This window comes from Lynx rufus, unplaced genomic scaffold (genome assembly GCF_022079265.1).
Source record: "Lynx rufus isolate CCGP_SWC_20201006 ecotype Redwood Valley unplaced genomic scaffold, mLynRuf1.p SCAF_15, whole genome shotgun sequence".
NCBI lineage: Eukaryota > Metazoa > Chordata > Mammalia > Carnivora > Felidae > Lynx > Lynx rufus.
In genome coordinates this window covers 3,667,376-3,810,768 of record NW_025814829.1, presented here as the reverse complement: position 1 = coordinate 3,810,768, position 143,393 = coordinate 3,667,376, and the positions used below count along the sequence as shown (strand labels likewise).

The window sequence follows — 143,393 nt, the reverse complement described above, 5'->3', positions numbered from 1 at the left end:
TCTGTGCTGACAGCTCGGAGCCTGGAGCCTGCTTCAGATTCTGGGTCTCCCTCTCTCTCTGCCCCTCCCCTGCTCACACTCTCTCTCTTTTTTCTCAAAAATAAATAAACATTAAAAAAAATGTTTTAGGGGCGCCTGGGTGGCGCAGTCGGTTAGGCGTCCGACTTCAGCCAGGTCACGATCTCGCAGTCTGTGGGTTCGAGCCCCGCGTCGGGCTCTGGGCTGATGGCTCAGAGCCTGGAGCCTGTTTCCGATTCTGTGTCTCCCTCTCTCTCTGCCCCTCCCCCGTTCATGCTCTGTCTCTCTCTGTCCCAAAAATAAATAAACGTTGAAAAAAAAAAAAATTAAAAAAAAAAATGTTTTAATAAAGCAGGCCTTTTAATTGACTAATTAACATAAAACAGCACCAGGTCCCACAGTAACCTTTGTTGCTTTGAACACAGATGGAATGCCTAGGTCACCCTTACCTCATTGGTCACTCATCTGTTCTTACAGAAGGGTCCCTGGCTTGGCCTCTGTGAACAACTTCTCTGGGAAGGGGAGGGGAGGGAGGGGAGGGAAGGGGGAGAGAAGGGGAGGGAAGGGGAGAGGAGGGAAGGGAGGGAGAGGGGAGGGGAAGGGAGAGGAGGGAAGGAAGGAGAGGGAGGGAAGGGGAGAGAAAGGATGGGAAGGAGAGGGGAGGGAAGGGAAGAGAAGGGAAGAGAACAGAAAGGAGGGAAGGGGAGAGAAGGGGAGAGAAGGGGAAGGAAGGGGAGGGAAGAGGAGGGAAAGGGAGAGGAGGGAAGGGGAGGGGGAGGGGGAGAGAAGGGGAGGGGAGGGGGAGAGAAGGGGAGGGAAGGGGAGAGAAGGGGAGGGAGGGAGAGGGGAGGGGAGAGGAGGGAAGGGAACGGAAGGGAGGGAAGGGGAGAGAAGGGGAAGGAAGGGGAGGGAAGAGGAGGGAAAGGGAGGAGAGGGGAGGGGAGGGGGAGAGGAGGGGAGGGAAGGGGAGGGAAAGGGAGAGAAGGGAAGGGAGGGAGAGGGGAGGGGAGGGGAGGGAAGAGGAGGGAAGGGAACGGAAGGGAGGGAAGGGAAGAGAAGGGGAAGTAAGGGGAGGGAAGAGGAGGGAAAGGGAGAGGAGGGAAGGGAAGGGGAGGGGAGGGGAGGGAAGGGAAGGAGAGGGGAGGGAAGGGAGGAGAAAGAAGGGGAGAGAAGGGGAGAAGGGGAGGGGAGGAACATTCCTCCAGCACAGGTGCAAAGTCTCTGTCCGGAAAGCTCCCTCCTGCATACAGGTGGTCCTCTCCTGGGCTGAGGGCCAAGCACCAGGCAGGGAGTCAGCACGGGAACTGCTGACTCGGCAGGTCCTGTGACATGTCCAGACACTTCTGCTGCAAAGCCTCATATCACCTTCTCGGACTTGGCCAGTCTCCCCAGGGACAAGTCCCCAGACCTCTCAGAGCAGCTGGCTGCTTGTCTGTTCATCCGTCCGCAAAATCGAGCTAACGCAGGCAAGGCTGCCGGCCAAGGGGGCAGACAGGGAACCACAGTCACTTGCTGCGTGACACCCAAGGCAGTAGCAGACTGCGGGAAGAACCGGACGGACCCACATGCAAATCCTGGCCTCCACCCGTCACTGGCTGAGCAACCCTGAGCAGGTTACGTCACCTCTCTGAGCCTCCATTCCATCCCCTGAATCAGAAGGCCAAATGCCTAACACCTCGGGGCACAAGCAGATGGGCACGTGTTGATCTGTATGTGCATCTTGCAAAGTGGCTCAACATTCCATAAATGCTGGTGGTGCCTCACACACAAACCCGGATAGATCTATCCCAACTCGAGAGTTTTTGTAACCATCTGGAAGAACCAACCACTTTTCTCCAGTCCTCCTACCACGCTCACCTCCCTCGCTTCCTCACAGTGCTAATTCTAGACGCCAAGACCCTCGGAGTTCCTCTGGACCACCCTCTCAATCCCTCCAGCCGAGGCAGAGGGAAAGCGCTCCCGGGAGACAGGGCTGGCCTGGTGGTGGCCCCTAACCCTTTAATGCCAAGGCCCACAGGGACTGTCTAAGGCAGAAGCTAAGAGGTGGACTGGAGAAAGGATGCTGGGGGCGGGTGGGGGGGGACAGAATGACAGTCAGATGACGGCCAGGGCGGCAGGTGAGGGACACGTGGTGCCGCAGCAGGGCATCATTCAAACACCTCGGCTGGGCACACTGGCCTGTCGCGCTGTCCCTGCCTCTCACCCCTGCTACCAACCGGCTGGGACCACGCGCTACTCTTCCCAGCTCTCCGGTTCTGCCCGGAACGTCCCCACCGCCTCCCCAACCTGGCTACCTCCTGCCCATCCCTCCGACCCCCAGTTCAGGCATCACCACAGTCACCTGCCTGCCTTCTCCAGCTACTCACCCCTGCAATTCTGTCTCCGGCCGGGCGTTCCCAACATGCACTGCAATACATGTGACGCCAAGTTTACTCAACTGCCCAGCCACCGCTCCTATCCTTTATCTGTCCTCCCCTGTGGCCTTCCTCATCTCAGTGCACCAAGTTCTAGGGATGTAACGGGCACTCTGGGTTTGCCAGATCAATTAGTGACGCAGGTGGTACCTCGGACCGTAGTTTGCCTACTGTTCCGAAGGAGCCTCATTAGCTCATCAGCTTCGTAGCCAGGGGGCTCCGAGAGAACAGGGGTCACGTGCCAAGTGTGCTTAAAAAAGACACTGTCATTCCCGACCTTGGTTCTACGGTGTATTCAAGGACGGGAGACGAACAAGACCACCTACTTCCCATGACTGTGGTTGACCTCGGGATCCCTGAGAAAGCAGGTGTGACAGAGAGGTCTGGTAACCACTAGCTCTGAGTCCAAATGCTTTCCCAAGCCCCGAAAATGTCCCGTCTGCAGAGAATGAAGCCATGACACGCGTATGACTGGCTTCTGAGTCTCGTCTGCGTCAACACAGGACCAAACGTTAAAAAGAAAGCCCCAGAGCCTCTGAGGGCTGTATTCAGTATACATACATCCTTAATTCTCAGGCTCCGAACACTGGTCCCCGCTGACACCTGCGGCTGCTGAAGGAGTGACATTTGACTCCGGGAGTGGTTTCCGATTGATTTATGTATTAAAGCCTTCCGGCTCCCGCCAGAGAAGGCCAAAGCTGGAGTTTGTTAACGGTTAAGTCGCCAGCGGGCCGACTGAAGACAAGCAAGCTGATACATGTCACAACTCCTCGTTGGCTCACTGAAGTCATTCCAAGTCTCCTTCCCTAAGAGACACCCCCTCTGGCCAGCTGCAAGATAAATAAATACACACAAGAATGTCAACTAAGAAATTAACGCTAAGACTTGTGGGTGGAGTGGCTGAAAAGAAGATTTGTTTCCAGTCTTTAAATCAGCTCATTACAAGTTATTTAAGGGGGGAAAAATACATAAAAACAACCAACAAAACTCACCTGATACCTAAACTGTCCAGTATTAGGGATACAACAGGCACTTAATATTTGCGGAATAGCTGAATGCATTAAACATAAGGTGCCTACTACGTCAGTGGACCCCAATCAGGTTAGGAGAAACCAGGTTTCAAACAGGAGATTGAGAAGTGGCTTTGTCACCTGCTAGCTGTGGGAGCATGCCTTAAAACGCTTCATTCTGAAGCCTTGGTTTTATCACCTACTGTAAGTGGAAATGGTTACACATGTTAGAGAATATGTAACACACTGTTTGGAACATGTCACATATTGTAACATATTGTTTAGAACACAAAGCGCACACCTCCGTAGGTCACACAGACACCGCTTTCCCAGGGATCCTTCTTTCCCAGTCACCATATTCTCATACCAGGGCGCCTGGGTGGCTCAGTCTGTTAAGTGTCTGACTTGGGCTCAGGTCATGGGTCATCTCAAGGTTTGCGAGTTCAAGCCCCACATCAGGCTTGCTGCCATCCCACCTGTCAGCACAGAGCCCGTTCTGATCCTCTGTCCCCCTCTCTGTCTGCACTTCCCCTGTTGGTTCTTTCTCTCCCTCCCTTTCTCTCTCTCGCAAAATAAATAAATCAGCTTAAAAACTAAAATAAACTGAAAAGGCCATTTTCGTACCTATTTTCACATTTCACACTCTCAACACCCAGGTGCCGCAGACACCTTCTTCCGCTTTCCAGAAAGGATCAGAGATCGTGGAGGTGAGTCCACTTACACTAGGGCACACCCAGAGTCTGAGCGGGAACGGACACACAGTGTTCTGACCCCTCTACAGTGACTCCTGCCGGTGCCCCCGTGCCGGCCGGGACAAGGACACGGCGTCTCCCCCTCCCCAGGCTAGCTCTGGCACGCCGCGCGGGCCCTCCACCCTCACCTCTGCACCCACCAGCTGTCCCGGAAGCCCCCATGTTCTACGTCACAGGCGGCTCCCGCTTCTGCACAAGACGGGCTTTCAGCACGCGCCCCAAAGCAAGGTCCAAACAGCACGGGTCCTACTGCCCCGCATGTTCCGACATCGACACGAAGTTCAGCTGACAGAGGCGACGTGGGCCCCAGTCAGGGCAGAGGCTTGCCATGGAAGATGCAGGGAGTGGGAAGGGTCTGAACGGGTAAGTGACAGCACCTAGGCATGGTGGGGTCTGGGTCTGTTGAACCGTGCTCTGAAACAAGACGGCAAGGATGTAGGTCTGCTGCTGTATATGAGAGCCTGATGTGGGGACGTCTCGGCTGCAAAATACATGGAGATTTGGACAAGGACTAGAAATAGGCATTTGTGCAAGGAATTCAGGAAGCCTGACTCACGGCAACCAACCTTCACACGGTACGGTCTACTGCTTCCGGAAAGAAGTCCTAAGGAGAGCTAAGCTGGACCCTGCCAGTTACAATCTACGTCATTCCAGAGATAAAGAATGTCCTTTTCACGTGTCTTACAAATGCCCATCCAACCAAGGGAGAACAGTTCAAAACAGGCTCCACACATTCCACACCGCTTCCTGGAAAAAATGGCGATCCCCATCTTCCCCAGAGCGATACTCTACAGATTCTGTCCTCTTTTCAGTGTCCATGTGTTCAAGGTATTTCGCCAATTATTAGTAACACCTGTTAAAAAGAAAACCGCAGGCCCAAAACGGTGTCACTTGGGCCAGGCCAAGCCACCGAACCACGCTGAAGGCCTAACCTAACCACAGTTGCAGCCTTCTCCAGAAATGGAGTCTTAACCTGGCAGTCGGGAATTTTCTGGTAAGTGCCAACGAGGGAATGTGTCTCATGCGCCCTCTCCACCCCCCAAAGGAAGCTGAAGTCACCCACCTGATAAGACTCCCCCAGTCCTGCTCCTAAAAGAAGGTGACCTTGCCCGGAGCCATATTTTCTTTTGTCTTGCTAATAACTCCATTGCCTTCCCTCCTTCCTATGAAACCCTTCCATTTGGGGATACCTGGGTGGCTCAGGCAGGTAAGCATCTGACTTTGGCTCAGGTCATGATCTCACAGTTTGTGGGTTCGAGCCCCGCATCGGGCTCTGTGCTGATAGCTCGGAGCCTGGAGCCTGCTTCAGATTCTGTGTCTCCCTCTCTCTCTGCCCCTCCCCCACCTGTGCACACATACCCTCTCTCCCTCTCTTTCAAAAATAAACAAACATTAAAAAAAAAAAAAACCTCCCATTTTGTACTACTCCTTGGAACTCCCCTCGACTTGCTAGAAGGGAGGCAGCCTGATTCATGAATCACGTAATAAAGCCACGGAGATCTTCAGATTCATTCGGTTAAATTCTTGTTCTTTAACACACCTTCGGAAGAGAACTTATCTAACTTTTCACACCCAGTTAAAATCTTAATTATGTTCTCCCTTCTTTGTTTAGGTTTGTGTGTTTTTGAGAGAGAGAGAGCATGAGTAGGGGAGGGGCAGAAAGAGAGAGAGGGAGACCCAGAATCCGAAGCAGGCTCCAGGCTCTGAGCCATTGGTACAGAACCTGACGTGGGGCTCGAACTCACAAACCTCAAGATCGTGACCTGAGCCAAAGCTGACACTTAACCGACCCAGCCACCCCGGTGCCCCTTTCATTATGTTCTCTTAAAGTAGGGTTTAGTACGCGTTGGGGATCTGCAGGAAAAACAGAAGCACAGAGGAAAGAGTTTCAGAACTGGAGTAAAGAAAATAAGGTATTATTTACAGGCTAGGAAAGATGTGGTGTAGTAAAAGCTAAATGGAGAGCTGCTTCACCGTGAAAGGCAGAACCAAAATCAACATAAACATAGGGAAAGACAGATTTCTTTTTTAATCTAAAGAGATTCAAAAAATACGCTAAATTAAAAACAAAAAAAAGACCGAGGCTCCTGGCTGAGTGCGACTCTTGATCTTGGAGTTACGGGTTCAAGGCCCACATTGGGTGTAGAGATTGCTTAAAAATAAAATCTTTAAGGGGCGCCTGGGTGGCTCAGTCAGTTAAGCATCCGACTCTTGATCTCGGCTCAGGTCTGATCTCGCGGTCCTGTGGGTTCGAGCCCCACATCGGGCTCTACACTGGTGGTGTGGGGCCTGCTTGGGATTCTGCCCCCCACCGCACAAGTACACAACTGCCCCAGTCAGGTTAGCAATGGGGACTCACACTACCTGTCAGTTCTCGTATTCTTCCAGTGATCAGGTCCTGGAGAGAAACCAGAGCTTACCTTCCCCAGGGCAAGCTGCATGGAATCACCTAAATACAGTTCATGAACATCCTGACCAGACCGCAGCTGTTCCCCAGCCCCTAGCTGGTGCGGAGGCCGAGCCCAGTCTTTTTGCGTGCGAGGGCGCAGGTGCTCAAGCCTGCCATTGCCCGCCAAGGCAAAACCATTCCAGAACCCCCTGCCTCCCAGCTCTCCCTGGGGGCCAAAATGAAGGCGGAAGGGAAAGGGGCCTTCGCTTTCTCGCACTTCCCCAGAGACCACGGGACCCGGCTGGGCAGGCTCGTGGAGGTTCGGAACCCAAGATTCTGAGTCTGTTGAGGAAGAAACTTTAAAAGATGAAACCTCGGGGCGCCTGGGTGGCGCAGTCGGTTAAGCGTCCGACTTCAGCCAGGTCACGATCTCGCGGTCTGTGAGTTCGAGCCCCGCGTCGGGCTCTGGGCTGATGGCTCGGAGCCTGGAGCCTGCTTCCGATTCTGTGTCTCCCTCTCTCTCTGCGCCTCCCCCGTTCATGCTCTGTCTCTCTCTGTCCCAAAAATAAATAAACGTTGAAAAAAAAATTTTTTTTTTAAAATAAAAGATGAAACCTCTATGTTCAAGTTAACTAAGTACCACCGCTCCCATAAACAGACATTCCCAAAGCCCCGTTTACCCAGAGCCTTGGGCTCCTGTACTGATGAAAAAGAGCTCCCAAGAAGGTAACTCGCTCGTCCCCGGGGGTGAAATACTCCAGACGGAGACACAGGGCGTGGAGGGAAGGAGGAAAAGCTTCCATGACATCACTGGGACGTAAGCCTGGTAAACACCACGTAACTGTTCTGGGACGTGGAGAGATCTCAGGTTCCCTGCCCTTCCTAGCATTTCTGGGCCGCCCTCGTCACATCGCTTACCTGCTAATCCAGTCAATCTCTCTGAGTCATGGGTGCTTGTTAATCACGCTTACTTTATACAGAAGATGACCAAGCTGCAGACGCGGATGGCTCTAGTAACTATTCAACAAAACCTGGCAGAGGCTGGATGGATGTGTGGGGTTTAGACACCACGCCAAGAATAGAAAGGGAAGAAAAAGTACCTGGAACAAGGAAACTCTCCATGGGGCGCCCGGGTGGCTCAGTCGGTTAAGCGTCCGACTCTCGGTTTCAGCTTAGCTCACGATCTCACGAGTTCGTGAGTTCGAGCCCCACATCGGCCTCTGCCCTGAGGGTGCAGAGCCTGCTTGGGATTCCCTCTGTCCCTCTCTCTCTGCCCCTCCTTCCCTCTCTCTCTCTCTCTCTCTCTCTCTCTCTCTCAAATAAATAAACTCGAAAGAAAGAAGGAAAGAAAGAAAGGAAGGAAGGAGTCAACAAAAAAACTCTGCTACCTATTCCAAGGGACACTTCCTGTCTAAAACTAGCTTTTCCAGTTTTCGCAAAAGATTCCAGATTCCCTCACTACCACCGCCCTATATAAACTGGCCACCAACACCCAACACAAAATTTTAGAGCCAAAGACGGGAAAAGGAACTATTTTTACCCCGAAGTTAATCTCATTTTCCTCTTATCACTTTGTTTAAAACTATATACAATTAGGCCCCGGGCATTGGCTTTCTCCTCTCCCTTCTGCACCACCCACCCCACCGCTCTGCCCGGCCCCTTTTCCTCGAAATCTCCGCGGCCAGAAAGTCCCAGACCACGTTCACTCCAGCACTAACTACCACGTGAGTGCCGGCAGTGTGGCTCAAGAGAGAAACTCTGCTTGGTTCCGGGTGCCCCCCACTTCCTCCCGGAGCCAAAACCCACCGTTTTGCCAGGCACTGCATAGACACAAGGCTTCACCTCTCCTTGGGACCCTCAGGGCAGGCCACCCGACCTCCTCCACTGGGTTCATGGGTAAACCACACAGAAGAGCCAAACCTCAATTCTCTTTTTCCTTATCCTCTGCCCCTCCCCCACTCTGGCAAACCGCACCAAGTAAAAGTAAATCAATATTGACATTCCAACGGTGAGAATCTGCCCGGCCCTTCTGCTGAGGGCACTTTTAAGATTCTGTCCTTCCCTATTATTCTGACTGACTTGTCATAACTGCATTCACCTGCCTTTTCCCACACTGGGCTTATTTTGTTCCATATCGGCCGAGACAGTCCCATCACTGCGCCTTCCTATGACCCACCGTGTAGCTAAGGCTTTCTAGCCTCAGCTGACATCAGCCTAAGGGTAAGGACGTGAGGGGCAGCTGGTATCGAGACCTTTTTTGCATTTCTTTTTTGCGTTTCTTTTTTGCATTTTTTAAAATTTTTAGACAGAGAGAAAGAGGGCACACGAGTGGGGGGAGGGGGTTGGGGGGGGAGACAAAGAGGGAGAGAGAATCTCAAGCAGGCTTTACACTCAGTGCGGAGCCTGATGTGGGGCTTGATCCTAACCACCCTGGGATCATGACCTGAGTGCAAATCCAGACTCAGGCACTCAACAGACTGAGCCACCAGGTGCCCCAAGGACCACCCATGTCTACTCCAAACTCCCCATTTAAACCGCAACGTTTCTTCTAGAAGTTTAACTCCTACCAATTCTTCTTTCTTAAAAATCAAAAAGATATATTTTTTAATGTTTATTTATTTATTTTAATGTTTATTTCTTTTTGAGAGAGAGAGAGAGAGTGTGCAGGGGAGGGGCAGAGAGAGAGGGAGACACAGAACCCGAAGCAGGCTCCAGGCTGAGCTGTCAGCACAGAGCCCAACTCGGGGCTTGAACCCACAAACCACAAGATCATGACCCGAGCTGAAGTCAACACCCAACCAAATGAGCCACCCGGGTTCTGCTAACTCCTACCAATTCTTTATAAGATTCTAGAATGGTTATCCAAATGAATGAGGTGAAACCAAACATCAAAGGAGAAAAATGGGCAGGTCACAGAATAAGCCTAAAAAGACAGCAGCCACATGGCAAACTTTAACTTCACTCATAAGTAATGGCAAATCAACAATTCCCCATTCTGTTTTTCTTCCATTCAGAACTGCAGTTCAAATGTTTGATAAGGCCCAGCAATCCCACACTCGATTCCGTGACTCAGCTGTGAACGACGTTTATATGATGATAATAATGTAAAACAGTCAATGTCACTGTAACTGAACTTGATACAATTATAATAGAAGAAGAGACATGTGGGGAAGGGGAAAGTGCCAGTTAAAAACCTAATGATCTACAATAGGAAGTCAATAAGGAATGCCGATATTGAGAGGGGGAAATCAGAATAATACCGTATAAATGTGATTTTTTGAAATATGGAGACAAATAAAAGTAGAAAAGAACAAAAGAGCTGAATGTGGCTGTCTCTGGGGCACCTGCGTGGCTCAGCGGGTTAAGCATCTGACTCTTGGTTTCAGCTCAGATCATAATCTCACAGTTTTGTGAGTTCAAGCCCCACATCGGGCTCTGCACTGACAGTGTAGAGCCTGCTTGAGATTTCTCTCTCCTTGTCTCTCTCTGCCCCCTCCCCGGCTCTCCCTCTCTCTCAATCAATCAATCAATCAATCACTTAAAAATTAGAAAAAAAGAAACAAAGTGGCTGTCTCTGAAAAAAATGGGCTGGGATGAAGGAGGGGCCTGCAGGTTCTGGCTACAGACCTCACAGCAGGTGTAATAGTCCTAACTGTCCTCATCACCTTCATCTTCGTAAGAACTAACACTTATTGGCTGTTTCCCATTTACCGGACAGCATTTCAGTTGCCTTCTCTGTACTACTTCACGTAATCCTTACAACCTCTGAGAGGCAGGCACTATTTTGTACCCATCTTACAGATGAGGAAAATGAGGCACGGAGCAAATGACCTGCCCAAGGGTAGAGCTGAGGCAATATTCTCTTTTTATACTATATACTTTGGTAAACTTCTCCCAAAGTAATAATACGCAGGTTAGGTTTTTAATCGCGTACTTGCACGTAAGCAGCAGCATTTGGAAATAAGAATGGCCAGGGGCGCCAGGGTAGCTCAGTTAAGAATCCGACTTCAGCTCAGGTGATGATCTCACGTTGAGTTCGAGCCCTGCCTCGGGCTCCTGCTGACAGTGTGAAGCCTGCCTGGGATTCTCTCTCTCCCTGTCTCTGCCCCACCCGTACCCCCCAAACAAATACATAAGCAACGACAAACAAAAGGAAATAAGTACGGCCAATTACCCATGAGGGTGAGAACAATTTCCAGTGTACATGACAGAAGGCTCAGATGGGGCCAAAAGCAAGCATAATGGTGTTGCTGCACCAGAAGGTGACTATTTAAATTGAATAGGTGCCCCCTGTAACAGGCTGAGCCCGTAGGTCCACTATTAGCAAGAACCCCTGTGCCTTCATGAAGAAAAGTCCAAACTGCCCTCTCTGGGACAGTACAAAAAGATATCTAATCTCTCAGTCAAACCAGCTTCCAGGACTCTTGCAGCCTGAGACTGAGAGTGTGTTAATATTTATATCAAAGAGGGCTCTCTGCTCTTTGATGTCTCACGCTCACTTCCAGGATGGAATGCTGTCCCAGCAAAATGTGCACTCTTGACAAAATTCTGCACACATTTTCAAGAGATTGATGGCCCTTCTGAAGCCCATCTGTGGACCCCAGGCTTATCTAAGGAGCCCTGCCCTGCAGGAAAACCCTGCGCCCCCACTGGAGGGGAAGAGAAGGAAAGACAAGACTTCACCACCTTCCAAATATTACTATAAAATATCGCCCCAAAATTTAATCAGTCTTTTTTCTCATCAGCCCAATTACGGGAACCAGGAAAAGACCAGTCCGTAACCAGGGTGCTCAAAACTCCAAATAAGGCATATGCTTAGAATTCAGTGACACGAACTTTCTTTACAGGGATGATGTCTAGCAGTAAAAAGCGACTGCGGAGACATGGCAGCAGCCGTCTGCAAGAGCATCCCTGTCCTCGGGATCCTGCTGATGCGGCTGCCACACTTCCCAGAGCTCAAGGACACTGACGTTTAGCTCATATAAACCAGGACTTCAGATCCTGTTCATTGTTGCAAAGTTAAGATAATGTCACACCCTGGGGTGATGGGTGGCTCAGTCGGTTGAGTGTCGGATGCTTGATTTCAGCTCTGGTCAGGATCCTGGTCGTGTGGGATCAAGCCCCGTGTTGGGCTCCACAACCAGCTTGGCGCTGAGCATGAAGCCTGCTGAAGATTCTCTCTCTCCTTCTGCCCCTCCCCTGCTAAGACAAAAAATAGGTAAGGTCCTACCTCAAGGGACATGGCCCCCAGGGAGTCGTGGAGAAAAGAAAAATATGTTTCCCAAAGGAGCAACATTTATGTAAGAGGCACTACATCTATGTGTCAGTGCATGTCTGTAACTGAAAAGAAAGAGCTTTTGGTTGGGGAAAACAAGCAGGTTGTAGCAAGGATCAGTGACGCAAGTTTATGCACACGCTCAGTAGAGCAGCGCGGACTCCAGCGACGTGGCTGGAGTCTAAATTCCAGCCCCACGGCTTAGTGCTGTCGGCATCTGGGACAGTTCCTTCGCTTCTCTAGGCTGCGATTTCCTCATCTGGACACTGGACAGATTTTGAAAGGAAATGGATAATAGAGACACATACAGGGGCGCCTGGGTGGCTCAGACGGTTAAGCATCCGATTTATGCTCAGGTTATGATCTCATGGTTCATGGGTTGAAGCCCCACGTTGGGCTCTGTGCTGACAGCTTGGAGCCTGGAGCCTGCTTCGGATTCTGTGTCTCCCTCTCTCTCTGCCCCTCCCCTGCTCACACTCTGTCTCGCTCTCTCAAAAACAGATAAACATTAAAACACACACACATACGTATAAAGATGGCATTAAATGATAACAAGAAAATAAAATAAGGCAGTGGAATGCAGAGAGGCTCCACCAGTATTATGTCAGTGTTTTGCAAGAGCATGTATCCGTCTGGAAAACATGGTAAAGCATGATAAAAGTTATTTTTAATACATTAAAAATCTGTGCCACCCCTCAAAACACCTCAATTCAAACATTTGCCGAGAGCTCAATAGCAATGTGGTTGTTGATATAAATGCAGGGTCCATTTAAAGCTGGCTTTTCCACACTTAATTTACAAGAACCATCCACATGACCTAACAGTTTTTAATCTCACAAGGTCAAAGTTTTCTGCACTGGTCCTGTGTTCCAAAGCAACAGTGACCGTCTACCATCCCTCCGGCCATGCCTACCCCCTTCACCATCCACACACCTACACACTCCCCGGGCCCAACTCACAGGGCAGGAAAGACAGAGGGCAAACTGTTCCCGATGTAAACAAGTGTGCCTCCTGCACGAACACTTCTCACCAACACTAGCCTAACGTTCAGCTCTGTGCACAGCAACCACCATGGAGATGGGGAGCATTATCAGCCCGGAACTATACATGTGAGGTTAACTTTTCAGATCTCAAATTCAGATGAAAGAAACCAAAGAAGCCAGATGACAGGGCGCCCGGGTGGCTCAGTCGGTTAAGCATCTGACTTCAACTCAGGTCATCATCTCACGGTTTGTGGGTTCGAGCCCCACGTCGGGCTCTGTGCTGACGGCTCAGAGCCTGGAGGCTGCTTCAGGTTCTGTGTCTCCCTCTCTCTCTGCCCCTCCCCTGCTCACGCTGTGCCTCAGTCTCTCAAAAATAAATAAATGTTAATAAAAAAATAAATAAATAAGCCAGATGAACCCCATATGTAACCCAATCCCATACTCGTGGCAAGAAAAATACCTCCTTTACACTCCCTCCAGTATCTTTGAGCACCTATGATTTTCTTCTTTTTTTTTTAAAGTATTTTTATTTTGAGAGGGAAAGAGTATGAGTAGGAGAAGGGCGGTGGGGGGGGGGAGAGAAAGAGAGAGAGAAAGAGAGAGACAGAGAGAGAGAGAAAGAGAATCCCAAGCAGGCTCTGCACTGTCGGCACAGAGCCTGATTTGGGGCTTGAGCTCACGAACCATGAAATCATGACCTGAGCCGAAGTCAAGAGCTGAACGCTCGACCGGCTGAGCCACCCCGGTGCCCCGGCACCTGTGATATTCTAAGCACCCTGGGTACAGAGAGAAGTCGCTGCTCTTAAAATCCACAGTCTACTGGAAAGACAGGGAGTGGACAGCAACACGGGGTGCTGGAGGGAGGAAAACATAAGGACAGAAGCCTCAGTTCAGACTGTAGGGGACTGACAGACACTTCCTCGGGCTTTGAAGTGACCAGACAAAAGAGGAGGTGACAACATGGGGAGCAGAAGCAGCAACACGTCCAGAGGAATGGAAGTGAGCGCTCTGAGATCTGGGAACAGGAAGGAGCAGACAATGAGTTTGGGAAGGGACAGGATGGCATATGGAGGGCGGCAGGAAGGAAGGCTGGAGGGGCTACGCTGGCCGGCTCCGGGGGGAGGCAGTGCTGACGACAAGCCTGAAGGTGAAAGGAGAACCACCAAAGAATGTTAGGGGAGCGACAGACTTGATCACAGCCGCATTTTTTTCCCCTAAAAGATTGCTCCAACAGCAATGTGGAGAATGTTTTGGAAAAGGTCCAGATTGGCAGCTGGGAAACCGGCCACTGGAGAGTTATCCAGGCAAGAAATGATGGATGCAGGGAGGAGAAGGTAATTTCAGGACAAAGTAGAACTGATCGGACCCTCCGGGGGGCCCGGCGGGATGAGCGAGGACACAGGAGCGCTACCTGGACCGTGGCAGAGCTGACGCGGGGTTTCTGTCCCGTGCCTTCGTGTGCACAGAAAACACAGAAGTGCAGGTCTGTGGATGGCACCAGGTGAGGTCGCCTCTTACCGCTGAATGAATGGGGAAGGAGCCCAGGAAAGGACTCAGGACAGGAAATAACCTGGGAGTCACTGCCAAACAGACGATACAGAGACAGAGGGCAAGGACCACGGGTCCAAGCAGGGGGTCCTGAGGCAGGACGCATTCACGGGTAGAAAGGAACCCAGGCAGTTGGCTGAGAAAGAATAGCGAGAGAGGTGGGAAGCCAGCCAAGGGCAGTGAAACGAAGTTCCCTGGAAGAAATGGTCCTTCTCAAATGTTACAGAAAAGCAAGATAAAGGATCAGTAGCTTTAAGAGGACTTGGGAACTACGGGTGACTTTGGCAAGAAGAGCTTAACCCTAGCCCGTTAACACGTTCCAGCTCCTTTTGACCTCTGACAGCATTTACCGACTCCCCCCACTTACATGCCACTTGTCACGCCTTCAATAATCAGCATGAAGTCCTTTCTCTGCACAAGGCTAAGGATGCAAAGGTGGACGGCCTGCGTTCCAGGGTCCTGGAATCCAGAAATCGCAGATCCGCCAGCCGACCACGATAGAGGAGCGTGAATGCTACAGGAAAGTAAAGGATGGGAAAGCAAACTGGTGCAGCCGCTCTGGAAAACAGTGTGGAGGTTCCTCAAAAAATTAAAAATAGATCTACCCTATATCCAGCAATAGCACTGCTAGGAATTTACCCAAGGGATACAGGAGTGCTGATGCATAGGGGCAACTGTACCCCAATGTTTATAGCAGCACTCTCAACAGTAGCCAAATTATGGAAGGAGCCTAAATGTCCATCAACTGATGAATGGAAAATAAATTGTGGTTTATATACACAATGGAATACTACTTGGCAATGAGAAAGAATGAAATATGGCCTTTTGTAGCAACATGGGTGGAACTGGAGAGTGTTATGCTAAGTGAAATAAGTCATACAGAGAAAGACAGATACCATATGGTTTCACTCTTATGTGGATCCTAAGAAACTTACCAGAAGACCATGGGGGAGGGGAAGAAAAAAAGTAAATAAAGAGAGAGGGAGAGAGCCAAACCATAAGAGACTCTTAAAAACTGAGAACAAAATGGGGCGCCTGGGTGGCTCAGTCAGTTAAGCGTCCGACTTCAGCCAGGTCACAATCTCGCGGTCCGTGAGTTCGAGCCCCGTGTCGGGCTCTGGGCTGATGGCTCGGAGCCTGGAGCCTGTTTCCGATTCTGTGTCTCCCTCTCTCTCTGCCCCTCCCCCGTTCATGCTCTGTCTCTCTCTGTCCCAAAAATAAATAAACATTGAAAAAAAAAAAAAATTAAAAAAAAAAAAAACTGAGAACAAAATGGGGCGCCTGGGTGGCTCAGTCAGTTAAGCGGCCGACTTCAGCTCAGGTCATGATCTCGCGGTCCGTGAGTTCGAGCCCCGCGTCGGGCTCTGGGCTGATGGCTCAGAGCCTGGAGCCTGTTTCCGATTCTGTGTCTCCCTCTCTCTGACCCTCCCCCGTTCATGCTCTGTCTCTCTGTCTCAAAAATAAATAAACGTTAAAAAAAATTTTTTTTTTAAAAACTGAGAACTGAGGTCGTTGATGGGGGGTGGGAGGGAGGGGAGGGTGGGTGATGAGTATTGAGGAGGGCACCTGTTGGGATGAGCACTGGGTATTGTATGGAAACCAATTTGACGATAAATTTCATATTAAAAAAAAAAAGGAAACTTCGTTTGGTCTGGCAGGCATTTATTAAAGGACTATGTGAGGCACTGGGTTAGCAGAGATGAGTCAGACCTAGACGCGTCAGCTCCTTGAGGTCAAGGGCTTTTTCTAACGCACTCCTACGTTCCCAGCACCTGCCGGAGTGCCTGGCACTTTGTAAGGAACCAGCGAGCATTTGCTGGATGAAGGAAATGAACGGAAGACGCGACCTGCTCTCTCGGGGGCAGACAAGGGTACACACTTTGGAGACAGTTGTGATCTGGATCTGAGGAGCGGTAGGATTTTGCTAGACACACGAGGGCCGAAATGTTCTTGACGACGTATCTTCTACGCAAGACCAAGTTCCCAGAGCCACACGAGTCTTGGTAACCCGCCAGCTATACAACATGCCTCGTCTCTACTAAAGTCATCAAATCGCTGACGGAAGAGGTAGGGAGGCTGACAATGTGCTGGTCGCACGCTGCTCCTTGACTCGGTGGGGATCTCCACGGGTGGGTCCACTGAGCCATACAAAACGTGTACGCTTTCCCATGGGTTCTTCTTTTCGTTGTTACTTTTTCTTAATGTTTACTTTTGAGAGGGAGACGGAGCGCGAGCAGGGGAGGGGCAGAGAGAGAGGGAGACACAGCATCCGAAGCAGGCTCCAGGCTCCGAGCTGTCAGCACAGAGCCCGATGCGGGGCTCGAACTCACGAACCGTGAGGTCATGACCTGAGCCGAAGTCGGATGCTTAACTGACTGAGCCACCCAGAGGCCCCCCAGGGTTCTATTTTTAAATAGAAGGGTTTTTTTTTCTTAAGTTTATTAATTTATTTTGAGAGAGAGAGAGAGAGAGAGAGAGAGAGCATGAGTGGGTGAGGGGCAGAGAGAGAGAGAGAATCCCAAGCAGGCTCCACACTGTCATTCCAGAACCCGACACAGGGCTCAAACTCACAAACCCTGAGATCATGACCTGAGCAGAAACCAAGAGTCGGTCGCTTAACCGACGGGGCCACCCAGGCGTCCCAATTAGAAGGGTTTTTTTTTTTTTAATTTTTTTTTAACGTTTATTTATTTTTGAGACAGAGAGAGACACAGCATGAACGGGGGAGGGGCAGAGAGAGAGGAAGACACAGAATCGGAAGCAGGCTCCAGGCTCTGAGCCATCAGCCCAGAGCCCGACGCGGGGCTCGAACTCGCGGACCGCGAGATCGTGACCTGAGCTGAAGTCAGACGCTTAACCGACGGGGCCACCCAGGCGTCCCAATTAGAAGGGTTTTTAAAAGGAATGTCAGTAAGCTGCTTTTTCTTCCCCTGTAACCACCCACTGTGAGACAAGTCCGCCTAAATCTTTTCAAGAAGAGGTCCAACTTGACAACGGCAGGCAAGGACCACTGAGGCCTGCGGCAACGAGAGAACAGGACGACTGAAAGGTGGCCCGCGGGAGGGAGTGGCCAGCATCTGACCCGTTGGGGGGCCTGATCCGCAGGGAAGCAAATCACATCACATCAGTAAATGGAAATCAAACTGGCCCCATCGCCATCCGTGCCACCACACCTGGACACGTCGGGCTCACACGTCCAGGAAGCTGGGCTGGTTGGAAGCGGGCAGACAGCAGCACAGGGCACAAGCCACGGGTTCCGGCCGCTGCAGAAACGCCGCCACGGATAACCCCCCCTGCGTGCATTTTCTCCTCACATCCTACCAGCAATCCTCCAAAGCAGACATTACCTGCTCTTCCTAGATGTACAAACGGGTTCAGAAGACACAGATGAGGAGTGGTCGAGCTGGGATGTTCACACGAGCATGGCTGTGTCTGTTGCACCCCACGAAGCTGTCTGGCCTTGCAGCGGGAAAGCACTTTCCAGAAGAAACCAGGGAGCTGCGCTCCAATCCTTGCTTGAAGAAGAGACCTCATAAAGTCTCCAGTCTATCAACCATAAAGACTTTAATCCCCACTAAGACCTGTAAAAGGAGCCTCAGGGCAGGCCTGGGATTTTAGGTCTTAGAGGACACGTCCAGAAATGTCCAGAAATGCAAGCTTTTCCACCTCAAGCATGACCTCTCGTGATCACAGCTTCTAGAGACCAAAGGGCCAATCCCGCGTGCACTCAGCTCTGTGTCCTTCAAAGTCAAGGAGAGCACCCCCTGCTTGCCTTTTCTTCCAGAAGAGTATTCACTGCCTCTCTTGCTTAAAGAGAGTATTCACTGAGAGTATTCAAGAGTATTCACCGCCTCTCAGTGTTCAATACTATGTGTCAAATACTATTCTGTTCATTCTGTTTTCAAATATTTACCCTCTCTACCAAGGAAGTGGAGAAAAATAAAGCCACTGACCAGTCAAAATAGTATGTTTTGCCTCAGTAGAAAAATCAACAGGTCCTCAGGAGATATGCCTCACCCTAAACAGCAGGGCCCTTGGCCAATCTCCTCACCAAATTCAACTCACGGAGAAAGTTTCTCAGACGACCGATATGCCACACAATAGAAACACGCCCTAGGGACACCTGGGTGGCTCAGTCAGTTAAGCCTCCAACTTCGGCTCAGGTCATCACCAAGGCTCGTGAGTTCGGGCTCCACGTTGGGCTGTGTGCTGACAGCTCGGAGCCTGGAGCCTGCTTCGGATTCTGTGGTTCCCTCTCTCTCTGCCCCTCCCCTGTTTGCACTCTCTCTCTCTCTCTCTCTCTCAAAAATAAACCTTAAGAAAAAAAAAAGAAACACCTCAGAAACCCCCACAAAGACAAAGGGCAGTCATTCCATAGCTGCTTCAATAAATGTCCACTGATTCCTAGGCACCTGTTGTCAGAGATGCCAACCCACGAGCCACACAAACGAGGCAGGGCCACCCCTAGCCCCCTGGATATATGCCCTGGGTTCTGAGTTCTATTCCTGCTCAGAACTACTTCTCATGACCAATCCCATCATGAATTTACCTCAGCAGTAAAGACCATAACTGGTCCAGTCTACAGGGTTTGTGGTTCTTTTATCAAAAAAAGAAAACGTTTTGGGGCGCCTGGGTGGCGCAGTCGGTTAAGCGTCCGACTTCAGCCAGGTCACGATCTCGCGGTCCGGGAGTTCGAGCCCCGCGTCGGGCTCTGGGCTGATGGCTCGGAGCCTGGAGCCTGTTTCCGATTCTGTGTCTCCCTCTCTCTCTGCCCCTCCCCCGTTCATGCTCTGTCTCTCTCTGTCCCAAAAATAAATAAACGTTGAAAAAAAAATTTTTTTGAAAAAAAAAAAAAGAAAACGTTTTAAATACAGGCATCTCATGGGGCACCTGGGTGGCTCAGCCAGTTAAGCATCTGACTTTAGCTCAGGTCACGATCTCACGGCTCTTAAGTTCGAGCCCCACGTCGGGCTCCCCGCTGTCAGCACAGAGCCCGCTTTGGATCCTTGTCCCACCCCCCCCCCTCTGCCCCTCCCCCACTGGTTGTCGTTCTCTCTCTCAAAGAAATAAGTAGACTTAAGACATTAAAAAAGTATCTATAAGCATCTCAGATCTTAACACTGCTGTTGTACAGCAGAAACTAAAGTTTATAATACATATAATTATATAGCATCTGTGTTGATGAAAGGACATCCATAATCCCAAAGGGACGACAGCTTTGGAAGGCGGCTGTGCCGTGTCAACTCTCTACGTCTCGACGAGGATGCATCGGGTTCCCTACAAGCCACACTAAACTCAGAAGCCAAAAGGCTGCCATGCCCTCACCCAAAGCTCTGCTCAGCACTTTCCTGGCTCCAATCCAAGCTACAAAAGGCCGGTTATTCAGACTAACGCAGGCTGCCCAAAGCCAAGACAGCTTTTCTCCGAAGACGATGGCTCGGTCTCCCCCTGAGATAGGGAAGATAACCACTTTGGCTTCAAAGAGCTACTCTTCCAGCATTTCTCGAGTTAAAGACCCAGTTCACATCCGCAAGCATCGACTCAAACAAAATAAGGTGTCATTCCTAATAAGAATCTGACAAGATGTGAAGGTTACCCTCCAGCTGATTTGGTATTTTTAAAAAATGCACCACTGAGGCCGCCTCGGTGGCTCAGTTGCTTAAGAGTCTTGACTGTTGGCTTCGGTTCAGGTCAGGATCTCGCGGTTCGGGAGTTCGAGCCCCTTCGAGCCCCAGGTCTGCTCCACGTCGCTGGTGCAGAGCCAGCTTGAGAGTCTCTCTCTGCCCCTCCCCCACTCTATCTCAAAGTGAATAAACTTTAAATTAAAAAAAAAAAAAATTCAAAATCAGGCCCCTGGGCGGCTCAGCCGATTTGGCGTCCAACTCTTGGTTTCAGCTCAGGTCACGATCTCACGGTTTGTGGGTTCGAGCCCCACGTCCTGCTCTGCGCTGATAATGTGCAGCCAGCTTAGGATTCTCTCTCTCTCTCCCTCCGTCCCTCTCCCCCACTCTGTCTCTCAAAATAAAGTTTAAAACAATAAATAAAAATGCACCCGTAAACAGGCACCTAAGCCATCTAGCATGTACCCCTACACTGAGCTCTGTGACGGACAAGGTACCAGTCATCACCCTACCCAGGTAAAGGGACCTCACAAGCAAGGACAAATGCGAACAGTCAAGGAAGAACCATCCACATCTCCCAGCAAAAGCCAAAGCAACCAGGTTTAAATGCTGAAAACTAATATTAGACGAGGCAACCTAGCAAACAAGTAATGAATTCTTCAACCATTTATCCAAAAAGTACAGTAAAACTTTGGATTATAACTTGCTCTGGGAGTGTTCCCCAAGACAAGCAATCATTTCTACCAAATTTTAACTTGATAAACAAGCGATGTCTTGTCATTTGTGAGGCCGAACATCACATGATCACCGCTGAGCCAATGGTTCTTGAAATTCGCCTTGATATATGAGTGCTTTGGATGACAAGAATGTTTCTGGAACGAACTACGCTCGCCAACCAAGGTTTTTCTGTAACTGAGTGCCTACAGTGTGCAGTTGTTTTTTTTTTTTTTTTTTTTCAACGTTTATTTATTTTTGGGACAGAGAGAGACAGAGCATGAACGGGGGAGGGGCAGAGAGAGAGGGAGACACAGAATCGGAAGCAGGCTCCAGGCTCCGAGCCATCAGCCCAGAGCCCGACGCGGGGCTCGAACTCCCGGACCGCGAGATCGTGACCTGGCTGAAGTCGGACGCTTAACCGACTGCGCCACCCAGGCGCCCCACACAGTGTGCAGTTTTAAACAACGGGACCATGAGGAGGTGAGAGAGCTAACCACGCTGATATCGGAGAGAAGTGCTACCCTGGCAGAAGGAACAGCCAGTGCAGAGCCCATCTTGGGGACTTGCGGGTCTCTGCAAGGACTGTGGCTTCTACTGCGAGTAAAATGGGAAGCCACTTCGGGGTTCTAAGCAGAGCAGGGAAATTATCCAGCCTTCTACTTGAACGGGATCACTGGCCGCCATGAGAACGGAATGCACAAGGACAGAGGCAGGACAGGGAGAGGAGCTAGGATACTACCGCAATGGCCCAACCCCAAGATGTTGGTGGCTTGGACCCGGAGGGAAGCGGTGGAGGTGAATAGGGGCAGACTGAGGACACGCTTTAATGGTAGAGCCAACAAGATTTCTTAACGGACTGGGTGCAAATGAAAGATGGTAGTCCAGAGTGACTCCACGGTTTAGGTCAGAGCAACCACAAGGATGAAGGCTGTCATCAGCTGAGATGCAGAAGAGCTGCAGGCTGAACCCATGTGAGGGGAAGATCAGGAGTTAAATGTTGGCCATACTGAGGTTCCTGTCGAGATCCCAAGTGAAAACGTCAAGGATTGTGAAAAAGAGGCCCTTAATATTTGGCTATTCAACAAATATGTATGGAGAACCTACCTAGACTGGTTTTAGTTTTAGCCCGTGTGTGAGCCTCAGGCAACAGTGAGGAAAAACAGTCCCTGAGACAGCAGTGGAGAGAGGAAGACAGACTTAAATGAGCAAGGGCAACACAGAATGGGGGACATCCTATGACTGATGCTTTAGCAACACAGAAGAGGGACACTCAATCATGCCTGAGAGGACTTCCCAAGAAAGACCATGACAGGACGCCTACAGAAAGATGAGCAGGGGTTAGCCAGGTAAGGAAGAGGAAGGTACCGGGAGGGAGGGATGCTAGGAAAAGCAACAACATCTATGAGAGCAAGATACAGGGTCACAGGATCTACAGGAAACCCAGTTAATACCCAGTTGAAGTGAATGTTGGCAAGTGGCAGGGAATACCAGTTTCTCAGGACTCCCCCCCCCCCAAGAAGGTCACAAATGCCAACCACACCATGCAGGTGTGGGTGGGAGAAGTACTTGGTAAGTGTGACCAGTTGTGAGAGAACAATTCAAGAACACTCGAGGCTAGCTACAGAATTGAAAAATGTTAAGGGATGAAAAGAGAGTGTTTCCTGTAGATGAAAATCCAGATACCCAGTAAGCAACTGGCAAAGCTGGGCTGGAACCCACAATCCCTAAATCAGTGGCCATACAAAGAGGCAACATGAAATACGAGTGCCAATACCGAAAAATGAATGGTCTGATGATTGGGTAATAAGTCCTTTTACAAGTCTGAAGGTCTCCAGTTTTCTGTCTTTGACAAAATTAAAGGAGGTGAGTGGCAAGCTGGTTGACTCATAAAACTACACTGGATTCTGGGGCGCCTGGGTGGCTCAGTCGGCTGAGCATCCGACTTCAGCCAGGTCACGATCTCACCGTCCGTGAGTTCAAGCCCCGCGTTGGGCTCTGTGCTGACAGCTCAGAGCCTGGAGCCTGTCATTCAGATTCTGGGTCTCCCTCTCTCTCTGCCCCTCCCCCACTCATGCTCTGTCTCCCTCTCTCTCTCTCTTTCTCTCTCTCTGTCAAAAATGAATAAACATAAAAAAAATTTTTTTAAATACATTGGATTCTGACACATACTTTGGAATGTAAAAACTGAGCGACCTTGATAGAACAAAAGCCTTTCCATTCCCATCTAGTTATGTCAACAGCACTTCTCAAAGTTTCTATCTATACAAGAGAAAAATCTTATTGTAGCCTTAAACAGTAATAACCCACCCCGATACAGGCTATAACCATCGAGTTGCTTTCCAACAAAATTCTACCTTTTTCGCTTAAGTATGTATCAAAGTGGGTATCTACTTGTTCTGATTAACTTATGACAATAACCACAGTAACATAATCTGAAAGAAATTAATGCTGAGACTTCTAAGAATAGAAAAAACCTTCCAATGTGCACATACATTTTGTCGCATAAGGATGACAGAATAATCGGGGCGCCTGGGTGGCTCAGTCGGTTGAGTGTCCAACTTCGGCTCAGGTCATGATCTCACCACTTGTGAGTTCGAGCCCCGCGTCGGGCTCTGTGCCGATGGCTCAGAGCCTGGAGTCTGCTTCCGATTCTGTGTTTCCGTCTGTCTCTGCCCATCCCCCACGTGTGCATACGCACACACGTGCACTCTCTCTCAAAAATAAACATTAAAAAAGATGATAGAATGATCAATAAAAGATTTAAGAATAAAAATAGATGAAATTAAGTTAACATTTTGTGGGAAAAGTGGAACTGAAATGATTTCAAGGAGAAAAAAGAAAAAAATGAAGCTTTCTGACTCAAATATGAGCTTATTCATCTATATTTTTAATGGATGACAATAGGCCAAATTATCCAGTATTTAAAAGCCCACTAGATACACTTTAAAGAATGAAACAATTATTATTTCAGAATGTCAATATTTATAACATCAGAAATTTTAGAATGTCACTATTTACAATATACCAGAAATATATCCTTTGCTACTCTTTACTCATGATGAAAGAAAACTGGTGTCAAAAAATAAGCACTGGGAGGGGAGCCTGGGTGGTTCAGTCGGTGAAGCAGCCAACTCCTGATTTTGGCTTACGTCAGAATCTCGAGGTTCATGAGATCGAGCTCCACATCGGGCTCTGTGCTGACAGTATGGAGCCTGCTTGGGATTCTCTCTCTGCCCCTCCCCTGCTCACGCTCTCTTGCTCTCTATTTCTCAAAAGAAATAAATAAATTTAAAAATATATAGATGCAGTGGGGTAAAGAATTCTCCAAAGCTTCTCACAGCAGTTAAGGATGCAAACATGTTTGAAGACCAGAGTCCAAATCACAAGTCAGGGTTCTCAGCATTGCATGCTACAAGCTCTCTCTCTATAGCCTGAGACCCACCAACCCACACAAGGCAGACAGGGCTCACCCTCCACTGTGGGGAAGGAGGCATTCCTGGCGACACCTGCAGAACCCGCGGCTTCCTAGAGGACAGGCAGGCGGTGTGTGTTGAGACAGGACAGAATGGCCCTTCAGCTAAGGTGGGGAAAGGCCAGCATTTCAGACAAGATGGCATACTCACACACCGATTAAAGCACTAAAGAAGCACAACCCTACTTCACCTGCACACATAAAACCCTTATGCTTCTACCGCATCTTATACAAGTCCTACGATACCGTTTCTACAAGTCACACAAAGGGCATGTGGCAGAACCTTCTATGAGGTGGGGGACCACATGGGGCAGGAATGAAACTGCAGGCCACCTGCTCCACAGGGTACTCAAGGTTACCACAGAAGTATCGGGAGGTTCAGAGACACTCTAGACACTTCTCCTGCGGTTTCATAGGCTGTGACCATGCGGAAATAACTACTTTTTTTCTTACACTATGGAAAGACCATTTTTAATAGCCAGGTAACAAAGCAAACTGATTTTTTATTTATTTATTTTTTTGCCTTACTGTCTCCTATCATCATTCAAAATTCTCAAAGCATGCGTGGTCCATTTTAGAACCAATGCCCCCGCTCCCCTCCCCCTCCCCATGTAATCCAATTACTGCTTAGGAGAGGCCCAAAGGTTCAATGCTTTCTAGCATTCTTCAGGCCTTTCAGGTTATTATGTTAAGTAGCCTATTGATGGTAATTTCTTTATTGTAACTACTTTGGCTTTCTCTGTATGAACTTTCATGTTCGCTTAACTCTTGCACGCATGTGACCTGAACACCCATTAGTTTGGTTTGTTTTTGGTTTTGTTTTTGTTTTTTTGGAGAGAGAGGGAGAGAGTGAGCCTGCACATGGGCAGGGGAGGGGCAGAGGGGAAGGGAGAGGGAGAGAGACAGAGAGAGAATGAATCCCAAGCAGGCTCCTGCTGGCAGTTCAACACAGGGCTGGATGGCCACTGAGCCACCCAAGTGCCCCACTGATTAGTTACTTTCTGTCAACACCTGACAGCTGTTACACCTTTTCTCTGGTCTTTTAGACACTCCTGTCTTATCATTTTCATGTGATCTTTGCAGTTACTTGTTCATTTAGAAATCCTGCTCTTTCAAAAATAAACTTGACTTGTTGTTTTATGTAGGATTGAAGGCAAAGAAATACATGTATTAAAAGTAAACGATCCAATTATCTGGTAAAGAGATTCGAAAATGTTTCCACTGTTAAGCAACACTGTTGCCAAAAACTATGCGTGCACCTGTAAACAGAAACTTGTAAGAACTTGTAAAATACTCCAGATAAGGATTTTCAGTGGAGTTTGAATTCAACTAGTTAATGAAGCACCTTGGTTTGCAAAGACAGCTGATGCACAAAGGTGAAAATTTTCTCCTTGGGTTTTGGGGGAGGGGACTAATGTGATTTGGTAAACACTGCAAACGGGGACTTTCTTGTTCTTGGATCTTTGAAGGAGATAACTTTTTCAAATAGGATGGTCTTTTAATCAGCATTCTAAAGACTAAACTTAGAACCAAGCCTTCATTCAGCCTTGTAGTCACCAAGACTAATATCACCAAGATCATCCAACATCCATGAGTCACCACGTGTGAAACAAGATTTTTAAAAATAAAACACTCTTTAGTCACAAATAAAAAATATCTTAGTAAAATCAAAAGGTTTTATACCTTTAAAGAAACCATCATTTTGGGGCGACTGGGTGGCTCAGTCAGTTAAGCATCCGACTTCAGCTCAGGTCACGATCTCCCGGTTCCTGAGTTCCAGCCCCGTGTCAGGCGCTGTGCTGACAGCTCAGAGCCTGGAGCCTGCCTCAGATTCTGTGTCTCCCTTTCTCTCTGTCCCTCCCCTGCTCATGCTCTGTCCCTCTCTCTCTCTCTCTCCCCCAAAAATAAACGTTTAAAAAAATTAAAAATAAACCATCATTTTAACTCTTTATATCATTTTTCTGTTTTATAGCTCTTATTTTTGTGTTTTATAGAGATTATGTTCATGTAATTCATATATACATATACACGATACATCATGAAAAAGAGATGGTCAAATGCTTTAGTAAGCTGGCTTACTGATAAAAGTGATTTGATGATATTAATTAAAATTTAAAAAAAAATAGGGGCGCCAGGGTGGCCCGGTCAGTTAAGCATCTGACTTCAGCTCAGGTCATGATCTCACAGTCTGTGGGTTTGAGCCCCATGTTGGGCTCTGTGCTGACAGCTCATAGCCCGGAGCCTGCTTCGGATTCCATGTCTCCCTCTCTCTCTGCCCCTCCCCTGCTCGCACTCTGTCTCTCTCAAAAATAAATAAAATGTTAAAAAAAAGTAAAGAATAAAAATTAAATAAAAAATAAATGAATAAAATAAAATAAAATTTTAAATAGTGGTTTAATGGACACGAAAACACACCTGAACACGTGCGCTCACACACACACACACACACACACACACACACACACACACAGGGTACCCCCTCCAAGCTTTTCCACTGGCTTAAAACACGGAGACCCACACCTAAAAGACCTCAGAGATCTTGAATAGTCCAACAGCACCATCTCAGACCCCACCAGCAACAAAGACCAGGTAGGTCCTCAACAGGGAAACTTCCCAACACAATCTGTCCCCAGCACAGAACTTTGTGAAAGCAACACCCAACAAAGAAACAAGGACATCAGGCAAAAGATCTCAGCAAGGGCCACCGAGCCAGCCGGAGTCAGGTGACCACAGAGAGTGTGCATCAGAAGCCACACTTCAAAGACATTCAAGCAAGGAAGGAAAAGGAAGGCAGCTGACCACACAGGCACAGCTGGGGACAACGGGCAGGCGGCACGAGAGGAACACACAGGAGCCCTCAAGGTCTGCTAGGTCTCCTTTCCTCTACCGGGCTCCGTGTTAGGCGCTGGCACAACCAACAACGTCCTTGGGCAGAGGGAAAGCCAGGGGTGGGGTGCAGCCTGTGTGGCTGCAACACAGAGAGCAAAGGGGAGAGGGGCAGGAGGCCAGCAGAGCCACATTGCGCCAGGCGTTTGTTGATGGCCATGGCAGCAGTTTGGGGCGGCAGAACGCACACAGTGCCAGGTCTGAGAAAGCCAGTGGGACCAACCCAGTCCCCGGAATTCTGGGAGAACCTAACAGAAGGAGGGTGCGGAGTGAGCGGCCCGGCGGGAGGGGCACGGCCGCTGAAGGGTCCAGGAACAGGGTGATGGAATCAAGGGGATGCAGGCCCCACGGCACATTCCAGATGCTCCAAAAGCAGATGAGTCATGGTCGAGCTAAGGGGAGGTGACAGCCCAGACCTCTGAGGGCACTGCCGTTTGCCCTCTTGGTCTGTGTTACTCACACACAGTCAGACCAACCTCCTTGCTGCTTATGAAGATAGCTCAGAACAGACACGGATCTAGGAAAGGGAAAATCCGGACTCCGATTTTGTATCCCTTACTAGCCACCGTCAGTCAGGTCAAAAACTCTCCTAACCTCATGTCTTCCCTTGTTTCCCATCAACAGGGAAGACAGCCGCCTGCCTGACTTCAAATGGAGATGGAATCAAATGCTTTACAGATGAACTGGCTTGGGCGGGGGCGGGGCACCAGGCTGAGCACTGGACCTCGGCTTGTAGGTTTCAGCCCCTTGTTCGGAGTAGAGGTTACTTTAAGAAATGAATAACATCTTAAAAAAACAAAACAAGAAAAAGAGAATCTGGCTTCATTGTAAAAGTGGTTTAAGCAACATTCAACTGCAAAATACTGATAGACTTTCTCTCACATATCCTCACATCCCAACTTCTCCTCAAAAGCACTTAATACAGGTGCGGCTGGGTGGCTCAATCCGTGGCGCGTCTGACCTCAGCTCAGGCAGGTCATGATCTCACCGTTCGCGAGTTCGAGCCCCACATCGGGCTCTCTGCTGTCCCCCTCTCTCTCTGCCCCTTCCCCCACTTACATGAATGTGCTCTCTCTCTCTCAAAAATAAACAAACAACAAAAGAAGCACTCTGCAAAATGACCTTCATTCAACAAATACTTATTTAGTGCATACTAAATAAATGCTAGGCTCTGGTTAGGCAATACCAATGCATTAGGGTTCAGGGGGCTTTTTTTAGAGTTTGGTCGTTACAACATGCATCACAGAGGTAAACGTGGTTTCAACTGTGGCTCCAAATCCTAATTCAAATAGTCTTATGAATCAAATAACAAAGGATAATTACAAGTCTTGGTCTGCGTAACGCAGCTCAATGAACACCTAACACCAAACAGCAGCACCGTATCAAACACTGACGGGGACGTGAAGGCCCAAATACTCGAGATGCTCTCACAGAACTTCTAGTGCAGTGGGGGAGGCAGTCAACAAACAGCCAGACGCCAAGGCAAATGTCGGTAAGACTATGGAAGCACGGGAGACAAAAAAAACAATTCTGATTAAGGAAATGAATAACAAAGTCCCCTGGAGGAAGTTATTTACAGAACTGAAGGCTTAAAAGGATTAGAGGCCATTCCAGAGAAGATCCTAAGCAAAAGTTTAAGTGAAAGAGGTTCCGTGCGTGTGTCTGTCTGTGCACGTGGGTGGGGGAGAAGAGGGGAAAAAGAGACAGTCTGGGACCACATTAGGGGATCTGCACTAGGCTGAAATATTTGACCAGCAGTCTGGGCAACGGAGAGTCGTCCACGATTTCCAAAAAGGAGAGTGACATAATCAGAGCTATAGGCAAAGAAAGAAGCCCACTCTGATGGCGGCCATTGAGAAGCGACTTTAATTGGTCAAGGAAGAAACCACCGAAAAAAGACAGAATGGCATCTACGGTCAGGGACATATATGTGGGCAGAGAAGTTGAGGCTTTTTTTTTTTTCCCTCTTCCTGTGTGACTTCTTGCTCATCTAGACCTGTCCTTTCGGAGGAAAGCAGGAGAATCTGGTTAACATAGGTCAGAATAACCTCCTCAACCCACCACAATTTTACCGTGAGTCTTTAACAATGACTCACCATGTCAGCCTGGCAAAGCTTACTCACAAGTTCTAATTCGTCGTCATTTATAAAACAAACTAAAAAGTGTGATAGATGGAACTGCAATCACTTTTTTTTTTTTTTTTGCCTTGTACAACTAAAATAACTTAGTCTGAGATACAATTTTTGTACTTAGGGCGGCCACAACAGAGACAAATCTGAGCCCTCAAGAGAAGCTGAACAGGGAGTTGATGTTTCTTATAAAGGAGGGGTGCGGGGTGGGGGGGAACAACCAAGATCTACAGGGCTGGGCCAAGAGTACAGGGCAATCTGCATTTCCATTTCCCTTTGGGTCAAGTACGTCTGAAACCAGTCCACGGCCATTTCCCCGCAGCCCTTTTCTAAGACGAAGGCTGTAAACATGTGTTTCCCACCGCCCCCCCCCCACCTTAGTCTTACTCTTCGTCCTCAGTCAATTCTTTCTTAACGAGGCAACAGCGGGGATCAACCAGCATCAGTCCAGAACTGGGTCCGCCGCTAAGTACATCACATGGATACATTTTTCTATTCTAGAAGTGATGAGACTAAGTGTTGGACTCCAGGGACTGGACTCTGAGGTTCCTCCTGGCTCTAAACTGTCATTTTTGATGATGTTGAGACCCTTTGCCTTTCCCAAATCCTTTTAACAGACACATAATAAATACCCGAGGAAGCGGAGGACCAATCTTGCTTCCAGATCCTCTTGCACAACTATGTTCAGATTTCACACTTCCAAAGGAGGTCCAGCCTGTTGGTGCTGCACATCCTCTAAAAAAATACTCTGAATTTCTTTCAGGAAAGGCACTAAAGGCCTGGAATAAGAGAATCAAGATATAATCCCAGCAAACGAACTACTATATGGAATTACAGAAGTTCAGTGCTCCTTTGGGCCTTTTAAAATAACAGGGGTGCCTGGGTGGCTCAGTGGTTAAGTTAAGCATCCGACTTCGACTCAGGTCATGATCTCGCGGTTTGTGAGTTCGAGCCCCATGGGCTCTGTGCTGACAGCTCGGAGCCTGGAGCCTGCTTCGGATTCTGTGTCCCCCTCTCTCTCTCTCTCTCTGTCCCTCCCCTGCTCATGCTCTGTCTCTTTTTGTCTCTCAATAATAAATGGGTGTTTAAAAAAATCTTTAAATAACAAAACAATGATATAATATTCTTAAACAATGACACAGTATTTATTAATGCCCAAAATGTACAATATGCTTTACACTGTTTCCTTTTTTTTCCCTTCCAGTGTGACTTCTCGTTCTCTCTAGACCTGTCCTTTCAGAGGGAATACAAGAACCTGGTTTTGAAGACTCCTTCTTCGGAGTTACTATAATCTTCCTCCTCCATGAGAACCCCAGGAGCAGGGCTCACTACTACTTCCCATGGGACACATTACAGAAGTAACACGACTGGGGCGCCTGGGTGGCTCAGTCGGTTAAATGGCCAACTTCAGCTCAGGTCATTATCTCGCGGTCTGTGAGTTCGGGCCCGCGTCGGGCTCTGTGCTGATAGCTCAGAGCTGGGAGCCTGGAGCCTACTTCTCTTTCTGTGTCTCCCTCTCTCTCTGCCTCTCCCCCATTCGCGCTGTCTCTGCCTTTCAAAAAATGAATAAATGTTAAAAAAAATTAAAAAAAAAAAAAGAAGTAACACGACTTACGGGGAGTATCAATTGAGACCAGGTGATGACCGATGAACACAAAAATAAGGAGAATGGAGTTATTTCACCGCACGGGGTCTGCTTCCACGTTTGGAGTGACGATATCATTTAGATGATTACCAAGGACATGGTTTCTAAATGCCACACTCATCTGCCAGTTTAAGTCCCCCTCCTCCCAGGAGGACTGAACCTCAGGTTAACGATTGGGGCGAGCTACGTGCCAGACATGTGCTATAGGAAGGAGCGCTGGGAATACAGCCATCAACAACAAAAAGGCCCCATGCAACAGGCGTAGGCTACACAAAAGAGGGGGGCAAGAATAATCCTAAAAGAACAGGGAAACCTTCCTGAAAGTGCTTGGCCTCTACCTTTGCTTCTAAGAACCAGCAACAGCGCTGGCAGAGAACATTTAGCAGCCTGAAAACGCATTCGGCCGGGGGGCAAATGCCACATCAACTTTGGGGACCTCAAAGCTGCCCGATTCCTCGCCCTGGGAGCGAGAGACAAGATGAACTCCATCAATAAAGAAGTTTCCCAGCGCCAGCTGCCGGGTCTGGGCCCCCGCGGGGACCCGGAGGGGAAAACGTGGAGCCAAAATGGAGGAGGGGCTCGGGAGGAGTCGGCTGGGGCGCGAGAGCCTCGTGGCTCGCTCCTCATGGCGCCAACCAGCCTCCCCGCTCCGCTCTCCCCGGCCCTGGGAGGCAGCATCCCACCTCGCCAAACGCGGCGCGCACAGCCCACGGCTCGCAGGCTCGCCAGGAGGAGCCCATGCTCCCAATGCAATGGGAGCTTGCTAAACGCCGAGGAAACAAGTACCCACATCTTAAATGCAGTAAAGGGGAGCGAAGAAAGAAACATCTGCGAGGTCTCCACCCTTCTCCACCTGCAGGAAAGGCCCGGGGTAAAGCTAAAAAAGCATTTCCCTCGTTTTTTCTTGCTTGGCTGATAAAACAAAGACGGGCTCCTGAGGGGGGTCGGACGCCCCTAGGACTGACCCCTTTCCGTGCGCCCACGACGCTAAAGCCCCTGCAACCGAGGAGCACGCACGGAGCCAGAACAACTTTCTCATTGAAACCGGCCACGTTTCTGCTCATAGCCATACGGAAGCCCGTATTGTCATTTGGTCCATGTCACCGCACCTAGTTGGCGCTCAGGATTTTCCCCCCAAGAAACCCCCGCAGTCCCCAGCCCGACACGAGCTCCCTTCCCCGGGACGCCGCCTCGCGCGTTCCCGCAGCCCTCCAGGTCGGGCTTCCCGGCTCGCCCCGCCCTCGCGGCCCGCGCTGCGCCGCGGGGCGAGTTCCCCCACCCCACCCCCCACCCAGGCGGGGCTTGGGGGAGGGGGCGCGTCGGGGGCTCCCCGGCGACCCCGCTTAAAGCCCTCTCCCCCCGCCCCCACCGTCGGACTCGCAAAACAATAAGCCTCCGCTTTCTCTGCCCGTTCCCCCTAGGAGCCCGGCCACGAGTTACCGCAGCGGAGAAAAAGAGCGAGCGGGCGCGCGCCAGCCCTGCGACCCGTGGCCGGCGTACCCCGGGGGACCGCGATGACCGGAATCCCCGCCCGCAGTCCGCGCAGAGGCGGGGGTTGGGGGGGGGGAGACACTGGGCGCTGGAGCGCGGCCAGGAGCGGAGGCGCGCGGGCCACGCGGTGGCTGCAGCAACTGACACGGCCCGCGGCCGCGCCACATGCGCCGCCGCCCGGCCCGGGCCCGGGAGCGCGGCGCCGCGACCCCCCGTACCTTGCCGCTGGCCGTGCCCCCGCTGACGCCGATCAGGAAGGGCTCGCCGCCGTTGGGCTGCTGGTGGTTCTGCAGGGTCTGCTCGCTGTCCCCGGCCATGGCTGGCGCCGCCCCTCCTCCCGCTGCTGCCGACGGACGCACGCTCCCCGCCCGCGCCCGCGTCGGGCTCCCCCGCTCCCCGCAGCCGCGGCTGGGGCGCTGCCCGGGTCCCTGCGAGCCGCGCGGAGCTCGGCCGTGGGGCTGCCTTTCCCGGAGGCGCCGAGAGCCTGCCTCTGCCCGCAGCGGCCGGCTCGGTTTACAGCCCAGGCGGAGGTCAGCGTGATGCTGCTGCTCCAATCCGGGCGGGCAGCGCGCTGCTATTCGCCGAGGCGGAGGCGGCGAGGCGTCCAGCCCCAGCCTCCGCCCCTCCCGGGCCCCGCCGCCGCCGCCGCCGCCGCCCGAGGTCTCCCGGAGAGGTGTGAGGCCGGCCCTCCTCCCCCCGCCCCGCTGCCCGGTTAACCCTTTCCCCGACGACCTCCGGCGGACCGAGGGACAGGACACACGCGCTCGGCGCTTTCATGGGGTGTGCTCCGTCTATTTCAAAGGGGGGCGAAGAGCTACAAGGGCAGATCGGGTAATGGGGGCACTGGCAACGCCCCGGGCTTGGGAAGCAAAATCCTAACGAGCACGGGAGGTTAAGAGGAAGCGAAGACTGGGGACAAAACCGAAGAGACTCTTAAATATGGAGAACAAACGGAGGGTTACTGGAGGGGTTGTGGGAGGGGGGATGGGCTACTTGGGGAAGGGGCTTTAAGGACTCCACTCCTGAAATCCTTGTTGCACTCTATCCTAACCAATTTGGAGGTAAATTTTAAAAATAAAATAAAGTAAAAAGATGAAGCAAAGAGTTAATGTCGTTTGCCCATTATTCAGGCTAAAAACTTGTGTTTTCCCCAGATGAAAAAATTTCCCCCTCCCGTTTGCCAAAATATGTCAGCGGCTAGCTCTAAATATTTCCTCTCTTGGAAACACCATCCTCCTTAGTAAGAGACTCCCGAGAGTCTTTCTCCCCAGAGAAGGGTAATCGGACGGGGTTAAATGAAGGGCACCCTCCCTCCAAAATGCAAGGCCCTTTCAAACCAGTCTGAAATCACAAATACTGAGGTTCCTGCGGAGTTAGGATTTATGAAAACATTAGAATGGTAATGAATGTCATTTTGACCAGTTAATACTTTTCAGTGAGCTGGGTTTTCAGAGGTGGGCAATTAGTCATTTGATTAGAAAGGGAGTATTTTCTGGTGATTCACAGCCGCCCCCAACTCTGGAGGCAGATTTCTGCATTCACACCTAGTTCCATGAGCAGGTCACATAATCTCCCTGTGCCTCAGTGTTCTCATCTGTTACATGGGAATAATAATGACAACTCCACCCTGGGATTGTTGTACTCAGTGAATTGTTATATTTAAAGTTCTTAGAATAGCAGCTGGCACAGTCTAGGCCCCATGTAAGAGTTGGGAGAGGGCCCTACAAGGCTGAAGCCTGAAGGGGAACTTTTGTTGGGGTGCAGCGGGGGAGAGGTAGGACTCCTCCAGTAGCTTCCAACCGATGAGCTGATGGGCTCCCACAGTCCAAAAGACAGCTTAAGTCAATAGCATTCGTTTCAAACTTCATAAAGTACCTCAACTCCGGAATTACTTCGAGAAAATTTGCTAGAGAAAATTAAGCGTATTAAAAAGCACAAATGGTCTTTTTTCGCTTTTGAAATATTCATGTCACCATCCAAAACCAAACTCCCACAGACGCTCCCACAGGAGACTAACATGGAGGAAGTAGGCTACCTGGGTAGGTAGAGGCAGGCCTTTGGGAGAGGTTGGCTGGAAGGAGCCTGCCTTACCACGTGGCTGCGGGGTGGGTGGGTTTTAGCTGATTCAGGAGTCGGCCTCGTGGCCCCAAAGGCTTTTCTCCACTAAGGAGATCTCACAGTCTTCAGAGACTTTTGCAGAGTTCTTTATAGCCCAAGATGAAGCCCAATGGGACTTGGAAAACCTGACGGACCCAGGGCTAAGGGGATATTAGGTAACTAGGGAAAGAAGAGGGCGAAAGAATGTTACATCCTCTATGAATTTTCCCCAAATCCCCACCTTCCTTATTTCATTGTTTGTTCCAGTTACTTTTGGGCAGCGGAGGGCAGACAGAGAAGGGAACAGAGGATCTGAAGCGGGCTCTGCACTGACAGCACAGAGCCCCATGCGGGGCTCGAACCCACAAACTGTGAGCTCGTGACCTGAAACAAAGGCAGACGCTCCACCGACTGAGCCACCCAGGCGCCACCCCGCCCACTTTCCTTATTTCTATAGCCTTTTTCCGATGATATTTCCTTATAAAAATTTCGACACATAGAGTTTAAATGTTTTAAACACTGACAGAACCACCATCTAGACTCCACCACGAACATTGCACTACACTTGCTCTATCACACTGGCCATGTGCCCATCCCTCTAAGCCAGCACATTTTTATTGTTGCACTTGGGTTGCCTTTACCTTGTTAGTTTGAAGACACTTACTGCAAAATGATTTGTACATTTGTACATTGCTTTTTTTTTTCTTTTAATTGCTATATCCCTAGCACCTAAAACAGTTTCTGGCACCTGTAGGACCTTAATAAATATTTGTTGAATAAAGGAAGAAACACCACGTCTCACTTCTACATTCCCAAGGCCCACTGGGCAGAATGACAGGCAGGTAAGAAGCACTCGATACATGTTGAACGTATTGAATCAACAAATGAAGAATGCAGAAGAGGTAAAAGTACCAAGGAGTAAACTTCTCTCCCACCATTTTAGAATGAAAGGTGGTGTTCCCTTGATGGTATTTACACGGTTCCCAGTCTTATTTCCAAATGTTTTCTTTTCCTGGCATTCCAAGCAACTGTCTACATGTAGCCTTGTATGTGCATCTATTAACTAGTCCAACCAACTCATTAATTGAGCTAATTCATTACACTTATCTGCACCTTGTCTAAAGGTTTTATTGGGGGGGGGGGGCGCCTGGGTGGCTCAGTCGGTTAAGCATCCAAGTCTTGATTTCAGCTCAGGCCACGATCTCACAGTTCATGAGTTCAAGCCCCTCATGGGGTATTGCGCTGACAGCGTGGAAGCCTGCTTGGGATTCTCTCTCCCCCTCTCTGCTGCTCCCCTGCTCATGGAAAAAAAAAAAAGAGAGAGAGATTTTATTTTTTTATGTGATTTCTACCTTCAACGTGGGACTCGAACACACAACCCTAAGAGCAAAAGCTACATGCTATACCAAACCGGCCAGGCGCCCCTCCTGTACCTTGTTTCATAATTTGACTTCCGTGCATACGTTAATATACGTGAAAGTGCTCTGAAAAAAAAAACAAAAGCTGTCTATATAAAGGTAAGGCCTAATTAGCAAGGACATCCAGCTGCACTCTGCTCTCCCATTTTCACTCTCTTCTTTCCCTAGGGCTGCCTTACCTCCATGTAAGGAAGTCACCCAAGTCCATTTACATTAAGAGTATTCTCAGCACCGGTGACCTCGACAAGGACTTTGTATCTCTGCTCTCTATAAAGCAAGGCAGGCTGTCCGTGCCATTCCCTATGCTGTGTCATCCTCCCTCAGGAGCCTGGTCACCAAATCCCACAGCTAGGGATGTTCAAATCATGTTTGAGTCTACTGTAGCAATTCCACTGCAGATTCTGAGCTAAGTGATTTCCAACCTTCCTCCTTCCCCTCGCACTAAAGGGAAAAAAAAAAAAAAATCAAACATGTTCAATAAAATCCGGAGTTAGAACAGATTCAAGGAAATCCATTTTTCTCGGTATCTGTGATAATTTTACTTTCTGTACAGATTTCAGTCTGATCAAGTTCTGGCCTAGTTAACATACGGGGACAAAGTCAGCATGAGTGTGCAATTGCAGCTGTGGCCAAGGGACAAAAGGAGACACGGCCGTTCCCAGTCCTCTGTCTGCCTGCCTGCTCTCTAAGTAGCTGTAGTTCCGAACTAGACAAGGAACGCTACATTTTGTCTCCATCTGGAAAGTTCTACTTCTAGGTGCTTCACAAACCATGGAAACTATCACATTTCCAAACCAGGAAAAAAAAAAAATGTCAACAGACTTTAGCTTGTCTCTGAAACATTTTGGTGGCCCGTGTGGCCTTTTATCATCAGCAATTGCTTGGACAGATCATAAGCACTGTTCTGAAATGTTGGCCAGATGATATTAAAGCTCCTTACGTCTAGCTCTATGATGTTAATCACATTCTCAGATACTGTTGGCAGTGTGTTATACAGCATAGTCCCAAACCCCAGCATCCGCCGCATCAGGGAAGGCAAAAGCTTGGGCCCCATCCCAGAAGTGAAGAATCCAGGGGTGCCTGGGTGGCTCACTTGGTTAAGCGTCTGATTCTAGGTTTTGGCTCAGGTCATGATCTCACAACTGGGGAGTTCAAGACCCACATCAGGCTCTGTGCTGACAGTGTGGAGCCTGCTTGGGATTCTCTGACTCCCTCTCTCTCCTCCCCTCTCCACTCTCAAAAATAAATAAATAAACATTAAAAAAAAAAAAAAAAGAATCCAAAAGTCTGTGGGTGGAGCCCATTAATCTGTGTTTGATAAGCCCTCCAGGTGTCTCCAGAACCCACCCACCAAAGTTTGAGAATTACTGATCTGGGGAAAGAAGGCAATGGGCTCGAGTTGGAAAAGCAAGGTTTACATCCTTGCTTTGCTACTACTTTGTAAGCTATGGCAAGTTACTTAACTTCTATGGACTTCAGGTTCTTCAACTGTTAAATGATACGTGGTTTGTAGGATGGTTGTGAAAATAAAGACTATATACCGGCATGTAGTAGTTGTTAAATAAATACCATTTCCCTCCCCTTCAATCACAGCTCTTATTACAGAAGTCCCACCACTTAGGGATTAGGAGTTCCAGGGATAAGAATTCCTAATCCCCCAGGTCCCTTTAAGGTAAAAATTAAAATATCTAGAACAGGCAAACGGGCAGAGACAGAAAGGAGATTGGTGGTTGCCTACAGCTGGGGAGGTTAGAAAGCAAACAGGGAGTAGCTGCTGAAGGAGTACAGGATTCCTTCTTCTTTCTTTCTTCATTTTAAATAGGCTCCCGGCCCAAATGAGGCTTGAACTCAAGACCCTGAGATCGAGTCAAATGCTCTTACCAACAGAGCCACCCAGGCATCTCCAGGATTTCTTTTTAGATAAATGTTCTAAAATCGACTGTCTTGATGGCTGCACAGCTTTGAAAATCGTGAGAACCACTGAACTGGTTCTTACCTTCGTGAATTGTATGCGGATTATATCTCAATAAAGCCGTTTCAAAAACCAGGTTTCAACAAGCAGGCTAGGAGAAGAAAGAGATTTTTAGGAATTGGGGACAGAAATGGGCAAAGGCACAGAGAGACTGCGAATTAAGAAGAAGGTGTCAGAAGACTTTGTAACCTATAAAATGTTACATAAATGCAAATGTTGTTAATGTTGTTTAACTCAACATATTGACTTTTGTGCATACAGCTTTACCCCACAAAGACAGTTGTCACACCAGGGCTTTTATATTTCAGCTGGCCCAACTACAGAAATCCCATATGTCCTAAGAAGCCTTCCCAGACTTTGAAAAGATTAACATATAGATTTTCACTCTATAGAGATTTTCTGATTTTCTCTCCTGTCCCCAACCAGGATATATTTTCCAGCATGATTGTATGAAAGTAAGACTGGGGTATAACCAGAAGTTTAGTCGTCTCTCCCAGAACTTACTGGCTCCCAATATGAGCAAGCTCCTGGCAACCTCATTTTGTTCACTCTCCGTGTTCTAAGCCTTTTTTTTAAAGTTTATTTATTTTGAGGGGGGAGGGGCAGAGAGAGAGAGAGAGAGAGAGAGAGAGAGAGAGAGAGAATCCCAAGCAGGCTCCACACTGTCAGTGCAGAGCCTGACTCAGGGCTCCAACTCAGGAACCAGGAGATCATGACCCAAGCCAAAATCAAGAGTTGGATGCATAACTGACTGAGCCACCCAGGTGCCCCCTAAAACATTTAGCTTCATTTTGTTCACAGGGCTTTTCCCCGACCTGCGTCTGACCCTTCGCTTCTTTTCCTGTCTCCAGACTAAATTCTTGCTCTCCCACTTTTCTGCAATGACTTCCCTCACTTCCCCCAGTCAGCTCTGGGCCATCTTCTCTGCAAACAACCTACTCGTCCCCCCTCCTTCACTCCGGGGCTAATGCTCTTTCCATCACACCGTAAGCGATGCACTGTAGTTGGGTGATGTACAGGGGTGGGACTAGGGGTTGAGAGAGGAGACCCCTAGGGTGCAAGATGTAAGGGGGCTCCGACTGTCAGACAGAGTGAGTGCACGTGTAGGGTGAGCCTTGAAAAGGAGCCCCTCCTTATGCGTTGACTCTAACTGCCTCAGAGGAGTACCTACTTTTAGTCTGGTGGCCAAGGATGGCAAGTTTGACTGTCCTTGAGATCCTGGGCCGAAGTGCCAACCGGAGGCCAAATGAGATTAGCAGGTCCAGCCGATTAGTCTTAGCTCAGGGTTCAAGTGGTATTTTCCTATAAAGTTATTTTGGTATGTCAAAGTGAACTTTCCGTGGGTCATTAGGAGAGGAAATTAGTTCAGTTCTGCTTTGTAATGAAATTACAGCTGTTCCTGGTGGGAAGGAGGCTTCGGGCTTAAAGGGAGGAAGGGCTAGTGTTTCAGAAATATTTTTAGTCATAGACTAAAAAAAACTAACAACAGCAATGGATTCTCCAGGAAGACACGTGCCCACACATGCACACAAGGAGAATTTTGAGTATAATTTACTCAGGCCCTACATAACCCCCGTTATCAGTCTGGTGGCCAGGAGATGAAGTCGGGGCAAGGGCAGCCTCAGAGGAGAGCATCTCAGGAGTGTTAGCTCTTCTTAGGGAATATGGGCCACCTCTGTGAGTACGGAGGGTACAGGGGTCCAGTGGCTACACAGGCCACTGTGTAGATCCTCAGGCTCTAACATTCCCCACCCTCCTGCCTTGGCTGACCAACGCAAACAATGACGGAACTCTGAGACTCTAACAATTAGTATTTCTGCCTGTTGCTGAAACATGCCTGCCCTGCTTCTGCAAGAGATCAGGGCCTCTTTGGAAGCCACCAGAGGCCTCTGACTCTCACACAGAACCCCTGACTGCTTGCTAACAGCAGAGTATCACTAAGATGTAGTAGCAACAAGCCAACGCCACTGTCTGTGCAGGCACTGGTCCCCCGTCTTTCTGAAAGGCCTGAAACATCGCACCTGCCACAGCCTTCGCCTCTCCAGGGACATTGTCCCAGGTCACCACCAGGGGAATCTTTACCTCACTTTAACCTCACTATGAAAAGAACGGAGCCACCACCTGGTGCCACGTCCCACTTCCCAGCGTCCTCCTCATCTGCTGGGCAGTAGATGAGCCGGTCCCCAATACCCCATCTGACCACCAGTTTCGTGGACCACTTTTGATACCATTTGTGCTCATCTGGGCCCTTGACGAAGCACATGCCACTAGGAGTAAATATACAATCATTAGGGGAAATGGCTGCAGGAGGAAATAGGAAGGGGCTGGAAAAGCCTGAGAGAGAGGTCATTTGGACTGCAGCACGGGCCTGAGCCTGAGTATGGGAGAGGTACAGAGACAAAGAACGTTGGGCAGAAGCATCCTAGACTACCATGCAGACGAAGAAAGGCTCAGCCAAGCTGTCGTGAGTCCTTAAGTCAAAGTTGTTAGCGACCAGAAGAACCTCATAACTTCTAGGAACGGACCTGCCTTCGTATTCCGATGACACACAGCCACCAGCTGGGACTAGCCTGGGGGGAAGCGTGGCCGGGGAGCAAAGGCAACAACATATTTCAGGGCACATTAGCCGGCGTCGGTTATGTTCTTTGTAGGTAGAGATCTTCGAGGACTTCTCCCGACCACCACATACCGAGAGCAAAGTATGGAAATATCCAACTTGAATTGTTGAATTATCTATTGGGGAATGAATTCAAAGATCCAGCCAGTTCTCAAGACTCCCCTGTCTTTTGCCTTTCCCTGGACTCCCAGGTCTCTGAGGTCCCCTCCACCCATGTGTAGTATCCTACTTAGCCAAAAATGTGTGAGGAGCTCCTCCCAGCCCTTGTGGGTGTCTCTCACTTCCAGGATCCCCCAGTTAGATTGCCGACTGCTTCACTGCGTGTTCTGAACCAGAACCTCTCATCTTCAAGCAAGAATCTCCCCTATCTGTGCCTCACTAAGTCCGCCACTCACTGCTGGCCGAGGGCGTGGGGCTTTGCCCCCTGCACCAAATGGGCTCTGACACCTCTTGCAAAACCAAAAACTTCCCAGTGAAATAAAACACAGTGAAATAAGATTCTGGGCTCTGACACTTTCACCAGTGAATTCTACCAAACATTCAAGGGAGAGTTAATACCAAGATTACACAGACTCTTCCAGACAGGAGAAAAAGATGGAACACTGCACAACTCATCATTTTATGAGAGCAGCACAGCTTTACCACTAACATCTGGCAACGTATTATCAAAAAAATGGAAAATTAGGGGCCCCTGGGGGGCTCAGTCAGTTAAGCATCCGACTCTTGATTTTGCTCAGGTCATGATTTCATGGTCGTGAAACAGAGCACAGCATCAGGCTCTGTGCTAACAGCACAGAGCCTGCTTGGGACTCTCTCTCTCCCTCTCTCTCTCTCTGCACCCCCCCCCAATTTAAATAAATAAACTTTAATAGAAAAAAATTGGAAAATTAAGGCCCAGTGTCTCTGATGAGCACTTGTATAAATCCTGAACACAATTTAACAAACCCAAACCTAGTACTATATCACAGCCCGTCTTATTTATTTAAAAAAGAAAAACGAACTAAAATTAAGGTAATACTTGAAAAATCTATGCTTTAAATAATGTAGATCTGGCTCAAAGACAATGATTGTATCTTTAGATATGGATAAATCTCGCGATGAAAAGAACTGTTTCTTGAACACTCCAAAGCAGTTTCCCAAAACATAGGCCTTGGAACTTTGGTTTGGGGAGGGGAAAAAAAAGATACTGGGAGTGAACAAGTTTGGAAAAACCTGTGCACTGCTTTGCTCCCCTTTCACTTCCTGGAGAGAGTCACGGTGTCCCTGAGTGCTTTCAACACCCTGAAAAATACTGCAATTAAGAAACATGTTTGTTTGTTTAAACCTGTGTTTTACCAAAGTTACCAAACCACAGAATCCTTTTTTCTCATTTGCCTATTAGCAAGGGGCAGAACCGATGTTCTGTGGAATTCACCCTAAGAAATGCTTCTCTAGGGGCACCTGGGTGACCAGTTGTTTAAGGGTCCAACTCTTGGTTTCAGCTCAGGTCATGATCTCATGGTTCCTGGGCTTGAGCCCCGTGTTGGGCTCTGCACTGACAGCGAGGAGCCTGCTTGGGATTTTTCTCTCCCTCTCTTGGCCCCTCCCCGGCTGGTTCTCTCTCTCTTTCAACAAATAAAAAAGTAAACATTAAAAAAAAAATGCTTCTCTATAGTGACTGAGTGTCAAAACAACAGATCATCTTACAAGGAATTAAACAGTATCCTGCTACCTTGGAGGAGGTCCTAAGAGACCTATTTACATGGAGAATAATATTTATTGACTTTAGCTTTATATTAGATAGATGTCTCATGTATAATATTCAGCTAGTAATAATTTATTATAATTGTTCTCTGGCTTAAAAAGTTGTAGATATTTAGTATAAAAAACAATGAGGGAATTTTTTTTAATGTAACGTTTATTTTATTTAGGTTTTATGTTTAAAAATTCTGTAATTTTTTTTATTCATTTTTGAGAGACAGAGAGTGAGCGGGGGGAGGGGCAGACCGAGAGGGAGACACAGAATCCGAAGCAGGCTCCGGGCTCTGAGCTGTCAGCACAGAGCCCGACGTGGGGTATGAACCCACGGACCACGAGATCATGACCTGAGCTGAAGTCAGACACTCAACCAACTGAGCTACCCAGGCACCCCTATTTTATTTTTGAGAGACAGAGAGAGAGCACGAGCGGGAGAAGGGCAGAGAGAGGGAGACACAGAATGGGAAGCAGGCTCCTGGCTCTGAGCTGTCAGCACAGAGCCTGATGCAGGGCTCGAATCCAAGAACCGTGAGATCATGACCTGAGCTGAAGTTGGACGTTGAACCGACTGAGCCACTCAGGTGCCCCTCAGGAATTTTTTATGCAGAATGTGAACATCCTCTCTAATCCTCTCCCCAAGAGTTAATCATAATTATGATTATTATTTCAGTTTTGTTACTTTTATTTTGTTATTATTTTATTTTATTTTGTTATTATTTCAGTTTTGAATATTCATATCTGCAAAGTTTTCTACAATAACTGCTCACTAGCAGAAAAGCTGGTCAGTTTTTGTGAGCTACTGAAAAACATACCTATTAATATTGCAAAAACACTTAAGCATTCAAATAAATATGAGAGCTTTGAAAAATACGTGGGAAAGGAGAACATTTTTCTTTCATGTTTGCTTATTTTAGAGAGGGAGAGAGAGCGAGGGAGGGGCAGAGAGACAGGGACAGAGGACCTGAAGCAGGCTCTGCACCGACAGCAGAGAGCCCGACATAGGGCTCAAACTCACAAATCGTGAGATCATGATCGGAGCCAAAGTTGGACGCCTAACCGACCGACTGCACCACCCAGGCGTCCCTGGCAGAGAGGAGCATATTGAAAGTTAAACACAAAAGGGAAGATTAAAGAAGTAAACTCTCAAGAAAAGAAGGCAGAAGATTGAAATCTGATAACTTCCCAAGAAATAGGACACAACAAGATGTGAAACAAAGGGAACATTTATATGTTTATTTTAGGGTACTCCAAATATTTATCTTTTGAATATAATATTTGACAATATCATAAAAAGCAGCTTCCACTATGGCTACTATAAATCAAGACGTACTTCCATAGGAAACAATTCACAGGCCCCAAAGAGGAAATGAGTAAAAGACATCGGTAGTTGATAGGTATTAGCTGAAAGGGTGGTATCTCTCATCCATAACCACCCAGGACTTGCAATCCAGATAACTGTCACCCTGTGACCCGAAGCACCACTACCTGTCACCAGAGAAGACTATAATGAGGCATTCATTTTCCCCTCTCCGTTGGGGTTTTTAGGGATTAAGTGGGGCTTGAAATGACAAGAAAAGGAGTTTTGTAAATAAAACCGTATGAATGAGCATACCAGATCAGACTCATGGATCATTTAATGCAGGACAGGACATCTGGCGACAGCATCCATGGCTATTTTGCGGAAGGATCTCCTTTTCCTCTGCGTTCCCAATTAAAAGTTTCAGGTGCAGTGCTGATAATTATATTTCCTTTTAACAGCTCAGTGTGAAGCATCATAATGTTTTCATCTTGTTCTCAATCCTTCTGTGAGATCACTTTCACCTCCTCCCGCGGACCTTTCTCTGGCTTTGCTGTATTTTTCCTGTGGAATGGACACAGAACTACGTATAGTATTCCAGATGTGAAATCTCACTTTGTTTCATTTACAATGCCATTCTTAATGACCCCCGATTTCTGCTCTTTGGGGCTGAAGAAGGAATCTGAACCAGAATGTTTGAAGAACAAGATGATTGTCTCTCTATTCTTCCTTTCCTAGACTTAGGTGATAGTCAATCCTTCTTTTAAGTTTGATGGAGAGAAAACTAGACCAGTAAGTCAGGAGACCTAGCTCATGGTCTGGAATTATCAATAAGGAACTCGGTGACTCTATAATTCATTTAAATTGTATGAACTTCAATTTATTCATCTATTAAATGAAGGGATTGACTTCAAGATGTTCTGAGTTCTCTTGCAGCTTTGCATTCATATAACTGAGACATTGTAGCCTGTGTGGCACTTTCTCTCCATTCTTATTCCTCACGAGGACTTTTAGTAGTATATTCCTACCTTGGCATTTCACTTACTGGAATTGGTTAGTGTCAACCATAAACATGAATGTTTCACCTTAAATGTAAATGCATTTCAAATGTAACATGCACTTCAGACCTTCAATGTGTAAGGAACCACCCCCACTGTGCATTTTAAAGCTTCTGCTCTTTATGTCCTAGCTCTAAATTGGAACTGAATCCATTCATTCATTTATACGTTCTTTTATTAAATACTGAGTTCCAGGGCACCTGGGTGGCTTGGCTGGTTAGGCGTCTGACTCTTGACTTCAGCTCTGGTCATAATCCCAGTGTTATGGGATCGAGTCCCATATGGGGCTCTGCCACCGGGCATGGAGTCCACTTGAGATTCTCTCTGTCTCTCTCACTCTTAAATTAAAAAAAAAAATCTATATCTATCTATCTATCTATCTATCTATTGATCGATCTATCTATATATCTATAGTTCCTATTATTTGCCAGTAAGACAGACGTCATTCCTACTCTTACTGCAGTTACAATCAAGAAAGAAAAGAAAAACAGGTCCTCGAATAGGACATGACAAAAAATGTGAAGCTAGGGAAAGCATTAAGAATATATAGCAGATATGTCTAACCAAGTTCCAGAGCGACTTCAAATTTTTATTTATTTATTTATTTTTAATTTTTTAACGTTTATTTACTATTGAGAAACAGAGAGAGACAGAGCATGAGCGGGGGACAGGCAGAGAGAAAGGAAGACACAGAATCCAAAGCAGGATCTAGGCTCCAAGCTGTCAGCACAGAGCCCGATGTGGGGCTTGAACTCCGGAACTGTGAGATCATGACCTGAGCCAAAGTCAGACGCTTAACCGATGGAGCCACCCAGGTGCCCCAGCAGCTTCAAGTTTTTTAAATAACCTTTGGCAGGGCACCTGGGTGGCTCCGTCAGTTAAGCATCTGACTCCCGATTTCGGCTCAGGTCATGATCTTATGGTTCATGAAATAGAGCCCTGCTGTGGGCTCCTCGCTGACGGCACAGAGTCTGCTTGGGAGTCTCTCTCTCCCCCACTACGTGCCTGAGGGCACTCTCTCTCTCTCAAAATAAACAAACTTAAAAAATACCCTTTGGCTCCACTATTTGAAACTGAAAATTTAAATAAATTACACTTGTAGTTCCATTTAAGATAACGTAATTTAAGTAATAACATGTATAAATTTTCTTTTCCCTAAAAAAGTAGCTACATTCCAGTATCCCTATATCAAGAATACCTTCTAACCCAGGAGAAGAGTTTCCAAATGGCTTTATATTTCCTCGTAGCTGGAAACCGCTTCCTTTCTTTTATATGGTAGGTAGTAAACAACAAAGCATTTTTCTCCAAGTGCAAAAGTGGCCTGACATAGGTAAAATGCATCAAATCCAATATAATTTATCTGTTGGTCACAGAAATGTTTCAGCTGTATTCTACATGGAATGTCCCACAAACCAATGTAATGTATTTGCTACAAAGGAACATAATTGGCCAGTACAGACAATGGTCTTTTGTCCATTTAAGAGGGCAAGGCTTCACTGTTGCTGTTATTGTCGAATACTTTTAAATCTTAAATGTAATGGCTTTGACTTTTTAATATCTCCGTTACATAAGTAATATAGAATTATAGACAAATTAGAAACTCTTAAGTGTGTAAAAAGAAAATAATTTAGTCAGAGATAACTACTATTAACAATTGAGCGTATAACCTCTTAATGTTCCCCCCTTTCCATTCTTTTATTTAACATACTTCAACTGCACATATTTGAAGCAATCATCACCCTTATTTTATAACGCATTCTCATCACTGACCCTCTTTATTTATTATTTATTTAATAAGCCAATAAACATCTACCACCCTTGCAAGACCTAGAATACTGATGACAAATCACAACTTACTGTCAATGTTCCAAATGTTTTCCTATGCATAATACATATATATTACTCTTTTTTTTTTTAAGTACCTTTTTGGGGCACCTGGATAGCTCAGTTGGTTAAGAATCTGACTCTTGATTTCCGCACAGGCCATGATCTCACAGTTCATAAAATCGAGCTCTGCATCAGGCGCTGTGCTGACAGCGTGGAGCCTGCTTGGGATTCTCTCTTTCCCCCTCTCTCTCTTTCTCTGTCTCTACTCTGTTTTTGCTCCCTCTCCCTCAGAATAAATAAACATTTATAAATAAATAAATAGATAGATAAATAAATAAATAAAGGTCCTTTCTAGTCAAGATTTTATTAGCCAAGTCTCCATAGTTAAGAGATTGCACTAAAAAGCAACGTTTGCTCTAACACATATTTACCAAAGAGCCAATACAGTCACATAATATACTGTGAACTTGCAGTGAAATCAATATGTATTTATATAATTTTAAACACTGAACAGTATTCCATTGCATTCATTTGTTATAATGTATTTAATTAGTCCTCTTTTTTAGCATTTAGATATTCTGCTTTTTTTTAATTTTTTAAATTGGGTCCCTGCGTGGCTCAGTTGGTTAAGCATCTGACTTTGGCTCAGGTCATGATCGCATGGTTCTTGAGTTCGAGTCCTGTACCAGGTAAGCTCAAGCCCTGCTTCTCTCTCTTTCTCTCTCTGCCCCTTGTAAGATTCTCTGTCTCTCTCCCTGCCTCACTCTCAAAAATAAAATAAAATTTTAAAATTTAAGGCAATGGGGGCGCCTGGGTGGCGCAGTCGGTTAAGTGTCCGACTTCAGCCAGGTCACGATCTCGCGGTCCGGGAGTTCGAGCCCCGCGTCGGGCTCTGGGCTGATGGCTCAGAGCCTGGAGCCTGTTTCCGATTCTCTGTCTCCCTCTCTCTCTGCCCCTCCCCCGTTCATGCTCTGTCTCTCTCTGTCCCAAAAATAAATAAACTTTGAAAAAAAAATTAAAAAATAAAATAAAATAAAATAAAATAAAATAAAATAAAATAAAATAAAATTTAAGGCAATGAAAACATCCTTAAAAATGCTTAATCGCCCATCCTCTGATTATTTCCTATTGTTGGATCAAAGGATATGCACATCTTCAAGCCCTTTGATACATTATGATAAATTACTTTTAAAGTATTTTTTAATGGTTATTAATGTTTGAAAGAGAGAGAGAGAGGGAGAAGGGGAGAGGCAGAGAGAGAGGGAGACAGAGGATCTGAAGCAGGCTCTGTGGTATGTGGGTCTTGAACTAACAACTAGGAGATCATGACTTGAGCTGAAGTTGGACACTTAACTGACTGAGCCACCCAGGCACCCCTATGATAAATTGCTTTTAAAGTTTAAACCCATTTAGGCTCCAATAGCAGAAGTTCCTGATGCCAGAAACCTCAGGCAGCTGGAAGTTGCTGGAGTGAATACAACAGGTTAGACCGAGGGTGGACAGAGCACTGGCAGAGTCTGTCACGCTTTACGAAGAGATTGCATATAGATCATTTAATTTGGGATATTTTGGCATACTTTTAGGTCGTATGTGCAAGAGTAACCGTATACCTCATGATGAATGGAGGTGTGCCTGGCTGGTTTAGTTGGTAGAGCATGTGACTCTTGATATTGGGATTTTGAATTCGAGCCCCCTGCTGGATGTAGACACTATTTAAAAATAAAATCTTTAGTGGCCCTGGGTGGCTCAGTTGGTTAAGCATCCAACTCTCGATTTCAGCTCAGGTCCTGATCTCACAGTTTGTGAGTTCGAGCCCCACATCAGGCTCTGTGCTGGCGGCATGGAATGGGCTTGGGATTCTTTCTCTCTCTCCCTCTCTCTCTGCCCCTTCCCTGCTCATGCTGTCTCTCTCTCTCAAAATAAATAAGTAAACACAAAAGTAAAATAAAATAAAATAAAATAAAATCTTAAAACAAAACACTTAACCGACTGAGCTACCCAGGCGCCCCTTAAAATCTTAAAACAAAACAAAATAAAACATGATGAATGAAAACTCACAGAACAAAATTTAGTATGGCCAGAGGTGAAAAGTTCTCTCAGAAAAAAAAAAAAAACAAATTATATGATAAAGACTGTGGAAATCAATTAGAAAACAATAACTGTTAAATCCCCTCCAATTTTTATGTATCTGTGACCTTTAGGCCAACTTGAAATGTGCAATATATGAGCCTACAGGTAGATGAAGACAAAGAAAATATTTTTAAACTCTTACATGATTGTATATTTGCATATTTAAGGACTTTTCTAACCTGAATTAGTAATATTCTAACATCATTCCAGTCCTTCCGTTTACCCATTATTTTAGGTTTCAAAAATGGTAACAACTTTGTAAAATAAAATTTATATCTATATGTCTGTATTTATATAAAATAGGTAATTTAAACACAAGGTAAACAAAATTAAGCAATTTTAGGGGCACCTGGGAGGCTCAGTCAGTTAACCAACCGACGTGGGCTCAGGTCATGATCTCATGGTTGGTGAGTTCGAGCCTCACATAGGGCTTTCTACTTTTGGCACAGAGCTTACTTCAGATCCTGTGTCTCTTTCTCTGCCCTTTCCCCACTTGTGTGCTCTTAATAAATAAACATTTAAAAAAATTAAGCAATTTGAAAGAGTATACAATAAAAAAGTACATCTTTACCATGTGTATTCCCAGTGTTACTACCCAAAAGTAGTCACTCTTACTGGTTTCTCATGTATCCTTTTTTTTTTTAAAGGGAGAACAGAGAATTTTGTTTTAATGTTTATTTACTTTTGAGACAGAGAGACAGAGCATGAACGGGGGAGGGTCAGAGAGAGAGGGAGACACAGAATCCGAAACAGGCTCCAGGCTCTGAGCTGTCAGCACAGAGCCCGACGCGGGTCTCGAACTCACAAACTGTGAGATCATGACCTGAGCCGAAGTCGGCCGCTTAACCATCTGAGCCACCCAGGCGCCCCTCATGTATCCTTAAGACAGTCTATGAAAAAGACAAATACACACACACATATATGTACACAAATACATCCATGAGTGTGTTTGTGCATGTATGTGTATATTCTACCTCCAATTAAAAAAAAAAGTAGCATATGCTATAAACCCTTCTGCATTTTGTTTTTATCACTCTATCTTAGAGAACATTCCTTATCAGTACAAAGGTATTTGCCTTGTTAAAAAAATTTTTTTAATTAAAGTCTAAATAGATAACCTGAGATATGTTATAACAAGAAAAAGATGAGGAAGATACCCATTCATTCATTCCTTTACTTACTCATTCAACATGTATTGAATGTTCACCATTTTTGAGGCACATATCAGAAGCATAAAGATGAATTAGAAACCATTTCTACCTTCTAGGAGTCACAGACTGTTACAAAAACACACTCACATTGGGGTGCCTGAGTGGCTCAGTCTGTTAAGCATCTGACTCTTGGTTTCGGCTCAGGTCATGATCTCGAGGTTTCCTTAGTTCAAGTCCCGTGTCCAGCTCTGCACTGGCAGTGTGAAGCCTGCTTGGAAGTCTCTGTCTCCTTTCTCCCTGCCCCTCCCCAATTCGCGCTGTCTCTGCCCTCTCAAAATAAATAAATGAACTTAAAAATAAAGAGAAATACATGCAAACAATTAAGCAACCATAATACGATGAGATGTGATATTATGGTATACCGTGGCAACACAAAGGATTAAGTAATCAACTCTACTTGTGCCAGGAACAAATGCTAAGCACCTCATAGCCATTGTCTCAATGAGGCTCACTGGAACCCTATTAAATGCCTGTGGGGTATTCTTATTAGTCAGGGTTTCATTAGCTAGGTCCCCACAGTTAAGAGATTGCACGAAGAAACAACAGTTTCCCTATCATATATTTACCAATGAACCAATTATCTAAAAAATGAGTCATTGAACATCCCTCCTGATTTAACATACCTTTCTACTCCATTAATCTCTTTGCAAATTCAGTCCAAAGCATCTGCAAAGTGAAATTGTAAATCTCTTGTAAAAAAGGTAGGACTTTCATAAAGTCATGAAAAATGATAGTGGAGAACTGCTCCAATTATAAGGAAAGCCACTGACAAAAATAAGGATGTTGTGAAAGTAGACTAGTTAATCATTGGAAAAGAAAAAACCAACAGGGGTAGTGGTATAAACAGACATTTCACAAGAAAATTATTTGAAGGGGAAAGGATCTAAAAGCAAAGCATCTTTCTGTTTTATGTAAGCCTCGTGGTAATCAAAAATCTATAGCAGATACACAAAAGGTAATGGCAAAGAAGTCTAAGCATACCACTACAGAATATCATCAAATCTCACAGAGAACAAGAGAAGAAGGAAAGAATAAAGGAATTAAGAAATAGCCAGAAAACAATGAAGAAAATGGCAATAGTAAGTTCATAGTTATCAATAATTACTTTAAATGTAAATGGACTACATTCTCCAAGGAAAAGACATAAAGTGTCCAAATGGATTTAAAAAAAGAAAGAAAGAAAAAAAGACCCAACTATCTATAAGAGACTCATGAGCTTTAAGAACACATGCAGACGGAAAGAATGGGAAAAGATATTCCATGCAAATGGAAATCAAAAGAAAGTAGGAATAACTATACTTAAGTCACACAAAATGGACATTAAGGCAAAGATTGTAATAAGAAATGAAAAAAGGTCATTCATATGTTGTACCTAAAAGAGAGTACAACATTTGTAAATATTTATGCACCCAGTATAGAAGCACCTAAATATATACAGCAAATATTAACAGACCTCAAGGGAGAAATAGCAACATAGTAATGGTAGGAGACTTCAATAACCTACTTTCAACAATGCGTAGATAATAGGAACAGAAAATCCATAAGGAAACATTGCACTTAAACTACATGTTATCAGAAAATCCATAAGGAAACATTGCACTTAAACTACATGTTATAACAGATAGATTTAGCCATTTACAGAAAACAATAATCCAACAGGAGCAGAATGCACATTCTTCTTAAGTGCACATGGAATATTCTCTGGGAGAGATCATATGTTAGGTCACAAAACAAGTATTAATACACTTAAGAAGACTAATATGTCTAGCATCCTCTTTGACCACAGGGTATGAAACTAGAAATCAATCACAAGAAGAAACCTGCAAGATTCACAAATATGTGGGGATTAAACAACATACTACCAAACAACCAAAGGTCAAAGAAAAAAAAATGAATTTAAAAATACCTTGAGACACATGAAAATGGGAACACAATATACCAAACCTTATGGGATGCAGCAAAAGCAGTGCTAGGAGGTAAGTTCATAGTGATAACACCTACATTAAGAAAAAAAGCCTCTGAGAGGCATAGAGATTGGAATAGTCCGGTGAGCTTTGCAATGTTGGTCCTCATGAGGAAAACTTTGACATCTAAGAATTAGTACAACGGAAAGCTTAAAAAAGTTCTGTGACCTTCACTTACACTAGGCTCTTTCAAATAAATATTTACTTTTGTATCTAATTTTGATCCTATTTTGATTTTGCCATATTGTTTTTCTCAAAGGGAGTCCCCAGAATTGTGTAAGCTTTGGGTCACAAAGCTTAGATATATCTCTGGTAGAAACCTTAGAATTATTTAAGTATTCTCATTTACTTCATCTTATGTGTTCTAAGAATTACTATTCCATCCTACAAAAGGTTCTTGGTTTATCTCCTTCTCAATTTCTGCTGCTACTACTTAGTTCAGGGCTCCCTTACTTGAAAACTGCATCATGATGATGGCCTGATACTTGGTTCCTCTGTGATCTCTCAAAAATGTATCTATCCTATGTAAAACTGCCAGACTAATTTTTTTTTTTCCTTCACAGAAACACTTACTTTGCAGAATTCCCATCCAAGCTCAAGATATTTTGGTGACTTTCCACTATTACGGATCTTCTAAATTGAGATGCTTAAATGCCCAGGCAAGAGTAGTAATCTATCAGAGGGTACCTGAGGCCACAAGGGAAATGTGACATATCTTCCTAGAGTATCATATTTGATGGCAAGTAATTTAAAAGATTACTCCCCACCTTCCCCACTGTCTTCTTCTACTTATATCATACTGATATAGAGTTGAATGCGAAAAGAATTTTTTTGGGGGCACTGGGTGGCTCAATTGGTCAGGCGTCCGACTCCTGATATCGGCTCAGGAACTCACGGTTCATGAGTTCGAGCCCCACATTGAGCTCCTCACTGACCATGTGGATCCTGCTTGGGATTCTCTCTTGCTCTCTCTCAAAATAAAATAAACTCAAAAAAAAATTACGTATTTTCTTTTGAGAGAGAGTGGGCAAGGGAAGGAGGAGCAGAGAGAAAATCCCAAGCTGACAGCACGGAGCCTGACACAGGGCTCAAACTCACGAATTGTGAGATCATGACTTGAGCTAAAATCAAGAGTCAGAAGCTTAACTGAGTCAGCCACCCAGGCACCCAAAAATAAAAAAACTTTTTTGAGCTCAGATGCAGAGAATTCAATTCATCATTATTCTTGGTTCATGACCATCATTGGTGTGTTCAAGGGCCTCAAGCATTCATTCATTTAGTCTTTCATTTAAAATAGCAAATATCCATGAAATCACCACCAACATGAAAACCAAGACATGAATTTACATTTACATACACCTCTTTGATCCTCCATGGCATCATCACCTATTATTGGTAACAAGCGTCCGACTTCAGCCAGGTCACGATCTTGCGGTCCGTGAGTTCGAGCCCCGCGTCGGGCTCTGGGCTGATGGCTCAGAGCCTGGAGCCTGTTTCCGATTCTGTGTCTCCCTCTCTCTGCCCCTCCCCCGTTCATGCTCTGCCTCTCTCTGTCCCAAAAATAAATAAACGTTGAAAAAAAAAAATTTAAAAAGTCTACCACATACTGTAATTCTTAAGAACTTACTCTTTCCACTCAATATTATATTGCTAGGATTAACCCATGTTTTGGCATATATAACTCTAATACATTCATTTGGAGTGTTGTATAAATATACCCTAATTGATTTATCTATTCCTCTACATGTAGATAGGCATTTGAGTTATTTTCAGATCTTGGTATTAAAGAGGGTGCTCACATGAACTTTTTTTTTTTTTTTTAATTTTAAAGCAAGTTGGAAAGAGGGGCAGAGGGAGAGAATCTTAAGCAGGCTAGAGAGAGACAGAATCTTTTTTTAAAAAATATTTATTTATTTTTGATAGAAAGAGAGCTCGAGTAGGGGAGGGGCAGGCTGAGAGAGGGGGATCGAGGATCAGAAGCGGGTTCTGTGTTGACAGCAGCAAGCCCGACGTGGGGCTCAAACTCATGAACTGTGAGATCATGACCTGAGTCGAAGTCAGATGCTTAATGAACTAAGCCACCCAGGCGCCCTGAGAGAGAGAATCTTAAGCAGGCTCCATGCTGAGAGCCCAACATGAAGCTTGAGCCCATGACCCCAGAATCACGCCCTGAGCCAAAATCGAGAGCCAGACACTCAACCGACTGAGCCATCCAGGCTCCCCTCACATGAACACTCTTGTACATTTGTCCTGGTAGCTTTTGAAAAGTTTCTTTTGGATATACGCATAAAAGCAAAATGGTTGGTCAAAGGGTATGCACATATTTACCTTTACAGAGTGAGGACAAACTTTCCAAGGGGGCTGTACCAATTTATACTCTCACAAGGAATGATTAAGAGATTTTGCTGATCCACATCATCTAGATATGGTCCAACTTAAAAATTACTTAAAAATTATGGTAACATTGGGGCGCCTGGGTGGCTCAGTCGGTTAAGCGTCCGACTTCGGCTCAGGTCACGATCTTGCGGTATGTGAGTTCGAGCCCCGCGTCGGGCTCTGTGCTGACGGCTCAGAGCCTGGAGCCTGTTTCAGATTCTGTGTCTCCCTCTCTCTCTGACCTTCCCCCGTTCATGCTCTGTCTCTCTCTGTCTCAAAAATAAATAAATGTTAAAAAAAAATTAAAAAAAAAATTATGGTAACATATACATAACACTAAGTTTACCATTTTAGCCAGGTATAGAGGTACAGTTCAGTGGTAAGAAGTCCATTCACATTGTTGTGCAACAATCACACACGACCATCCGTCTCCAGAACTTTCTCATCTTCCCAAATGGAAACTCCATACCTGTTGAAACAATAACCCTCCATTCTTCCCTCTCCCCATAGCAACCACCATTCCACTGTCTTTACGGATTTGACTACTCTAGATACCTCATAAGTGGAATCATGCAGTATTTGTCCTTTTGTGACTGGCATGTTTTTTTGTTTTAATTTTTTAACGTTTATTTATTTTTGAGACAGAGACAGAGCATGAACGGGGGAGGGGCAGAGAGAGAGGGAGACACAGAATCGGAAGCAGGCTCCAGGCTCTGAGCCATCAGCCCAGAGCCCGACGCAGGGCTCGAACTCACGAACCGTGAGATCATGACCTGAGCCGAAGTCGGACGCTTAACTGACTGAGCCACCCAGGTGCCCCTGTCTATGTTTAATGTTTTAAGTAAACACCATACTTTCTCCCACGGTGGTTGTACCATTTTACATTCCTCCCAGCAATGCGTGTTCTAATTTCTCCATTTCTCCACATCTTCACCAACAGGTTCTTTACTTTTTTAAATGTTTATTTTGAGAGAGAGAGAGTGAGCAGGGAAGGGGCAGAGAGGAGACAGAATCCTGTCAGCACAGAGCCCAATGCAGGGCTTGAACCCACAAACTGTGAGATCATGACCTGAGTGGAAATCAAGTCAGATGCTTAACCAACTGAGTCACCCAGGCGCTCCAAGTTTTTTAAAGAATTGCCATTCACCGGATGTGAAGTAGTATCTTACGGATTTGATTTGCATTTTCCTAATGATTAGTGATGTTGAGCATCCCTTTATGTGCTTATTGGCCATGTGTATATTTTCCTTGGAGAAACGTCTGTTTAAGTCCTTTGCTCATTTCTGAGTTGAGTTTTGTTGTTGTTGAGTTGTAGGAGTTCTTCATCTATTCTGGATTTTAATCTCTTTTATCAATATATGATTTGCAAACATTTTCTCAATCTCATAAATTGCCCTTTTCAGTTTATTGTATCCTTTCGTGCACAAGTTTTAGATTTTGAAGTCCAATTTATTACTTTTTTCTGCTGTTGCCCATGCTTTTGGTGTCATATCCAAGAAATCATTGTCAAATCCAGCATCATTTTTTCCCCTGATTTCTTCTAAGAGTTTTATAGTTTTAGCTTATGTTCAAGTCTCTGACCCATTGAGTTTTTTGTATATGGTGTAAGATAAGCATGTAACTTCATTCTTTTGCATGTGGATATCCAGTTTCCTAAACACCATTTATTGCAAAGACCGTCCTTTAGCCATTGAATGGTCTTGGTACCCATGTTGAAAAATATTTAACCATATAAGCAAGGGTTTATTTGGGGGCACTCTATTCTATTTCATTTTTTTTTAACATTTATTTATTTTTGAGACAGAGAGAGTGTGATCAGGGGAGGAGCAGAGAAAGGGAGACACAGAATCCGAAGCAGGCTCCAGGCTCTGAGCTCTCAGCACAGAGCCCGATGTGGGGCTCGAACCCACGAACCGTGAGATCATGACCTGAGATGAAGTCGGATGCTTAACTGAGCCACCTAGGCGCCCCTATAGGTCTATTTTTATGCCAGTATCACACTTTTTTGATTACTGAGGCTTGAGAGTAAGTTTTGAAATCAGGAAGTAGGAGACTTCCAACTTTATTCTTTTTCAAGATTGCTTTGGCTACTCAGCATCCTTAGAGTTTCCACAGGAATTTCAGGATGGATTTTCCTATTTCTGCAAAAAATGCTGAAATTTTGACAGGGATTGCATTGAATATGTGGACTGTTTAGGGTAGTATTGACATCTTAACAATTGAGAGTTTTTCAACCCATGAACACAAAATGTCTTTGTGTCTTATCATTTCTTTCACCAGTATTTTGTAATTTTCAGTGTACAAATCTTTTGCCTCCCTGGTTAAATTTATTCCTAGGTATTTTATTTTTGATGTTATTGCAAGTGGAATTGTCTTCTCAATTTCCTTTTTGTATTATTATTATGGAAAATAACTGATTTTTGTGTGTGGATTTTGTATTCTGCCACTCTGCCGAAATTTGCCTACTAGTTCTAACAGTTGGTTTTTTTCTGTGGAATCTTTGGGGTTTTCTACATATGAGATCTTGTCATTTGTAAACACAGACTAATTTTAATTTTCCCTTTCCAACTTGATGGCCCAACCTTTCAGGCTTTATCTCCAGATCTGAGGTTCTCATTCCCTCCCTTCTGCTCCTTTCTTTTAGATATTTTTGTTAAGTTTATTTATTTATTGTGTGTGTGAGAGAGAGAGAACAAGCAGGGGAGGGGCAGAGAGAGAGGGAGAGAGAATCCCAAGCAGGCTCTGCATTGTCAGCACAGAGCCTGATGCACGCCTTGAACTCAGGAACTTGAACTCATGAACCAGACCAGATCATGACCAGAGCCAAGACCAAGAGTCAGTTGCTTAACCAACTGAGCCACTCAGGTGCCCCTGTAGTAAAAAATTTTTGAGCATTAAATGGCTACAGCATCAAGCTTACGACTTCTTATCAGTCTCTCAAATATACAACATAAATCTTAACATTTATTGGTTTATAAACTCACTTAAGAATTGGATTTTAAAAAAACTAGGGCTCTGGGGCGCCTGGGTGGCGCAGTCGGTTAAGCGTCCGACATCAGCCAGGTCACGATCTCGCCGTCTGTGAGTTCGAGCCCCGCGTCGGGCTCTGGGCTGATGGCTCGGAGCCTGGAGCCTGTTTCCGATTCTGTGTCTCCCTCTCTCTCTGCCCCTCCCCCGTTCATGCTCTGTCTCTCTCTGTCCCAAAAATAAATAAAAAACGTTGAAAAAAAAAATTAAAAAAAAAAAAAAAAAACTAGGGCTCTTTGATTCAGGGGAAAAAATGTGCATACCAAGTTCTCTGCACAGTATCAGATTCATGGATCTGCTGAGTTTCAACTTTGTACCTCTTATAGATATAACCAGTTACTTTACCTAGTCAATTCCATTTCTATTGAATATATATTCTCTTTACACATATTGGTTGTTTCTACTACATACAGGCTGTGCTGTCCTCTTTCCCACTCCCAATTCAATGCTTTCAATTACTGATTCTCCCACGTCCTGATTTCACTTTTTCTTCAAAGTCAAGCTAAAATTCCCCATTCTTCCAAGATATTTATCCAACCTATAGTCCTCTCTCCCAAAAAGTATCATTCACTCACTCATTCATTATATATTGAGAAGCTTCTCTGTGCCGGGCCATGTTCCAAGAGTGGGAGATGTAACAAGAAGACAGTTTCTGCCTTCAATCCAGAGTGCTGGGTTGCCCAGAAGGCAAATTAAACACACACTTGGGACACACACTCACAGTGAAAATCATTTGAAAAAATAAGTATTCCAAAAGACAGTAAACTCACATTTCACTTTAGCATTAGTTTTATTTTAAATTGTATTTTGGGAAGGGGCCTCATAATCTTTTCAGTGCTTAACGTTTCTGAAGGTCTTTATCTAGTCTTCCTAGCCTAGTGGAGAAAAAAACCAAAAACCTTCCCCTAAAAATCCGTTTTTCTCCTGTTTTTTCCAATGTGAATATATTCAGGTACCCAAGGGGGGGAAAATTGGGAGCTGCCCTCAGCTCCTTCCTCTTCTGAATTCTCTATATCCAATCATCTTTGTAGTGGAGGATCACTATTGGCTACATAAAAGAATGGCTTAGTGGGGGGACATAGGTGGGTGTGTAACTAGAGACCATTTAGAAGTCTGTAATGCAAAGGAAGACAATGGTAACCTGAGCTACAGTGCAGTAGAAGGAATTGAAAGATGTAGAAAAGAGAGAGAGAGAGAGAGAGAAATGAAGCGGGGAGAATTTATCACATTTGGTGATTAGATGTATAGGATAAAGAAGAGGGAATAACTGAGGGTAGTTCCTGTTTTCTGGCTTGAAAAACAAGTGGTGCTACTCTGTAAGAGAAGAAAGGAAGAAGGGAATATTGGAGTTAGTGTAGAAGAACTGGGTATGTCCAGTTTGGGATCTCCAAATGGAAATGCCCACTTGGCAGTCGGATATCAGGTCTGAAAATCAGGACAGAAACTCAGGCTGTAGATACTGCTTTATGGATCATCAGAAGACAGATGGTAACCAAGGTTTTTTTGTTTGTTTTTTTTAAATGTTTATTTTTGAGAGAGAAAGACAGAGAGAGGAAGACAGAGGATCCAAAGTGGGCTGTGCGCTGACGGTAGTGAGCCTGGTTAGGTGCTCAAACTCACGAACCATGAGATCATGACCTGAGCCAAAGTTGGACACGTAACCGACTGAGCCACGCAGGTGCCCCGTAACCGAAGCTTTTGAAGAGAACAAGAATCCAGGGAAAATGGGTAGAAAAAACAAAATTAGTTCAAGGATTATGTGCTAGGTGACTTAATAGAACCAGTAACAATAACAATCAACACTTCACGTGCCCCTTCTCTGAGCCTGGTACTCTTCTAAACACTTTACCCACAAAATCTTTAAAAAAAAAAAACAACAAAAAAAACCACCTTTGGATTTAGGCCTCACTACCATTATGCTATTGCATATTCTAGGAAACCATGGCACAATGCAGTGAAATGATTTGCTTAAAACTGCACATCTACTGGAGTGGCGAAGCCAAGATCTGAAGACAGGCGGTCTGACTCCAGAGTGGTGGTCTCAGTCCTACGTAAACCTCAAAGTAGTTCTGGAAGGTAGGCATTTTTATCTCTACGAATTTAAACTCAAGTGAGGTTCAGAGAAGCTAAATCACTGATAGTAATAGGGCTCACACCTAGTGGGGTAGCATTCAAACCTAAGGCCCATATCCGTTCATATCTGTTATAAAGCAGGGGTTTAATTTCTCTCGTCTTTTATGATGCCTGGCCCGGTCCTAAATATTCGTTTAGAACCAGTGTTGTTACTAACACTTCTAATAATCACATTGCAGATTTAGCTCCCATTTACCTTCCACAAGTTACTGGAGGATGTACCATAACGTAAGAAAGTATAAACTAAGGGAGAAGATATGGGTACATGTAATAGTGAATCCTATCCAAGAGAACAATAAAAGGCAGTCCCAGGACAAAAGCCTTGTCATAGGGATGGGGACTGAAGCAGTACAGTAAACTCTGAAATAGTGGTCCTCATGGGGAAAACTTTTGAAATCTAAAAATCTGTACAACTGAAAGATTAAAAAACTTGGGATATAGGATAAAGGAATCTGGTAGAATGTAGGAAATGTGTTATTTTAACTTGCTTCTAGCACTGTTCTTAAACAAGGGTAATAGGGTCATGATATTGTTGCCCCAGGAAATGTTATCCTAGCAGCCCATGGTTCTGTAGTAAATTTTTACATAGGAGTAATAGACATTACTCTTATTGTATTGTTGATTGTTACTGTATTGAGGCTTTTTTCACTTAAAAAAATATGTATTTGTTTAGAGAGAGTGAGTGAGGCAGGGAGTGAATCCCAAGCAGGTTCCATACCGTCAGCGCACAGCCCAATGCGGGGCTTGAACCTACAAACTGAGACTATGACCTGAGCTGAAAGCAAGACACTTAACAGACTGAGCCATTCAGCCACCCCACATTTTAACACCTCTGAATGGGATGCATCTTACAATCGACGGCGCGTCACGGTTTCCCTAGTTGTTTATTTTTTCTTAGCCGCTTATGTTTCATCTTACATGTTGGATTTGAGGAACTGTGTCAGGCACAGCTTTAAATGCTTTATAATATACTTTCTCATTTGATCCTCTGAACAGTTTTATGCAGCTTGTATTATTATCACCATTTTGCAGATAAGGGAACTCAGGCTCAAGGACAAGATGTTCAAGGACAGCTGTCAATGAAGTGGCAAAGCTAGAACAGAAAACCAGGTCTGATTTCAAAGGTCATGTTCTTGACAGATGGTAGTTACATTTGTGGTGAGCAGAGCATAACAGCTGTGGAACCACTACCTTGTGCACCTGAAACTAATGGAACGTTGTGTCAACTGTACTTCCATTAAAAAAAAAAAAAAGAAGTCATGGGGTGCCGGGGGGAGGGGGGGAGGGGGGGGGTAGGGGGGGTGGTGGTGGGGCTCAATGGGTTAAGTGTCTGACTTTGGCTCAGGTCATGACCTCCCGGTTTGTGAGTTCGAGCCCCGCGTCTCGGGCTCTGTGCAGGCAGCACTGAGCCTGGAGCTTGCTTCGGGTTCTGTGTCTCCCTCCCGGTCTGCCCCTCCCCAGCTTGCACTCTCCTCTCTCTCAAAAATAAACACTAAAAACACAAAACAAAGAAACAAAAAAAAAACCCCACCATTAAAAAAAAAAAAGTCATGCATTTCTTGTGCTTCAATATTTACACAAGTGATACAGAGTTGAATAGAAACCTACCCTACCCAAACTTTTAGTCCTATGGTGGTCTAGCTCCAATGGGAAGTCTTCTCAACTCCTCCAAGAAAAAACGAATTTGCCTTCATCTATGCTCGCATATTTTACAAATACCTCGATTATATCTTATTATAATGTATAACTTCCAAGAACTTGGAAGTCAGCAATACTATCTTAATCACCCTCTCTGACCCTACAGGGCCTACCTCTGTACCTACTACCACATAGAAATTCATAGTCCAAAGGAGACAGGTTCTCTGCTGCGAACTCCTAAGAGACGAGAAATGCACATAAAACTAAAAAAGGCCAAAAGTAGCATTACAGAACTCTCAGCACATCGGAGTTTAAGTGAAAAGAACCAGTGGTAGAAAGTACAAGCCAAGGGGAGCCAGTTGAGCCAGCTTCCAGATTTTCATAAACACACACTCCACACAGACATAATCCGTCTGAAAAAGCTGAAAACCTCTGCACAGGCTGAAACCAAGCTTCTGAGGCATTTTCTTTCACTGCTACGGCATTTAAAACGAGTTACCAGCATCTAGAGATTGAACGTTCACATACATCAAGACTTCTGTATTTTCCTGGAAAGCGCGAAGATAATCAACACTGGGCGCTCCTTCTCCCTGGGAAACTGGCCGGATGTTGAGTACCCATCGTTCCTTTCAGAGAAAATGATCGCTCCCTCGTTCATGCTTAGCGCCTCCCATCGTTTCCTTGTGCCCAGCCTGCATAAGATGATTTATACGCCACCACCGTCGGCATTTGGGTTTATGACCCCTTCTCTGGACTCGCCACTCACTGCTCCACTACACCACGTACTCTCCACCGCCCGCAAAGCACTCCTACCCCTCGAAGCACTGCTCCGATTCCTTTCGCGGCTGTCTCTGACCACCCCCTCCACTGGGTCACAGCAGCCTTCGGGCCACACCTCTCTTAAAACCCTAATCGCACCGTCTGTACAAGTCTCTCTCCTTCGCTAGGACGGGCGTTCCTTGAAGCCAGCAGCCACGACTAACTGATTTCCGCGTCCCCAGCTCCAACTCCGTGGCCTGGCACCTAACGCAGGCGTTCAATAAGCCACCTGACCGGCCGTAGAGGTGTGGCTGGGGCAGAGGTGCGGACGAGCGGGCACAGCGGATTCCGGCAGAGAGGAGGACATCACAACGGCCCGGCGAGCCAGGGCCGCGGGGCCAAGTCTCGCCGCCGCAGTTCCGGCGCGGCCGCTCAAGGCCCAGCTCTCGCGAGATTGGGCCTGAGCGCCAGCCCTCGGGGCAGCGTGGTTCGCGCTGTGTTCGCGCGGCCACGCAACTCTCCGGAAGTAGCCCTTCCGGCGCCGTGCCCCGGAAGCGGAAGTGTGGCTCCGGGCTGTCAGAGAGCGTTGCTCGGTGGTCCTGAAATCTAGGGAAGCCGTTTTCGCTTCATTTTTGCTGGCTCTCGAGCGCTTCCCCCCTGGCGGGTGGGAGTGCAGAGAGGAAAGCGCAAGATGAGCACCATGTTCGCGGACACGCTGCTCATCGTTTTTATCTCCGTGTGCACGGCTCTTCTCGCCGAGGGTGAGAGCGGCTGCTTCTCTGACGTTTGATCAGCTTCCGAGGGGAAGGATCCTAAGGCGCGGGACCGTCGGGCCACCAAGGGAGTGGTCGCGAGCGTTGCTTGCTTAGGGTTGGGATGGGAGGGCTCATCCAGGGAATCGGGGTAACTCGGGAACAGGAGCGGGAGGGGTCGCTAGGGTAGATTTCACTTGCGTATTTGTGGAGACACCTTCATATCATGTCTCCGTTGTTTTGGTTGAAGAGTCCATTGTCTTAACATTCGAAAAAAGTTAACTGCTGGTAAATATAAAGCAAAAAGTTGAAATCCCTCCTTACCCAGCAGTCCCCACTAATAAGTTTGTTGTGAGCGTTATACACATTTCTCTATTAGCATGTTGCTTTTGATGTTTCAGGCATCACCTGGGTCCTGGTGTACAGGACAGACAAGTACAAGAGACTGAAAGCGGAGGTGGAAAAACAGAGTAAAAAATGTGAGTATGGCAACAGCCTTTAGCTGTAGCTCCCATATATCAAGTTCATTGAGCGCATGCATGTTCACAGTAAATATTTTAGGAGCACCAACCGATACAAAAACTGTATAGGAATACAGAGGTGAATCCGATTTGAATTGGAGCTATATATAGATATGTGCAGTATTGGATATTTTTATGCAAAACGTGTAATACAAATGGCAGTGCTACGGGACATGAGAAGTACTTGTTATGTGCTGTGGTGGTTCTAAAGAAGAGATCCCGTTCACTTTTGAGCAGCCCTGGAAGCGTTTGTGATGCAGATGGCCTTGGTGTCCTCCTTGGGTAGTTAGAAATTGGATAGAGAACGAGATGGGGGAAGGATTGGGGGTGAAGAAAATAGCATGTGTGCAAAAATGTGGGCATTTTAACAAGAAAGTGTGTTTGGAGACCAGTAGGTCATTATGATTAGTATCAAGGTAAGCAGTGTCTTCAGGGATAAGCCAAGTTTCTGATGTGTGAGGAGGTTGATGGAGTTTGAGGAGAAGGTTAAGAACACGTAGAGTTTGCTGTCTTTGAAATAGAGCAGGAATTCTCCAGGACGCAGCTGAGGGAGCTGCGAGAGGTATTACGTGAATGGTTCCTTCCAGGTTTGATGTGGCTTTCAGTGTCCTTTTCTGCCTTTTAAAGATTAAATATGACTTTTGTATCTTAACATTTCTATGACTTTCTGTATTCTATGACATACCTTTATGTCTTCATAAGAGTTTATAGGGTTTTCTTCTTTGCAGTATCTCACCTGATCCGCATAGTAGCCATTTATGGTTATATAAATATTACCGTCTCTGTATAGAAAAGAGATTGAGGCTCGGAAAGGTTAAATGACATACTAATGTCTCAGCAAACAAAGAATTAGAATCCAAACTTCTACTTTTAAAATTATAGTTTGCTGCTCCTTCACTTATTCAATGTGGATAATGTACCTCCACACATAGAAACCAAGCTCATTATCTTTACCTTCACTAATGCGGTCCTCTTCCAGTATTGCCCTATGTGGTGAATGGTACCTCCATGCCTCCGATAGTGCAAACCTGAAACCTTGACTGTGAACCTTTCTTCACTTGACTTTCAGGTTTTGCTCTTATCTTGCTGATCATTCTGTTGCAGTTTCCTTGTTGGTTACTCTTAACCTCCTATTGTTGGTGACTCCAAATTTGTTTTTATCTCTCTTTTTTTTTTAATGTTTATTTTCTGAGAGAGAGAGAGACAGAGCACGAGCAGGGGAGAAGCAGAGAGAGGGAGACACAGAATCCGAAGCAGGCTCCAGGCTCTGAGCTGTCAGCACAGAGCCTGACGCGGGGCTTGAACTCACAAGCCAGGAGATCATGACCTGAGCCGAAGCCGGACGCTCAACCGACTGAGCCACCCAGGCGCCCTATTTTTAATCTCTATACTCACTCCCTTGGTGAACTCAATCATGTGCTATATTTGGCAATGGCACCTCAATTTATATCCTGAGCTCTCTCTTCTTAACGCGGGATTCATATATCCCTGTAAAAGCTCACCTTGTGGTGAGCTTAGCATAACATGTAAAGGAGTTGGATCAGTATGTTGTATACCTGAAATGTAACATTATGTGTCAGCTATACTCAAAGAAATTTTTCAAGATTCATGTCTCAGTTTGGTCAATTACACTGTAATTTCTAATACACATTTCAAACCCAGCATATCCGAATTGAATACTTGTTTCTCACTTCCAAGCCTCCTTCCTTGGTAGCAATCATGATGGCAAGTCTATCCTTCTACTTGCTCAGGCCGTAATCCTTGTGCAATTATCTTTAACTTTTCTCTCACACCCCACATCTAAGACTTTTGCACCACCTTCAGATACATTCAGAATCTGACCACTTTTCATCACCTCCATTGATAACTACCACAGTCCAAGACACCTTCATCCTTTGCATGAATTATTGCCACAGTCTCCAGCAGGTGTTTCTGTTTACCTGTGGTCTGTCCCCAAGATAACACAGAATGATCCTTTTTAAAGACTCTTGGCTCATGTCCCATCTCTGCTCATAACCCTGTGATGGGGTCCCATTTTCACTCACGAAGAGCCAAAGTCCTTACAGTGGCCTACAGAGCCTCCCCTATTTCTACTCTGATACACTTTTCCTCTCAACACACTCTGCTTCAACCACACTGACCTGCTTGCTCTTCACTGTATATCAGCCATACTCCTGTGCTGGGACCTTTCTACTGGCTCTTCCATCTGCCTAGAATGTTCATGTCTATGATGTCTGCTCAGCTAAGCCTCTTACCTTCAAATCTTTACTCAAAGTTTACTTCTGTGAGTCTTCATTTGACCACTGTCTTTGAAACTGCTCATCTCTTCTCCCACTACTACTCCTCATTTTCCATATCCTGCTCTATTTTTCCCCCCATGGTGCTTGTCACTTTCTAATATATGATTTATTTGTGTATTGTGTTACTGTTTATTGTTTATCTCCACTTGCTAAAACAAAAGCTTCACTAGGACAGGGTTTTTGTTGTTGTTGTTCTGATATATTCCACGCACCTAGAACGGTGACTGGCACGTAGTAAATGTTTCATAAATATTTGCTGATTTGAATACTTTCTTCTCTCCCTCTGTATGTGCAGTCTACCCTCAAGTTACTATTCTCCTCTTGGGAAGCTTTCAGTCCCTCCACATCCCTCCAGTCCTGCCACCACCACATGGTCTAAACTTGTATCATGTTTCATTTCATCTACTGCAGTAGCCTCCTCATTGGTCTCCCTGCAGCCACTCGAATTTATTCTCTATAGTACATCTAGAGTAATTTTTTCAAGACACAAATCTTATGTTACTTGCCCTTCTTTTTTTGTTTTTTGTTTTTTGTTTTTTTAAAGAAATTTTTTTTTTCAACCTTTATTTATTTTTGGGACAGAGAGAGACAGAGCATGAACGGGGGAGGGGCAGAGAGAGAGGGGGACACAGAATCCAAAGCAGGCTCCAGGCTCAGAGCTATCAGCACAGAGCCCGACGCAGGACTCAAACCCCCCAACAGCGACCTGAGCCGGAGTTGCACACTTAACCGACTCAGCCGCCCAGGCGCCCCTTTAATACAACTTTTAGAAATAATACATGTACTGTACTGTTTGCTAGTAAGGGAAGTATGCTGAGATAATATACAGAACAAAGAACGTAAATAAACTAAGTAAAGGTAATTTTTGACATACCTATTCTTAGTGCATTCATAGGTGGACTATGATAGCTGGATAGATCAAAGATAGTAGATACAAAATTTAAATATGTTACATTATTCCTCTTTATTTAAAAAATTTTTTTAAATATTTATTTTTGAGAGAGAGAGAGAGAGAGAGAGAGAGAGAGAGAGAGAGAGACAGAGTGCGAGTAGGGGAGGGGCAGAGAGAGAGGGAGACACAGACTCCAAAGCAGGCTCCAGGCTCTGAGCTGTCAGCACAGAGCCCAATGTGGGGCTCGAACCCACAAACTGTGAGATCATGACCTGAGCCGAAGTTGGACACTTAACCGACTGAGCCACCCGGGCGCCTCACATTATTCCTCTTTAAAAAGTTACTTTTACTTTTACTTTTTTTATCATCATATTAATTGAAATGCATCCAAAGAAGTTGGTCTTAGCTTCCTTTGTTTTTAAGTAATCTCTGTGCCCAGCGTGAGGCCCGAACTCATGACCCTGAGACCAAGAGTCGCATGCTCCGCTGCCTGAGCCAGCCGGGCACCCCGGTCTTAGCTTTTTTGACTCTCCTGATCTCCCTACCTTGTGCATAGGTCTGTCGTGGCAGTTTTCTGTACTATAATTGTTATTCGATTGTCTGCCCTCACTAGATTGCTCCTCAGAGGGCAGGGATCATGTTTATCTTTTTATCTACCCAGAACAGTGCCTGTTATTTGGCACCAGTAGCAGAATGAATGAATCCCTACCTTCTGGAGTGAATATGAGAATGAACTGTAAGTAACCGTAGTTCTCTGAGAGAGCAGAATTTGAAAATCATGCTCAGACTCAACCTGAGGCAATCACCCTCAGCTGATGGCTTAAAAGCCATCTTAGTTTCTATTATGTTCCATCAGTTATTATTTTTGTGGCCTTATGTAGTCCATTATAGGTGTTTGGTGATGCTTACAGTATTGTTTTAGTCTTAGATTGCTGTGTCTGCCTTGTCCTGCCACCAGGTGTGGGAGTAGATCAGGTGACTTGCTCATGACCATAATCAGAGGCAGGTGTAACTTTCTTGTGAGCTTCTTTCATTGGTTCAGCTGTGGTAAAGCCTCCTTCATTAGCATAACGCATGATTAATTTTTGCCATATTACTGTGTTTACAGTGGAAAAGAAGAAGGAAACAATAACAGAGTCAGCTGGTCGACAACAAAAGAAGAAAATAGGTAAGATGAGTTATTGGTATACACAAAATTTACCAGAAATAAATTTTGGAAATTTGAAAAATTTTAAATTAGAAAAATAAATTCTTAGGTAATGAAAATATAATGTAGTTGTTAACAGTGGTGACTCATGTTTGTATAATTTTGTGGTTTACAAAGCACTTGAATACATTCCCTTGATTGTCTCTTGTCCATTTTGTAGGATAAGTTCAAGCAATTGCTACTTTTTTCTCTTAGCTTTGAAATTTTAGTTTTTGTAAAATGATGCTGACCGTTGTAGCTTTTGAACTTGGCTGAGGGTTCTTGGCATAGTTTGATAAAAGTGGTATTTTTTTTCACATCTGACATTATTTCCAGTTAAGTCTGAGTAACTTGTATTGTTGCCATGGCTTCCTTAATGAGAATTGACTAATGATGGAAATCCACCAGGGGTAGGAAATTTTCTGCTGCGTAATTTTTATCTGATCTGGAGAGTAGTACCTGTTTTTGGTTTTTCAGCGTATTTTAGAACTTAATTTCAAAACGTAATTCTGTTCCGAAAAGATAAGTGATGAGATGTGATTTTTATTTATACTTTATGATACTTCTTTATTCTGAAATCAGGAAAAAACTGTGAAACTGTGTGTGTGGTTCAGAAACTGTGTCTCTGCCTAGGTCACTGCCGTTAATTATATCCTAGGAGAGAATTCTATCAAGCTGGACTGTGCTGCCGTCCTGTTCTGATTAAAGCTTTTGAATTTAGTGTAGCTGATGGTTTCTAAATGGCTGACTCATTTAGCTCCGTGGCAGGACGCTGCTGCAAACTTACCCTGGCTCAGGTGCTCTGGTCGGCACCAGAGAAACAAAAGTAGAAAAAATTCTATTAGAAGTCCATTCAGAGAGGGAAAACCGACCAATGCCGTATGGGAAATACTTTTGTAGGGGTATATTCTGAGTGTTATAAAGGTAAAGAGAAAGGGTATTTAAACCAAGCTAGGGGATTAGTTTTTCTTGAAGAGATAATGTTTTAGTTGAATCTTAAAGTTTTAGTGTGAATTAGTTAAATAAAAATGTAAGTAAATAAAATAGTGGTCAGAATTTATTGAGTACTTAACCATCTACAGCACACTGAAGTAAGCACTTTACATGTTGTTTTTTTTTTTTAAGTTTATTTACTTATTTTGAGAGAGTGTGCACACAAGGTAGGGGCAGAGAGAGAAAGAGAATCCCAAGCAGGCTCCACGCTGTCATCCCAGAGCCCAATACGGGGCTCGATCCCATGAACCCGTGAGATCATGACCTGAGCTGAAATCAAGAGTCCGACACTTAACCGACTGAGCCACCCACGTGCCCCAAGGTGTCTTTTTAAAAATCAACTTTACCTTTTTATATGTGTCTTTTTTGTCCTGTTCTGTTGGGAATGGTCCCTAGTGAAAAGTGGAATCAGTGGAGTATGTAACACACACCTTAAAATTTTTTTTTTACATTTATTTTTGAAAGACACAGTGAGAGCGTGAGTGGGGGAGGGGCAGAGGGAGGAGGAGGCAGAATCTGAAGCAGGCTCCACGCTCTGAGCAACAGTTCAGCACAGAGCCCCATGCAGGGCTTGAACTCACAAACCGTGAGATCATGACCTAAGCCAAGGTCAGATGCTCGACTGACTGAGCCACCCAGGCGCTCCTGTGACGTACGCCTTTTAGGCAGCCTCAGACATAATCAGCTGTTACTTGCCCATGAGTAAAATGCCTCATTGGTAGGACTAATGAGAATTAGTCTTAGCTTCTATACCATCTGACTACATCTTGTACAGCTGATCGTGCTCGGCCGTGAATTTATCAGAGCTAGGCAGGAGCGAAGCAAACATCTAAGAAATTAGCATTTTTTACCTCCTCTAAAATCAAGTGAATATTAACTTACTTCTGAATTATTTAAAACCCAACTAAAACTGCTTCATTTGTATATGGTCAGTACTTAATAACAATTTGAGTTGAACAATCTTCAAGAACTATAGTGGTGTTGGCATGTTTCATATACCTGTGTTGCTATATTTTTGTTAAGCCATGTATCCATACAGCCTACCTTGACAGTACTTATGGTTATAGTTTCTGTTTGGACATAATTGGAAAAAATGGAATAGAGCTTCAGAAAAACCGTCGCTTTAGTTTGCTCTCAACTTTGAGGCTCTTTTTGCTTTTTCTGCCTCTTTAGGCTACCAGCTTTATCATAAAGGGCTACTCTTCCTACAAAAGGGTTTTTGGTATGCTTTGTCTTCAGATCAACTTTTATTATATTGCTGAGTCATTCATGAAACAATTGTTGAGCACACACTACAATGTTGAGCAACTAACTACATGCCAGTTACTAAGGATACAGAGATGAAGAAGGCATAGAGGTTCCTTGTCCTCCAAGAGCCTACCATCTAGTTGGGTTTATGGGTATAGAAGCAGATCATTATAACAGAATGTACAAATTCAGTGAGTATAATGATAAAAATGTATATGGAATATTCTGGAAGCATAAAGAAAGGACTGATAATCCAGTGTCTTAAGACTACATTGTCTAGTACAGCAGCCATTAGCTACGTTTGGCTTTTTTAATTAATTAAATTAAGTTAAAATTTTAGTTCCTCTATCACATTGGGCCACATTTTCTTTTCTCAGGAGCCACATGTAATTTGTGACTACTTTACTGGCAGCACAGATACAGAATATTTTCATATTGTAGGAAGCTCCATAGAATAATGCTGACTAAGGAATCAAAATTTTCAAAAGGAGATGAGACAGCTGAGGCTTAAAAGTTGAGTACTAGCTAACTAGGAAGGGGTTGGATAGGGACAGGATAAAACATTCTAGGTAGAAATCCCAGTTGGTCAAGACTGAGGAGTTTTGGGGGATGTGTGGTTTTCAGAGCTAAAATGAGAATGATCTAGGGAAGATTGGGACAGTTTGTCATCCAAGTAGAAAGGACTTCATGAACAAAGACGTTGAATCCAGAGAAAAACTTCATATAGAGGGTGTTTGGTGTTGCAGGAACATAAAACTTAATGGGTGGGGGGAGAGGGTTAGCAATGAGGCTGCAGAATAAGCAGGGCCAGACGGCCGACTTGCAGGTGACGCTGGGACATGCTCTTGAGGATGAAAAGCCATGCCAGAATTTTAAGCGCGGGAGCATCACAATTTTGGTCGGTTCTGCCTTGTGGGTAGATCTAACAGGCAGCTACGTGGAAGATGGATTTGAGGGAGCAAGTTTGGAGGCAGTGAGACGTGCTGGGAGACTTGAAATAACATAGGTAAGAGGGGTTAGAAATCTTCATTCAGACGTGGTAGGAAGGAGGTGAGCAGGGGGAGGGTTTCATAAATATGAGGTAAAATTAATAGGATGTGGTGTTTGGATGAGAAAGTAGGGAGTCAGGGATATGCCCAGGTTTCTAGCATAAGTGCCTTTTATAAGTACCTTTTATTTTATTTTATTTTTAATTTTTTTGAACATTTATTTATTTTTGAGAGACCAATCATGAGCAGGGGAGGGGCAGAGAGAGAGAGGGAGACACAGAATCCAAAGCAGACTCCGGGCTCTGAGCTGTTAGCACAGAGTCTGACGTGGGGCTCTCTCAAAGCCATGAACTGTGGGATCGTGACCTGAGCCGGAGGCGGATGCTTAACCGACTGAGCCACCCAGGCTCCCCTCTGTAACTTTTTAAAATTTCTTAGCGGTAGTCCCTTCCATCTCTAGTTATTTTAAGCCTACCTTCTCATCATCTCATACCCCAGTCCTTAACCCCACAATTTAAAAATGTCTTGTTACGTTGTAAGAGGACTGCCCGGATAGAAAAAGAGCTCCTTCCCCCAAGATAGACCTCAGCTTCATTGCTTTTCGTTTATTTTCTTCCATATACCTGCAGCATCCCCCTGTCTCCTGTCCATATCCTTTCCTCCCACGGAGAACAAACTGGATACGAGCAGTTCAGGGCAAGAGATCATATATTCATCCCACTGTGTACTATTGGGAAACTGAGGTCCGGTCTGCAGGCCAGCCTTCCTGTAGGCCTGTTCTTGATCCTCCTTTCCTTTACCTATCCAAATTTGCTAGCCCTCACGCCAATTTATTCTAATGGTAGATTTTTTTTTTTAATTTTAGAGGATATTATATTTTGATTTTATAATCTTCCCGGGAGGGTGGGGATTTTTGTGTGTTTTGCGCATTCATGTATCCCCACTGCTCAGAAAAGTACCTGGCATGTAGTAGGTAATCAATAAGTATTTCTGGGATAAATTAATCCCAGTGATAATAATACATGATCAAAGAGAGCGATAGCATAGTGTATATACAGAATATTGGGCTGGCTGTTGGGAAACTTGGATCTAGGCCTGGCTTATGTGATCTCTGACAAGTCACTTACCCTCTGCAGGGTCTCGGTTTCTTCATAGAAACCATGAAACCCTTTATGTTGATGGGAAGATGGTAAATAAGGGCATTAGCGCACACTTGAGACTTCTTCAGCAGTTGGGGTTGTGTGTGTGTAACGACTTTCTTGAAATCTATGTCAAATTTTCTAGCTTTCTAAGTGACTTACCTATAAAACTATGTTTATTTGTGGAGTGATTCGTCTGTAGTATGAAAGAACTTGAATTTTAAGTTTATCTTGATTGGCTTTTATTTTCTAGACTATGCTCTCTTGAAGAAACTGAAAGGGGGAAAAGCATCAGAGATGAGTAACTCATATTTGAAACCCAAGTGCAGTCATTATGTTTACACTTCCCATCAGTGTAATGTAAAAGTATACCTTAATGTGGAGTTAAAACACTAAATACCAGAGGTAATTTTTAACGAATCTGTAAAGATTTTTATTTTAGGGGCGCCTGGGTGGCTCAGTCGGTTAAGCATCCGACTTTGACTTGTGGTTTCGAGCCCCACGTTGGGCTCTGTGCTGACAGCTCGGAGCCTGGAGCCTGCTTCGGATTCTGTGTCTCCCTCCCTCTCTGCTCCTCCCCCACTTGTGCTCTGTCTCTCTCTGTCTCTCTGTCTCTGTCTCTCTCAAAAATGAATAAACATTAAAAAAATTTTTTTAATTTTTTATTCTATTTAAATTGAAATATTTTAGTGCTCTGATACACTTGAATTGTTTGCTAATATAAAGTATACAGTGTTCCAGGTATTCAGCTCATCTTCTTAAGTGATACTGAGACAGAAGTGCTTTTGTAGTCACCAGTGACAGTTTAACCTCTGCTTTGTGCTCAGCATTGTGTATATTAACCAGTTCACTAATTCTTTTCAGAGAGGCAAGAAGAGAAGCTGAAAAATAACAACAGAGACCTATCGATGGTAAGAGTCTTAAGTACAATTTTGTGATAAACTACAAAATATTTTTTTAGCAAAAGGCCCTGATTTGCATTAAGTACACCGTACTTACCTTTTGAGAAATTCACCCCATAATGTCCTGGGAGTTCCTGGACCAGACAGAAGTGAAAATATGCTCCTGGGCTTAAACTTTGATTTCAGTAGTAGGAAGAACTCTTCTGGGCTGTCCGGAGCTCATAATTTGTCCCTCTCACACAGTTCTTGATAGCTTCCCCTGTGTGTTTTAAATGAAGTAGTCTGTTTTCTTTTTTATGTGTTTTATTTATTTATTTTGAGAGAGAGAGAAGGAGAGAGAGTTCCAAGCAGGCTCCGCACTGTCAGCACAGAGCCCGACGCGGGGCTCGAACTCACGAACCATGAGATCATGACCTGAGCCGAAGTCGGATGCTTAACTGACTGAGCCCCCCAGGTGCCCCTGAAGTATCTGTTTTCTTTTTCTTTTCTCATGTCATTGCTGAGTCTTTGGTTTTCTGGTGACCTGTGTCAGCCCAGTATCTGAGTTGAAGCGTTAGAGATGGCCTTTATTGTTGCCTTTGTTCTTTAGAGGCCTTTTGTCCTGAGTGTCAGGCACACCATAAAGTGTAAAGACAAGTGATTTTATTACCCATTTACTCATTATTTGTAAACGGTAGAGTTCAAGCGTGTCTAAGGCATAGGTAGGCTAATTATGTGGCTTGACTAATTTTTCTATTTAATTTCTGTATGTTTAACACAGGACATCTGAACTGTGCAACAGTTGCCTTTGCTTACTGAGAGACCTTTGCTATATTATCTTCCGTTTCTTAAAATTCTTACTAATTTAAAGCTGTAACTCAGAAGTGCATCTTTTTGAAAATAACTTTTCTGTTGACATAATTATAAATGTTTACAACACCAAATTCAGAAACTATGGAAAGAAGAGAGAAAAATTACTGATAAGCCTGTCATCCAGAGATAACAGCTATTTTTTTTTTTTAAGTTCGTTTATTCATTTTAAGAGAAAGAACTCAAGCAGGGGAAGTGCAGAGAAAGGGAGACAGAGAGAGAATCCCAAGCACGTTCCGCACTGCCAGTGCAGAGCCCAACTCGGGGCTTGAATTCACGAACCGTGAGATCACGACCTGAGCTGAAATCAAGAGTTGGATGCTTAGCCGAGACACCCAGGTGCCCCCAGAGATAACAACTGTTAATCTTACATTTTTCTGGTCTTTTGATTACTTATACTTTTACCACATATGTAATTAAGTAAGAAGGTAGCTGTAAGGAACAGAGTACTTAACCAACAATGACTTAAATAGATGAAGATTGTTTAGTTGCTCAACAAGTCCAGAGTTTGGCAGTCCTGGGCTGGTGTGGCAGGCTAGTAATGTCATTAAGGACTCTAGATTAAGAATCTAGCCATCCTTAGATTATGGTTGTTTGGTTATTTGATAGTGCTTTACCTTCAGGTGTTATGTTCTTCGTTCCGAGGAAGAAGAATGAGCAAAAGGCCTAACGGGATGCTGGCCAAGTTCATCCCTTTTAAAAATCCCATTCAGTACTTGTAAGTCATTGGCCAGAATTGGGTTGCACGGCTACCCTTATACCATTCATCAGTAGGGGACAAGGAGAAGGGCTTGGAGGTGGAGGGCGGATTAGCCAATAAACAACTTTTTGCCGTGAAGGGCCTTTTAAACATGACATGAAACCAAAATTTTTGAGGGTGTGCGTTAGTGGCATTTTTCTTTAGTGTGAAATGACAATTGTTGGTCTTTTTACAGGTCCGAATGAAATCCATGTTTGCAATTGGCTTTTGTTTTACTGCCCTAATGGGAATGTTCAATTCCATGTGAGTAAACTTTAATCATAACATGGTCTTACATCACTGTTGTTGTCTCTGTGTGTGTATGTGTGAGCAGTTAACTTTTTTGGGTAATACTTTATTTTGAAATTTGAAATTTATAGAAAAGTTACAAGAATAATATATCCATTATCCAAATTCACCCATTTTGCTCCATTTTCTTTCTCTTTTTCTGTCTTCCATATCATATATGTACTCATACACACATTTATGGTTTTTTTTTAATTATTCAAGGGTATATCATAGGGTTCATGCCCTTTTACACATAACTACTAAAATGTATATTTCCTACACACATGGACATTCTCTTATATAACTTCGATTCAATTACCAAAATCAAGGAAATTCAATTCTGAGAGAATACAATTATATGAAAACTTTTTCATCCTCTTTAATATTGAGGATATTTTATGTACAAGGTAAAGACCAAGATATTATGGGGCCTCTAAAAAGAATTTAATATGTCCTGTGTGTTTTTAAGTTATTTACCAGCATCCTGGTTCAAAATGAAGGGGGTCCTACAGAGATGTTTGACGCTTTAACAACTGTTACCTGTATGACAAGAAAGTAAGTTACTATTATCTAAACTGGCAGGTAGCAGGCTTGAGTAATTGTGGAACTACTTTTGGTAGGAACTGGGAAAATATCCAAAGATGACAAGCAGTCATTCATTCCTTGTCAGGGCCCACCTGTATCACCTCTACAGAAAGCCAAATTTCCCTCTCTCCCTCTTTACTCTCCTTTCCTCCTGCTCTTCCTCCCCTGTTCCACTTCTGCCTGTCTCTGCCTCTCCCTGCACCTCCCCACTTCTTCTAGTCCATTCTTCCCTCCCCACCAGCGCAGTGCCTACTCCGTGCCAGGCACTGTGGTAGGTACTGGAATATAACAAATAAAGCATGGCCCCTGCCATAATCGATTTTATGGGAAGAAAAGATAGATAAACAAATATGTTGATACATGTTGTAATAGAAATCTGTGTGTATAAAGTGGGGAAAAGAATTGAGTGGCTGTTTTTATTTAGGTGAGGACTAGAGGAGGTGTCCAAAATGGTTTTAATATTAAATTTCCTTTTAGCTAAGGGTCTAAAATCATAGACCTTTAGAGCTGAAAGGGACCTTTGGAAGATGAAATAACTTGCCTGAGGTATCTAAGAGTCTCATGATTTCAGTCTTATAATTCTTTTTTTTTTTTTTTTTTTACATTTATTCATTTTTGATATAGAGAGACAGAGCACAAGTTGGGGGAGGGGCAGAGAGAGAAGGAGACACAGAATCCGAAGCAGGTTCCAGGCTCTGAGCTGTCAGCACAGAGCCCGACGCGGGGCTCGAACTCACAAGCTGTGAGATCATGACCTGAGCCGAAGTCGGACGCTTAACCAACTAAGCCACCCAGGCACCCCTCTGTCTTATAATTCTAAACTCAATACTCTTTTTCACTCTGCCATACTTTCTCTCATTTCTTGGATACATATCACCGTGAATTATCAGGCAAAGCAATCATTGAAAGGTTTTATAGTTAACTAGTAAGTGTCCATTTACAATTGAAATACTCAAATATTCTTCTTAAATTGTTACATTCTAGACAGCATAGGCCTGGCTAAGTACTCATCTATACTTAAAAAAATTTTCTTTTAATGTTTATTTGGGGGGGGAGGGGCCAGAGGATCTGAAGCAGGCTCTGTGCTGACAGCAGAGAGCCCGACGTGAGGCTCGAACTCATAAACTGAGATCATGACCTGAGCTGAAGTTGGACATTTAACTGACTGAGCCATCCAGGCGCCCTTCATTTATACTTTTTAAATTTGATGCTTTACTTCTAGTGTTCTCATACTTCTGATTTTTTAAATAATATTTTTAAGGTTAATGCAGTGTGTGTGTGTATCTATTCTGATTGGCCTTAGCTTTATTGTGTGATTTTTGTGACAGATTTCAGTCCTGCCCTACTAGAGGTTCAGCATTTTGTTTTATTCCTTAGTTTTATGTTTCTTTGTCTTTTACCAAACTTATGTTTATGTCTCCCTCTAGTAGACTGTAAGTTCCTATAGTCTTCCCATGTAACAGTTTTTGTATCCTTAGGGTTTCAGGGCTTACATAGATATTTACTGAATAAATTAAAAAATAGTTGTAAATATACACCCCAGTTTCCTCATTCATGGTTTCTGTACTATTCTGAGGTAAGAATTTGATCCCATTTGAAATGTGAATCAAAACAAAAAAAAATTTTTTTAATGTTTTATTTATTTTTGAGAGAGAGAGAGTGCGAGCAGGGGAGGGGAAGAGAGAGCGGGGACAAAGGATGCATAGCCAGCTCCACGCTCACAGCAGTGACCCCAATGCGGGGCTTGAACTCACGAACCATGAGATCATGACCTGAGCCGAAGTCAGACACTCAACTGACGAAGCCCCCCAGGTGCCCTGTGAATCAAAAAATTTTAAATTATTGGGCAACTGGGGGGCTCCATCAGTTGAACGTGCAACTCTTGATTTTGGCTCTAGTCATGGTCCAAGGGATGTCGGATTGAGCCCCGCATCAGGCTCTGTGCTAAGTGTGGAGCCTGCTTGGGATTCTCTCTCCCTCTACCCCTCTCCCCGCTCACATGTGCGCACTCTCTCTCTCTCTCTCTCTCTCTCTCTCAAATAAAAAAAAAAAAAAAAAAAAACAACTGATTAGTGAATCAGTTGCAGTGGAACCAAATTCTCAAAAGTATGAGTCTGAATGTAGTTGATGAAAATGTCTTCTACTAACTCTTTGGTCATAGTTTATTTTAGCCCCAGATAGCTCAAAGTGTCCTTTAATAAGATAGACTAATCTCAGCAATAAATGTTGTATTGAGAGTGTTTATTTCAGTATTAGCACATCAGTAGTGTTTGGAAAAAATAATACAGAATTGTGTACATTCTGTTGACAGGTCAATAATGTAAATCTAATTTTCAAAGACTGTATGTCTTTACTGATAAGAGTGTTGACATTAGGTTTAAGTAGGGAGAAGTCTTGACTTGTAATCTAAGTTGTGAAACATGGAAATGGATCATTTGGCTTATGTTCGTTATTTACAGTAGGAGGTAATATTAGATTATCTTTTTAGAAGAATTTGCCAGTTCTTTCATTTTTTTCTCTGGTTAAAACTAGAGCTTGGCATGCAGTTTTGATTTGAATCCATAGTTGGTTTAGTTGCTAAATGAAGCTAATACATTTGATTATAATCATGGAATCACATAACCACAAAGTATCATAACATGTTTTTCATTTGCCTTCCTTTGATTTTCTCGCTCCAGTTTTCAGTTTTCCATGAGTGCTCTGTGTGAATATTTATAGTAGGTTGCAACTATTTTTAATGTCTATTCAGGTTGAAAAGCTGCATGCCATTTTTTTAAGAAAATTTCCCAGTCTAAGCTCTCAAGCAGCTTACTGCCTTCAAATGGAATAGACATCTATATAAGAAATACTGATTTACGAGTTAAAAACTGACTGTTCTTTCTTATGTAGCAGTCATTGTAATTTGTAGAAGGTCCATTATAGAGATCTCTTAGAGAGAGAAATTCTATAACAATAACACCCTATCCCAACTATATTTTTCCCTTTGCTTGGGCTACAGAACAGCCTGGCCCTGGGCCTTAGAGAGGCATATTCCTGTTTATGTTATTTCTGAGACTCACTTGGAACCCATCATGTTCTCTGCCACAGCAGCATTCTTCCTGATACTTGTGTGTCTTTCAGTGGTACTCAGTTCTAGTCACCTGGGACTGAAGGCTTTGTAGCTTCCCTCCCTCTCCTTTCTTCCTTTCAGCCCACATTTCTTGTGTATCCAGCCTGTCCCAAATTTATCCCAAGTTATCTCTAATACTGCCAACCCTCTCCTCCATCGGTTAACGGTTCCTGTGGACTCTGACCCCTCTGTGTCTGTCTAGTCATCCATCCATCTATCCATTCTTTCCTTTCTCCTTCCCTTCCTCTCTTTCTCCCACCTCCCTCTCCTCTTTCTGTCCGTGCAACACCAGCTCTCCTCCTAGTTTCAGCATGTTACCTTTCCTCTCTGCTATTACCCTTAGCCTTGGGTGTAGCAGTAGCTTCCTCGCTGCTCTGTCTCCTCAGGTGTCCTGTCATGGCAGCATTAACTTAACCATCACCAAAAGCATGTTCCTCATTGCCTAACGACCACACTGCTGCTGATGGAATGGTAACTGTGTGTTGGCCACTGTGCTAAACCCTTAACTTTTGTTGCCTTTGTAATCTTAACAGCCTTTTTTTTTTTAACTATTTATTACTGAAGCCACAGTTTCTTAATTAATTAGTTAATTAATGAAAGAGAGCGAGCAAGCAGGGGAGGGGTAGAGAGAGGGGGACAGAGGATCCAAAGCGGGCTCTGTGCTGACAGCAGAGAGCCCGATGCCGGGCTTGAACTTACGAACCATGAGATCATGACCTGAGCCGAAGTCCAAGGCTTAACTGACTGAGCCCCCCAGGCACCCCTTAACAGCCTTCTGAGCTGAGGATTATAGTCTTTCTTTTACTGATGAGAATGTGAAACTCCCAAGTTATTTAACTTGCCCAAGGTTTCAAAGCTAGTAAACGTTGAGCTGGGATGTAGTTCAGGTATCTCTGACTCTAGTCCTTACGTAGCATTGTGCTGCTCTGACTACTGACTTAAGTCCAAATTCCATAACCTGGCTTTCACAGCATTCCATGCTTTGGCCAAAGCCTGTTTTTCAAACTTTGTTTCTTTTTATTGCCTACCAACTATTGTGTTCTAACTGCACTGTTCACTGTTCCTGAGACACACATTCTTTCACATGAATTTTAGAATCACTTATGTCCCAATGTCCCCTACAATAATCTCATTTGAGTTTTGACTTAAATTTTATTAAACTTATACATTAATTTTGAAGTGTTAGACACCTTTATAATTTTTCATATTCTCTTCTAGGAACATGGTGTTTTCACTAAGTTTGCTTTATGTGTTTTTGTGGTTACTTTCCAATAAGTATTGTATATATTTTGTATTGTCTAGCGCGTTACTACTCGTATAAAAGCAAGCCACCAGTTTTTGTCATTTTATTTTGTAACTGACCATCTTGCTGAACTCTAATAGATTCTAGGATTTAATTTGGTTCTCTGATTTTCTAGATAGATAATCGTATGACCAGACAAATAACTTGTTCTCATTCTTTCTAAATTTCCTCCTCCCTCCTTTCTCCCTGCTGTGTCCTTCTCTCTAGTTCTAAGCTGAATTGAGTTAGAACAATTGGAAGAGGGTCAAAAACTTAATAATGAAATACCAAAAGATAGTCCAGAAGGGGCACCTGGCCGGCTCGGTTGGTGGGGCATGCAACTCTTGATCTTGGGGTTGTGAGTTTGAGCCACATGTTGGGTGTAAAGATTACTTAAAAATAAAATCTTTAAATAAAGGGGCACCTGGGTGGCTCAGTCAGTTAAGTGTCCAACTTCGGCTCAGGTCATGATCTCATGGTTCATGGGTTCAAACCCTGCATCGGGCTCTGTGCTGATAGCTCAGAGCCTGGAGTTTACTTCAGATTCTGTGTCTCCCTCTTTCTCTGCCTCTTCCCAGCTCATGCTCTGTCTCTCTCAAAAATGAATAAATGTAAAAAAAATTTTTTTTTAATCAGATTATTTGTTTTTTGCTATTGAGTTTGCATTGTATTGTATTTTGAGTAGTAGCTCCTTAGTCAGATGTATGGTTTGCAGATTTTTTCTCCTAATCCATAGGTTGCCTTTTCCTTTTCTTGCTTGCTTGTTTCTTTTGCTGTGCAGATGCCTTTTCATTTAATGTAGTCCCACTTGATGATTTTTGTTGCTCGTGCTCTTGGTGTCATACCCAAAAAATGATAGCTGATGTCAAGGAGCTTTTTCTCCACATTTTCTTCTAGAATTTTTTTTTTTAATCTTAATTTTTGTAAATTCTTTTTTTTTATTTTTTTTTTAACACCCAAGTTAATTGGCATATAGTGCAACAATGATTTCAGGAGTAGATTCCTTACTGCCCCTTACCCATTTAGCCCATCCCCCTCCCACAGCCCTTCCAGTAACCCTGTGTTTGTTATCCATATTTAAGAGTTTCTTATGTTTTGTCCCCCTCCCTGGTTTTTTTTTTTTTTTTCATTTTTTAAATGTTTGTTTATTTTTGAGAGAGAGCATGAGCGGGAGAGGGGCAGAGAGAGAGGAAGGCACAGAATCTGAAGCAGACTCCAGGCTCTGAGCTGTCAGCACAGAGCCCAATGTGGGGCTCGATCTCACAAACCCTGAGATCATGACCTGAGCTGTAGTTAGATGCTTAACCAAATGAGTCACCCAGGCACCCCAGCCCCGTTTTTATATTATTTTTGCTTTCCTTCCCTTGTGTTCATCTGTTGTGTGTCTTAAAGTCCTCATATGAGTGAAGTCATATGATATTTGTCTTTCTCTGACTACTTTTGCTTAACATAATACCCTCCAGTTCTAGTCACACAGTTGCAAATGGCAAGATTTCATTCTTTTTGATTGCTGCGTAATACTCCATTGTATATATCTATACCACCTCTTCTTTATCCATTCATCCATCGATGGACATTTGGGCTCTTTCCATACTTTGGCTATTGTTGATAATGCTGCTGTAAACATTGGGGTGCATGTGCCCCTTCAAAATAGCATACCTGTATCCCTTGAATAAATACCTAGTAGTGCAATTGCTGGGTCGTGGGGTAGTTCTATTTTTAATTTTTTGAGGAACCATCCTACTGTTTTCTAGAGTGGCTGCACCAGTTTGCATTCCCTCTTCTAGGAGTTTTATGGTTTCAGGTCTTACATTTCAGTCCTTAATTCATTTTGAGTTCATTTTTGTGAGTGGTATCAGATAGAGGTCTAATATCATTCTTTTGCATGTGGCTGTCCAGTTTTCCCAGCACCATTTATTGAAGAGACTATCCTTTTCCCATCAAGTATTCTTGGCTCCCTCGTCAAATATTAGTTGACTTATATGAGTGGGTTTATTTCTCAGCTCTCAATTCTGTTCCCCCAGCCTGTTGATCTGTTTTTATGCCAGTACAATATTGTTTTGATTATTATAGTTCTGTAATGTAGTTTGAAATCAGCTTTGTTCTTTCTCAAGATTGCTTTATCTACTCAGGGTCTTTTGTGGTTCCATATGAATTTTAGGATCATATTGCCATTGGAATTTTGATAGATATTGTATTGAATCTGTAAATGGCTTTGTGTAGTATAGACATTTTAACAATATTAACTCTTCCAGTCAATGAACACAGATATCTTTTCATTTATTTGTCTTTTTCACCTTATTTCTTAAAAATTTTTTTGATGTTTATTTTTGAGAGAGAGGGAGCACAAGTAGGAGAGGGGGCAGAGAGAGAGGGACAGAGGATCCAAAGCAGGTTCCATACTGACAGCAGAGAGCCCAATGTGGGGCTCAAACTCACAAACCGCGAGATCATGACTAAGGGGAAGTCTGGCTGCTCAACTGACTGAGCCATCATCAATTTATTTCATCAGTGTCTTAGAGTTTTCACTGCACTCCTTGGTTATGTATGTTCCTAAGTATTTTGTTTTTGATGCTATTGTAAGTAGGGTTGTTTTCTTTATTTCTTTATGATATAGCTCATTGTTAGTGAATAGAAATGCATAGAATTATGATTTTTGTGTCCTGAAACTTGTCTGAATTTGTTTACTGGTTCTAAAAGGCTTTGTTTGTTTGTTTGTTTTTGTTACAATTTCAAGTTGAAAATAACAGAATAAAATGACTATATGTGATTAATTTATTGGGTTTGTATGTTAGTGATAAGAGGGGATAGACAGCTTATATGTGTTCTGTCCCTTTGTCTCGCGGTCTGACTCTCCAGTAGGACAGTCACAGCAGCGTACCTGGAACAGCATATTGTGTGCAGCATGGAACCAGAAAATATTGGGGCAATTGCATTTAATATTTCTTCTGAGAGAATGGGAGTATCTCCTGAAAAAATTATTACTTTTGTTTTGCTTTTGTGAGCTTAGGAGAGAATGACAGTTATTACTTCAAGCAGATCTTTAAATACTTTTGTCATATATAAGTAAAATCAGTTCATGATTGAGCCGTTTCCTGTGTAAATATGTACTGGGAAGGCAATTGGCAGTAGTAAGTGGACGGTCATGTATATAGAAGATGTCAGATTCATTCTATTCTGTATTTACAGGACAATTGTGTAAGAAGCTCTTTAAATTTTTTTTTTTCAACATTTATTTATTTTTGGGACAGAGAGAGACAGAGCATGAACGGGGGAGGGGCAGAGAGAGAGGGAGACACAGCATCGGAAACAGGCTCCAGGCTCCGAGCCATCAGCCCAGAGCCCGGTGCGGGGCTCGAACTCACGGATCGCGAGATCGTGACCTGGCTGATGTCGGACGCCTAACCGACTGCGCCACCCAGGCGCCCCTGTAAGAAGCTCTTTAGAAGCACTGTAGTTGATGTGGATATTTAGGGATTTTTTCTCCCCCAAAGACAAAGATGGTATTACTACTTCTCTTTTCCCTCTCCCTCCATAGAAACATTCTAAATCCCAAGTGTTTTTCTAAGAGGGCATTTTCTAGCTGCTTTAATTGGAATTAAAGACTATCTGCATAATTTAGCTATGTTTTAAAGTATCACTACCCTTAATCACGTTAATTTTTATAATTTTAATTATTGACCGATTATACAACTTATTCATAGAAAAGTATAAAAGAAACTCAACATAAATGCTGATATGTATCTTTTTAGAACTGTTTTCTAAGCTTTTCTCTTTCAGAAACGTTTTTCTTTTCTATTTTAGAAAAAGTAAAAAGAAAACTTTCAAACACTAACAGTATGTTAAAAGTTATGTCTAAATATTGTGTATGCATCTTAAGCATCTACTTTTTTCGTTCACCACTATATAGTCCGTGAATTTCTATTTAGAAATATTCAGCCTGTTTAATGTGTGTCTTGGGAATCTCTGAGTCTTGTAAAGAGGGTTCTTAAAGTCTCCTTGGTGCCACGGTTCAGAACAGCGATTCTCAAAGTCTGGTCTGGGGCTCCCTGGACCTCCTTGAGACTCTGAGGAGGTCCTTGAGATGAAAATTACCGCCGTCATAATTGTAAGATGTTTCCCCCCCCCTTTTTATTCTTATTCTCTTATTAGTGTGCGGTGGAATTTCCCAGAGGCTTCAAGGTTTCATGGTGTAACCCTGCAACAGCCTGTATACTGAAGCAGCTATGCGAATTCAGCAGTGTTCTGTTAAACCAAACAGTAAAGATAGTTGCCAAAAGAAAAAAAAAAGAGCCTTTCTTCTCACTAGATTCTTTTTTGTTTTGTAAAAGATATTTTTTATAAAAAATATTTGTGTTAACATAATGAATTTCTCACTACCTTTTAAATGATTTAATACATATTTTAACATTTCTCAGTTTTAATTTATAAAGCAGTAAATATGGATAGATATAACCTTTAAACAATGTAGGGTTCTCAAATAAATTTTCAGAACGTTAAAGGGTTCTGATGCTGAAACAATTAAGAATCATTAGTTTAGAAAAAGATTGATGGGAAAAAATGTAAGTCTTTCCCTACATCCTTGTTCAGTACGTCTCTTTTTAGAATATCACTCTTTGTTTTTTAGAGATCAAGGGACTTAGAGTTCTATTTCTGTCTCCTATTCTTCCCTGGAACTAAGAAGCTTGTCAGTCTTCTAAAAATAACAATTCCTTGTTTTTTCCTTTTTAGATTTGATGGTAGAGTGGTGGCAAAGCTCCCTTTCACCCCCCTTTCCTACATCCAAGGACTGTCTCATCGAAACCTGCTTGGGGATGACACCACGGACTGTTCCTTCATCTTTCTGTATATTCTCTGTACCATGTCAATTCGACAGGTGAGTGACCGTATCCACTATTAAATATACGTATCCTTCCTTGCTCTCACACCCTAAGTTCGCTTTTGCTTCGTTAATACTGACAATGTTTCAGAACCCAAGTGGATCCTCTAAAGCTGTTTTAAATGTGTGTCTAGTTACTGATCCTTGGGGATGGGTGGTGGTAGCCATAAAGTGAAACATGGTTTCCATATCCCATGTTTAGAGCTCTTAGGTTCCTTTTTCATTCCAGTCATCTAAAGATACGAAAATAAAGAGCAGGTTTGGTCTTCTCAGTGTCGTTTCTTCCTTATTACATACCACTGCCTTCTGGCACTTCAGGAACACAAACAAATGTAGTAATTTGGTGATTTTTAGAATGTTCACAGTTGAGATACTCAAGTCTGTGTTAGAGAATTTACATTTGGTCACCAGAATTGTAAGACATTCATAGTAAAAAAGGGTAAGAGCCAAGAGAGAAGTATGGATAGTTGGGGGAACCCGGACAGAGACAGGACATTTGAATAGTTGGGGAAGATTCAGGCAGAAAGGTTTAGAGAATGAAGTGGCTTTTGAGATAGGACTTTAAAAAGCAAGAAGAGTCATGATCTCGTGGTTCGTGAGTTTGAGCTCTGCATCAGGTTCTGTGCTGACAGCACGGTCAGTACAGAGCCTGCTTGGGATTCTCTCTCTCCCTCTCTCTCTCTCTGCCCCTCCCCTGCTCACTCACTTTCTCTCTTTCTCTCTCAAAATAAATAAATATACTTAAAAAAAATTTTTTTTTAAAGTGAGTAGAGTCCCTGGCTCAAACATTTTATATTTCAGTTTATATATTCGGTTTATAAATAAATAAAATATTTATTTACTCATTTTGAGAAGGAGAGAGCAGGCAGGGGAGGGGCGGAGAGAGAGAACCAAGCAGGCTCCACACTGTCAGTGGACAGCCCCATACCGGGCTCCCTCTTACAACCACGAGATCATGACCTGAGCCAAAAGCAAGAGTCAGATGCTTAACGAGCTGAGCCACCCGGGGTCCCTGTGTTTCAGTTTTTGAAATACTACCATTCAGCAGGCATTTCAGTGGGGAGATTGGCGCATGAGAATTCTTCTGAATACTGTCAGTGGCAGCAGATTTTTTGGTTGACCTGGCATGTGAGAATAAGTAGGAAATGGAATAATAGTTTGAAGCTTACAAAGGTCTTCGTGGTCTTACTGCTTAATGCTTTCCCCACCTCCTCTCTCATCCAACCCTCCAGCCATTCTCACTTGCCTGACAATTTCCGTGTCCCGCTCACCCACATTTGCTTTTTGTGAACGCTCTTCGCTCTCTCTGGCTGCCTCCCCCTCGTCCTTTTGCAGATTAAATGCAACCGGGTCTCAAGTCTTCCTGGCATCATTTCTGACATTTACTACTTTCTGAAGGATAGATTTGAGAAGGCCCTGATGAGGTGAAGGAAAGTCAGAAGCCTATCTGAATTGTCTAGCAAAACATCATCATATTCTGAACTACTACAGTGATGAGAGGGATGGAAGGGAGGGGCAGGTTGGGACCTACGTGGAGGGAAAGCAGCAGAACTGAGTGAGGGAGAAAGGAGAAACTCAGGTGAGCCCCAGGTATGGCTTTGGTGACCAAATGTAGACTGGTCTCACGAAGAGGGTGGGAATTGAGGAAAGAAGAGCAGGTTGGTTAGAAGATGAGCGGTTTGAGATGTTTATGGGGCAACTGAGTGGGCATGTCTGGCAAAAGTTGTACACTTGTGTGGCTGTGGTGGGGTGTAGGCTACGTGTCTTGAAAATGTCTCTTCAGTGAAGCGTTTTGTTTGGCTTAACCAAAGGTGAAAGCCAAGCCAGTGACAACACAGATCTCTTTTGTTGGTTTAGCAGAGGTCCATTGCGTTCCAGAATACTGTTCTTAAATGTGATTATTTAAATCTGAAACTTTTAAATTTTTTTTTTTCAACGTTTATTTATTTTTGGGACAGAGAGAGACAGAGCATGAACGGGGGAGGGGCAGAGAGAGAAGGAGACACAGAATCGGAAACAGGCTCCAGGCTCTGAGCCATCAGCCCAGAGCCTGACACGGGGCTCGAACTCACGGACCGTGAGATCGTGACCTGGCTGAAGTCGGACGCTTAACCGACTGCACCACCCAGGCGCCCCTAAATCTGAAACTTTTAAATTGGAGCTGTGTCCAAATAGTAATAAAACACAATGATGTATACATTCCACTTTAAGCAACAAAGAGCAGTTCTGCTTTAATTACATTCAGATGTTAATGCTTTATGTGTGACAACTCAAAATAGTCACTTAAAAAAAAAGTTTTTAAATGTTTATTTTTGAGAGAGAGAGAGAGAGAGCGCGCTCAAGCAGGGGAGGAATGGGGGTGGGGGTGGGGTTGGGGAGGACACAGAATCCAAAGCAGGCTCCAGGCTCTGAGCTGTCAGTGCAGAGCCTGATGTGGGGCTCGAACTCACGAGCTGTGAGATCATGACCGGAGCCAAAGTTGGACACTTAACCAACTGAGCCACCCAAGCACCCTGACAACATTTTAGATGGGACATTTGCACTGCTACCTGGCCATTGCTCCCCAGAATCACCGTCTGAAACTATAGAGTTTTAAAACTGAAATAAATGTTAAGAATGATGGGGCATCCGGGTGGCAGTCAGTCTGACTGCCACTCAGGTCATGATCTCATGGTTCGTGAGGTCAAGCCCCGCGTCGGGCTCTGCGCTGACAGTTCAGAGCCTGGAGCCTGCTTCGGATTCTGTGTCTCCCTCTCTGCCCCTCCCCTGCTCACGCTTGCTCTCTCTCTCTCTCTCTCTCTCTCTCTCTCAAAAATAAATAAAACATTTAAAAAAAATGATGGTTGAGGATGTTCACCTCAAGCTGGTATTTAAACTCCTTTCAGATATTTCAGAAAGTCTGGTGAGGTGTTTGTTTAGCAGTTAATTTTATCAGGAATGCAGTGCTCATTTACCATGGTGGTCAGCAGTTTTTTTCTGTTAAGGTCTGGATAGTAAATATTTTTGTGTTTAATATACTCTGTCATAACTGCTCAGCTCTGCCATTATAGTAGGAAAACAATCATAGACAGTATGTAAATGAATGAGAGTGGCTGTGTTCCAACAAAACTTTGTTTACAAAAACCGGCAAGGGGCCAGCGACAGTCTGCTAATCCCTGAAGGTTCAGGCAGAGACTTGCAGCTGCTCAACTCTGCCATTAGACTCTGAAAGCGCCATAGACAATGTGTAGACGAACATGACTGCGTTCCAGTAAGCCTTTGTTTATAAAAACAGGCAGTGGACCAACACGATATACCTTAACTCCTGAGGACTATAGTGCACAACATGTGCTACAAAGTTAAAATAGAATAGTAGATCCTAGACAGGTACAGCTTAATAAAATAATTGTTTATTGAGTACAGAGAAATGGAGGAAAGGGGCAGTGAAACACACACACACACACACACACACACACACACACACACACACACACAAATAATCAATGTGTTTTGAGCCAGGGAGGATACATACTCATTTTTTTTTTTTTTTTTACTTGCCCAGTTCTGTGCACTGATACTAATAAGAGAAAAGTATACAAGAGCTATAGTATTGCATAGCTAACATAACAGCGTTGTATTTGAAAGATTTATTTCTTTTGGTATACGGTTATCTTCCCCAAGACGGATGGTGAGTTCTAACTTGTTGCGTCCTGACTGCTGGTCATCTTGGGCAAATAATTTAATTACCCAGTTTTATACAAGGTATTCTAATATATTCAAAATCTTAGAAAAATCGCCCAAATGACCTGCTTTTATAATTTTTACTTCACTGGCTGCAAATGGTTTCTGTACCTGTTCCTCACTGATTATTAGCGTATATACTGGAGGATTGGGAACTTACATCGAGTCTAACATACCTTAGCATTTGAAGTGTTATTATGGAGTATATGCCTCTTTTTTCTTTAATTACAATGTTTGTTAGTTTGCTATTTCTATGTTTTGTTTTGTTGTTTTGTTTACTTTATAGGATCTTAGGTTACCTGATAATAGACTATATACAGATGCCTATGAAATGAGCAGCCATAAAATAGGAGGCTTTCAGAAATTCAACTTATAGACGTACTGTCATTTCCCCAGCGAGGCCATTCTTCGGCACGGAAGTAGGCCACTTGATTTCACATATACCCGTGGCATAAAGTAGTTTTAAGAGAACGTAATGAATTGGGTTTTTTTGCTTGCCTGTTTGGGGATGTGAAGTGGAGTACGTGATGGGGAAACTAATACAGAATGATTCAAGCTTCCATGATGATTGCTTATATTCTGCCTTATAGGAGTTTTTGTTTGGTCTATTTGTTATTTTTATCTATTTTCTTCTTTCCTTTCCAACTGTTCCAAGGTAGTAAGTTCTCAATTGTCTGCACATATCTTAAAGTACCTATGTATGCTACGTAGTATCCATCTGAAAAGTATATGTTAAACAAACAGTAGGTGCTACACAGAAATATAAACTTGTAAATTTGGCAAGTTGGGGTTACACCATTTTTCACTCCCAAGAGCAAGGTAGGAAAATGCGTTTCTGCCAGCCTCACCAGCAGAAATTGCTTTTGAGTTTTTATCAGTCTGATGGATAAGAATTGCTTCCCCGTAGTTTTAACTTGCATTTTGGATTGAGCATCTCTGTTTGTCTAAGGCTGTTCATATATTCTTTCCTTTCCGTGGTGGCGAGAGACCGTGTATGCCTTTCGCCTATTTCTCTGACAGCTTGTTGGTCTTTTTCTGAATTTTAGCTCTTAACTTTGGGACATTCGCCCTCTCTGTGTGCTCTATGTTGCACATAACTTCTCCAACTTGTCGTTTGTGTTCCGGTTTTACTTATAGTGGTTTTTGCCACACAAAATTTTATTTGCTCGCTGGATTTTAGTTTTTCCTTTTAGATCAGATTTGTCTGTCTTTTGTGGCTTTTGGATTTTGAGTTATGGTTAGAAAGTTCTTTTCCACTGTGAAGTTACCAGGAAATTCATCCTCCTTTTCTGTTGGTACTTTTTTGGTTTCAAGTTTTGCATTTAAATGATGAGCCAGCCCATCTGGAGTTCATAGTTACCTTCTTCTTTCTTTGTGCTCTTCTACTCGGCCAGCTATTATGTGATTTTGAAGAAGGAGAACGCAAAAGCATGGATTCATTTGAGATCACAGTTTGCCTACTTCTTTTTTTTCCAAGACTGAGAAGCCAGAGAGCCAAAAGAATGCAGTGAGGTGAACGATTGGACTTGAACATAAGTCCCGGCCAGCAGCCTAGTAGTGTTTTCTCTAGAGCTCTCGAAATCCGTCTTTGAAATTGGAAAGTCTGTTCAGTCCCAGTGACAAGTGTGTGAGTGGAGATGCTCCTCCTTCCTTCACACCTTGTTTAGATAAGAGGTCTTCTGAAATGTGCTAGTGTCCTGGGGCCGGCTAAGCAGCGTGATCTGAACCCCTAGAGGAGAAGAATGTGGAGGAGTAGGCCAGACGTCTCTGTCATGCCTACTGAGTGTCAGGGCTTTCCACTTGTCAGGGCGACTGCCTGTGGCAGCAGTGGAGTCTTGCAGGATTCTCAAGCCAGTCCTCTCTGAGGTCCAGACACTACTCTCTGGTTTCCTATGTTCAGTAATTCCAGTGCTGTTAATCTTTCTTATTGATTGTGTTAAAATAGACGTAACACAGAGTTCACTATTTAGCTATTTTCAGCTGTGCAGTTCTGTGACGTGAAGCACATTTACGTTGCTCTACAAGCATCTCCATTACCCCCGATCCCTGGCACTCTCTCTCTCTCTCTCTCTGAGATAAACATTGATAAAAAAGAAAAAAATAATTTTAAATGTACTTTTACACCTCCATATTTGATAATGATTCTTCTGCCTTCTTCTCCCTTCTTCTTCTGCCTTCTCTCTCCCTCTGAATGTGACTACTCGTGTTTGTGGGTTTGATCTCGTGTAAGTAGACTCCTACGATGGTGGTTCTTTTGTGACTAGCATGTTCTCAAGTGTATCCACACTGGAGCATGGGTCGGCACTTCCTTTTCTAAGGCCAAGTAATATTTCGTTGTATGTGTGAACCACGTTTTGTGTGTCCGCTCACCTGTCAGTTGGGCTGCTCCCACCGTTTTGCTGTTGTAACACTGCTGTGAACACGGTGTGTCGATGTCTGTTTGAGTTCTCTTTTTACGTCTTTTGGGCTATAATCCCAGAAGTAGAATCGCTGGGTCATAAGGCAATTTGACGTTTAACTTTTTTGTGGAATCGCCAGCTGGTGTTCACAGCTACTGTGTCATTTTACCCAGTGCTGGTAATCTTAAGGCTTCAATTCACTACCAACTTGAGACCATTCATTAACAGATTCAAGTAATTTTTCATGTTTTTGTTTCAGTGAGTGAAACCACAACTTCATTCACTCAAGGTCAATTTTATGCTAAACATGTAAAGACAATGTGTGTTTTATGCAGGTTTCCTCCAGCAGCACTTATGGCCTTGCTGGTTTTAACAGGGAAGTCTTCTTACAATAGTAAACTAGAATATAGCATCTAGGAGGATGAGAAACATTTCTGTTATTAGTGCCTTTAAAGTGTCAACAGTTTAATTGCTGAAGTGATTAGATACATTTACCATGGGTTTCCCTGCATTTATGTTTTTAAAGTCTTTTAGTTGTGAAAGATTATGACTACATTTACATTTGTCAGCTAATAACATCTCTACAGTGTTAACCAGAATCCACTTTACTAAATGTGAGTGATGGTATAATTCAAACAGCCAGCTCTGTTCCCTTCATGACAGTGTGCACTCCTTTTTATAATGGAGGTATAATATAATATAAGGCTGAATCACAGGTGCCTATCTGCTTCAGTCATTTTCCCCCCATCCTTAAGAGATTATTATCACATTAGTAACAATTCCTTGGTAGATTCTGTTTGTTCATTTATTCATTCAACAAAATGGAGCATGATCCATGCTGGGTGCTTAGTATACACTTTGAAACAAAATTGACGTATAATTATGGTCCTTGCTGTCATGGAACTTCTGTTTCTTTTGAAATTAAAAGGTTAATTTTTCCAACTATAGCTTCACTTAAAAAAAATCATTATCAAATATGGAGGTGTAAAAGTACATTTAAAATTATTTTTTTCTTTTTTATCAATGTTTATCTCAGAGAGAGAGAGAGAGAGAGAGTGAGCAGGGTGGTTGGGGGCGGCGGGGCACAGAAAGAGGGAGACAGAGGATCCGAAGCAGGCTCTGCGCTGACAGCAGAGAACCTGACATGGGGCTCGAACTCACAAACCACGGGATCATGACCTGAGCTGAAGTCGGCCGCTTGACCAACTGAGCCACCCAGGTGCCCCCAAAATTAATACCATTATACTAGTCATTCAGAGTAGAAGCAGATTGAACAATGAACTTTGAACCTAAACTAACACAATTTTATGATGTATTGCTAGTTCACATAAATATTTGTGAATCTGGTTTTCATCCATTACTTATTTTTTCCCATAGTAGGATGTTATTAGTTAATTAAATGATTCACCATTGACTTAAGAGCTTTCAAGGAAAAGTGGAAGTAATACTATACTGATAATGTAATAGATTTTAAGACACATTCCTACTTGAGAAACTTTGAAATGATGGGGAGAGAGGAGGAAGACAACATAAGGTTGAGGAGATACAGGGTTTGGAAGTAAAGCACCAGGTTTTGAGTCTTGCTGACACTTAACTAGCCGAGTGTCCTCGGGAAAGTCCTAGAACCTCTCTGAGTCTTTCCACAAAGGGGAAATGGGGGCGAGTGTGCCATCTCACCATGTTATGATGATCACAAGACAATAATATACAGTGTTAGCAGTTCTTAGGGTGACATTTAAAAAAAAATAAGTACCCCCTCCTTTGGGGTATTTTTTTTTCCTTTGGGGTATTTTTTAAACTTAGTATTTGTTTCGCGGCCCAGATAGGACAAAGTTGCTTTTTAAAGATTGAAACAGGGTGGTATGTCATTAACTGAAAATAAATCTAATTAATTTTTCTCATTTTATCTTAACCCCCTTTTTAACATTCCTTAACGTTTAGTGATTAGTGCTTAGCTGCCTTGACCTTCACACCGCAGCTGTTTCCTTTGTGTGAGTTTGTAGCAGCGGAAATGGTAGGTCTGCCAGCTCCCATCGGAGGTGTTAAGTTACTCCAGCGTGGTGATGGAATTCAAGAATAGGAGGAAATTTCCTTAATTGCTTTTTAAATTTTCTTGTTAGTATGAGTCAGTAATAGATTACATAAATAGTGATCTCCTCTATTAAAAAAGTGCTCTAAATCAATAAAAACTCAAGCAGATTTACCTGGTAAACAGCTAAGGGGAAAGTGGTCGATTCTTATGAATTTATGTGACTATAAAACCTATGAATAGAATTCCCTTTCTTTGAAAGCAAAAAGGATTAGTTCTGAGGAAGAATGGAAGAAAGAGTTTTATCTTTTTTCTTTTGTCACCCATATCTTAATATATTACTTTATGTATGTGCGACTATTATCTGGAAAAGTATCGGTGAGAATTTGTCACCGTCTCTTTGAACAGCTGTGTGCTCAGGAGAGAGATAAAAATAAGCATATTTTATTTTTTTTCACCCTTGGCTTTCCTGGGGCAACGAATTTTGATATGCCTTGTGAATGTATAAAAACAGGTTCTAATTATGTCTTGTCAGTATATCTTAAAGTCATCAAAATGAGAAGACCAGATGCCTGCCATGTCCTGTACCACATCATTAACATATGTCACTTCAGGACTTGGAGCTCAATTCATTAATGTCAGTATAGCTCATCTATAAGCAGGGTATTTTCATTTTTAGCACTTAACTTAAAATCAGAGAATGCATGAGGTTTAGAAAATGATAGCTTAGCTAGTACGTGAGAAGAACAGATTATTCAGGCATTATCTTACTCTGATCTCTGCGAATTGTTTCAGTGCAGGAGTTCAAGGCTTTATTTAGAATATCGCCTGTCTTGCTGAAGATTGACTCAAGTCTTTATGCTATGCCAGGAATTCTTTGATGCTGAGAATACAGGGTAAAAAGCAGTGGTCTCTACCCTGTGAAACTCATACTCTCTGTGGAGAGATAGATCCATAAGTAATAGAGTATGATTGATGCCCTTTGTCTGTGTGTTCACGTGCAAAATGGTATCGGAGGGAAGACCGTGCTATGGAAGCCACATGGCTAAGGGATGAAAGTAAGAGTTTATACAGAGGGGCCATTTTGTTGTATCTTGAAGGACGAGTAGGGGCTTTCCAGTCTTAACAGAGCGTTCTTGGCATCGGAAGTAGTGTGAGGAACAGCACGGAGGCTTGAACGTGTACAGTGAATACAAGACTGTACAAGTGAATACAAGCGAGTGCAGAATTGTTGGTGGGATGTAACAGGAGAAGAAGCGTGCCCCTGCTTACTACCTGTACCTCACAGTACAGCATCGAGTGATTCCTTTGTTTTTCTGGGGTTTGTCTTTTGTTTTGTTTTGTTTTGTTTTGTTTCACCGTGTTTACAGTGCAAGTCTCCCGGCAACAAATTCTCTTAATCTTCGTTTATCTGAAAATATTTTTATCTATATTCTTGAAGGATATTTTCACTGGATATGGAATTCTGGGTTGACTAGGGGTTTTGTTTGCTTTAATCCTTTCAGCTTTTTAAAATGCCCTTCCCCTGTCTTCTGGCCTCCATTGTTTCTGACGAAAAGTCCTTCCTGTCTTTTTTTCCCTGTAGGTAATGTGTCATTTTTCTCTGGCTGCTTTTAGATTCTTTTTTTTTTTTTATGTTTGGTTTTTCAGCAGTTTGATTGGATGTGCCTACGGTATTAATTCTTTTTTTCTTGATCGTGCTACAGTTGTTTTTCCTGCCCATTCCTTCCCTCTTCTTCTGTGATTCCAGTGTCTTATATATTTGTCTGTTTTTTCAGTATTGTCTAAGAGGACACTGAGGCTCTGTTCAATTTTTAAAAATCTTTTCCTCTCTGTTCTTTAAGCAGGATAATTTCTCTTCATTTGTCTTCAAGTTTACTGATCCTCTGTCATCCCTAATCTGAATTAACCTTAAATCCATACAATGATTTTTAATTTTTTTTTTTAATTTTTAAATTTATTTTGATAGAGAGACAGCATGAGCGGGGAAGGGGTAGACAGAGAGGGTGAGAGGGCGAATCCCAAGCAGGCTGTGCACTGCCAGCACAGAGCCCGATGCAGGGCTCGAACCCACAAAACTGTGAGACATAACCTGAGCCGAAACCGAGAGTCGGATGCTTAACTGACTAAGCCACCCCAGGTGCCCCCCCATACAATGGTTTTTAAATTTTGATACAATATTTTTTTAGTTCCACAATATCCATTTGGTTCTTTTTTTGTGATCCTTTTTCCCTGCTGAGATTTCCCATTTGTTCATTTATTATTATGAGCATATTTTATGCTTGTAGGCATAGTTATTTAGTTACTTTAAAATAAAAACCTTATCTACTAATTTCAACATTTGGATAATCTGAAGGTTGGACTCTGTCGCCTGCTCTCTTAAGTATGGGCTAAGTTTCTCGTTTGTTGGTATATTTAATTATTTTGGATTGTATCTTAGACATTGTTCTGATAGATTGTATAGACTCTGGATTCTATGATTCTTTGAAAGAGTGGTGAGTCTTTTAGTTAAGCAGGCAATTAACTTGGCATTCACACTCTGAATTCTCCTCTGTGGTCGGCTGTACCTGAGATCTCTGCTATGTTAGTCTCATCTGGGCTGCTTGAAGGCTGTCTAGTGCACGCATAGTTTAAGAGATGTGGGCAGAGTTTCAGTGTAGTTTTGAACTCCTCTGTTAGCTGTTTTCCAGGATCCTCTCACTATTATCATTAGCTGCTATGGTTGCACTAATCCCTGTCTTTTGGTTTTAAAAATGAGTAAGGCTTCAGTTTAATTCTGAGTCTTAGATACCCCACCCAGTGCCAGCTGCATCCTCCTATCCATTATAAGATTAAAAATACATACATACATACATCCGTTTATACATCTGTAACATACAAACATACATCTTGTCTTCCGGCACTAAACTAAAATTCAGAGCATTCTCCTTGACTGCTCCTCAAATAAAGGGCTAAACAAGAGATCTAGGAAAGTGTTCATTGGAAGGATGGTTATAAGAGAGAGAGATTAGGATTGTCACTTGATTGTCTGACGTACCTCCACCCCCTCAAAAAAAAAAAAAGACCTTTATCACCAGCAAGGCCTTTAGACAACTTAGGACAGAAAATATTCATTCAGTATTACAAAGGAAGTGACATCACTATAGTGCAGATTTGATGTGCTCATGTTTCTTTCAGAATTTCAATTTCCACTTTGCAAGACATGTGTGCAAATCTGCATTATAATTTGTTACAACATAGTCACGTTCTAGAATGCTAGAGCGACAGGGGACTTGGGCTCCTTGAAGGTGCTTGGTGAAGAAGCTTGAAAGTTCCAGCAGGAGGCTTCAGGTCCCTTCAGTATTTTATCTGTTTTCTGTAGTGAGTTTCTTCCATGAGATTTTGTTTAAAGAAAGGATTAAAGGGTTGAAAATGATTGATCTGGCCATCCCGCTTCTTTCAAGGGGGGAGGGCAGCTGAGATCTGGACAGGTGAGAAGACACTGCCTGTTGTTTTTTGCCTGGGTTGCCAGTACTGGAACTCAGGTCTTCTGACTGCTGACCCAACAGTGCATCTCAGGTACCCCAGCGTACTGTCATTTTCTTCAGTAAATATTTCATCTTTACATCCTTTCTCCCAAACAGCTTATTGAAGCATATTTATTTATTTTAAGAGACAACAGGGAGGGGTGGAGAGAGAGAATCCCAAGCAGGCTCTGCAATGACAGTATGGAGTCTGATTGGGGGCTTGAACTCACAAACCCATGAGATTGTGACCCGAGCTGAAATCAAGAGTCAGATGCTTAACCACTTAACCGACCAAGCCACCTTAACCACTGAGCCACCCAGGTGCCCCCCAAACAGTTTACTTAGATGTAATGTGAAAACTGTGGGGCTGCTGGGTTGGGCCATTTGATGTGATTGGATTTTCACACCGCTTTGTGGATATAGTAAAGAATATGTTATGGGAACTTGATGAGAAATTATCATCAATTGGAAGTGAAGGCTGTTTGCTTGATGCCAGAGAAACTAACAAAGAATAAACTAAGGATTGCCATGGCTGAGTTATTTTAGCTAAATGACTAAGAAATAACATTTAGCTGAATGTCTTTATGGCTAGTGACCTGGGTCTTCCCAAAATATCCAGTTAGCAACCAACAACTTCCTTTTCTTGATCACCGGCTCTTATCCTTTACAAAGAGGAAGGAACGCAAATCCTGTAATGGTATTTTTCTGGGTTTCCTGCCAATAAAAGGCATGATTATGGGAAAATGTTTTTCCTTTGTTTTTCCCTTCTGACATACACTCCTCAGTTGTTACCCTATTTATGACACAGGACTGGACAGAAATTCAAAATCGTTTTATATTTTTCTATAAGCTTACCAAATCGTATTATATTTTGCACGTGTGTTGTGTTCTTCTATATCATCTTCATAATATATTAAAACTTTTGTCTTTTAGCCAAGTGAGTATTTCTAAACTAGTCTTACGAATTCAGAAGGCCCGAAAAATAGGCGAATTAAGAGATGTAGGAAAGGGGCGCCCAGCTGCTCAGTCAGTAGAGCGTCCGACTCTTGATCTCGGGGTCGTGAGTTCAAGCCCCACTTAAAAAAAAAAAAAGAAAGAAAGAAAGGGAAAAAAAGGAGATTAGAGGAAAGCAGTCAGGTCGAGTCAGGATGAGGTTGTTGAAAGATATAAAGGAGATAACATAGGGAAAACTATCTGCTGCACAGGGTCGCACTCAGTAAGCATTTGCTGAGTCACGGCCTGGCAGTCGAATTATTCTTCATCTGCATGTGAGGATAATAAGCCCACCTCACCGCCTGGTTGGGGGATTGAATGAGAACAATGCCTGGCACTGTGAGACAGAGCTGCAGAAATACTTGTCTTTATTTTAGGTTATCCTGTTAGCAATGTTTCAAAAAGTTGGGAGACAAGCAATGAGAAAGGGGTATAAACTATTGTTATGTGTCCATATATTTTTATAGTCTTTACATGCATTTTTTTATAGACTATTTTTTAGAGCAGTTTTAGGTTCACAGCAAAACTGAATGGAAGGTGCAGGGACTTCCCATATAGTCCCTGTCCCCACATATGTTCAGTCTCCCCCACTGTCACCCCCTAGCACCAGACTGGTACATTCGTTCCAGTCAGTGAACCTATAGCAACACTTCATTATCACCCAAAGTCCGTGATTTACATCGGGGCTCACTCTTGGTGTATACTCTCTTGGTGTATATATACTTTAAAAAAACATTTTTTTTAATGTTTATTCTGAGAGAGAGAGAGAGAGAGCATGAGCAGGGAAAGGGCAGAGACACAGAATTCGAAGCAGGCTCCATGCTCTGAGCTGTCAGCACAAAACCCAATGCGGGGCTCGAACTCACGAACTGTGATATCCTGACCTGAGCTGAAGTCACACGCCTAACCGACTGAGCCACCCAGGCCCTCCAAATGCGTGTGTGTGTGTGTGTGTGTGTGTGTGTGTGTGTGTGTGTGTGTTTAAGTTTATTTGTTTATTTTGATAGAGAGCAGGGGAAGGCAGATAGGGAGAGAGAATCCCAAGCAGGCTCTGCGAGCCCAACATGGGGCTTGATCTCATGAGCAGTGAGATCATGACCTGAGCTGAAATCAACAGTCAGATGCTTAACCAACTGAGCCACCCAGGCGCCCCCTATTTGTAAACTTTAAAATGCATAAGAGTGTTGGATGTTATTACTATGGTGGAGAGAATGGTGACCTCTACTCTTTTTCTTAGGTCATTTGTTGCAAGACCATCACTTAGTTCCTACATGTGTTTTCAAGGAAAAGACTTCATGGGTCAGGAGACAGAGAAATTTTTATCTAAGAAAAACCATGATAAGACCTGGGCTCATTTGTGAGACTATAGGAATTTGAACAGGTTATTTAGAAGTTCGCTAAAGGAGGGATGCCTGGGTGGCTCAGTGGGTTAAGCTTCTGACTTCAACTCAGGTCATGATCTCGTGGTTCGTGGGTTCGAGCCCCACATCGGGCTCTGTGCTGACAGCTCAGAGCCTAGAGCCTGCTTCGGGTTCTGAATCCCCCTCTCTCTCTACCCCTCCCTTGATCATGCTCTCTCTTTCTCTCTCTCTCAAAAATAAATAAACATTAAATTTTTTTAAAAAATTTTCACTAAAGGATAAGATTGCATTCAGTAAATACAGAGCATTTACATTAAAATACAAATACTTGAGTAATGTAACATTGATAAACCTAATTTAGTGTTCCCAAAGGAAGCCTGTGACAAGAGCCACAAGGAGAACAAAGTATAGAGCTTCCATGAACTTCAGCCTTGGCTACTAAAGTGCCTCCGTTCTAACATTCTTGTTGCTGTTTGAGCTCTTCCCCATCTAGAGCAGTGGACTTATGTCCAATAGTCATTTATATGTTTTTATTTCATAAATGAGACTGTCAACAGTCTACGCTTCAAAACATTTCCTATTTTCCTGTCAGTTGTCTTCTGTAAGTTATAGTTAACCTGTAATTTAAAGGGCATCAGGCACGCCTGGGTGGCTCCGTCGATTAAGCGTCCAACTCTTGATTTTGGCTCAGGTCATGATCTCACGGTTCATGGGTATCCTCATGGTGCTTATGGACAGTAGGTGCTCGATAACTATTGAGTGAATGGATATACACATGCTAACCTGCCTTCCTGTGGGGTGGCGCTTCTTCTGAAGACAGGAACTGTTAGTATAGGATGTACTGGAGGTACTGTGTAAGAGAATCCATCCGATTAAGAATCAAGACACATGAGTTTTAATTCTAACTCTGCTCTTCATTTACCTTCGTAACTTTGGACAAACAATCGTACCTTTTTAAGTTTTCATTGGAGTTCCTCAAATACAAAATGAGACCAAGCAAGAAAACGTAGATGGTCTTTAAGGTTTTTCTGTCTTAGAAATGCTGTGTGAAATCTTAACACCTGACCTTTACTGAAGCTCTCCACACTCATAAGCCCTCTCACTTCCCTCTTTGAAGCATAGCATGTAATCCCCACATCACACTCCCCCCTCGTGGTTGCTCTCTAGTACGCCCACGCCTGTCTGCTTCTACCAGGTGAGTCATTGCTTTTTCAAGAGCCTGTATTTATCCCAAAACAGTTTATGCTGGTTTTACTTGTCGCTGTATTTATGTAATTTAATTTAATGTTATAGTACCTTATAAAATGTGAGTATAAAAATAGTTATTTTTATGAGAACTAGTTTAATGAAGGTGAATTAAAAAAACTGTTGAATTTGGGGCGCCTGGGTGGCTCAGTTGGTTAGATGACCGACTTTGGCTCAGGTCATGATCTCACGGTTCGTGGGTTCGAGCCCCGCGTCGGGCTCTGTGCTGACAGCTCAGAGCCTGGAGCCTGCTTCAGATTCTGTGTGTCCCCCACTCTGCCCTTCCCTTGCTCACGCTTGTATCTCTCTGTCTCTCAACAATAAATAAACATTAAAAAAATTTTTTTAAAAAAGCCGTTGAATTAGATGCAATGGAACACGTGGAAAAGATGAAGGAAGGTGCTGGAAATCTAGGAGGACTCTGGACTCAGATTGCTTTGCAGGAACCTAAGTGCCCTTATCACTTTAATAAAACTGAAATTTAACATCTCGGTTTCAGCTTTAGACGGTGCAGTAATGACTAACTCCAGCTGATGATTCGTATTCAAAGAAAAGGCCTTGCTACAAGAAACAGCTAATGAATGTGTTTTATATGGTTCATGTTGAAAGAGAGATTACCTCTTTTAATGATTCTTCACTTGAAAAAATCCACTCTTTGGCTGTAGACCAAGGTCCCATTAGGTGGCAGTACTTTAATTGTTGTATGAACTCCCATCATGTCGTAGGCCTTTTTAAAAATAACACAGTAATAATTGTCCTATTTTAGGTCATAATGGTACTTTTAATTTACGTGGCCTCTCTTCATACGTGATCCATGTAAAATACTCTTCTCTACATCTCATATTCAAACCCAGTTTTAATTCTGTTTTCTTCACAGAACATCCAGAAGATTCTTGGCCTTGCCCCTTCACGAGCTGCCACCAAGCAGGCAGGTGGATTTCTGGGTCCTCCGCCTCCTTCTGGGAAGTTCTCTTGAAATCAAGAAGAGCCCTAGAATTCCTGTCATTCTTTTTAAACATTCAAATTAGACTGCAACTATTTTGTAGCAAGAGCCATCGACAGACTTAGCACTTGGGCCACTTTCTGATTCTGAGTTATTTCTAGACTTTTTGGATATGATTCTAAAGAGAATGGCACCCACCAAACATGATAGTACTTTCAGTCACAGATAAATTAAAAAAAAAAAAGTTTGTTGATTAGATAAGTTCAGGTGATGTCTACGTAATAAGAAACAAATAGCATCTTTCTTTTTGGCTTACACCAATGCTTTCCGTGGAACCGACTCTCAAGTCTGTGCTGTGTGCTGTATACCATGGAAGTTGGCTCCCCGGAGCATTTAGCGATCTGGAAGGAGAAGTTAGTTTGTATTACTCTTCATTGGAACTATTTGTTGTGCATTTTTTCCCAAGCCAAATATATGACCTAAGATCAATAAAGAGGCCAAGATGTTAGCTATTTCATCTACAAGGAGAGATCTGTTTTGTACTGTATTCCTGGAGTCATGTTTTTAGTAATCTGAACGTAAACATTAGCCAGGAAGGGCTAAACTAAAACTTTTCAAATGTACTACTTTATAAGAGCCTGGAGCCTGCTTCAGATTCTGTGTGCCTAAAAAGCTCAAAACACACAACTGTCCTATCGCGGGAAGTGGAAAGCGGAAAGCGTGAGGAGAAGGAAAGAAGTAGCTCATGAGAGTATAAAAACGAGGGTCCTCGGCAGTTCCCTTGATGCCCTTGTACGGCCTTCTGGATCCTTGGGAAGGCACTCCTCGTCCTCCCCTGGAGGCAGGGTTAGGGTTACATGTAGGCGATCTTACAGAGCTTCCTTTTGGTCACAACAGCCTTTAGTTCCTGCCATGCTCCTTCGTAAAGGAGGAGAGGGCGCTTGGACCATGGTCATCCCCTGCGCGGTCCGTGGAATTGGAAATCTTGTGTGGAGGGAGAAGTCTCGTCACTTATTGGTAGTCTCCTTAGATGCACATGCTCAACCAGTGAGAAAAGACGGGTTATTTGCAAAGTAACGACTGTTAAACCCATAGCAAACTTCACAATGGCATAAAACCCAGAAGACAGTGGGGCAATATCTTCAAAGCTGAGGAAAATACTTATCAGCCCAGAATTTTATGTGCAACTAAACTAACAGTTGGAAGCAAAACTGGGAGGCAGTATTGTCAGAGCTACAAAATCCAAGATAATTGAATTATTAAAGGATATATTTTGGGGGCATCCGGCTGGCTCAGTCAGCGGAGCATATGACCCTTGGCCTTGCGGTCGTGAGTTTGAGCCCCACGTTGTGCGTAGAACTTGCTTATTTAACAATATATAGATATGGATACATTTCCAGGACAAAAAAGAACACCAAGAGGAAGGTGTGGGATGTAAGATACAACGGTCAACACAGAAATTGATCAAAGATGTGGATAAACTTCAGTGTTTTATGGATTATCTAATTAAGAATTATTTCAAGACGATCCCATAAGGTAATCACTGTTCCTACCCTCATTTTTTAAAACATTTCTTTGAGAGAGGGGGAAGGGCAGAGAGAGAGGGAAAAGAGAATCCCAAGCAGGCTCCATGCTGTCAGTAGAGAGCCCAACGCGGGACCGGATCCCACAAACCGCGAGATCACGACCTGAGCCCAAACCAGGAATGGGATGCTCAACTGACCGAGCCACCCAGGTGCCCCCTTATCCTCATTTAACAGATGGAGAAATCGAGGCAGGAGAGGTTAAGTCACTTGCTCAACATTACTTAGCTAGTGAGTGGCAGAGTTGGGATTTGAACCAAGGCCGTCTGAAGCTAAGCCGGGCTCTCCGGTGCCTCCCCACAGGTTATGCTGATTCTCTCCCCTCAGCTCTTCTCTCTTCCGCTAGAGATTATGGGCGCCGAAGTTGGGGATTTTTTTGTCGTTCTTACTCTTGTTTCCTTGACGTGGGAAACAGAAAAAGCTCAAGCAGATGAAATGGAACAGAAATCTTTATTTCTAGGTTACTCTGCTCAGAAGGACTGACTGATAAGGATAATGGCGATGATTTCTTAATGGCCAGAATGCCATGGACTATTCTGGGAAAATGATAATTAAAAGAACGATCATGAAGACGATGATGATGATGATGATGATAACAATGATGACAAAAATGACTGGCTCTCTAGAATAAAGCATAAGAGGAGAAGGAGCCACACAGAAAATTCTGTCAATGCCTTTGTAAAGTGAGAGTATGTAGTCCGTCCTACCACCCACCTCCTTAGGTTTTGATAATAGGGCTTTCTAATCAAAAAGTGTATTTCAGGGGCGCCTGGGTGGTTCAGTCGGTTAAGCAACTGACTTCGGCTCAGGCCATGGTCTCACGGTTCGTGGGTTCGAGCCCCGTGTCGGGTTCTGTGCTGACAGCTCGGAGCCTGGAGCCTGCTTCGGATTCTGTGTCTCCCTCTCTCTGCCCCTCCCCCACTTGTGCTCTGTCTCTCTCTCAAAAATAAATAAAATTTAAGAAAAAAATTTTAAATAAAATGTATTTCAGTGAAAGAGGGTGAATAAGAAGGGTCAAAAGGAAGAAGGAGAGTAACTTCTCTTCACCCTGTTTCTAAAAGAGCTCAGTAGATGTATTACAAATGAAATAAAGCTACCACGTAACAGGAGTGTAAATTCAAGGATATATTAAGGGCTATGCAACCTTACAGTGTTTTTCTTTTAATTACTTGCCCTCAAAACTTTCAAAACTACTCATCTGGATGACTAGATCCAGGCCATCACTGAATATTGGAGATGACATTTCAAGCCAGAGAAGCCTCTGAACAACTCTCAAAATGTATCATTTGGCTACTTCGCCTGTGTAGAGGATAGTTGTCCCTATGCTAGTGTAGGGAAAAACTGAGCATTCTAATGCCTGCATTTGCCTACTCAAGTTGCACTCCTAAAAGGCTGCTCAAGCAGCAAACTTTGAAAAACTGCAGGTAAATCTGAATTTGTTAACAGATAGCATTCCAAAATCTTAAGTCACTTTGGAAGCTGGAAAGCAAATGTGTGTAGGTACTCCTATGCCCTTGACCAGACTGCGGTCCTCTTCTCCTGCAGAAGTCATCCTCTGCAGGGTCAGGGACGTATGATGGCATCATTGGGTTGATGAGCACCCAGAATTCCCTTACCTCCAAATCAAATCATTTTGCCACATTGTAGGATGTAGTGGGGCTTTTTTTAAGTACACTTGTACTTAATTATTTTGTGTATTTCAGTACTGCCCTTCAGTACAAGTAAAGGTGCCGTTACTTTCTTTTTTTGGATTAATTCTGCTTAAGTTATAGTCTTTTAATTTACTTTTTCCTTTGAGTTTTTAAACTTTTTAGAATGGAAAAAATCTTAAAAATAAAAGTCTTAAAAAGTAAAGAACTCTGAGATACCCATTCATTACTCAACTTCAACAATTAACTCGTGGCCTATCTTATGTCTACCCCTGCCTGCCTCCTATGGTATTTTGAAGCAAATTCTAGGCATCCTGTCTTTTATCCATAAATATTTCAGGACTTTTAAGCATGTATGCATACACACACACATACACACGTATAAAATCTCTCAGTATCATTTTACATAGCTAAAAATTCATAATTCCTTGGTATCATAAGTTGTCTATAGATGGCAAAAATGTTGAGTCTTTTCGGAATCAAGGGCCAAATAAGATAACCGTATTGCAATTGGTTGATAAACAATGGAAATTTCTTCCAGTCTGTTGCAGCAGTTTTCCAACCAGAGTGCATCAGAACCGCCTTCAAGGTTTATTAAAACAGACTGCTGAGCTCCACCCCAGAGCTTCTGACTCTAAGTCCTAGGTGGAGCTTGAGAATTTGCACTTCGAACAAGTGCCAAGGTGATGCTGATGCCGTAGGGTTTGGAGTCTACTCATGTTGTAGTTCCCTACTGTTTCCCCGCCCCCCCCCCCTTGCAGTTTATTTGTTTGAGAAGAAACTAAGCTGTTTACCCTGTAAAGTCCCTCTGTTTGGATTTTGCTGATTGCATGCCTGTTTTACATACGGCTTGTTGTCTCTTTTTGTGATGTTAGCTTTCGATGCAGTAATTGATTAATTAGGGATTGACAATGGTGATGTTTTAATTTCTAGTATCGCTTCATTTTATTATTAAATACCTCTATAGATAGAAACTTCCCCTCCATCTATGGGTTAGTTACATACAGAGTAGTAAACTTTTTTAGGAAAGGCAGAATAAAAGTTGACTGATTTTCAAAATAATGAGTTGTTCACTAGTATCCTATGGTGAACAATTTCTGTGTGTGTGTGCGTGTGTGCGTGCGTGTGTGTGTGTGCTTAGCAGTTCATTGACTTAAACATATTTGATTCACTTTAATCCCCTGTAATTATTTTTCTTGTGAATGCCGAGATCGTACCATTTCTAGCCAACGAAGAGGCTTTCTAAGTTGGCTCCTGGGTCCATTTAGCATGACTCTGGTTGTCATTGGTGGCTTCCTTGCTAAGTGATATGACGAGATGTTTCGGAGCCATTTTGCATTTCCTACCTGACTTGACTGCAACGCTTTCGCCCAAGAGGCCTGGTTCTTTTTACTGGGAAATGGTATTTGGAGACTGTAATCAGAGCACTAAGGTTGTGCACTGAAACTGGGTTGCTCGGCTTCTAGGCTTTTTTGTTTTTTTAAATTTTTAAAATTTTTTTTTTTTTCTTCAACGTTTTTATTTATTTTTGGGACAGAGAGAGACAGAGCATGAACGGGGGAGGGGCAGAGAGAGAGGGAGACACAGAATCGGAAACAGGCTCCAGGCTCTGAGCCATCAGCCCAGAGCCTGACGCGGGGCTCGAACTCACGGACCGCGAGATCGTGACCTGGCTGAAGTCGGACGCTTAACCGACTGCGCCACCCAGGCGCCCCTGTTTTTTTAAATTTTTTAAATATTTATTTTTGAGAGAGACACACAGAGTGTGTGCAGGGGAAGAGCAGAGAGAGAGGGAGACACAGAATCCGAAGCAGGCTCCAGGCTCCGAGCTGTCAGCACAGAGCCCGACCCGGGGCTCAAACCCATGAACTGCAAGATCACGACCTGAGCCGAAGTCAGATGCCCAACCGACTGAGCCACCCAGGTGCCCAGGTTTCTAGGCCTTTTTTGTGGACTAAGATGGGTAATATGTTTTGTTGTTGTCATTTTAAGATAAAATACATCATGAATTTATACCGATGCCCTCCCCCCTACTTAAATTTAGGGCTTCATAGTTTTTACCTAATTTCTTTAATCTGTGTCTCTTTTATCCACATCCTAAGAATTCCAGTTTTGAGTACCAGAAATGATAGACTATCATGTCATTCATTAGCATAGTCCTATAATATCTGCCAAAAGTCTCAGAATATCAGTACTAATATCACTTCTATCAATATGATTACTGGAAATAGTTTAAGCTTTTTTTGTGTGTGTAAGGGTGGAATTCTTTCTTTTTTTCCTTTTCAAATTTTTATTTAAATTCTAGTTGGTTAACATATAGTGTAACATTGTTTTCGGGGGTAGAACTTAATGATTCATCACTTATATACAACACCCAGTGCTCATCACAAGTGCCCTCCTTAATGCCCCCGCTCACTCGTCTGTCCCATCCCCCACCCACCTCCCTCCATCAACCCTCAGTTTATTCTCTATTGTAAAGAGTCTCTTACGGTTTATTTCGCAAGGGTGGAATTCTTTAAGATACATACCACTCTGGGTTCATAGACCACTGAGATTTCAAATTACGTGCAATAGTTTATGCCACCAACTGGATATACATTTGTATTCATTTATTTGATTTTCTTTTCAACTTTTAGGGCATGCTTTTTCATTTTACCTTATAATTATAAAAATGACATCTAATGTTTTAGTAGGTTTCTAGCCTCGCCCAAAAAAGCATATTTAACCTCCGTAGAGAGGGGGCATCTAACTCCCCATCACCATTCTTCTTTTATGGCTGCAACCCCACTCATAAGCCACCACATGCATGGCAAGTGGGTAGGTAGAGAATATTGCCAGAAACAATTGTATTTAAGCCAGTGGTGGGGATGGCAGAAACAGCAGCAGCACGTATTTTTGCTCCCTTATTTTTGCCCGCACTTGCTGGGTAAAGCGAGGAGGTGTTTTGGGAAGAGAACACCATGTGCGGACGTGGCCAGCACTGACTCCTGCAGGTTCCTATCTCTGGCCCCCAGGCCCCCCTCCCAGGGAGTCTCCTTTACCCTGGCCCGTCCATCCTCCATCATCTGGCAGGAATCTTCCTAAAATACAAATCTAATTGTGAAATTGAGAAGTTGAATTTCTCCAAGGAAAGTGGTCCAGTGGCTCTAAGTAAACTTAAACTAATTGCCACGGAACCCACCCCCCCACCCCCCGCCCCTGGAGTCTGGGTCTCCAAGCACTCCCCACCTGATGCCCCTGGGCTCCAAACAGATTTATTTGGAAAATTCTTATTTTTCACAATCGTTTTGGACTTTATTACCTTTGTTTTCTCTGCCTGGAATGTTCTCTCCCTACTTCTATTACCTTCTAGACTCAGCTCAAGCATTACTTCCTCGTGAGTTTTCTTTGACCTTTACATGGTTCGGTTGTTTCCCTTTGCTGTATCTCTGTTTGAGGTTTTCATGTATGAATCACTTATTAAAAATGGGCAAATGTCTGAACTTTCTTAAAAATTTTTTTTTTTTTTTCAACGTTTATTTATTTTTGGGACAGAGAGAGACAGAGCATGAACGGGGGAGGGGCAGAGAGAGAGGGAGACACAGAATCGGAAACAGGCTCCAGGCTCCGAGCCATCAGCCCAGAGCCTGACGCGGGGCTCGAACTCCCGGACCGCGAGATCGTGACCTGGCTGAAGTCGGACGCCTAACCGACTGCGCCACCCAGGCGCCCCTGAACTTTCTAAGCCTTGGTTGCCTCTTCTGGAAAATGGGGTTAATACTCCATTCAAAATTCCCTTATCCAGCGTCCTCTCGTCCAAAGCATGCTGACTGATGCCCACAGCACACCGAATGCCCTTAGCCAGGCTTATGCGTCTCAGCTCCCGAGGGCAAATTGTAGCACGTTATTTGTTTTGTTCATTTTAATCATATAAATTGACAAAATATGCAAATTAGTGAAATATGAATGCAAAAACAATTGCATCTAGGAAAACAATGGTTTGGAATGACTCAATAAAAGTTGTTCAAAATAATTGCTTTGACTTATTTGTGGGTGAAATAACTGAGATTGAAAAAAGTAACAAAATTTTACAAATATTCAGTCCTTTTATACCCTTTCTTAGTGTTTCAGTTTGTATTCCACATTAAAGAAACCAAAACTGGAAATCAAAGATGATACGTTTTGGTTTTAAAACCTTTTATCTTAGGCGGGGCGCCTGGGTGGCTCAGTCCGTGGAGCATCTTGATCTCAGCGTCCTGAGTTCAAGCTCTGCTTTGGGTGTGGAGCCTACTTAAGAACATTCTACCTGAGGAAAGCATCCACCAGAAAGCTTGGGATTTTCATCATTACAAATTCTGTTTAAATTCTTCCAATTGTTAAGAACTTTGAGCTGCAAATGTTTGCTTCTATTGTATTACTGCTAAAAAAGGTTGCATGGAAAAGAAAGATAATGATTCTTTGAAATAAATGAGGCAGGCATGATCAAAACAAAACCAAAACAACCAAAGAAACCAAAGAAAAAACCCAATAGGATTCCAAACAATAGACTCACACTGAAGGAAAAGGCCATGGCCATACCTCAGGAATAAATGGGTACATGGGGTGCCTGGGTGGCTCAGTCGGTTGAGCGTCCTACTTCGGCTCAGGTCATGATCTCACGGTTTGTTAGTTCAAGCCCTTGTGCTGATGGCTAGGAGCCTGGATCCTGCTTTGGATTCCGGGTCTCCCTCTCTTTCTGCCCCTCCCCAGCTTGTGCTCTGTCTCTCCCCCACCCCCCACCCCCGCCCCAAACAAACAAAAATTGTTAAAGAAACAAATGGGTATTTATTTGTATATTTCAAGTTAAAAAGTGCCTTAAGTATATATAATACTTTCTTTTGTGATTCCACTCCATATTTGACATTTTAGTCAAGTCAGAGCAACTCAACAGCACCATACTGGGTGCAGGGATTAATAATACATAGTATCCTCTAGAAGGATGAGCGACACTAATGATTGTGTTGTATATTGCAATGGAGGTAGCAACTCAGAGATAAAGAAACCACTGGTTGTTTTGGGGGAGGATTTGGGGTGCTGGTCAGCAAAAAATTAGTCAAAAACCCTTGCCTTTAAGGAGCTTGGAATATAGACAGGGCAGCAAAGTATGGTAAGTATTAGGAACATTACATGTTTTAGGAGCTTAGAGGAGGCTGGCCGACAGATCCAAGAAACGTTTCTGAAAGAGGTGACAGGAGCCAAATTGTGAAGGATTTCTTGGCGTGGGCGGAGAAAAGATTGGAAGAAAAGCACTGGAGACAGAATAATGAACAAGACAGTAAGCAGGCGAGGAACAGTAAGCAGGAAAAGACGAGCATTAGGGGCAAGTGGAGAATTGACAAGCGATGAGGCCTCTTCATGGTAAGCTAAGGGATTTAGTTTGAAATCTCCAAGAAGCCTGTGATTACAAGCAGAGAAGTAACATAAGCAGATTTACATTATACGATCACTCTGGTGGCAGGGTGGGCATAGATCAGAAAAGGCAAGCCTTTGAACGGGTTAGGAAGCCAACCATTCATCAAATATTTACTAAGCACCTATTAAGCACCTACAAATATTTACTAAGCACGGGATACTGGGGTCACTGAAAATACACAGTCACACTTTCATGAGTTCCAGTCTGGTGAGGGAAGTACATGTCCAGCGAATTGTCAGACAAGTTACCAAAATTAATTATTCTAAGTGATCACTGTGAATCGCTGTGAATCTGGCAGTGTGACTGGAGTATATGTCTGCGGTCATTGCCCGGTATTCCTTCTTCTGATAAGTTTCCTGTAGGGAGCCATAGCTCCCCTACTCCATGTAGTGTGCCATGTCAGAAACGGCGTCCCTTGGAGATGGGCATGGAACCAAGGCCAGCCAAGTAGAGTACCCGATCCTCCTGGCCCCGGTGATTGGGCTCCAGACTGGGCATATGGGCCAAACAAAACCAATCAGGAACTACTCCGATATTTGACGGGTGGATCAAAGAAGAGAGAAGGCCTCTCACTCTTTTGGATCGCGAGCTGTAAGGGTACACGCTTGACCCATTCCCCATCATTTCTGATGAATGTAGAGAAGCAGAGAATGAATCCAATAGACATACAGAAGTAGAGCAGAGGTGGGGGGAAAGGGGGACCCTGACAACATTGTTTGAGCCCTAACTCAATTGTTTAGGTCTAACCACCTAAAGCTGAAGCCACATCTGAACGTCCGAGGTACACTGAAAGGAATATAGGAGGAAGAGCAGCACACCTAGGGGAAAACAATGAGTCCAATTTGGGGAGAAACAGAAGCTTGTGGGATAGCTAGGTGGGAATGCCTAATGTGTCTGGATCTAGGTTTCTGGCACTCAGGAGGGAAATCAAAGATGGAATCAGGGACCTGGGAGTCATCAAAATGCCAGTGAACGTTGAAGTCATTGGTTTGGGTGTGATCTATAAGGAGAATCTATAGATTGTGGAGGAAGAAGACCAAATTCTGGGGAACATCATCATTTAAAGGAAAAACAGACAGAGATGTCGACAAAAAAAAAAAATAAAATAAAAATAGTCAGGAGAAAGAGAGGCTCCACAAGCTGAAGATGAGGAACATTAAGATGTGGGCACCCTGGGGCGCCCGGGTGGCTCAGTCTGTTAAGCTTCTGACTTCGGCTCAGGTCACGATCTCACGGTTCGTGAGTTCAAGCCCCGCGTCGGGCTCTGCGCTGACCGCTCGGAGCCTGGAGCCTGCTGCGGATTCTGTGTCTCCCTCTCTCAATGCCCCTCCCGTGCTCACGCTGTGTCTCTCTGTCTCTCAAAAATAAATAAACATTAAAAAAAATTTACAGGATGCGGGCACCCTTGGTTCTTACACACACTCCCCACATCCAATCAAATCAGCGTATTCTCTTGGCTTTGCGTTTTCTCATTTCCTCTCCCCGGACTACCACCTTGCCCCACCATCACCTCCCCCCCAGGTTATTACATTTGCATCCTAACTGGTTCATTTGATTGCACTCTTTGTAACACGGCAACAATGCGAGATTCCTTTAAAAGTCGGCCAGATTGTGTAACTCTTCTGCTCAAAACTCTCCACTGGCTCCCTGTGGTCGTTTACTAGAGCTCCTGTAATAAAGTACCGCAAACTGAATGGCTTAACCAACAGCAATGAATGTTTTTAAGAGTCGGAAATCTTTTCCTAGGAGATGGCTCTCCGGTGCTCACCGGCTGGACCTGGGTCACATGCCCATCCCCAGACCCACCAATGCCAAGGGGGATAAGACAACCCTGGCTGGCTCAGTCTACTCATCATTAGCCCTAGTTATGTGAGCTAGACACTGGAGCAAAATCGGGGCTCTGCAAGTCTGGAAAAAGGGAGAAATGGCCTGTGCCTAGGTTGCGAATATGAGGCAGTATGGATGCTGATGTGGAGAGGCCATTCAAGGTAGAAATGGGCTGCCTGTGCGGGGCAATCAGGTCCTCGCTGGGCTGTCAGCCTCTCTGTGTCTTGCTGGTTGCTGCCACCTGGCGCAGGGATATTTCTATCATGACAAATATCCACCCAGCCTTCAAGTTTTGGGGCACAGGATAAAAGCAGCTTGGTGGTCAAGATTTCAAAAAGGCAACAGCTATTTGAATCCGTTAACCACATTCTTGAATTCCTTCTTTGTTATATGGGTTTGCTTTTTCTACTTTTCTAACTTTTATGCCCGGGCCACTCAACCCCCTGCTTGTGTGCGTGCGCCACCTTGTGACGATAACGCGCTCTGCGAGCTCGTTAGGGGAAGGACTGCTTTGCTCTTGGAGCCACCTGCCCTCTGTCCCCGGCAAGGGAGGCCGTGGGAATGGACCACACATACTGAGAGGGCAAGGGAGGCCGTGGGAATGGACCACACACACTGAGAGGATCGGTGGAGCATAAGACAGAGGCCTCATAGGTGCACGGCAGGTATATTTTCCAATTCTAGAACCTCCCCTCAAGCCTTTCAATATCCTTCCATGAAAAAAGAAAACCCGAAAACTATAAACAGGTTTGTTCCTCCCTTGACATGACAACCAGCCTTCAAAATAGGAGAGAAAGAGAGCAGTGGACCCAGGAGGGTCCCCCTCACCCTGCTGGTCACCTCGGTGTCTTTCTTCCTGTTTACATGTCTCCATCCAGCCTAGCTCTGCCTTCTCTCTGTCACCCTCTTTCTGCTGCACGATTGTCTCCGCCGGGTCCTCTGCAGCCTTTTGTGCATCCGGCAAAGGCTCTTCTTTCCCGACGGTCGAGTACATCCTCAGTTTTATAATAGGATGCCACTTTAAATGCGTCTTCGTGACAGAAATATAAATATAATTGCATACATTTCTCTGATAACACGTGGTGACGCACACCCCTCTCGAGCAGAGGCTGCCGGTTCCCTGACTCTCCTACCTGGGGACCAGGAGGCCGGGTTGACAAGTCCTTAGCTACGCATGGCCCCATCCTTCTTTTCCCAAAAAGTCTACCTTCTTTCCAGCCTTACATCATCCGTCTACAACATTTTATCTCCTTTCGGAGAAATACCAATTCGAAACGTAGAACGTGGATAAACATTTATAAAAAATGAAATGTATTTTTGTAAAAGACAAGTGTCTCATGATTTCACTTGAATACGGAATCTAAAGAACAAAACGAACACCAGCGGAAACAGATCCGTTAAGTGTAGAGAAGGCTGTGCTGGTTGTCAGAGGGGAGAGGGGTGGGGGCTGGGCAAAATGGGTGAAGGGGAACGGGAGGTACAGGCTTCCAGTTATGGAATGAAGAAGTCGACTGGGATGAAAGGCACAGCACAGGGAATACAGTCAACGGTATTGTGAGAGCGTTGTGTGGTGACGGACGGTTGCTGCACTTGGCAGCCCCCAAATCAAATGTTTATAAAGATATAAAGATAGCAAAAATCTATGCTCTCCCTGATGCTATCCTCCTATCCCTTCCTTTACTGCCTATTCTGAAATAACCGCTGTTAATACTTGTGTATCTGTGATGGTTTATTTTATGTGTCAGCTTGGTGAGGCTACGGTGCCCCGGGGGTTGGGTTAAACACCAGTCTAGAAGTTGCCGTGCGGATATTTCTTAGATGTGATAAACACGTGCGATCAGTAGACTTTGAGTAAAGCAGATGATCCTTCATAGTATAAAGGGAGTATGTGAGCACCTCATCAAGGCAGGTGAAGGCCTTAAAAGCAGACTCAGGTTTCCCAAATAAGAGGGAATATTCCTCAAGGGCACAACATAGAAATTCTTTCCCAAGCTTTCAGCTTGCTGCCCTGCAGAATTTGGATTCGAGACTTGCAACATCAACTCTTTTGTTTTTGTTTTTGAGAGAGGGCAAGTGAGTGAGGGGCACAGAGAGAGAGAGAGAGAGAGAGAGAGAGAGAGAGAGAGAGAAAGAGAGAGAGAACCCCACAAGGAGCAGAGAGAGACGGGAGAAAGAGAGAGAAGTGGGGCTCATGTTCACCTGAAGTGGGGCTTGAGCTGCCCCGATGAGGGACTCGAACTCAGGAGCCATGAGCTCACAGACCTGAGCCAAAGTCAGATGCTTAACCAACTGAGCCTCCCAGGTGCCCTGCAACATCAACTCTTACCTGAATCTCCAGCCTGTCAGCCTGACCTGTGACTTTCAGACTTGCCAGCCTCCAGAACTGCGTAAGCCAATTCCTTAAAACCTCTCTCTCTCTCTCTCTCTCTCTCTCTCTCTCTCTCTCTCTCTCTCCCTCCCTCCCTCTTTCTCTGTCTCTGCTATTGATTCTGCTTCTCTGGGAACCCTGACTAATAGAACACCTGTGGTGGGGATGGATAGCTGTCTCCCCAAATCCACACTTTGCTCTCCTAGTTAACTATGAGCTGCAGTTCGCTGTGGCCATGCAGCTAAGTTCTCCCCACCGGTATGGAAAGAGAAGTGATATGAACCATTTTCATGCCTGATCCATCATTACACCTCCTCACTCTTCCTCTTTTCTGGATGACTGACCGGGTGACACTGAAAGCATCCTTGGCACCCATGTGTTGAAGATGGCATCCTGGATCCTTTAATAACTGTGTGGAGCAGAGCCCCCTCCTTCCCACCCCGGCCCCACAGATCTTGAATGTTCTCACCTACGTGTCTCCGGACTGTTTGGTAAGTGGTAAATAAATTTCTACGGCTTTCAAGTTATTGCATTTTGGATGTGTTTACTAAACTAGTTTCACATATCCTGACTAATTCAGAAGTTGGTCCCTTGAGTGGAGTGCTGTGTAAAATAAACACCTAAAACATAGGCACTGGCTTCATAGATGCACAGCAGAAGGTTAGGAACTGGTGTCACTGGCTGACCAGCTGGTGTATCCTCTGATGTTTGGCAAAACAGTGGTAGGACCATTGCTGTGGTGACTTGAGCAGATACAGTTCCTATGGCACCAGGACCTTCTAGAGCAGGTGGTCGGAATGAGCCAGAATGTTTGAAGTGGCTGCCTCTTGCTGTGTTTAGCTGGGTATTACCAGAAGGAGAGGAGCTCAGACCAGAATCTACTGGTTTTGAAGCAGAAGAAGGGAGTGAAGAGTCCCGAAAGTTGGGGACCCTGTAGATATTGGAAAGCCAACTGCTTCAGTAGCATAAATGGCAAGAGGCAAGACTTGCTGGCCTGGTCTCAGAGGCGTCTCATTAAGCCATCTCGGGCCAACAAAGATCTCGTTTCAGTCTTACCCAATTGTTCCGGGGGTTTTCAAGGCAGCTGCCACTAAATTGACAACAGAGGAGCTCAGGGGCCAGGAATTCCCTAAGTTATGAAACAGGTTAAAGGACTCCATCTGGAAAGAACTCTGGGCGTGGCTCCTGACACGTGGACTGGACCGAAGCAAAGTAATGCCTTGTAAGTTTCCGAAGTAAGCGTATTCCTGAAAAACCCACCGGGACCCTGGCCTAAAAAAAGTCTTTGTTAAAATAAAACAAATCTTGCGCTCCCAAACTTGCAGACATCAGGCTGTGAAAACTGAATAGTCCTCCAAGAGGGCTACTCTTGACCACCTACTTTAGATTTCTGCCCATCACAGGTTTTTAGTATTTTGATTAAGATGTGTTTTGGTGTAGTTTTCTTAGGGTTTCTTCTGCTTGGAGCTCATTGAACTTCTTGGATTGATAAATTTATACTTTTCATGAAACCTGGAAAAATGTTGACCATTATTTCTTCGGATATTTTTCTTTCCACCTCCCCCCCCCCCAACCTCTGAGACTTCAGTTACATATATGTTAGGTCACTAGATATTGTCCCACAGCCCAGCAATGCTCTGTTTATTGTGTTTTCTGGTCTTTTTCCTCTGTTTCATTTTATTTATAAAAAAAAAAAGTTTTTTTTTTTGTTTTTATTATTTATTTTTGGGACAGAGAGAGACAGAGCATGAACGGGGGAGGGGCAGAGAGAGAGGGAGACACAGAATCGGAAACAGGCTCCAGGCTCTGAGCCATCAGCCCAGAGCTTGACGCGGGGCTTGAACTCACAGACCACAAGATCGTGACCTGGCTGAAGTCGGACGCTTAACTGACTGCGCCACCCAGGCGCCCCCCAAAAAAGTTTTTTTAATGTTTATTTATTTTTGAAAGAGTGCAGGCGGGGAAGGGGCAGACAGAGAGGGAGACATAGAATCCCAAGCAGGTTCCAGGTTCTGAGCTGTCAGCACAGAGCCCAACATGGGGCTTGAACTCATGAACCGTGAGATCATGACCTGAGCCGAAGTCAGATGCTGAGATACCCAGGTGGCCCTGTGTGTTTTTCATTTTAGAGAGTTTCTACTGCTATGTCTCCAAATCCACTAATCTTTTCTTCTGAAGCATCTATTAATCTGTTAACTCCATATGGTAGATTAAAAATGTTCGGATGTTTTTCTTATATCTTGTTTTCATGTTTTTTTTTTAATTTTTTTTTTTTAATTTATTTTTGAGACAGAGAGACAGAGCATGAACGGGGGAGGGGCAGAGAGAGAGGGAGACACAGAATCGGAAGCAGGCTCTGAGCCGGCAGCCCAGAGCCCGACGCGGGGCTCGAACTCACAGACCGCAAGATCGTGACCTGAGCTGAAGCCGGACGCCCAACCGACTGAGCCACCCAGGCGCCCCTCTTTTTTTAAATGTTTTATTTATTTTTGAGAGAGAGAGAGCATGTTAGGGAAGGAGGGGCAAAGAGAGAGGGAGACAGAGGATCTGAAGCGGCCTCTGAGCTGACAGTAGAGAACCCGACTCTGGGCTCCAACTCAAAAGCTGCAAGATCATGGCCTCAGCCAAAATCAACAGTCTGACGCTTAACTGGGTCACCCAGGTACCCCTGTGGATCTTTCTTTTTTGATCAATTTTTCTCCTGGGGGTTGGCAAGCATGATAATTTTTTATTGGCTCTGGACATTCTGGATTATACTTTTTTAGATGCTAGACTTTGTTGTATTCCTTTAAATATTTGGGGGGGGGGGTTGTTCTGGGGCACAGGTGATTTACTTGGAATTGATTAGATCCTTCTGAGGTTGGCTGTTTAGCATTGTTATGGCAGGCCCAGAGCAGCCACTAGCCTAAGGCTAATGTGACCCCACTGTTGAGGCAATATGCTTCTGAGGACCCCGCACAACGCCCTATATTGTATATTTTAAATGTTTATTTATTTTTGAGAGAGAGAGAGTGGGAGAGGGGCAGAGAGAGATGGAGACAGAGAATCCCAAGCAGGCTACGTGCTGTCAGCTCAGATACGGGGCTCGAACTCACAAATCCTGAGATCATGACCTGACCGAAATGGAGACTCGGATGCTTTACCGACTTAGCCACCCAGGCGCTCCCACGATGCCCTATATTATAAGGTCTGGCTGGAACACAAACAATGCTCAGTCCTGTAAGAGCTCAAGGGATTTTTCTGCTTATTATTTTTTGGGGGGGTTCCCTTGGTCCTGAGTAGTCTCCTCACTACTGAGTGATTACTATACACATCATTACTCAGCCTTCAAATCCAGGGCACTCCCTGCGGATCTCCGAAGCTCTCCCTTTGTATAGCTCGGTCCTTTTTAGCCGCCTTCACACTCTTGAACTCTGCATTTTGTCTCCTCAGTTCAGGAAGGTGGCTGGGCCCCGTGTGGGTTCCCTCTCCCTGCACTGTGGCCTGGAAACTCTTTTTAGGCAGAGCTAGGAAACTTGAAGGGCTCGCTGCAGACCATTATTCTCCGTTGCCTGTCCTCCCCTATCTGTAAGTTGTTGTTTCCTGTATTTTGCCCAGTTTTCTAGTTGTTTAAGGCAGGAAGATAAATCTGGCCCCGTTATTCCATCATCACTGGAAACAGGAGTCTCAACACCCACTTCAGATGAGAACCTGCAGGAGAGCGGATAAGAAAGTACCACAGTCAGGGACTTAACGTTCTCCGGGCTCTGCCGACCTCCCCCCCCCCCCCCATTATCTTTACTGAGGTATAATTGACAAATAAAAATTGTATATATTTAAGGGGTTTTCACATACCCCTCGATGTTTTATGTATATACGTATACACTGTGACATAACCACAAGCCAGCTAATTCACATGTGCATCTCACATAGTTAACATTTTCTGTGTGTGTGTGTGTGTGCAGGACACTGGTGTGTGGCCCTTCTGGCTAAGCAAGGGCCTGACCTGGTCCGCCCAAGAGCCTGCTGACCCCCAGCAAGTCTCCCAGATCCCGCTCCTCACCTGGGTTTCCGCCGGAAGGCCACCAGCTGCAGCTCGCCCCGCCTGCCCGCGGCCCCGCCCCTCCTCGGCGACCCGCCTTTTGCCCTGCCTCCCGGCGGTCCGACCCCGCCCCTCCACCACCCCGAGGGCCCCGCCTCTCGCCAGGCCTCCCGAGGCCCCGCCCCCCCAGGCCGGCCCCGTCCCTTCCTGTCGCTCTCCCGCCTTCCCCGAGACCCCGCCCCTCCCCGCCCCTCGTCCTGCTTCCCCGCGGTCCGACCCCGCCCCTCCACTTCCCCGAGGGCCCCGCCGCTCGACAGCCCTCCCGCGGCCCTGCCCCCGCAGGCGGCCCCGCCCCTCCCTGCCGCTCTCACGTCTTCCCCGAGACCCCGCCCCTCCCCGCCCCTCGTCCTGCCTCTCCGCCCCGGCTCGGCCCTGAGCTTTGGTTCCCGCGCCCCGCCAGTCCCGTATGTTTTTCCGAGGGGGCCTGGTCGCCTTCTCGCCTTGTGTGCGCGCCCTTCGGTCTGGTCCTGTCGCGGCCATGAACACTGGCAGTTTCGTTGTGTCGCAGCCGCTCAATTACCGTGGCGGGGCCCGCGTGGAACCGGTGGACCCCTCCGGCACCGAGAAGGCGTTCGAGCCTGCAACCGGTAACGGCATGGAGACCGGGCGGCGGGGTCGGGGGTGTTGCGGCGGGGGGCCCGCGGGGGTCGTGGGAGGGGACCGGTGGGGGGACGCGGCGGCGGGCCCGGGGGATCATGGCGGGGGGAGCCTGGGGGGAAGCGGTGGGGTCCCGGTGCGGGTTGGCGCCTCCCCGTCCCACTCGTGGACGGACGTGTTCTACTGCCCTGAATCTTCATTTAGTGCTTTCTGCAAACGTTTGCTGTGACAGATGAGTGACGGTGTGGAAAATAGAGTTGTCTGTGCAAACACGAATGCATCTGCATAGGGACCCGGGGCGGGGGGGGGCGGGGTAGGTGTGTGAGGTTGTGCCCCTGTTTATTATTAACTTTTATTAAAACGTTTTTTAAAATGTTTAGTCATTTTTGAGAGACAGAGACAGGGCACGAGTGAGGGAGGAGCAGAGAGAGAGGGAGGCACAGAATCCGAAGCAGGCTCCAGGCTCTGAGCCCTCAGCACAGAGCCGGCCGCGGGGCTCGAACTCACAGACCGTGAGATCATGACCTCAGCCCAAGTTGGCGCTTAACCACCTGAGCCACCCGGGCGCCCTGAAGACTAAATTTTTATTTTACTTTATATATTTTGAGAGAGAGCAAATGGGGAAGGAGCAGAGAGAGAAGGAGAGAGAATCCCAAGCAGGCTCCCTGGTGTCAGCCTGGAGCCCGACATGGGGTTTGAACTCACAAACCGTGAGATTATGCCCTGAGCTGAAACCCAAGAGTTGGTGGTTTAACCAACTGAGTCACTCAGGTGCCCCTATTTTTTGTTTTTTTGTTTTTTTTTAAGTTAGAACTACAGTAATGTCTTCAACCACGTGCACAGAAGAGGATTGGGATTTCTTGAAGGACGTTGGTGAAAACAGTGCTGAGAACAGAGGAGCTTACACAGATGGCTCTAATGAGTGTGAATGAGAACTCTGTTGCTATCTCAGCCTTAGAATACTCCTGTGGGTGCATCAGACTTGGGAAAGGGAGGGGTGTCTGGGTGGCTCAACTGGTTAAGCATCTGACTTCGGCTCAGGTTATGATCTGGTGGTTGGTGAGTTTGCTTTGGGCTCTGTGCTGACAGCTCAGAGCCTGGAGCCTGGTTCAGATTCTGTCTCTCTCTCCACCCCTCCCCCGATCACACTTTGTCTCTGTCTCTCTCTCTCAAAAATAAATAGTCAAACAAAAGAGAATTGGGAAAGGGGGGAAAAGCCCTGCTTTTATCCAGTGCTTCAAGTTGCCAAGCACAGTGCTGGGCCCTGGATTTGCTCTGAGAATTCTGAAGGTAACACAGCTAACGAGGAAGAGGTTTTGGTTTTGGTTTATGTTTGTTCTGCTGGGCTGTGTGGGATATTTGTGGGGAGAAAAATGTGAATGTTTATGCAAACCAGAATGGCGGGTAGCCAGAGACAAAACCGGTTGCAAAGGACTGGAGAATTTAAGATCAACTAAGGCACTAAACCACAGAGCAGCAGTTAGTCTGAGCAGGAAGGAGCCGCGGGGGTCCTCAGACTCTCCTGGGGGAGACTGCCTCTCCACCCCCATCCCCACATTTACGAAGGGAAAAGAAAATTTGCTCTGTATTGTAATTGCCTACAGTGTATGTGAACTTTAGCCACTGCCTTTACCAACTAGCTATTCACGTTTGAACAGAAATTGCAGGCTTGCCAAAGGTCTCTGGACAGAGTCCCAGAGGTTCTTAGAGGGGGAGGAGGGAGAAGGAACTGCTGATTGGTGTACTTCAAGAATTCAGTGGGAGAGTCTGTCACAACCCTTGGCCTGTGGGGTCATGTTGCATGGAAATAGGGAATGACCTTGGAGTGAGAAAAGGAGAGACGGGACTTTGCTATATTTGGGGGAAACTTTTTCTGGCGTTTAGGGTTATGTCTTCCTGATAGCTGTTTGTTAATCGTATTCATCAAGCATCAGCAGGATGATACGATTTCTACAGAACAGAGCTTTTAAATGAGAGTTCATAACCCCAGAAACCGAGTACTTGCAGCCTCGATTTCACAAGACCTCGGAGATTCTCAAATATGGATAAAGAGAGGTGGCAAAACCCAGCTGCAAAATAGAGGACAGAGGTTCTCAACCCGGAGGCCATGCTGTGCTTAGGGCAAGGCGCCTCGTCTCTCTGGAATTCTGTGGTGTGGTCAAGTACTTTTTCCTGGTTTCCTAGTTTGCAACTTTTGTTAGATTCCTAAAGGATTCAGTCACCTCGAAATAAAGGAAAGAACTACCTGTGTGTGTGTGGGGGGGGAGGTCATTAAATCCGACCACACATAACCAGCAAGAAGGGTCACTTACAGGGAATTTGGATACACAGTACTTTGAATGTGAGGCCACGTTGGCGTTACTGTCCTGTCCTCCTAGGCCGAGTGATCGCTACCTTCGCGTGCTCAGGAGAGAAGGAAGTAAACTTGGCTGTCCAGGATGCAAAGGCTGCCTTTAAAATATGGAGTCAGAAATCTGGCATGGAGCGTTGTCGAGTTCTTTTGGAGGCTGCCAGGATAATAAGGGTATGTTTCATTAGTTTTTTTCTCTTTCAGAAATGTCCCCTTGTATTGCTCTGAGGGTTCTTTGTGATGTTTTGCACTTAGACTTTGATGCTCTGTTAGGTTAGGCCTTTTTTACAAAATGGAAACACCTTTTCTTTCTCTTTCTTTTTTCTTTTCTTTCTTTCCCTTTTTTTTTTCCCCATTGAGAGAGAGGGCGCAGGTGAGAGAGCAGTGGGGCTCACCCGAAGCGGGGCTCCTACTCCCCGGAAGTGGCTTGAACTCATGAACCGTGAGACCATGACGTGAGCCGAAGCCAGATGCTTCATCAATTGAGCCACGGAGGAGCCAGGAAAAAACATTTTCATTTGATCACCTGGGTATATAAAGGACATGCTTTCTTTGATTAATTGCTTTTCTGGACCTTGGCTCTCTGTGACCTCTCCCTTGTCAGGTTGTCTTCTCCATCTTTGTTATAATGTATCCTTTGCAGCTTGGCTCCTTTTCTTTTTAACTCTGTGTACTGGTTTCCTGTTTACTTTTTCCTCTGATGACGCTTAAGTTTTCTTTTCCGGATGCATTTTCTACCTTAATTGCCTGGGAAGATTTCATAGATTTATAGATATCCCCCCCCTTTTTTTTCCCCAATTTTAGAGCATGGGAAGGGGAGAGGGGTGGGGGTGGGGGTGGGTGGGAGAGAGAATATCTTAAGCAGGCTCCACACTCAGAGCCCGATGTGCGGCTCAATCGCATGACCCTGGGATCATGACCTGAGCCAAAATCAAGAGGTGAACACTCAACCGAGTGAGCGTCCCAGGCACCCCTAGATATTCTGTTCTTAAAAAACAAAGTTAAACGTTTTATAGTCTTTTTAAAATAATTTTATTTATTTAAGTTATCTTTAGGCTCAACATTGGGCTCGAACTCATGACCCCGAGATCAAGCATTGCATGCTCCACTGTTTGAGCCCCTAAACTTTTCACAGTCTTTAAAAGCAAAAGGACTAGGTGCTTATTACAGAAAATTAGAAAATTCAGAAGGATGTACACCAAAGTATGAATCGTGGTTATCTCTGAGCTGTAGAACTTGGGTGATTTTTATTCTCATGAGTGTGTTAAGTCAAAAGCTGCGATGTGTCTGAGAATTCCCCTACTTGCAAAGATATGTTGCATATAGGGATACAGTAAAGTTTTGGTTTGCAAGCATAATTTGTTCCGGAAACATGACTGTAATCCAAAGTGCTTGTACATCAAGGTGAATTTCAAGAACCGTGGGCTCAGTTGTGATCATGTGTCATGTACTACTCGAATTGCAAGACATCGCTGGTTTATCAAGTTGAAATCTTTGGAGGTGTTTACTTGTCTTGTGGAACACTCACAGAATAAGTTATTCACGATCCAAAGCTTTAATTTGTTTTAGGAAATTAAGAAGAAAAGTGTGTGTGTGTGTGTGTGTGTGTGTGTGTGTGTAGTGATGGAAGACTTGAGAGTTGCTGGGTCAGAGAAAGATACAGGTTATCACTCACAATAAAATGCAGTAGCCAGAGCAGTGCCTTAGCTCTAGTTTTCTGAGCCACAGTCCCCACAGGGAAATGCATTGAGCCAAACATCACTCTCTTGCATGCAGTGGGTTGCCCCATAGGACGGGAACCCTAAAGTTATGAGATTCCGTTGATATAGGAGCTGCTCTCACATCAGTGCGTGTGTTCTTCTCTGCAGTGAGAGGGATTACTCTTTGTTAAACAGATCTCCAGGGTTAAGGGGGAAGGGGTTACTGGGTTTATTTCCCTGGAAAGTAAGCAGATGTCTCCAAAAAGGGGAAGCAGAGAGCCTTCTATCTCCTCACCCCTCCAGGCACCTCTATCTTTAGGGAAACACTGTGTCTGTTTTTCAAAGGCTTTTGCTTCTCAGTCAGCTTGCCAGGGTCGTTTGCTCAGAAAGCCGGGGCCACGGAGATGTCAAAATGTTCATGGAGCATTTTCTCCCAACTAAGTATTTTCCCCTATTATTAAAAAATTAATTTTGGGGTGCCTGGGTGGCTCAGTCAGTTGAACATCTGACTCTCGATCTTGGCTCAAGTCATGATCTCCTAGTTTGTGAGGTTCAAGCCTGCGTTGGGCTCTGTGCTGACGGTGCGGAGCCTGCTTGGGATTCTGTCTGCTCCTTTCTTCTCCCCTGTCTTTCCCCTCCCTCCACTTCTCTCAAAATAAATAAATAAAAACATAAGTGTTTTAAATTAGACCAAAAGCAATAAAGCAGATGATTTATTATTTTAGTTTTTCACCTTTTCTTAGCACATAAGCATTTAGGGTTGTTGTGTCCTCTCAAGAATTGACCCCTGGGGTGCTTGGGTGGCTCAGGTTAAGCATTCGACTTTGGCTCGGGTCGTGATACCGTGATTTGTGGGTTTGAGCCCCATGTTGGGCTCTGTGTGGACAGCCCAGAGCCTGGAACCTGCTTCGGATTCTGTGTTTCCCTCTCTCTCAGCCCTCCCCTACTCATGCTCTATCTCTCCCTTTCTCTCAAAAATAAACAAACATTAAAAAAAAAAAAAATTGGCCCCTTTATCATTATTAAGTGACTTTTTTTTTATCCTGAATAATATCTAATAATATTCTCTTGCTCTGAAATGGACTCTGTTTGATATTAGTTTTCTTTTCCTTTTAACCTCTCCCCTTTTCCATTAATATCTGTGTTACTGTGTTAGTCAAAAATACATTGCTATCTTTTTGTAATGCTCCTGTCTGATGCTCATGCCCTATACCTGCCTTTACCCAAAACTATCCCATAACTGAACAGATTCCACCCTCTGATCATAATCTATAATCATAACCTTCCATTGTTTATTAGTTCTTCCCTTTCTTTTTTTTTAAGATTTTACTTTTGGGGTGCCTAGGTGGCTCAGTCGGTTGAGTGTCTGACTTAGGCTCAGGTCATGATCTCATAGCACGTGGGTTCGAGCCCCATGTCAGGCTCTGTGCTGACAGCTCGGAACCTGGAACCTGCTTCAGATTCTGTGCCTCCCTCTCTCTCTGCCCCAACCCACTCACATTCTGTCTCTATGTCTCTCAAAAATAAATAAAACATTAAAAAAAAATGTTAAGATATTACTTTTTACTTTTTTAAAGTTTATTTATTTTGAGAGATGGAGAGCATGACTGGGGGGTCGGGGGGAGAGGCAGGCGAGAGAATCCCGAGCAGGCCCCACGCTGTCAGCCGCCGATGCAGGGCTCAAACTCGCAAACTGTGAGATCTTGCCCTCGGCCAAAATTGAGTCAGACGCTTAACCAATGGAGCCACCCAGGTGCCCCAAGGTAAAAATATTTTATATTTACCCACATTTTTACCATTTCCAGTGCTCTTCATTTCATTCCTTTGTGTAGGCCCAGATTTCCATCTGGTGTCATGTTTTTTCTGCTTGAAGAAATTTCTTTAGCGTTCCTTATAGCACAGTTTTGCTCGTGATGTTCTTTCAGCTCGTGAGTCTGAAAGTCTTCATTTTGCTTTCACTTTTGAAGGAATTACAGGTATCTAGTTCTAGGTTGACAGTTTTTTTTTTGTTTTAGTTCTTTTTTTTTTTAATTTTTTTAACATTTTATTTATTTTTGAGAGAGGGAGAGGGACAGAGTGTGATTGGGGGAGGGGCAGAGGGAGAGGGAGACAGAATCCGAAGCAGGCTCCAGGCTCTGAGCTGTCAGCACAGAGCCCGACGCGGGCTCGAACTCCCGGACCGTGAGATCATGACCTGAGCCGAAGTCGGACGCTTAACCGACTGAGCCACCCAGGGGCCCCAGTTATTTCTTATTTTGTAAGCTATCTGTGTTCCTTTCATTTCATTTCATTTAAAAAAAAATTTTTTTTTAATGTTTACTTATTTTTGAGAGAGACAGAGCTTGAGAGGGGGAGGGGCAGAGAGAGAGGGAGACCCAGAATCTGAAGCAGGCTCCAGGCTCTGAGCTGTCGGCACAGAGCCCGACGCGGGGCTCGAACTCACGAACCGTGAGATCATGACCTGAGCCGAAGCCGGATGCTCAACCGACTGAGCCACCCAGGAGCCCTTGTTGTTTTAGTTCTTTAAATTAGGAAGTTCTAACTAAATTTCTGCCTATCTCTTCTCCTCGGGGCCTCCAATTACACATAGCCTCGGTGGCTTGAAGCTCTCTCCTGGTTACTGATGCTGTTTGGGTTTTTCCTGTTTTTTTCTCTCTGTGTGTTTTAGTTTGGATATTTTCCAGTGTTACCAGTACTTTAATTTAAAAGTTACTAACTGCAAGGGCACCTGGGTGGCTCAGTCGGTTGAGCCACTGACTTCGGCTCGGGTCATGATCTCACGGTTCGTGAGTTCAAGCCTCGCGTCGGGCTCTGTGCTGACAGCTCACAGCCTGGAGCCTGCTTCCGATTCTGTGTCTCCCTCTTTCTCTCTCTCTGCCCCTCCCCCACTCATGCTCTGTCTCTGTCTCAAAAATAAACATAAAAAAAAAAAAAAAACACTAACTGCAGAAAACCTGTCTCGGTGCACACAAATTGCAATGTCAGGCCTGCCCAGAGTATTTTCTGATCTTACTAGCGTGCAGTGGGCGGGACACCATAGGTAGTGGCATAGAGGTCTGCAGTATACTTTGAAAGTGTGCGGAGGAGGGAAAACACTCAGAGGGATGACTGCAGCCTGCTGGTGTTGGGCCCTGTGGAGACAGACGTCGTCTGTGTCCGAGAGCACAGGGTCTGGGCTAATTTATTTAGACCTTACCAGCTTCCTGTTTTAGAAATAGGTTTCGTGAAGGCAGAGAATGGATCTCTGTATTTTTTCTTAGTAATGAAGGTAGAATGACTCAGTCAAAAGTCTTTATTTCTCACGTCTTTATAGAAATATGACACGTTCAGATCTCACTGTCAGGACTTCCCTTTCCTGTGTTTCCTCTTGATTTTGATATTCCTGCTCCCTCTTCTCTGATATTTGTACTGTTGACACATGCTTGTGATTAATTTCAGTTGCCATTTCATTTGCTTCTGGTCTGGCTCACTGCTTACCCATTTTAATAAGACAGTGCTACATCTTGTCATTTGTTTGATTCACCTTTTACGTGTGTTCACATATCACCCTCTCATGTATGTTACATCCGGTCCATGAGAGCAAATGTGTATTTCTTACATGCTCCATTCATTCGGTTCTCTCACCTTTGGGACAGAGAAAGGGGAAATTAGCTTTTCTCTTGAGGTCAGTTTCCCAAACCTTTCCAGTCATCCCTGGACCATCTCCAGCATCTCTCAGCCACATAGGCTACAACTGGAACAGTATTTCGTAAGAGAATTGATGAGTACTGACCATTAGAAAATAATTATCTTGGGGCGCCTGGGTGGCTCAGGCGGTTAAGCGTCCGAGTTCGGCCCAGGTCATGATATCATGGTTTGTGGGTTCGAGTCCCACATTGGGCTCTGTGCCAACAGCTCAGAGCCTGGAGCCTGCTTCAGATTCTGTGTCTCCGGCGCTCTGTGCCCCTCCCTCACTCACTCCCTCTCAAAAATAAATAAACATTGAAAAAAAATTATCTCGTGATTTTCACCTGCTGCATGTCTTGGGGTGAATTAAAGCTGTGCGTGTAATATAACTTCTCACCTGCCAGTTGTGTGCGTAGCCATCGTGTGTCATTGGCTGTCGTAGTGATGGTTGTCCCTCACTCTATACGTGCAAACGTCTCTGTGCGCGCATATACGTATTTATACACGTACACACATATGCTTGCTTCTCAAACCATACCTTTTCTAATTGATCTGGAAAGGGGGTATTGGTCTTAAATCTGTGACGATTCACTTGAGGGGGGCACAGGGCTGCTGTTGAGCGGTAAGCTTTCTCTCCCAGATGTCGTAGTGCCACTCCTTCTAAAGCGCGAGCTGCTTCTGTTTTTGGAAATTGGGCAGCATATTCTGAGTGTTGACTCTGTTGGGGCATATGACAAGAAGTCTTGAGTCTAGTCTTCCATTTTACCCAAAGGAACGGAGGGATGAAATCGCCACCGTGGAGACTATCAACAATGGAAAGTCCGTCTTCGAGGCCCGCTGGGACATCGACACCTCCTGGCAGTGCCTGGAGTACTACGCGGGCCTGGCCGGATCCATGGCGGGTAAGCCCCAGCTGGGCCTTTCGGGAGCCACTGACCGGGAGGCAGAAACAGACCCTAGTGGCGAAGGGGAGACATTTGGGGCTTGAGACAGACCTGGCTTAAAATCCTGGCCTTAGCCACTCTCTGCGCGGGTGACCCCGAGAATTACTTTACCTTTCCTTGTTGAAACTGGAGATGATAATCCCTGTTTTCTCGGGTTATCATAAGGGTTAAATGAGAAAATATACGGAAGGCACGGAGCGTGGTGTCCGGGCTTCCGGCCAAGTTGTTGAAAAACCAAGAGTCAGTCAGTGTTCTCAGTATTTACTAGTTCTACCTAGTTAGCAAAAAAGATTTTCTCGATTCTTTGTGAAGTTTACGGTAGTGGGTGTTGGATGGCTTCACAGGACCCAGGAGGGCTGTGGGGAGCAGAAGTCTGACATGTGGGTCCTGCTCTGGAGGCTCCCCTTATTTCCATCGTTTTAAAAAAAAAGTTTTTTTTAATGTTTGTTTATTTATTTATTTATTTATTTATTTTTTAATTTTTTTTTTTTCAACGTTTATTTTTCCCTGGGACAGAGAGATACAGAGCATGAACGGGGGAGGGGCAGAGAGAGAGGGAGACACAGAATCGGAAGCAGGCTCCAGGCTCCGAGCCGTCAGCCCAGAGCCTGACGCGGGGCTCGAACCCACGGACCGTGAGATGGTGACCTGGCTGAAGTCGGACGCTTAACCGACTGCGCCACCCAGGCGCCCCAACGTTTATTTATTTTTGAGAGAGACGAGTGCGAGTGGGGGAGGGAGAGGCTGAGAGAGAGGGAGACACAGAATCGGAAGCGGGCTCCAGGCTCTGAGCTGTCAGCACAGAGCCCGACGTGGGGCTTGAACCCATGAACAGTGAGATCGTGACCTGAGCCGAAGTCGGACGCTCAACCAACTGAGCCTCCCAGGCACCCCCCCATCTCACTTCTTCAAGTTACTATCTGTTAGGTGCTCTCCGGTTGTAGAGAATTATATGAAGTTGAGTGAACACGGGTTTGGAGGATGGAAAGGATTCTTCACTGGAGCGACTATGCAGAGGCAGCGTCCGCCCGGCGAGAATGAACAGAAGAGCGGGGACGGGGAGGAGGCCGGCGCAGTGGAGCACGGCTGAGCACGGCTGTTGGCGGAGTCTTGGGAAAAGCAGTCCTGCATTCTCCGTGACGCCTCTGTTTTCCCCTCAGGTGAACACATCCAGCTCCCAGGCGGATCCTTTGGTTATACCAGAAGAGAACCACTTGGCGTATGCGTGGGAATAGGCGCCTGGAACTACCCCTTCCAGACCGCCTGCTGGAAGTCTGCTCCCGCATTAGCGTGTGGTAAGAGTGAACAGTTCTTCCACCCATGAGCTGTCCGTTCTGTCCCTCACCTTTTCGTGTGCGCATGCACACACACTCATTTGCACACTCACGCTCCACATCATAAGGGGCCTGCGCTGGGGCACCCGAGGCCCCGAGGACCTGCGTCTGCTCCCGCCCGGCCTCGTCGGGGCTTCTAGTGTATGTTATGCATGCGGATTACATCCATATTATTCCCACTTTTGCTTTTATTTTGTTTTTAAAAATTTTTTTAATCTTTATTTATTTTTGAGAGAGAGAGAGAGAGACAGAGTGTGAGCAGGGGAGGACAGAGAGAGAGACACACACAGAATCGGAAGCAGGCTCCAGGCTCCGAGCTGTCAGCACAGAGCCCGACGCGGGGCTCGAACCCACAAACCATGAGATCATGACCTGAGCCAAAGTTGGACGCTCAATTGACTGAGCCACCCAGGCGCCCCTATTCCCGCTTTTATTTATCTTATTTTTGTTATGGAAAGGTTCATTTTGGTCCTGGAAGTCTTCTATTTTACTGTGGAATTGATTTCGATTTGTGCTACTTGTAAGCTCTCTTCCTTTCTGGACAAGGATTGTGAAATGAACCTTTGTGTAGGAAGAGGCACTCGGGGGGCGCCTGCGTGGCTCAGTCGGTTAAGCGCCTGACTTCAGTCCAGGTCATGATCTCACGGTCCGTGAGTTCGAGCCCCGCGTCGGGCTCTGTGCTGACAGCTCGGAGCCTGGAGCCTGTTTCTGATTCTGTGTTTCCTTCTCTCTGTGCCCCTCCCCTGCTCATGCTCTGTCTCTCTCTGTCTCAAAATTAAATAAAACATTAAACAAAGAAAAAAAAAGGAAGAGGCACTCGGGAGTGTGACTTAAGCAGAAGATATACACTTGCTCTTTCCTTTGTGTCTTAAGAGAAATGGTAAGACTTCCTTCTGAGTGACTGGCGGGCTGACTTAGAAAGTTTTTCATACTGTTTAAAGAGGAATTGATGGGAAAAGAGGATTTATGGCATCTTAGAAAAATACAAGGTGTAAAAAAAGCATTACTGAAAACAATGTTACTATTAGGACATTGTGTTGAAATCGCAGCTTTTCTCGTGTTGCTGCCTCGTGTTCTTCTGCTTTTTGCATGTTCTCTTGTGAGCTGGAGCTTCCGTTTTCTGGGACGACTACAGCTAAGCCACTGGTTTGGAGACTCTGAACAAATTAACCCTTTCTGGTCTGCAGTTTCTACTTGTAAAGATTTTTCTTTCAGTTTGTTTTTGAGAAAGTGCACGCACGTGAGCAGGGGAGAGGCAGAGAGAGAGGGAGGGAGAATATCAAGGAGGCTCTGTGCTGTCTGTGCAGAGCCTGACTCCGGGCTCAAACTTACGAACCGTGAGATCATGACCTGAGCCGAAACCAAGAGCCGGGCGCTCAACCAGCTGCGCCACCAGGCACCTGTGGAGTTGTTCTGGACTCGTCCTCCTGTCCCATCCTGTCCTCGGAGGATCACCAGTATTAAAAAACCTTTTGTTCTTGTGTCTTGGGTTTGTGCAGGTAACGCCATGGTCTTCAAACCCTCTCCCTTCACGCCGGTGTCTGTGCTGCTGCTGGCTGAAATCTACACGGAGGCCGGCGTGCCCCCTGGGCTCTTCAACGTGGTGCAAGGAGGGGCCGCCACGGGCCAGTTTCTGTGTCTGCATCGTGATGTGGCCAAAGTCTCCTTCACTGGGAGTGTGCCCACTGGCTCGAAGGTGAAGATAAAACCAGCATCGGTTCACACACACACACACACACACGGCAGTGCCCGGCCGGCGTGGAGTAGATGTCGGAGGCTCGTCTTCTGATCTGACCTGGCTTGAACTGGGAGGGGGCTGCCGCAGGGATTGGGGGCAGAGATCTGAAGTGTGTTCCGAAGGTGTGAAGCAGGGAGGGAAGTACAGTGGGACGATGAGGACCGCCGACCAGAGGGGGCCCCGCGGGGACGGAAGCCCTCACCTCCTGCCCGCGTCTGAGAGCGCAGGGTCTGGGCCGCCGCTGTGTCTTTGGTGTCTTAACTCATCAGTAGCAGCCACCTCAGGAGGGGTAGCTGCTCAGTTTATTTCAGATGTGTTGTTTTGACCTTAATTGAGTGTTAGCCTTGAACATAGTAACAGCATTAGGAGTTTCTACCCATGGTATGCAAGTGAACGGTATTTTTTTAAAAAGATTTTTATGTTTATTTTATCTTTGAAAGAGAGAGAGACAGAGTGTGAGCAGGGGAGGGGCAGAGAGAGAGAGAGAGAGAGAGAGAGGGAGACACAGAATCTGAAGCAGGCTCCAGGCTGAGCTGTCAGCACAGAGCCGCATGTGGGACCCGAACCCACAAACCATGAGATCATGACCTGAGCCGAAGTTGGACGCCCAACAGACTGAGCCACCCAGGCCCCCCCCGAATGAACAGTATTTTTAAAATGAATTCCCTCTTCAGAATTCAGCTGCAGTCCTGTGGTTCTTTTCAGGTGTTCTGGAAAAGACTGTTCTAAACGGGTGAAGGGCAGAGTCATCGACCGGAACAAGGCTGCAGGTCCCGTGTAGTTGTCCCGGAGGCTCAGCTTCTGGTGGGCTTAGCCTGCAGTTTTATCTGTGCTAAGCTTCTGAATGTGTTTGTTCTTGTTAAGATCATGGAGATGGCAGCTAAAGGAATCAAACCCATTACGTTGGAGCTGGGAGGCAAATCTCCCCTGATCATCTTCTCCGATTGTGACCTGGAGAACGCCATGAAGGGAGCGCTGATGGCCAACTTCCTCACGCAAGGCGAGGTGAGCACTTGTCCCCAGCCGAGGGGTGAAAGGAATCTCTTTCCTTCGTCTAGCAGCATGTTTCGAAGCTGTCTGTTTCGAAGTAATTGCAGATTGACAGACACGTTGCACAGAGTGGAAAGAATTCCCAGGCACCCCTGACCCACGTTTCTCAGATGTTAACATTTTATCACGTTTCCTTTATCATTTTGTTTACCTCTGTACACCCGGAAGCTGGTTATTTTTTCCTGTTTCCTGAATGGTTTGAAAGTTTGCAGACGCAAGACTCATAACTTCTGTGGGCCTCTGTGCATTTCCTAGAAACAAGTGTGCTCTCTTCCGCAAGCACAGTGCACTCAGTAAAATCAGTAACCTCACGTAGATGGTCTTCAGTCCACAGCCCCTCATCAGATGTTGTCATTTGTTTGCCGGGAGTCCTTTTAGCGAAGAAACAGACCCCACACAACCTCTTCTCTGGTCCAAGACCTAATTCAGGAAGCTGTGTTGCATTTAGTTGTTGTGTTTCCATAATCTTTAGTCTGGAACCGTTAGCTCTTGGGTTATTCTCCTCTTTCTAGGACCTTAACATTTTTGGGGAGTATGAACTGTTTATTGTGTAGAATGTCCCTCATGATGGTGGGGAGTCCGTCTGGTGTTTCCTTTTGAGTAGATTTAGGTTATGCATTTTGGGCAGAAGCCACCACAAAAAGTGATACTGGGTGTTCTTTGAAGGGCGGTTGACTTTGCTGAAGGCGTGTCTTCCTGGGAAGTTGCCGTGTCCTCCTCTGTGGTTCAGTCGAATCACACAGGAGACGGTGGCAGAGGCCTCTGTGCCTTCCCAAGCTGTCCCCCACTCATCTTAGCACCCTTTGGTGATTTCTCCTGGAAGCAGTTTCTATTATGGTGGTCCCCAAATGGTGATTTTCCAATTCTGTTGTTCTTTCTACATTTATTAGTTCCGAGTCTCTACTGTAAGAAGGAACTTTTCCTTCTCCTGTGTTCTTCTTTTTTTCTTTCCCACTCATTTATCATTATGGACCATGGATTCTTTCTTCTGTGGATTATAGTCCATTCCTGTCATTATTTATTTTGATGCTCAAATGACTGTAGATCTGGCTTGTGGCAGCCCATTTCTGTGACCTTTCTTCATTATTCCGTGAGCATGAGTGCTTGGTGTATTTTTGGACATCAGGATCTACGGTTCTGATGGCATTGGAAGAGTATTCATGCTCATGTCTACAGGAGGGTCTAAATAGTCAGAATTGATTTGTGATTTTAGAGCCAGACAATGGCTGTGAAATGCTTCAGGTTTTTATTAGGCTCATGCCCTTAGTTCTTGGTCGGTTTTCACTCTTCGTCCCCTTCTGCTCTTAAAATACGTGGCCCCATTCAGCCACTGACAGGAGGCCGTAGGAGAAGTTATGTGGCTCATGGCACTATGAATGGCATTGAGGAAATGTAGACAGACAAAGAGACCTGACTTTCAGCTCAAAGCGCAGGCAGGTTTTTTGCTGATAGGGTGGTATGTGTGGTCCTGTTCAGTATGGGGATAATTTTTAGAGATGGAACTAACCTTTTGAAAAGGTCTACTGTCTCCTTTTAAGTTTAAAAAAAAATTTTTTTTAACGTTTATTTATTTTTGAGACAGACAGAGTATGAACGGGGGAGGGGCAGAAAGAGAGGGAGACACAGAATCGGAAGCAGGCTCCAGGCTCTGAGCCGTCAGCCCAGAGCCCGAACTCACGGACCGCGAGATCGTGACCTGAGCTGAAGTTGGACGCTTAACCGACTGAGCCACCCAGGCGCCCCCCAGTGCTGTTTAATTCTTACCCTGGCCATTGAGGTAGTGGATTGTGAGTTTAAAACTGCCGGATTCTTCCCCCTTTTCCTTTTTCTTTCCTTAACACACATACAAATTCATGTCTGTCTTTTAGGTTTGTTGTAATGGCACAAGAGTATTTGTGCAAAAGGAAATTCTCGAGAAATTTACAAAGGAAGTGGTGAAACGGACGCAGGGGATAAAAATTGGAGATCCCCTTCTGGAAGGTACAAGGATGGGCCCCCTCATCAACCGCCCACACCTGGAGCGAGTCCTTGGGTTTATTAAGCTGGCAAAAGAGCAGGTGAGGAACAAGCGGAGATGGCATGGGGCAGGGGGAGGGGAGTTAGTCCGAGTTGCACGTTATGTGTGTCGCTCTCCTGCTGGCTCGCGAGGCCTCAGCAGTGCTGTGCTCAGTACCTGCAGTGGAGTGACCGTGCGTCTGTTCAGGACACACGTACCACTTCAGGACTGCGTGTCGGGGTTGTAAGTTTAACATGAAATGTGGGGCGCCTGGGGGGCTCAGTCGGTTAGTGTCAGACTTCAGCTCGGGTCATGATCTCATGGCTCGTGGGTTCGAGCCCCGCGTTGGCTCTGTGCTGACAGCTCGGAACCTGGAGCCTGCTTCGGATTCTGGGTCTCCCTCTCTCTCTGCCCTTCCCATGCTCATTCTCTGTTTCTCTGTCTTTCAATAATAAATAAACGTTAAAAAAAAAAAAAAAACCACCATGAAACGTGCATTCTTTTTTCTTCTCCGGCAGGGTGCTAAAGTGCTGTGCGGTGGAGACGTCTACGTACCTGAAGACCCCAAGTTAAAGGATGGTTATTACATGAGACCTTGCGTGTTGAGTATGTCCTTTTCTTGTTGGCTTTTAAACAGTTTGAATTAAATATCAGCTAGAAAAGGAGATTTATAAAATACGTGTGTGGTATAAAGCAGGCATTGGCAAACCGTGTCCCCGCTGCTCAGATTTAAGGAGTAGAAGTTCTCTGTTACCTCCCGTGTGCCCTCCCTCTTGGACAGTCGTGTGCGTTGCTTTACCTGAGACTCAACTGGGTCTGAACCTGTTGTTCTGGAAGCAAGAAGCTCAAAAAAAAAAAAAAAAAAATGGAAGTGCATGTTTGATAAAAAACTAATGAGTTTCATTTTCTCAAGAAGGTTGATGAAGAGTAGGTTTTTCTTTAACTATATGTGTCATTAACAAGCCCAGTTTGTCAGTATGGCAATATTTTAAAATTAATGCGATTTAATAATTTTTAGCATCTCCTTTCAGTCTTAAACATCTCGTGGCGTGGACAGTCGATCGTAGGGTCATCCCGCTGTCCTCAAATCCACTTATTTCTTCCCACCTCAGAGGTGACCACTGCCCTGGGTACTGCTGTTCTCATACCTTCTTCTGTCCTTTTACAGTATATGTTAGGATCCACGAATAAATGCCAGTATGTAAAAACGGTGGTAGTATAATAGGCTTTAAAAAACTATATTCAGGTTGAATTACATTGTGTGATTTCTTACATCTTGTCTAGAAGATAGATTCAGCTTACTGTTGCCCTAAGGTAGACAGTGGGGTCATTTTTTTTTTTTTTTTTAAATTTTTTTTTTTCAACGTTTATTTATTTTTGGGACAGAGAGAGACAGAGCATGAACGGGGGAGGGGCAGAGAGACAGGGAGACACAGAATCGGAAACAGGCTCCAGGCTCTGAGCCATCAGCCCAGAGCCCGACGCGGGGCTCGAACTCACGGACCGCGAGATCGTGACCTGGCTGAAGTCGGACGCTTAACCGACTGCGCCACCCAGGCGCCCCAACAGTGGGGTCATTTTTCAGCACTCAATCATCTGATGGATTTTAAACCTTGAGCCCTTGCTAAAAAAAGAACCACTGAGGTTTGAAAGCTGTGAACCTAACATCTATAACATGGATTAGCTGGTAGTTATTAAGTGAACGGGAAAAGCTTACAATATGTTTTTAACCGTCAAGGTTTAGGATATTGTTTCCAGTTGTAGCTGTTGTAAGTAAAACTGTTAAACGATACTATGTGTGGGATTAACCCAAATGTATTAAGTATGCACTTCAGAAAAAGAAGGAACAGAGTATGCATCAAACTGTAAGTAGTGCAAATAGTGTAGTATAAGATAGTATAAATATTCATAAATAGTATAAGTATTTCTCTGGTGGCTGGGATTAAAGATGACTTTTATTATAGTTTGTACATTTCTGAAGACTACAGACTTTTCCACAGATAACATGTATTTGACAATTAGGCAAAAAATAATTGGTTTAAAGGTTATTTTAAGAGAGGGAGAAAGAGTGTGAAGGGGGGAGGGCCAGAGAGACAATCTCGTGCTGACAGCATGGAGCCTGACACAGGGTTTGATCTCACAAACTGTGAGCCAAAGTCAAGAGTCCGGCACTTAAGTGACTTAACCGCCCAGGCGCCCTTGGGACAAAATTACTCTTTTCTTTTTTTTTTTTTTAATTTTTTTTGTTTATTTATTTTAGAGAGAGACAGAGACAGAGACAGAGACAGAGCATGAGTGGGGGAGGGGAAGAGAGAGGGAGACCCAGAATCCGAAGCAGGCTCCAGGCTCCGAGCTGTCAGCACAGAGTCTGATGCGGGGCCCAAACTCACGAACTGCAAGATCGTGACCTGAGCCTAAGTCGGACGCTCAACCCACTGAGCCACCCAGGGGCCCCAGGGACAAAATTATTCTTAAACAGGCTGTGAACCTAGGCAAAGAACAGGGAGCTGACCATACTGAACTTTATTCTAGTGATTGCCAAAAGCCTGGTTTGTGGTCCATGATGTCGGTGCCACTTGGAAAACTTGTTAAAGAGGCACATTTCCTGGCTCCTGCTCTAGACCGCTGAATGTAACTCTCAGGGACGGGGCCTCGTGATCTGCTTTTCAATGAGCTCCCGATTCATTTTTACTCACATTAAAGTTTGAGAGTGACTCCAGAGTCTAGATTAACTTTACTTAAGGTTTGGGAGTTAAAATCTGGTAAGTGTTGTGTTTCAGGCAGGAAGCTTGCCTTTCCTGTATGTCAGTTATCACTTCATCTTTGCATCTCCTTTGACTTTCCAACATAGAATTCACTGCAAACAGAGACCTATGGGGTTCTCAACTTGCAGGAGATAAGAAAATATCTTCTGGGACTGCTGGGTGATGCATTGTCCTGAGTCCTTTTCTGGCTAACGGTTCCCCTAAAAATTGTACGCGGATTACTAGTCTTCAAGGAATTAGGACGTAGTGAACCATCCTTACACACGGTACTAAGAATTATTTAATACATCCTTGAAGATAGTTCGGGTGTCCCCAAAGTACCGTGTGTCCAGAGTACTTTCCCTCCTTTGTTATACACAAGCTCTAAACCAGCTCTTAAGAGATTGTAGACTTGTCCTCTTTGCACATGTGTGAGGAGCTGGTTTTCACACTTCGGCTAATACAAAGCTGATGTTCACAGTAGGGTTCTTGAGCTGTCCTTACTGCCGTGTATTCGAGCATAATCACCCCCCCACCGCCCCGACAGACCACTGACGTTGGCTTTATCACCCTGTTTGCAGCCGATTGCAGAGACGATATGACCTGTGTGAGAGAAGAGATCTTTGGACCAGTTATGTCCATTTTATCATTTGACACTGAAGCTGAGGTTCTGGAAAGAGCCAACAATACCACTTTTGGCCTGGCGGCTGGTGTCTTTACCAGGTATGTGGGGAAGCCACCTCCGGCAGCATTGCAGGAACGGGGGCCCGCTCGGTCGCTCAGAGACCGTTACTCTCATTTCCTCCCTGGAGTTCACGTTGTCGTCAGCATTTTCTGTTTGCTTCAGGTGGAGTCAGAAGGTGCCAGAGGAGCATTTTGTAGTTGGTCCTGAATGGCCAGAGAACTGCTGCCTTTGAGTTTAAAGTGAGGTACAAACATTGTTGATGAAAATTCTATCCCATGTCATTCATTTCATCGGACAGATGTTTAAGGTTCCGATCTATGTGTCTGTGTGTCTATGTAAAGCATCGGGTCGGGTGCCTATTGAAAATGTACACGTCAGGGAATGTAGAAACCCATAAGCATCTAAACGCTGGGCAGGAGTCTTCAAAAACGTGATTTTTAGCCTCTTTATAGTAGTTCCTAATCGGAATGCATTGTAAAATAGGTAGGCATTTTTTTGGTTGTTGTGTATTTAGGATATTGTTTCCAGTTGTCGCTGTTGTAAGTAAAATTGTGATTAATCTCTCTGTACATAAACTGTAACCACGATAACAAAAGAAAGAAGTGATTTGGGAGCCAGAATCTCCTTCAAAATGATGGCAGGTTGCTCGATTACATACAAACTTTGATTAGTCTTTGGTAGCGGTAGGAAGTTTTCTAAGACTACCTTACACTTGGAATTACGCTCTTTCTTTGGTGACAGTCGCGGTTAAGTGTTCTTTGTAGCTTCGTGGCGAGCAACCTGGCGAGGAAGACCGAGGTCCCCCCTTGAGGACCTGATGGGATAGCTTCTCTGTGAGCTCTGAAGAAAAGATCGAGGGGCTGCTGCTTTCTCGTGTGCCTGGTTTTGGGTAGGCTTTATTTTTTAGAGTAATTTCAGGGTCAGTGCAAAACTGAGTGGAAGGCACAGAGGTTTCCCATGCACCCCCTCCCCCCAGCCGCCTCCACTATCAGCGGCCCCCCACCCCCCAGAGCAGCCCGCTGGTTGTAACTGGTAAACCTACTTGGATAGATCGCGATCACCCAAAGACCACAGTCACCCTAGGGTTCACGGTTGGAGTGGTGCATTCTGTGGGTTTGGACGATGGATCCGCTGTTACAGCATCACACAGAGTAGTTTCACTGCCCTGTAAACCCCCTCTGCGGACCTGCTTTTCGTGGTGTGAGGAGTGAGTGGGTTAAGTCACCGCAGCACAGAGCGAGGCAGTCACGAGGGGGGCGACTCCAATGTGCTGCCACTTCCCTCACAGCCTTGCAGGTCGGTTCACGCACCATGCAGCATATCCGCCTAAAGCGTACGATTCAGTGGTTTTTAGTGTATTTGTAGAGTCGCACAACCGTCGCCGTAATCTGATTTTAGAACTATGAACCTCCCAGGAGCACAGGGAACGTTCCCCGCCCCTCCCTGCGCCCCGGCCCCCGGCAACCACTAATCAACCTCCTTGTTATCTGTGTAGATTTGCTTACTTTGAATATTTTCTATAAATATGGTATCATACAGCATGTGACCTTCTGTGACTGGCTTCTTTGACTTGGAATAATGTTTTCAAGGTTCCTTTATGTCGTGGCAGCTGTCAGTACTTGGTGACGAATGGTCCATGGTGTGGATTCATTTTGTTCATCCGTTCACCTGTTGATGGACATTGGGATTGTTTCTACTTTTCTCCTACTATGAATAATGTCTCCGCGAACACTCCTATCTTTGTGTGGAAATGTGCGATTTGTGCCGGGTGTATACCTAGAGGAGGGATGGCTGGGTGATTCTGCTCAACTCCGAGGCACCGCTAAACTGTTTTCCCATGTGGGGGCACCGTCTGGCGTGCCCACCGGCCACGCGGGAGGGTTCCAGTTTTTCCACATCCTGGGCAGTCCTTGTTACTGTCTGTCCTTTTTTTTTTTTTTTTTTTTTAAATGTTTGTTTATTACTGAGAAACAGAGAGAGAGCATGAGCAGGGGAGGGACAGAGAGAGAGAGAGGGAGACCCAGAATCCGAAGCAGGCTCCAGGCTCCGAGCTGTCGGCACAGAGCCTGACGCTGGGCTCGAACTCACAAACCGAGAGATCGTGACCTGAGCCAAAGTCCGGATGCTTAAACCACTGAGCCACCCAGGCACCCCACTGTCTGTCCTTTTGACTTTAGCCGTCCTGGTGGGTGGGAAATGGTGCCTCACTGTGGTTTTGATTTGGGTTTCTGGCCGTTGTCTTTAACACTTTCTTGATACTCTCCTTTACAGCACAAAAATTTTAAATTTTGACAAAGCCTGATGCTTTTATCTTTTTGTCTGTTACTTTTGGTATCCTGTCTGAGAAGGCTTTGTCAGACCCAAGATTATGAAGATTTATTCCTGTTTTCTTTGAAAAGTTTTATGGTTTTTGCTCTGATGTTTCAGGCCTGTGATCCATCTGAGTTAATTTCTATATATAGTGTAAGAAAGGGATCTCCCTTCATTCTTTGTGGAAATGTGGGTAGCCTGTTGTTCTAGCCCTGTCTGTGACAATGTCCCTTCTCCCCATTTGAACTTGCTGCTGCTACGTGTTTTATAGATGCTTTTGGATGCGACCATGAAACTCAAATCCTTATATCTATTTTTGCCTGGATGACGCAAGATTTAAAACACATCTTGAAGAAACAAGAATCCGGCAGGATCTCAAAACCTTCAGACCTGGCAGTCTACCTTTTCCGTGGAAGTCGCAGAATGAACTGCTTCGCAATAATATAATACACTGTGTCTTCACAGGGACATCCAGCGTGCCCACAGGGTGGTGGCCGGGCTGCAGGCAGGGATGTGCTTCATTAACAACTACAACGTCAGCCCGGTGGAGCTGCCCTTCGGTGGATACAAGAAGTCAGGTGAGGAGCCGGAAAGTGTGGATGCAAACCCGGCCTGTAGGGATACGGGTTGTAATTCAGACCGCACTGACCAGGTTTCTGAACATTCGTGTCTCAGAATCACCTGGGAAAGTATACAGATTCTGGTCCTCCCCTGACCTGCTGCAGTGATCTCTGGGAATGGGAACCAGGCGTCTTCTTATTTTCCTTTTCTTTCCCCCAAAGCTCTCCAGAAGGTTCTAACGTGTATATAGCCTGGCTTGTGAACTGCTAGTAGGCATCTCAGAAGGGTTTCTCTTGTGGGTAGAATTACTCTTTCTTCACGGGCTCTGGTGGCTGGTGGCCTAAAACCGTTCCTGGAGGCTCCAGACTTGGGACATTTGTTGTCGTCCACTGTGGGGGGTTTTTAGGTGGAAAGTGTCTCTGAGCACCTCAGAAAGCATACGTTAATTTGTTTTCTTTATTCTGCCAAATCACTAAAGAGCCCTCAGTCTAACATTGAACAGTTCGTTGTGGCTATCCTGGTTGTCCCGGACGCTGCACAGGGACGTCCCCCCCCGCCTGCCCAGTGTTCCTGGTGACGCAGTCAGTCTGGCCCCCCTGACGGTGACACGGTGACCGTGCAAGTCCGGTGTGCGGAGGGGGTGTGGGGGGCCAGGACAGGCTCTCTGGAGCTTGTCGCCTGTAAATATTCGCTGGCTGCCCTTCCCTTTCTCTGGAAAGTGGTGTGGACGTTGCGGGGGCACCAGTCTGGGCGCCCGCCCCCAGCCCCTGGGCAGGTGTGTGTGTGGCCGTCCCAGCAGACACGTGAACCCCGATGGGCGCTCGTGAGACGGCGGGTGTTCGCTCGACCGTCTATTTGGCACCTGGCTTGGAAGTGCCCCGGCACGCCCAGGGCCTGCCCGCCGACCGGCCTCGTCCCTGCACGGGCGCCGCTGCGGCCTGGGAGTCCGGCCGCTGCTCTGCCAGTACGTGCTCTCGGCCGACTCCCCCCTCGGATCGGAACCCCTGGGTCGGTGCCCTCTGGCTTGTCTCCCTGGGGTGAGGTGAGCAGCAAAGGGGGCACACACACCCACCTAGCTCTGTGCTCAGAGGATAAGGGAGGGAGCCAGAGACAGGCCTTGCCGGGGCCGAGCACCTTTTCTTTTGAAGAGCGCCGCCCCCCCCCCCCCCCCCCGGAGACGTGTATTCTGGGGGACCGGGCCTTGCCCTTTGGAGGCAGAGCCTCCCGGAGTCAGAGGCAGGGGAAGGCCACGCACAGGATGCCGTCCTTTGAACGGGTGACCTCGTAACAGGGCAGGACTGGGGCTCTGAGCTGCCGAGCCGCCTGAAGAGGCCCCCGCCCCCGTGAGTCGGCAGGGTGTAAACAGCAAGCTGCTCTTAACAGATTTCACAAAAGGAGGGGTTAAAAGGCCTGTTGTGTAGAGTTCGGTTCTCAGCGAGCACCAACTATCGGTTGTCGTAGAGACTTTCACACTCGATAGGAAGGTCCGAGCGCTTTCACATCCCAACCCGGAGTAGTCGGTGCCTAAAATAAAGTTCTGTTGTAGGACCAAGATGCGGGTGTTTCCCTGTCCCCGTCCCCGTAGGCCAGTGGGTCACTTCTCCCGTGCCTAGCTGTACAGCTGATGACGTGCTCTTGGGGACTTTGTCCCAAACCTTGTCAGTTCTGTGTTCTTCCCCTGAGCGGGTGACTGACTTTGGAGGTCCCCGTGACTTTTCTGGCCACCACAGTGGTGGCTCTTCCTCAACCTTCTCTTCCTTCCAGGGTTCGGCAGGGAGAATGGCCGCGTGACAATTGAGTACTATTCACAGCTGAAGACCGTGTGTGTGGAAATGGGTGACGTGGAATCTGCCTTTTGAACATACGCGGCGAGCCCCGTCTGCGTGGCCACGCGTGGAACGGGCGCTGGATCTCCAGGGGGCCACACGGCTGCCTCGGTTTCACACCCAGAATTGTGTCCCTCGGGATAAGAGAACGGCTCGGTGTTCTTCCTTCCTCACCTCTCAGTCCCCTTCCTGATGGAAAATTTGCCCAAGCGCCTTTAAGACAATCAAGAAAGTGGCGATTTTCTCAAAGCCGATTCCTGCAAAATCTTTAACACGCTTCTGGAGAACAGGGAGAGGGACCAGGATTATACTTCGTCCACGGGTTTGACCCGACAGCGCTCCTCCTCCGGCTTGCTTCAAAGGAGAGCTCGTTTCTTGCTCCCTGACAGTTTTGAGCTCTGGCCCCGTCATGGATTGCATTGCGAGAGCTGACAGTCGGGATGGAGATAACAGCCAGGGTCACGTTCTGTGTGATGGTTCACTTGCCAGAGTAAGCCCTTTGTTTCCACTCAGTGCTGGTGTCCAGTCCTTGAACTACAGCTTTCTCCCTTGATAAATACAAAATAGTTGGAGGCTCCTGGGGCACACTGCAGTTAAATAAATCACACCGTGAATCCTTTCAGCTTTGGGGCGCCTGGGTGGCTCAGTCGGTTAAGTATCTGACTCTGGCTCAGGTCACGATCTTGCAGTTCCTGGGTTTGGGTCCCACCTAGGGCTCTGTGCCCGCAGCTCAGAGCCTGGAGTCTGGTTTGCATTCTGTGTCTCCCTGTTTCTCTGTGCCCTCCACCCCCACCCCCTGCTCGCACTCTGTCTCTTTCTCAAAAATAAACATTGAAAAAATCCCCTCAGCTTCATGTGTTAAAACTAAGCACATCTCAGGGTGATAGTAGTTCACAGGAGAGGGGCCAAGGTTCAGTGTGTAAGGCAGGGGCTTTGTCCTTTGCACTGAGTTCGCAAGGCCGGGCTGTACTTGCTGTAATGAAGGTTGGCGGCCTGTGGGAGCTTTTAGGCTCCATGTTCTTTGCACCCTGACGAGCAGAGGCTTGCGGAGCTTCTGACCACGGTGACGTCTCCCCCTGCCCCTTTCTCTTCCTTTGAGGGAAATAGTTGAAGTCTGATAGCTGCATTAGTCAGGGTTGTCCGGGAAAAGAGCACCGTAGAATAGAGTAACGGGACAGGCGTATGGAGGGGAAGATTCAGTCTGAGAATCGGCTCGTGTGACTGTGGAGGCTGAGAAGGTGCGCAGTCTGCCGTTGGCAAGGTGGAGACCCAGGGACGCCGGTGATGTGATCCGGTCCGAGTGTGAGGGCCTGAGAACCGGGGAGCAGAGGGTGTCCGTCGGGAGTCCCAAGGCCCGAGAACCAGGACGGCTCGTGTCCGAGGGCAGGAGGAGACGGACGTCTCAGCTCGAGCAGAGACGGGACTCACCTTCTCTCTCCATCTTTTTGTTCCGTTCGGGCCCTGAACAGATTGGGTGTTGCCCACCCGCGTTGGGGAGAGCCATCTGCTTTACTCAGTTCACCAGTGCAGTTGCCAAAAACTTCTGGACAGATCCTCCAGGGACACCTGGAAATAATGTTCTGCCAGCCGTCTGGGCGTCCCTCAGCCCAGTCACGCTGCCGCGTAAAGGAGCCATCACGGTGGCCACTTGGGCGGAGCGAAGGGGTGGTGTTCCTCGCCAGGCCCACGTCCGACTGTGTGTTGTGATGGGGAAGTGCCGTCGTCGTCTTGCAGGGTGAGGACAACTGATCAGCCTCTCGGTGGTTATTTGCACAGACGGCATGTCCGGGATACGGGCCAGGCCGCGTGAGCTCATGTCCTGACGGCCTTTCTGCAGTAGGAGCTGCCCGGGCGAAGACGGTTTCCTCTGTTCCTCGACGGCGAAAACAGCGGGGAAGGGGGAACCGGTATCTGAATCCTCGCTGTGTTCCTGCTGCCACGCCCTTCTCACTTAGCCACCAGCCCTGATGTTCCGATGAAGAAACCGAACTGGAGAAGCCTTGGTGGTCACCACCAGGTTGAGGAGCAGGACTCTGAGCCAGGCGGGTGGGAGTTCGATTCTTGGGGTTCCCGCTAACCTTCCCCGAGTCGTGGGACATACGTCCTGTGACAGATCACCACTGACTTCGAGACTTGGAGTCCCACGTGGTGTTGCTGAGGAACCAAGGTGTTGGCAGGGGCCGCACCTCCCTCTGGAGGCCGCAGGAGAGGATCCTTCGCCTCGCCTCTTCCACGAACGCAAGGCGTTCCTTGCTTGGCATGGCCCCAGTCCCTTCCTCCCTCCCGGGCCAACAGCTTAGCAACCCTCTACCTCCCTCTGCTTGCTTCTTACAAGGTCACGTGCGACGGCCTTCAGAGCCCATGGGGCGTCTGGGGTCCTCACTCAGCTCAGGCTCCTTCCCTCAGTCACCTCTGCAGAGTCTTCCGGCCTCAGGAGGGAATGTTCACAGGTTTCAGGAATTAGGACCAGGGGGAGCCTTACTCAGCTGCTGC

General features: G+C 45.1%; 3 protein-coding genes across 4 annotated transcripts in view; 2 read left to right on the top strand and 1 right to left on the bottom strand.

The window, feature by feature from the left end:
- The window catches only part of UCK2 (uridine-cytidine kinase 2), a 77,381-nt gene extending 44,713 nt beyond the window's left edge, over positions 1 to 32,668 (bottom strand). The window contains exon 1 of the mRNA XM_047077221.1: positions 32,569 to 32,668. Within this exon, the coding sequence (XP_046933177.1) occupies positions 32,569 to 32,667 (99 nt within the window). The 5' untranslated portion in view covers position 32,668. The remainder of the gene's footprint in view (positions 1 to 32,568) is intronic.
- A 29,502-nt stretch (positions 32,669 to 62,170) lies between these two features.
- Positions 62,171 to 100,989, top strand: TMCO1 (transmembrane and coiled-coil domains 1). The gene is made up of 7 exons (XM_047076529.1): positions 62,171 to 62,372; positions 62,765 to 62,842; positions 67,185 to 67,244; positions 72,496 to 72,542; positions 74,318 to 74,385; positions 84,117 to 84,261; positions 100,395 to 100,989. The coding sequence occupies exons 1-7, from the start codon at positions 62,303 to 62,305 to the stop codon at positions 100,491 to 100,493; spliced, it is 567 nt and encodes a 188-aa protein (XP_046932485.1). The 5' UTR covers positions 62,171 to 62,302; the 3' UTR covers positions 100,494 to 100,989.
- Positions 100,990 to 117,752: 16,763 nt separating this feature from the next.
- Positions 117,753 to 141,522, top strand: ALDH9A1 (aldehyde dehydrogenase 9 family member A1). Of its 2 annotated transcripts, XM_047076527.1 has the most exons (11): positions 117,753 to 117,986; positions 120,375 to 120,520; positions 126,485 to 126,614; positions 127,817 to 127,951; positions 129,490 to 129,686; positions 130,593 to 130,733; positions 132,647 to 132,835; positions 133,293 to 133,380; positions 136,100 to 136,241; positions 138,979 to 139,091; positions 140,839 to 141,522. In XM_047076527.1, exons 1-11 carry the CDS (start codon positions 117,806 to 117,808, stop codon positions 140,931 to 140,933), a joined length of 1,557 nt encoding a protein of 518 aa, XP_046932483.1. In that variant the 5' UTR covers positions 117,753 to 117,805; the 3' UTR covers positions 140,934 to 141,522. The 2 variants fall into 2 exon arrangements, with proteins under 2 accessions (XP_046932483.1, XP_046932484.1); XM_047076528.1 differs by lacking the exons at positions 138,979 to 139,091; positions 140,839 to 141,522 and adding an exon at positions 136,366 to 138,128.
- The last annotated feature ends 1,871 nt before the right edge of the window (positions 141,523 to 143,393 follow it).

Bases quoted from the DNA above. Each gene is read 5' to 3' on its own strand.
- TMCO1 (XM_047076529.1), top strand. From the start codon at position 62,303: ATGAGCACCATGTTCGCGGACACGCTGCTCATCGTTTTTATCTCCGTG. The intron at 62,843-67,184 runs GTGAGTATGGCA...CTGTGTTTACAG, and splicing joins GGAAAAACAGAGTAAAAAAT to TGGAAAAGAAGAAGGAAACA. The intron at 74,386-84,116 runs GTGAGTAAACTT...TTTCCTTTTTAG, and splicing joins ATGGGAATGTTCAATTCCAT to ATTTGATGGTAGAGTGGTGG.
- ALDH9A1 (XM_047076527.1), top strand. From the start codon at position 117,806: ATGTTTTTCCGAGGGGGCCTGGTCGCCTTCTCGCCTTGTGTGCGCGCC. The intron at 117,987-120,374 runs GTAACGGCATGG...CTGTCCTCCTAG, and splicing joins GGCGTTCGAGCCTGCAACCG to GCCGAGTGATCGCTACCTTC. The intron at 126,615-127,816 runs GTAAGCCCCAGC...TTTTCCCCTCAG, and splicing joins CCTGGCCGGATCCATGGCGG to GTGAACACATCCAGCTCCCA.